At 40.5% G+C, this 144,179-nt stretch overlaps 7 protein-coding genes and 2 long non-coding RNA genes across 16 annotated transcripts; 7 read left to right on the plus strand and 2 right to left on the minus strand.

The window, feature by feature from the left end:
- Positions 1–9,867: 9,867 nt before the first annotated feature.
- Positions 9,868–11,858, plus strand: LOC141765269 (uncharacterized). Its single transcript, XR_012593432.1, has 2 exons — positions 9,868–10,220; positions 10,618–11,858. It is a non-coding gene; the product is annotated as an uncharacterized LOC141765269 (long non-coding RNA).
- A 21,928-nt stretch (positions 11,859–33,786) lies between these two features.
- LOC141763986 (transcription factor JunB-like) lies at positions 33,787–35,961 on the plus strand. 2 transcript variants are annotated; one of them, XM_074628859.1, is made up of 2 exons: positions 33,790–34,325; positions 34,594–35,961. In XM_074628859.1, exon 2 carries the CDS (start codon positions 34,632–34,634, stop codon positions 35,610–35,612), a length of 981 nt encoding a protein of 326 aa, XP_074484960.1. In that variant the 5' UTR covers positions 33,790–34,325; positions 34,594–34,631; the 3' UTR covers positions 35,613–35,961. The 2 variants fall into 2 exon arrangements, with proteins under 2 accessions (XP_074484959.1, XP_074484960.1); XM_074628858.1 differs by having other exon boundaries at positions 33,787–35,961.
- A 2,210-nt stretch (positions 35,962–38,171) lies between these two features.
- On the minus strand, positions 38,172–42,881 carry prdx2 (peroxiredoxin 2). The gene is made up of 6 exons (XM_074628860.1): positions 42,744–42,881; positions 40,885–41,005; positions 40,175–40,328; positions 39,350–39,472; positions 39,069–39,199; positions 38,172–38,561 (listed from the first exon to the last, which is right to left on the minus strand). The coding sequence occupies exons 2-6, from the start codon at positions 40,985–40,987 to the stop codon at positions 38,479–38,481; spliced, it is 594 nt and encodes a 197-aa protein (XP_074484961.1). The 5' UTR covers positions 40,988–41,005; positions 42,744–42,881; the 3' UTR covers positions 38,172–38,478.
- Positions 42,882–44,341: 1,460 nt separating this feature from the next.
- Positions 44,342–47,931, minus strand: LOC141763985 (homeodomain-interacting protein kinase 1-like). The gene is made up of 7 exons (XM_074628857.1): positions 47,746–47,931; positions 46,701–46,876; positions 46,338–46,526; positions 45,320–45,501; positions 44,968–45,211; positions 44,796–44,882; positions 44,342–44,655 (listed from the first exon to the last, which is right to left on the minus strand). The coding sequence occupies exons 1-7, from the start codon at positions 47,765–47,767 to the stop codon at positions 44,467–44,469; spliced, it is 1,089 nt and encodes a 362-aa protein (XP_074484958.1). The 5' UTR covers positions 47,768–47,931; the 3' UTR covers positions 44,342–44,466.
- Positions 47,932–50,996: 3,065 nt separating this feature from the next.
- On the plus strand, positions 50,997–63,232 carry wiza (WIZ zinc finger a). 3 transcript variants are annotated; one of them, XM_074628833.1, is made up of 10 exons: positions 50,997–51,127; positions 52,409–52,510; positions 53,557–53,629; positions 55,007–55,507; positions 56,907–57,647; positions 58,763–59,125; positions 60,590–60,804; positions 60,910–61,081; positions 61,189–61,348; positions 62,257–63,232. In XM_074628833.1, exons 3-10 carry the CDS (start codon positions 53,617–53,619, stop codon positions 62,411–62,413), a joined length of 2,322 nt encoding a protein of 773 aa, XP_074484934.1. In that variant the 5' UTR covers positions 50,997–51,127; positions 52,409–52,510; positions 53,557–53,616; the 3' UTR covers positions 62,414–63,232. The 3 variants fall into 3 exon arrangements, with proteins under 3 accessions (XP_074484934.1, XP_074484935.1, XP_074484933.1); XM_074628834.1 differs by lacking the exon at positions 52,409–52,510 and having other exon boundaries at positions 51,010–51,127; XM_074628832.1 differs by having other exon boundaries at positions 51,059–52,510.
- A 4,229-nt stretch (positions 63,233–67,461) lies between these two features.
- LOC141763969 (uncharacterized) lies at positions 67,462–89,400 on the plus strand. 3 transcript variants are annotated; one of them, XR_012593210.1, is made up of 6 exons: positions 67,462–67,674; positions 79,202–79,318; positions 79,402–79,511; positions 85,582–85,627; positions 88,663–88,823; positions 88,927–89,400. It is a non-coding gene; the product is annotated as an uncharacterized LOC141763969 (long non-coding RNA). The 3 variants fall into 3 exon arrangements; XR_012593209.1 differs by lacking the exons at positions 85,582–85,627; positions 88,663–88,823; positions 88,927–89,400 and adding an exon at positions 80,010–82,402 and having other exon boundaries at positions 67,463–67,674; XR_012593208.1 differs by lacking the exons at positions 79,402–79,511; positions 85,582–85,627; positions 88,663–88,823; positions 88,927–89,400 and adding an exon at positions 80,010–82,402 and having other exon boundaries at positions 67,474–67,674.
- A 14,379-nt stretch (positions 89,401–103,779) lies between these two features.
- On the plus strand, positions 103,780–110,708 carry LOC141763970 (prostaglandin E2 receptor EP1 subtype-like). Its single transcript, XM_074628835.1, has 3 exons — positions 103,780–104,110; positions 106,529–107,439; positions 109,580–110,708. The coding sequence occupies exons 2-3, from the start codon at positions 106,570–106,572 to the stop codon at positions 109,844–109,846; spliced, it is 1,137 nt and encodes a 378-aa protein (XP_074484936.1). The 5' UTR covers positions 103,780–104,110; positions 106,529–106,569; the 3' UTR covers positions 109,847–110,708.
- A 2,647-nt stretch (positions 110,709–113,355) lies between these two features.
- Positions 113,356–130,660, plus strand: LOC141763971 (interleukin enhancer-binding factor 3-like). 3 transcript variants are annotated; one of them, XM_074628837.1, is made up of 20 exons: positions 113,356–113,502; positions 113,951–114,085; positions 115,662–115,773; positions 116,236–116,429; positions 117,529–117,697; positions 117,834–118,245; positions 120,848–120,939; positions 122,613–122,708; positions 122,840–122,951; positions 123,043–123,140; positions 124,235–124,340; positions 124,426–124,566; positions 126,209–126,399; positions 126,730–126,849; positions 127,033–127,164; positions 127,918–128,067; positions 128,605–128,731; positions 128,821–128,859; positions 129,120–129,452; positions 130,199–130,660. In XM_074628837.1, exons 2-20 carry the CDS (start codon positions 113,976–113,978, stop codon positions 130,306–130,308), a joined length of 2,844 nt encoding a protein of 947 aa, XP_074484938.1. In that variant the 5' UTR covers positions 113,356–113,502; positions 113,951–113,975; the 3' UTR covers positions 130,309–130,660. The 3 variants fall into 3 exon arrangements, with proteins under 3 accessions (XP_074484938.1, XP_074484939.1, XP_074484940.1); XM_074628838.1 differs by having other exon boundaries at positions 120,860–120,939; positions 130,199–130,464; XM_074628839.1 differs by lacking the exon at positions 128,821–128,859.
- A 2,620-nt stretch (positions 130,661–133,280) lies between these two features.
- On the plus strand, positions 133,281–134,939 carry acp5a (acid phosphatase 5a, tartrate resistant). The gene is made up of 5 exons (XM_074628867.1): positions 133,281–133,440; positions 133,513–133,712; positions 133,845–133,969; positions 134,064–134,409; positions 134,502–134,939. The coding sequence occupies exons 1-5, from the start codon at positions 133,350–133,352 to the stop codon at positions 134,739–134,741; spliced, it is 1,002 nt and encodes a 333-aa protein (XP_074484968.1). The 5' UTR covers positions 133,281–133,349; the 3' UTR covers positions 134,742–134,939.
- Positions 134,940–144,179: the final 9,240 nt, after the last annotated feature.

Genomic DNA, 144,179 nt, shown 5'->3' on the forward strand with positions numbered 1-144,179 from the left:
CCCTCACAAAAACCCAATGGGATTTTCCCATTGGGTTTTGGATTATTGCAGAAAATAAGCTCTGTGGCAAACACACGATGCTTTCACTTTTTGTTCAGCAAGATAATCTCCACAAATGAACACCACTTCTATGATTTTTGAAGTGAGAATGCAATCGCCAGAAGTAAAAAGCTAACGTTAGGCTATAAACAAACTACACCACGGTCGCATGAGCGCGAGTAAACACAACGAGGCTGTAAAGGAGGACGAGTCGGCGTGATGACGTTTAGTATTTTCATTTAGCCACCTGTTAGCAACCGCCTTTTTTAAGACACATAAAGACTTCAATTTCACGAGCGAGATATTTCCTGACGTTAAAAAGCTTGTGTTAACCACAGACCTTATTTCAGGCACCTAAATATAAACCCATTAAAAAAAAACATTGATTTCCAGATGAGAGAACCGGAAGTGCTAAAATGCGAACTCATTTCCTGGTTTTAGGACTCATTCCTGTAGCTCTCTATATGAAGCTACCACAAACAGCTGGTTAGCTTAGTTTAGCATGAAGGCTGGAAACGGGGGAAACAGCTAGCCTGGCTCTGTCCAAAGAAAAAATAATCTGCTAACCAGCACCTTCACACTTTACATTATATCTGGTTTGTTTACTCCTTAAAAAATGAAGGATAAAAACAACCCTATGTGGTTTCACTGGGGGGTTGAGAGTCAGGCTTTTTCCTGGCAGTAACTCCCTAGTCTTGTGCTGCCTTCAGTGGGGTCATGTTGACCATGTTCATGAGAAGAGGCCATTTGAATGCCCTCCTCTTGTGGTATTAACGAAATCGTAGGTGGAAAGTTTCTGAAAACGGAGGACATGGAAGCTCATCTTTCGGTGCATAATAAGTTAATATATTGCAATTTTAGTCGTATATTGTTTTTCTTCGTAATTCTATAATATGTCTGAGGAAAATGTTGATATTCCCAACGACCTTCATCTTTTTCCTCTGTCATTATGCCTTTGCATTTCCTGCATTATGTTACCCGCTTGCTAGCTTGCTAAATTGTTCGCCTCTGTGGCTTCTAGATTCCGACAGTAACGTTAATATTGCCGTTGCTTAGCAGCGGTGTTCTCACGACTTAACCGCTTGAACGCCAAGCATATCGTTTACACGACTTCCCATGTCGTAAACACGAGCTCACGAGTTCACTGTAAGGTTGCCAGGCAACCAGCAGACCTTGCAGGAAGTCGCTGCTTCAAGAAATAGTCCCGCAAAAAACACAAATTATTTTTACGCTTCAGTTTACGGATTAAACAAATGACATATAGCGTGTTAATTAGGATGCCCGTTTATATACAGTATATATATGTATATACTGTATATTTATATGCAGATTTTGTTACTTTTTAGTAACTATGTTTTACTCCCTAATCATGAGCACAATATAAAGACTATTCTGTTCATAGGTTTTGCTTCAGTCTGCTGGCATTAACTCACAGTTATATAATTCTTAACCAAGTTATATTTAACAACAACAACAGTCTTCTCAGATGTGGATCCAAAAGGATCATATTTTAAATCTAATTAAACGGGGTTCATGGTCTAATGGGGAGATATCTCTTTTGGCAGGAGGTGGGCTGGGGGCGGAGGTGAGGAGTCTTTGATGTGAAAAGGCTTGAAACCTCCAACACACAGTGTGTTCATTGTGGAAGAATCATTCCTTAAGTTCTGAACCCTCTGTTTTCCGTGTGTTATATAGCGATTCCTCACGGTGTTTACACCTGAGTTTCACGGCACAGCAGACATGTTGGCCAGTGTCTGTTTCCCTGCCAGCTGCAGTACCAGCCTCTCGGCTTCCTCTGCCCGGCCACACCACTGTTTATGTCTGGGCTGCAGCCCTCAGCAGTGGCCAGCTGCAGGAAAACATGTTTTTCCCTCTGGGATCTGAAAACTGGGTGGACAACGTCTCCACAGTCAGACTGCAGGTCATTATCTAAGTCAACCTGAGGATGTTATTATTTGTGAGGGTTAAGGTAAGAGCTGTCTTTAGGGATGGGAGGGATTTCTACCACACTGTGAGCAAGCTGGATTTTGAAAAGGATCACTTTCTTGTGACTTTAACATCAGTTCTCACTTCTCACATTAAAGGACCATTCTTGTGTTTTTTTCTGCCCTGCCCCAAAGTGTCTATCTTACAGCCTCCTGTTATTCTTCTACTACGTCTACTTCTAGCCTGACTCCAGATCTCTGAATCACCACCCACATCCCTGATTTATTTAGTAATTCAACTGACGTGGAATAAAATGGCAATTCAATCTGATAACCAGGCTAAAGAAATTCTTCTTCTTTATATTAATTAGGGCTGTCAAAGTTAACACGATAACGCGTGACTCAAATTAGTTTTAACATCACTTGCGATTTTTAGGTTGTAGCGGGCTCAGTTTTAAAACTAGAGTGAAGATACTGACATCATATGAAACTATAAAACCTAAGGAATCCATCGGTACCAACCACGTCATACTAGCTGGTCGCGAAGTAGGGTAAATAATGTTCCAAACTTTTGGCGAGGAAAAACTGGCATGGCCATTTTCAAAGAGGTCCCTTGACCTCTGACCTCAAGATATGTGAATGTAAATGGGTTCTATGGGTACCCACGAGACTCCCCTTTACAGACATGCCCACTTTATGATAATCACATGCAGTTTGGGGCAAGTCCCAACCCAAAACCCAACTGGTCTAGGCAGATGGTTGCCCACCCAGAGCCTGGTTCTGCCCAACGTTTCTACCCGCTAAAGGGGAGCTTTTCCTTGCAACTGTCGCATAACAATGCATGCTCATGGGGGATCTCTTGTTGGGTCTCTAAATTATAGAGCACGGTCTAGACCTGCTCTATATGAAAAGCGTCTTAAGATAACTTCTGTTATGATTTATTCTATTTAAAAATAAATTGAATTGAATTGAAGTCTCAGTCAAGTCAGCACACTGACAGCTGTTGTTGCCTGTTGGGCTGCAGTTTGCCATGTTATGATTTTAGCATATTTTGTATGCTAAATGCAGTACCTGTGAGGGTTTCTGGACAACATTTTTCATTGTTTTGTGTTGTTAATTGATTTCCAATAATAAATATATACACGCATTTGCATAAAGCAAGTATATTTGCCCACTTCCATGTTAATAAGAGTATTAAATATTTGACAAATCTCCCTTTAAGGTACATTTTGAACAGATAAAAAATTTGATTCATTTGCAATTAATCACGATTAACTATGGACAATCATGCAATTAATAGTGATTAAATATTCTAATCGATTCACAGCCCTAATATAAATAAAATATCCCTCTGTGGTACCTTCTGAAGAAGCCTGGACTTCAGAGATTTGAGAGCACTTAATTTATAAGCTAAGCTGTCTGGAAATCAACAACCACTAACAGTATGTGAGGCAGAATTCTGTCAAATAAGTCAAATATCTGTGCGTACAGTTAGGTTCGGGTACAGCACCGTTAGCTGTAGAAACAGACACGTTGAATGTTTCCCTGAAGAGAAAAAAACGGATGTGATTTAGGTGACACTGAAGACGAAGTCCATTTCATGTTTTATTGCTCACATCACATGATGATTTAAGGGCTACACTGTCCTTTCTCATGAGTTCTTCTGGGTGGATGATTATAAAACTTGTACTTTTGTTTGTAGTAGAAGTGGTAACTGGCACGGCACTTTGAAGAAGAACAAATCCAGCAGCTGCAGGCTTACACATCTGCATTGAGAACAGATGGAGAGTGGAGGCGGTGTGGGGTGTGGGACAGCAAACAAGTGTACTCGAGGGCTGAGGGGTGACTAGTTAAGGGCCGACTTCCCACCCTGACCTCTCCTCCTCCTCCTCCTCCCTTTATTCCTTCTGTCTTGCCTGCTCCCATGTCACCCCTGGGCTCCCTGATGGATGCTGACAGTTACGACTGTCCTCCGTCCCCTAACCCATCACCCCCACCCATCCACAACCCTCCTCCTTCACCCCTTCCTCCTCTCTCCTTCACTCTGCCTCCGCGCTCTTGCCCGTTCAGCGCTGACCACGGTGACCTCGCTTTGGAAGCGGCCGTCCCGCGGCTCGGCTCGGAGCTTCTTGGGGGGCAAAATGTCTGAGCTTGGCTGTCAAAAGCACATCCGGGACGTGATCCGCCACCCATCCATGACTATTACTCTCTGGCGGACAGTTGTGTTTCTCAACGCTACAGGCAAATCACTGCATGTCTCTGAAAAAGCCAAGTTTTACTGCATGTATCAATACTTGTCTCGTGACTCGACTGAATTGAAATGTTGAAAGATTTTTGGGGTGAATCAGTTTGACACCTGTGTTACGGTAACACAACGGTTACACAATGTCTCACAAGTAAAATCATCACCGCATGTCGATAATTTTTTCTTAAACTAGGGTGTGGCATTGTCAATGAAACACACACACGCACGTACACATGCATCCACTCCTTCCCACTTCCTGTTGTGCAATTTCATGAACTACCAATGTGAAGGGCGTACTTGTTGAACTGGATGGAAGATGGCAGCCGACATGGAAATAAAACTGGGCCAAACTCACGCACACACAAAAGCACACGCTCCACGGTGACATGGGTCAGTAATGATGAAGTAAACTTTATGAAATAGCAGATGAGAGAGGAGAAAGTGGAGGTGGGGACATGTATTATTCATGCTGTCAGCAGAGACGTTGGTGAAGTCACAGGAGTGTAAGTAATAGCGTGTGTCACATAAATCAACAGCAACGATGACCTCATTTTACCGCATAACTCCCTCCGCCCACACACTCTTTAAGGAGCTCCAGATGCATGAGGGTTTACACACACACACACACCTTAGAAACATACACACAAACACACACTACCCCAGTCAATGGTGGAAGAAGTATTATTTTTTTCAAAAGTAAAAAAGTAAAGTAAACATACCAATAAAAGAATGGAGAAATATATATATTAATATATAATAAGTCCTGCATTCAAAATCTTACTTAAAGGTGCTCAATACCAAATTCAGAGCATTCTATTGCCTCTGCATGGCTCTCAACATGGTGACGGCTGAGCTGGCGGCTCGTAGCTAACGATGCTGACAGCGCTAACAGTGAAAACAATTGCAAAACACCGTTGGGTGGGTTCTACGCTTCCACAACGACGAGCTAGCCAGAGGTGCACGCTCACATGCACTAACATGCACTAAAAGCATGCGTGGCCAGCCCGGCTATATCAACAAAGCACAGAGAAACTCTGATTACAACACACACAGATGGAAAGTGACTTCATTCTATGCTCGGGTAGATATTGCTCCTATATCTTTACGTAGACAAAAGTTGTTGATGCTATGTTAATGCTCTGAATGTCATATAGAGCACATTTAACAATTGAAATACATTGTGTTTTATTGGCTTATTCTGTTTTCATGTAAAATCTTAACCTGAAAAGAAACCTGCCAGATGAAAACAGAGGTATAAAAAGTACAATATTTCAGAGGAGTAAGAGTATAAAGTAACAAAGAAAATGCTAACATTCAAGTAAAGTACAAGTACATTAAAATACCTGAGTACAGCACTTGGGTCAATGTACTTAGCTACTTTCCACCACTACACCCAGTCACGTAGACACACTGTTTACAGATGTTGTTGCCTGAGAGCTGCAGGTGTTGCACCTGGCAGCGAAGCCAAACACCCGTCCGACTACCACCACACCTGGCTGGAACCGCAGACAACTGCATGGCAATAAATTCTCTTTCTCACACACACACATACACACACGCGCACACACACACGCACACACAGGCATGAGTGTACATGGCAACATAGCAACACACACTCACACACTCACTGGTAGCCGCTGATCAGAAGATAACTGCGACACACAAGTCATTCCTGTCAAAACACAGACACACAGACACACAGACAGTGAGGCAGCAGGAGAGACAGACACTCTCACCATGCAGACATGAAATCTCCCGTATATGCTCCCTCCTTCCTAAGAGAAAAAAACTGAAGTTGTGAGCTTAATTTTCCCATGGCCTCCAGCCACATACAAACAAATCTAATCATATAACAAAATACAGACATGGCTGGTCTGCCCTGTGGTGAGGGCCTTAAAATACACTCAGCATCTATTAAACACGTTTCCCTTTTTTCAGCTGAGATGTTTTATAATCACAAATATTTCCACTCTGATTTTTTTTTTAAAGATGTTTCCAAATCTCTCTACCCATGTTTCCGAGAGACAGGGGGACAGGTTCTCTCTCGAATCCTCGCCTCGGGCCGACCTGAATCCAGGACGGGATGTCAATAATTTCCCAAGCCTTTATTTTCCGCCTCCGTTCGTGGCAGTTCTTGTCTTGTCTTGCTGCCTGTTGTTTTGCAGCTCAGGAGCCTTGAGAGGTGATCTCATCTGCGCCTCGCTCCTCAACCCCCCGCTCCCAAAACAACATTGTATTTATCTGACCAAAATAGCCACCTCAGGCTGGAAAAACCCTCGTCAAGACAAACAGAAATAGGCCAAGAGTTTCCAAGGAAGCCAGTCTGGGCTGGAAGGTGATGCTTTTGACTGACAAACGCCACAGGGCAGCTGAACAAGACTCTGCATTTACTTCTGTAAGGTGATGGTTAGAGGCAGATATATAAAAGCTCTTATTATTCTGGAGCTACTGAGGAACAATAGAAGAACAGCAGGGGTGGACACATTAACTGCAACACCTGTACAAGCGAGAAAAACAGAACAATTTGAGCTTCAGTAAAGTAGTACTTGATGGAGGGCTGATGTATTTGATTGACACTAATTATACAGATGTTTCTTTTTTATGAGCATCCCCTGTAATGTGACCCTTACTGGCAATGTTGGATAATTTGTTCCATTGACTGAAGGTAATCCAAACTATAAATTGTTATTAGGGCTGTCAATCGATTAAAATATTGAATCACAATTAATTGCATGATTGTCAATATTTAATCGTGATTAATCACAAATCAATCACAGTTTTTATCTGCTCAAAATGTACCTTAAAGGGAAATTTGTCAAGTATTTAATACTCTTATCAACATGGGAGTGGGCAAATATGCTGCTTTATGCAAATGTATGTATATATTTATTATTGGAAGTCATTTAACAACACAAAACAATGACAAATATTGTACTTTCTAGATGCCAGTATCTTCACTCTAGCTTTAAAACTGAGCCCGATACAACCTAAAAATCACAAGTTACGTTACTGCGTTAAAGAAATTAGTGGCGTTAAAACGAATTTGCGTTATTATCACGTTAACTTTGACAGCCCTAGTTACTTATTATTAGTATTTCTTACATTCTAGGTTTTGACTCAGGATAGTTATTGACATGGTTTGACTTGAGTCAAAGATAATTTGAGTAAATGATTGTTGTTGCACCTGCTTTTTTTTTATTATTAATTTTGAGGCTGTTGTTAGACACTTAACTATCATATGTGAAACCTTCAGAATTCTGAAAATTCATTTTGTAACATAATCTTTTAAGGCAAAACTAAACTTTACATATATGTAATTTATCATAAATCATTTATGATACTATTCACATCATATATTTCTTCATTTCAAAAACCCCTAATCATTTGGGAAAAGGAAATGGTCATTTTCCATTACCTTTTTTTCATCCATATTTGAGACTAATTTGAGACTTTGAGAGGCAGATAAATGGATGTTTTTGCCCCGGGACTGAAAGGGTTAACAGGAAAACCTCAAGTTTTTCATAGATCGTGTTGTGGTTTTAAACCTGTGCTTCCTTTATTCACTGAATCTGCTGAATGGAATAGTGTGACAGTCTTGTCGTCACTGTGAGGTTGTTTGGCAACCAAAACTTCCGGAAATTTCCAAGAAATGGTTAGAAACAAAAACACCGCTTGTAAAAACGTTGACTTGTCGTTTCTACACTTCAGTTTTTGATCAACATATAACGTGTTAATTACTGAGCTTTACAGGTGTTGGAATCCGGATTTTACTACCTTTGGAGAGAGCCAAGCTGTTTTCACCTGTTTCCAGTCTTTATGCTAAGCTATGCTGAATGGCTACTGGCTGTAGCTTTATATTTAAAGGAACAGTGTTTAACAATTAGGGGGATCTATTGGCAGAAATAATATTAATAAATAGGTTTTCTTTAGTGTATAATCACCTGAAAATAAGAATTGTGTTTTCGTTACCTTAAAATGAGCCGTTTATATGTTTACGTTTATACGTTTACATGGCGGACATGTTGCACCACCATGTTTCTACAGTAGCCCAGAATGGACAAACCAAACACTGTTAACTTTTCCTGCTTGACCCTGAGTCGATAACATTACTCACTGCTGTCGCCGCCACTCTCTCTCCCTTGCTTCACCACTCACTTCCCACTTCTGCTCCAACAACACATTCTCACTCCCAACTCATCAAACACCGCCGCTCGGTCTCGGCATCGGAGGCCGATGCATGGGGTACCCCTCTTGTGTGACTTTTGGATGGACCAGGGACGGCGTGTCAATATACGCTCATTACATGCATAGTGTCCTTTCAAAATAAACTTCCGTTTTCACAGGAAGTTAGGTTTAGGCAACACAACCACTTATTAGGATTAGGAAACGGTCATGGTTGATGTTAACTTCACTGACTAGCGACTCACGTGACTCACAGGGCTGACGATACCGACGAGTCACGTGACTAAAGACTGCCACTGCGGGTGGGTTTACATCGGAGTTAGTTGAAAGCCCAGTTCCTCACATACTGTCGCTAAAGGGTGCCTTTGTGCGTTGGTTTCCGATGCTGAGGAGCACTTACCAAACAGCGGTATTTGACGAGTTGGGAGTGAGAACGAGTTGGTACCAAATGACCTATGGTACTCTTACAACAACTGGCTCTAAAGAGGGCTATGCGCATTTTTGTGTCGACCACCGTAGTCCTTCCACACCCATGGCACACGGGAGAGGCTTAAGTGGGCTTCAATCTGCAACCTCACCGCTAGATACCACCAGATCCTTCACACTGCTCCTTTAATGAACAGACAAGAGAGTGACAATTCTCTGCAAGAAAGCAAAATGTCTGACTGTCGCTTTAAACTGTCCTTGTATTTGAATTTAAAATCTAAGGCAAAACGAATGATTGCTTTTAACTGGAAGAAATCCGATGCACCTACAATGGGCAATTGGATTAAAAATATGGCACAATGTATTTCAATGGAGAGAATAACATATACCTTGAAAAACAAACTGGGTGTTTATGAGGAAATATGGAAATCATTTAATGATTTCATAAAAAGTAGTGATATTGGTGAGCTTGGAGGAATAATTAAGATGAGATACGTAGAAATTCACAATAGTGGTAGACCCTCAGAAGGGAATGGATTCTTGTTTTTGAAAATCTTTTTATTTTATTTATTATTTATTTTCTATATATTTATTTTCTGTTTCTGTGTATCTTCATTTTGTTAGAGGTGCCATTTAACTGTTTAATTGTATGATTAATACTGTGAAGCTGTATATTGATTTTGGCCCTGTGAGAAAGGGAAAAGTTAAGAGAGAACGGGTGGGTGTGTGGGGTATGTTATGTTTGTTAAAGTAAATCCTGTATTGAATATATTGCATAATAATGCTGATGTTTGTATAACAGAAAAAACAAAGACATTGTTAAAAAAAAATAATCTAAAGCTGATTAATTATCTGTCAGTTATTAGCTTTCTATCAGCGTTGGTTAAACTTTGGACTCAGTAGTCCCACAGAAGCCACACTTTGGAGTGGCTTTGCTAACTCTCTCTAGACACCGATGAGATAATCTGGGTAGCTGCCCTCAAGTATAGACTTGAGACACACACATGAACAAACAGACACACCACAACATTCACACAGACAGACAAACACTAACCCACGGCCTGACCCTCCTCTCCTCTATGCCAAAGGGGGAGGAGGGGTTGGAGAAAAAAAACCTGAAGAATTAAAAACACATTCCACTTCCCGTAAGGCCGGGAGAAGGAGCAGTGAGTCACTGGAGCAGCTTGAAACAGGCCCTTTTTAGTTTCAGACGCGACGTCTTTGAACGTCTACACGTGGAGCTTTTAACCTCCGTGGGTCCTCCTTGATCGGTGTTGATGGTGCCGCTCTCCTTTCTTCCAAACCCCCCCTGCTATTTGTTCAGTCGCTACTAAAACAACTCATTCGGTGACTCGTCTGAAAGTGATCGTCACTCTTTCTCAGTTCAACCGAGGGTCATACAGGTACTGCATGTTCTGGATAACTCATTTTTATTGCTGTTAACACAGTTTGCCAAATGTCTTTTTAATTGTTGGAGCATTTAAACATTTAACACACACATGCAACCACAAAATGACACACATAATCACACATAAAGTACACTCCCCATCAAGAAAGCCACATATTTAATCACAGCAGAGTGTTTGTAATAGATCTCTATCATGTTTTTTTCCCCCCACAATGATGCCAGGAAAAGATTTTACAGTAAAGTCAAATTGCAAAACAACATCATTGTGGGAATATACCCTCCTTCTCTGTTTCGTTTCATCCTTACCACTCCCCCCCGTCAGTCCAGACAGAGGCCCCCCAAAAAACAGGCTGCTACCCTGAAATGATGCTGTTTTTCCATTTGATTCACAGGCAGTATCCTGAGTCACAGCCACCGGGTCCCGCTCCAATCTCACACATGCTGACAGCTTAATTGACTCCGCTGAGGAAGAGTCCATGGTATCTGTTCTCTATCAAGTCCCCTGCTGGCGGCACTGACTCACACACTGAAGTTCAGGTGGACCAGCTATCATACGAATCTGTTCACACTCAACAGGCGGCCTGATTAATGGCCCGTGGTTTAGACCAGCTGGTTCAAGGCTTCTCGTTTCTTGTTGTTGTTGTTGCTGTTGTTAAGTCATCTTCTTGTCCTTTAGTTTATTCATCTTCTAGATTTTCTTATCTGATGTTATCTTAAGGGGTCTAAACCTGACAGTCGGGTGAAAATGTTACATTAGATTTCCCTCTATTATATCCTTGAGGGATAAGACTGGTGTTAGTCTATATCTGTTTAGTAGGTCCGTCAAAGTTAACGTGATAATAACACGTTAACGCAAATTTGTTTTAACGCCCCTAATTTCTTTAACGCATTAACGCAATTTGCGATTTTCAGGTTGTAGCGGGCTCAGTTTTAAAGCTAGATACTTGCTCATATTAGCTTGTCGCAAAGGAGGCTGAATAACGCTCCAAACTTAGGTGGAAAAACTGTCATGGCCATTTTCAAAGGGGTCCCTTGACCTCTGACCTCAAGATATGTGAATGAAAATGGGTTCTATGGGTACCCACGAGTCTCCCCTTTACAGATGTTGCTGTTGTTGCCTGTTGGGCTTGAGTTTGCCATGTTATGATCTGAGCATATTTATTTGAGCATATATATTTTATGCTAAATGCAGTACCTGTGAGGGTTTCTGGACAATAGTTTTCATTGTTTTGTGTTGTTAATTGATTTCCAATAATAAATATATACATACATTTGCATAAAGCAAGCATATTTGTTCACTACCATGTTGATAAGAGTATTAAATACTTGACTAATCTCCCTTTAATCCCCCTTATGTTTATCGTTGACTCTAAATGTCCCGTAGGTGTGAATGTGAGCATAAATGGTTGTTTGTCTCTATGTGTCAGCCCTGTGATAGTCTGGCGATCTGTCCAAGATGTACCCCGCCTTTTAGTTTTATAGCAAATGTTAATCAACATGAGGAAATAGTGCATGATTTAGGGACTATTTTCAGCAGCGGAGTGATACACATTTAGCGCTCTAGTGAGTATTTTTGACAGCAGGACTGTGTATGTGGGATCATTTCAAAATAAACTACATGCTGACGATGGAATGTGTCACACAGAGCAACAATGTGGCTCATTGATGCGTTTTTAAGTTTTTGGACAACAATGAAGATCTTTGGCAGAATCAATTAATTGTTGGTGTTAAACTTTTCGTGGGATGGCTCAATTTAGGAAATACTTTGACTTGAACAGCTTCTCTACTCTAAGCCCCATTGCGTCAAATCATCTTTTCAAACCATCTATTCAGGACCCTGTTTTTCAAGAATGGCACAGGAAAGGTATTGTGCGTTTCAAAGATTTATTTGTAGATAATACTTTGGCATCATTCGAGCAGTTAAGCAAAAAATTCAGTCTTCCTAAGTCCAACTTTTTTAGATATCTACAAGCAAGGCGCTTTGTGCTCTCTCAGTTGTCCAGCTCCTCTGCATCGACAGACGCGACAATTGTCAATACGATCCTTTCTTTAAATCCATCACACAAAAGGCTTATCTCCGTTGTCTATGGCATGATATCAGACTTGAAGCGTGCCTCCATGGACAAGCTCAGAGCAGCATGGGAGGAGGACTTAGGCCTCTCTCTATCACCGGATACGTGGAATTCCATACTGAAGCAGGTTAACTCATCCTCTCTATGTGCTCGTCACTGCTTACTTCAGTTTAAAGTGGTGCATAGGGCTCATATCTCAAAAGCCAAACTGTCTCGCATGTATCCTGAGATTAGTCCCACCTGTGACAAGTGCAAAAGCGCTGAAGCCTCCCTTATTCACATGTACTGGTCATGCCCTAGTCTTACAAACTATTGGACGGAGATCTTTCAAACTTTATCTCAGGTGTTAAACGTCAAATTAGAACCAAACCCTCTAGTTGCTCTGTTCGGGGTCACCGGAAGTGAGGCGCAATTAACTGTAGAAAAACGACGCACCTTATCCTTTGTTTCCCTTCTGGCTCGGCGAGCAATCCTGCTCAGGTGGAAGGGCGCTGCCCTTCCCACTCACACACAATGGTTGGCGGACATCATGTCTTGCTTAAAGCTTGAGAAAATCAGATACTCGCTTCAATATTCACATGGGAAATTCCTGAAAGCATGGGGCCCTTTTTTAGATACATTCCAGACACTGTAAATACTTGATTACTAAGTGCAGCTTTACTACATCACAAAGTATTCAATCATTCATCGCAAGTCATTGGCGTGACAGTTAGCTTTCCATATGGCGTGCTGGCAGTGACTGGGGATGGATTGTTTTATTGTTTATATACATCCTTTGTTTTGATTTGTTTATTTGTTGGCATTGGTGCCAGTTGCTAATAATGTATACTCATACCTGTCATTCTTTTTTGGTTACCGAATAGCACTGTACTTTTGCTATATACTGCAAAAAAACAACAATAAAAAGATCTTGATTTAAAAAAAAAAAAAAAAAATTTCGTGGGATTTGCTGATGATAAGAAAAACATAGAACATTACCATATAATATATATTTATACAACCCAAGCACATGGGATGGCGTATAAAGAGCATTACAAGGACATTCTGCGTGTCATGAGGACGCATTTTAAGCTTTTGTATGCCACGCAACAACAAAACAGTAATGTTAAGTTTAGGCAACAAAACCACTTAGTTAGGTTTAGGAGAAATGTCATGGTTGGGCTTAAAATAAATACGCAAACAAAGTAACATAAGTACAGAAAACACGTGACAAACGTCACTACAAAACATGTGACAAACACTACTAACGTAACTTACAAAACACCAGCCTCAAACACTGGTCTTCAGGTTGAAAGGCCTGTGTTTGGTGGACTCATCCACCTCCCCTCCCAGGACACCATAAGCAGTCTTTCTCACTTTTTATTCTACGTCACTAGCTCTGAGCGTAGCATATTTACGTTGATGCATTTACATTGCACTCAGTACAGACTACATGGTGTACAAATTACATGCCAAAAGCAAGAATGGCATTCTTATTGCATGCCAAATGTCTTGCGAATTATCGTGTCATTCTCGTGCGACCGGGCCGATTTATAATATGAAAAAAGAACATTACCAGACCTTTCTTTTGAAAGGATGGATTTAAGAGTGTGGTTACTGACCGGAGTGTGTTCTTGGAAATGAGATCAATTATAATCACTCGGTAATACGACTACGAAACACAATTTAAAAAGACAAACATATTTGTAGGACATGTATGACTCAAAAGAATTAAAAAATATCCAGTTTTGGATGCAGTCACGAACTTGAGTCATCAGAGGAGGGTGTTCAGGTCTGGGCAGCTCCATGGGACAAACACACACACACACACACACACACACACACACACACACACACACACACACACACACACACACACACACACACACACACACACACACACACACACACACACACACACACACACACACACACACACACACACACATACATACACACACGCAAATGTATGGATGTTAATATGCACGCACATATATACACACTCACTTTACTCTCTCTCAAACACGCACTCACACATAAACCCTTCTTCCCTGCCCTGGCTGTGCACCCAGGGGGACAGCAGTGACTCAGAACGAGTCATGCACACACACACATCACAAACTCTCACATACACGCAAACACTTGCGAAAATGCCAAAACTGCGGCAAACTTTATTGGATGCAGTCCTCTGTGCCCCTGTAGATGTGAGCTGATCACGGTGAGTGTTGTTACATTTAGGGTGAGGGTTAAATAAGCTGGACACAACACGGTTTTCTGACCTTCATACAGAAAGCTGGGAGATCTGATGACATGTGACTTTGTGATCTGTCATCACGTGTGGTCAGATATCATCATCTTTTTTTCATCTACAGTTTTATTCCCCTTGTGTTGGTAAAAATTAATCAATCACATGCAACAGTTTGTGAAACAGTCATGAAATTTAATTTATTTGATGAGTGTACATAGACACGAATTTCTCTTTTTTTCATGATGCCCAGCACAACATTCAAATACGTATTTTTTGTGCGTTTTCCTATGAATGTCCTTCAACATGTGACGCACGTGTCAATTTCTGCTCCAGTCTTTTCAAAATGAAACTACTAAGGTTTAGGAAAAGATCGACTTGGTTAGGATCGGGCAACAAAACTGCTTATTTAGAATTAGGAAAAGATCGCAGTTTGGGTTAAAATAACACCAGAAGTGGTGTAACTTAAGCTCCTGGTCGAAAGTCCGGTATTTTTTTTGGCGTAACTTAAGTACAGAAGTTACGAGACAAAAACTTCTTAGTTAGCTTTAGGAAAATATCATGGTGTGCGACTGGGCTGAAAGATAAATGAATTGAAGCTAAAGTTTATATTTATCAGTCCTGGAGGGTACCAGTGCTTTCTTTGATCACGGATTAGGGATTAGTATTTAAATATAGCTGCTTGTCATGTCAAAATGAATCTGTATTAGGAGATGCTGCCTAAAACATGTCAAAAGTGCTAAGACAAGATTGTCAAGCGTCTGACATCTTTAGTCATTTGTGGGGATAATTAGAAGGTCAACAACAATGAGATCTGTGTCTCGTGTAGACAGCCTTTCACTCAACAGCCAGATAGGAAAATAAGATTCAAGTTTGCCACCAGAGAAATGGTTGTTGTATAAATGTAGGTTGTAGATGCCTTGAGGGGACGGAGGAGAAGGGATTTTGGCTGAGTTTTTCATCCACTCCCCCACCCCCCAATCCTCATGTAGAACCATTAATCAGAGACAATATGAAGTCATCGCTCCCTCATGGGATTTTACTGCCTGTAAAAATAAACCGTACATGGCTCATAAGTAGAGTTGCTAACACTGATATCATGAACTAACAAGCTTTGGCAGCCTGTTCTTCTTTTTCTGATGGGTGAAATTGAGTTTTAAAAAGCAACTTTTAATAATCAAATCAGCTTTAGATTGACAGGATTGATTAACTGATGTTTCCACTGGAGTTTTCGTGAAGCTAATGAGATGTGACGATTGGAAATACAGGAATCAATCAGCGGGTTAGAGGGAATGTCTGATCTCGGGGGAGCATCATATTTTCCAAGAAGAGGGAGGAATGAACCACAACTCCCTGAATACACGCTCAGACGGGAGAAGAGAGAGGAGAAGAACTAAGAGAAAGAGTAAAATCACGGAACAGAAAAAGAAAAGGAGAGAAGGAGAGGAGAAGATGAGAGGACAGATGGATGTATGTTGTAACACAGAATGGGGAGGTGAAAGAGGGCGGTTAGCTGGCATGGTGTTTGTGAGCAAATGTATGCGTCACTGAAGCTATTCCAAGATGCACAAATGCACTCTCGCTCACTCTCTCTCTCACACACACACATTTTGATAGGCTTTGGCTGTTTCCTTGACAACAGTATAGTATTTTCGGGGATCAGAGGTGGCAGTTGTGTGTGTGTGTGTGTGTGTGTGTGTGTGTTTGATCTGTGTGTGTGGGTGTGTTCGACACCGCTGTTAAAAGCTTGTTAGTCAAGAGGGATGTGGCCAAAATTGCAAAACAAGGTCATTTATTCTGGTGAATTCAACAGTTTGGCGTCACTGACGGAGGGACTACTTTCCTCACGCTGTCTGAAAGAGTTTGATAGTTCCTTAAAACAGTAAACAGTAAAAAATAAAGGAGAGACGAGGGTGTGAGAGGAGGCCCAGGAGATGTTTTAAGGCCCTCTGACGGCAGGAAATGTTCGAATTTGTTTTACAACACAGTCGCATAATGTCACCAATGTGTCACGTCTATTCTCGGTTTAATTGCTTAGAAATTCATTGACGTCATTTAGGGACAGAGGCAACGAACTGACGACGAATCTGGGAGGATTTGAAAATATTAGGTGAAACTTCCGTCATTGCTTTAGATTTGCTGATAAGAGGGTGCTTCACACCTATCTGCAATTTCCAACTTGCTAATGACCCTCCCACATCTGTGGCCACCTAATAATTGTCAATAGGAAGCTGTTATTGCCCAAAATAAACACAGGATGTTCTAATGTATTCAATTAAGGGCTGTTCTCAGAGGATGCTTCTGAGAAGTATACTCCAGTTTATAGATCTTCAAATGTAGATAACACGCATATTCAGACACACACACCCCAATTTGACAGATACAGACACACACACAACATGCGCATACAAATACACAATAGCCCCCACCTACACTTCACTACACTACAGGAAATCAAGCATTTCCTGCTGCAATTGGCACAGGATGTGAGGTTAGTAACTCGCCGTGTTTCGGCGTCTTATGAATGAGAGCCACGCTACGCTCACTGTGGACCACACTCTCACACAGCACTTTTGAAGTTCTATAATCAGTGGTAATCATATTTATATGAGATGCTCCGTTCCCACACATCTGATGAATAAAGATCTGGGTTTATAAAAAGGCCACGATGGCATGAATGTGTAACTTATATAATAAAAAAGAAGATGCAAGCTGAGAGACCTGATTGGCTATTCTCAAAGATATTTATCAGATTCAGCTTTTTAAATCAGACCTCATTTACAGGTCTAATTAAACCCTACATTGCTCCTCTTATGTGTTTATGTGGCGAGAAAAATACAGTAAGAGTCGCTTTGGACAAAGAGTGACAAATGAATTTAGTGTAATGCAATGCAAAGTTAATAATCCTTAATCAATCAATCAATCTAGTAATGGCCATCACAGATTGGAGCTGGCATTAGCGAGAGGATAAAAGTTGGAGTCCATCCCGAGGAAGTGGGGTCTGTGTTTGACGGACAGGTGCTGATGGACTGCGGTACTCCCAGCCAGGTCATTAGACCGATTATAATGAGTCAATTACAAAAGTGCTCTTTATGGCCTTGTTAATTAACACTCTGATGGGATTTGTCAGTGTGGCTGAATTGATCGAATTTACCCCTAAACATGGTGTCTTTTTTTGTTTTTAGCTTTTCCCAAACCCTAAAACATGAGAGGCAAATTGTTAGTATCCTAATGGATTAAACATTGTTAATTGTTTATCTGCTCTAATGCACGTCAGCAGCCAACATTAGCTTGTCCAGCTAACTAGCTTACTACCTACAGTAGAAATATAAGGTTACTTCCAAAGCATCAGAGTCATTAGATAGTAGTGAGTCATTAGATAGCTTCGCTATTTTGTCAGGTTACATGTTACAGAGAGGGCGAAGTCCCGCCCCCTCCGGTGGACCACCAGGGGACTTATTTAAGAAAAAATATGTACGGTAGACAACAGTTAGAGAAAATCTTTTTTATCCTGTTTGAATTGCGCCATGAATTACACATATGTTTGTCAATTTAAAACATAATTTTGCAAGTCAAGAAAGTCTCAGTTTGTTGTAAAACTGTTGAAGTAGAACTATTAGACTATTAAAATACATAATTAGACAGACTACACACCCAAAGGTTGCGGCAGTCGGTCTCTCTCATGCTGAAGCTAGGATGTCTGTGTGTTTTGTACTGGGATGTACTCACATGAGCATAAATGATACTACGAGAAACTGAGATTTCTTGACTTGCAAAATGATGTTTTAAATGAACAAACATCATATGTGTGATTCATGGTGCAAACGGGAACAAAAAAATATTTGTCTCTCGCCGTTGACTACTGTATAGATTTTTCTGAAGTAAGGTCCCATGGTGGTTCGCCTCTCTATTTGGTTTTGGGGGAAGTGTACAACTCCATTAGCTCCAGTCAAACTGGTTACTCAAGATAGCGCAACGTTTGTCAAACTCATCGGTTCGTTCTCAATAAGGACTCCTCATCCAAAGCTTCTTGTTACACTGAAACATACTTTTCTAACCTCTATGTTTCTTTCTCAGGTATGTTTTTCTACAATAGGCATTATGATGACTTAAGAAGAAGAAGCCTGCTTTTGTCTAAACTTAAAGACTCATTGTTTCAACAGTGACTATGAATTCCCAGAGGTAAATCTGCCATGGTAATCAATGTAAACCGCAGGGTTTAGCAAGGGGTCAATTAGCCGAGCGTCTGCAGAACAACAGTGTCTGCAATAGCGTACTTGCACGTGTGTTTGGTTTGATCAACAACTACATGAAAAGAAGACTGACTTTGTCTCATCATTATTGTGTGTGCACCTATGTGCTCCTGCAGTGTAAACAAGGGTCAAGTGTTACCCCTAGGCCTTATTTTAAATACACTGCTTGTGCCAAGAATGTCGACATAAAAAACAACCCGAGGGCGAACAGCATGCTCAGCAAAGCACACGTAATGCATGCATGTACACAGGGACGGGAAAAGAGACAGACAAATGGACAGATCAGGCTAAAAGCAGAAGATGAGATGCAAGGAACAAAAGGCTGTTTTCCAGAAGAAAAAAACCCAAAGCCAAGCAGAGATCTTTTTACACATCGCCTGATGGTTACCATCATACCCATCTGATTGAGTGATAACACCCTGCACCTCGTTTCTGGGCACCAGTTTCCACCAGTAATACCAGACAGCTGGGAGGCAGAAAAAGCAAAAGTGCAGTTTAACCGTTTCACTGCCAGACAGAATTGAGTTGGTTGTGGTCGTCTGACTAAAAACGTTCTCTCTCAGTCTCTCTATATTAGTGGTTTCACGCCAATGAGTATTGATTGAAAGTGTCACTAGACCTCTCCCAGTCACGCCTGTCTCTACCACAACCTGACAGATAACTAAACACTATGGCAAGGCATCTTTATGCATTACCTCTGATTACCATCATCTGTATAGTCTTCACCTTCCTGAAATGAAACCAAATGTTCTGATAAAACTGATCAAATTCATGAGACAAGCACATATGGTTTATCTCATCACTGGAGATGCTAAAAATGAAGTGCTCACCACTTCTGGATTTCGGTGCTTATGCACAGGGGATGTTTTTTGTAGAAGTTATGACCCAAATGAGTCTGCGTTTCACGCCCCTGCTGTGTTTGTCTTTCCCCTTTGCTCTCATGGGAATGTAAGGGGAGTAAATATGAGGGGTGGAACTCACAAAAATGATGTGATAAAAAAACACGAGGGCAGTGACTAAAGCAATACTTGATTTAAACCTCTTTACAACCAAAGCTCAATGCCATCTCACTCTTTTCTGGACTAAAGTAATAAGTTGGTCTTAAATTAAAAAAACTAATGTGAATAAAGCACAAGTGAACTGATAAATTATCCCTGAAATCTTATGTTAAATGGATAATAATTTGAAAAAAAAAGGACTTGATTTCTCTGCAGCATATCCTCATACAACGGTTCGTATGATATCTTACGAAAAGTTATTTTGTTGTTTTTCATGCAACACTGGCAATCAGTGCATCTGCGCAAGCCCCTGCGGTGTTTAGGTATACAAAACTACTTTGTTAGGTTCAAGAGAAGATTGTGGTTTGGATTAAAATAACTACAGAAGTGGTGTTACTTAAGTACGGAAGTTACGTGATAAATAAATCAATGCTGACTTCACACGGGACACAAACAGCGGTCTCTTAGGTGAAAGTCCGGTATTTTTAGACCAGCCCGTCCGCTAAATTACAAAATCTGCTAAAGCGAATGGCCCACCCTACCCTGCCTCTGATTGGCTAGTACTCGCTGCATTTGTTGGTTGGATTGGTTAGGTTTAGGCATGAGGAGTGAGACTGGTTAGAGTTAGGGTAAGATTATCATGGTAAGCCAATCAGAGGCAGAGTAGAGCGGGGTCATGGCTGCACTATAGTAGGATTCGTAATATCTCACCCTGTCCTCCTCCCTACGCAGACTTTATCGCTCCTTATACTACGTCACCTGTCTTAGCTGTCTTGGAGTACTTACGAATTGATTATGTGGGTTATGTACGAATTATAGTGCATTACTTTTCGTAGGTATAGATACGAATCGTGTATGAGAAGAGCCTCATCTTTGATAGTTACTATTCCCATATGAATGTATGAAGTCAGTCTGTAAAAGGTTAAAGTACATCAGTAGTAATAAACCGTGGCCACAAAGTGACAATTCTGGGATAATGTTAAAACGTAACATTACAGTAGCACAAGTAGAGGAGATCATCAAATCAAACTTACTCAGTAATGTTACAGTAGTTACACATTACAGAATGTTAGCTATCATTAGCCACCATAAGGTGTAGCAGCAAACCTCCTGACTGGACTACATTGAGAAGGTGCATTTATTGCTTTTTATTTGTGAGAGGAAGATTGAGTTAAATTTTTCTTTTTAAAGTCTTGCTTTAAACAAACTTTTATATCACAACAAATTCAAATTTAAAAGCTTTTAGAGCTAAATCAGCTCAGTCATACTTTCATTAACAGTCAACTGTTTACAGAAGATTAAAGATAAGATAAAAAGATATTTTAACATGTTTCAGTTCCTCCCCTCACAAGACTGAACTCTGTGGAAACAACAAAAGCTTAAAACATGCAGGAACAAAATGTCCCATGTGAGTGTGGTTGTGAGTGTAGATGTGAGTGTAGATGTGAGTGTGGTTGTGAGTGTAGATGTGAGTGTAGATGTGAGTGTGGTTGTGAGTGTACACACACGTGTGTCATGTTACTAGGGGGACTGAAGGGGGAATGAGAACCTACAGGTGACACAAGTGTCTGTGGTTTGTTGTTTTCGTGAGAAGCAGTGTTTGATGTTGTGGCTTGCTAATGTGTGTAATTTGGCAATTAGCATACCTTCGCTTTCGTGCTGTTCACATATGTAGCAGGCCAACACCACCACTAATGGTTAACCTTTGCTTACACATATATTGCATCAAAAGGTTTGTAGGCTGTAATATGACGGTGACTAACTTATCAGGAAACTCTTTTTACATCACAGAGCCGTCAGATAAAAGACATCGACCCCGCAAAAATGGTTCACACAGAACAATCACACACACACACACGTCAGTAAAAGGTCTTGAAAACAGCAGATACGGTAAATGATGGAACAGACGGGCAGCAATATCTTCTCGTTCAAGGACTGAAATGCCGCTCTTGATATACAGACTGGCTGGCACAAATGATCTAGAGCAGGAGGAGCGCAGTTGTAGCTTTGAGTGGGGGCTTTCAATGTATGTAGATATAAACAGCAATCGCCTTTGACCGCCTTTGTACTCGCTCACTTGGCTTTCTGATTATGAGAACAACTATCCTTGACAGGAAAGTTCCTGTCCGCGTGTGTGTATGTGTGCGTGTGTGCGTGTGTATAAGTGAGATGTGTGAAAACCCAAGCTGGTGAACCACTTCTGGTAAATAAAACTGAAGTGGGCTTTGCTTGCTGGTGTCATCTTTACACTGCTGTGAAAGACAGACAGTAAATACTGAGTGCTGAAATTCAGGTGAAAGTTTGAGGGGCTTGAATGACTAATTAGGTGATTAAGTTAGAATATTTTATGACTGTAATCCCTCTCACTGGAGGCAATTTGATCATGAGATTAATATGTTAGTGTTGTGCTATGTGCTTAATAACATAGCACTGCTATTTTGTGATTAGGGCTGTCAAAGTTAACGCGATAATAACGCGTTAACACAAATTTGTTTTAACGCCACCAATTTCTTTAACGCTTCAATGCAATTTACTTTACTTACTTACTTACTTTTTAGGTTGTAGCGGGCTCAGTTTTAATGCTAGAATATACTGGAATCATATGAAACTAGACAACCTAAGGAATCTATTGGTACCAACCACGTCATACTAACTTGTCAGGAAGGAGGCTAAATAACACTCCAAACTTTGGCGAGGAAAAACTGACATGGCCATTTTTAAAGGGGTCCCTTGACCTCTGACCTCTAGATATATGAATGTAAATGGGTTCTATGGGTATCCACGAGTCTCCCCTTTACAGACATGCCCACTTTATGATAATCACATGCAGTTTGGGGCAAGTCATAGTCAAGTCAGCACACTGACACACTGACAGCTGTTGTTGCCTGTTTGAGTTTGCCATGTTATGATTTGAGCATATTTTTAATGCTAAATGCAGTACCTGTGAGGGTTTCTGGACAATATTTGTCACTATTTTGTGTTGTTAATTGATTTCCAATAATAAATATGCATAAATCAAGCTTATTTGTCCACTACCATGTTGATAAGAGTATTAAATCTCCCTTTAAGATACATTTTGAACAGATAAAAAATGTGCGATTAATCGCAATTAAATATTTCAATTGATTGACAGCACTAATTGTGATGCGCTAGGGACTCGTAAAGCCACACACATTTGTACATCAACAGCCTGAGGACTTTTTTTGGACTTTTTATGCTTTTGAAGTATGACAAAATCTCACAGGAAACAATGAAACCAGTAAACCAAGACAGCGTGGGCATCATCACTCTGCTGCATTATCAAAATGTCATCACTGTTATCAAATGTTATCACTGTTCTAATCAATGAATGAATGAATGGGTGGGAAACTGATTTTGAAGAACTCCTCTGTGGTTTGGAGCAATCACAGGAGTACAATATTGAAACACTGAAGCAGCCCACCTACATACAGTAAATCAACAAGTGTTCTATGTTTTCTTCCTCTGCAAGATTCAGACGTTCATTATAATAGGTGTTTTTTGGGGCAGCCGTATCATGGCATCCACTTCTGCTCACATCTCTCTGCTGTATTTCCAGGAAGCAATGGAGTTTAGAAGTGCTGAGTCTCGATGATCATCAGCGAGAGCATCAGAATGCGCCTCGGGCGCCTACACAGTTTCAGCCCAACTCGCACCATTGATCTCGCCAGTAACCACGCGATTAGACACGCTCTCCTTTCCCTGTATCTACTGAGTGTCACTTTGGTAAACATTTCTCATAATGCAGGTGTTCTCAATTGCTGGCAGGGATGCAGTGAGCAGACGTGCAGACAGAAAAACAAAGTGACAGATTTAAACACACAAGGCACACAAACTAATGTTGCACATTGATATATGAGTAGGCTACTGATATATTAATGTGTATGAATACGTGTAGATAGAGAGGGGTGTTAGAGATAAACCAGAGAGAGACAGAATAGTTCCTGGAAATCTGTTTCCCTACGTCTGTTGTTTGGGTTTCAAACTCCTACTACAGAAACCAGACATGCCCATATAAAATATATATTTTTTTTCCCTACATCAGTAACATAACCACCATTAGCGTCAACATTGTCTTTGCACTGAAAGATAAACATAGCTACCGTCTCTCATTTAAATTACCTGCTGGGAAATTGTGTAGGCTCTAACCTCAAACCAAAACCACAGCTTCTCATTTTACACGTCGAGAGTAAATAAGCCAAGTCATTTACCAGCTACTGTGATTAATGTTACAACCTGCCCTCATGTGAATGAGCTCTCTTTCTCAAAGGTCACTACGTATTTCTGCTCCGTCTTTACTTTCACAGGAGACGTGTGTTTAGTAGAGGAATGTTGCAGAAATGCCAAGCTGGAGGGTAGAGATATATACACGAGGTCAGACTGCACTGAGATAGCCATCAGCGATAATGAAAAACAAAAGTACTCCACTAATTTAGAATTGCATACCTATCACATCATGGGGGCTTTTTTAAAGGGATGTAGTAAAACAAGAGGTATCTTTTTTATTCCACACATTCTTTTTCCTTCAAAACCTGATTATCCACAATGCAACTCAACCACCGACATTTTGCTCAAGCCCCCAGGAAGAACTTAGAACTTCTTTCTAACTTCACAGCCCCACATTTTATTTTAAAGTAATGTGCAGATTTTCTCAGAACCCATACAAGTCTGATATGCCTAACTACGTCAGCACGTACAGCACACAACACATACCAGAACTGCAAAAAAAACTAGGTCTAACAATGAAATGAAATTAGTTATTATCAATAAAGTTGCCTGAATCTGAATCTCTGTTATACTGTTAAATATTCTTTAATAGTACTGTTCATACTGATGTTGTAAAACATTCAATGCAATTGAAAAATATTCTTTTTTTATTAAGATAAAGGATATAATATGTTTGCAATTACATATCAACAAGGATATTGTCAGACATGCTTAATCAAAACAAGAATAACAAACAAACCAAGTTTATACCGTTGTGTTACTTTCGTCCCGACTGTCAGGGTCAAAAGTAACAATGTGCAATGTCCATTCAAAGTCAGATATTATACCAAAGCTGTTCAACATGTGTACAAAATAGTTGAGTTGTTGATCACAGCAAAACTTTGTTTCTGTCTGTAACGTTAGCTTTTAAAATGAATCTTTATTGTTTATCTGAAAAGTGTTATTTTCGTACCAGCTCTCCCCTACAAGGAGTAGATTATGATTCATTATTCCCTCCATGCAGAGTCCAAACTTTATTATAAAGGCTTTGTAAAAATGTGTTGAAAAGACGTGCAAACACCATTCTCACATTTTCTGTTCAATATGACGTCAGGAGACGGTTCGCTTAACGTAAAGGACTGGAGACTGGAGAGTGACTGCTCTTGACTGACAACATTACTCCCTGTAAAACCCCGTTTTTACAATTCGGTTTTTGTATAGATTAAACAAACAAGATATAATGTGCTAATTAAAGTGCTGGTGGTGTATTTTTAACCTTTTGACAGAGCCAGGCTGGCTGTTTTTCCCTGTTTCCAGTCTTTATGTCTAATGTCTATGCTTTATGTATCTAAACTAAGCTAACTGACTCTTGGCTGAAGCTTCATATTCATCAGACAGTTTGAGTGTGTCATTGATCTTCTCTTTTAACTATTCCTTTAAGAGTGTGTGCGTATGCGCGCGTGTGTGTGTGTGTGTGTGTGAGAGAGAGAGAGACAGGAGAGTGACTCAGAATTGTAGTGACGGTTGTGTAATGGACATGTGTTAGCATATATGAAGCTTTAATTTGTTTTATAGTGATATACAATATTATGAAGAAATGTCCATAGCAACCCAACACACTGCAGACGATTACTACATCATACTGAACGACGAGCTTTACACAAAGATGAGTAATATGTGACTTATCAAGGTAGCAGATGTGGTATGATTTTAAAATCTTATCTAACATTCAAATGTAATACAGCCTGTATCCTGTAGCTCTGCTAATACTTGTCCTATTGAAGGATGGGCTCATAGAGCATGTGCAGATCTCTGGTGATCCTGTGCGTCCGTTAGCACGATTCCTGACTTGAGCTTTTTCGAGCCTGCCGTTGCCACACGGGCACCGCAGCTGGGCCACTACCGCAACTTATTGAGGAAATGAGAATGTGGTGAACCCAAATCCTCCACACCCTAGCCTCCTGCCACCTCACATTCACTTCTCCTATTTTCACAAAGAGGAACTCTCGCCAGCGTCAGACACAGGAATCAAACATCCGCAATACATCCCACCTCTCACTCCCTGATCCACCAGCTCAGAACAAATCTGAATCCAGTTATCCTCTATGTGTGGCTTATTGAAGCCTAAAACAAATACAGCCCAGATAGCACTATGCTGCCTAATAAGATACATATATAGTTTTTTTTATTTATAATGATAAGGACTTTTGTAAAGTTAAAACTAGGGCTGTCAAGGATAATGCGATAATAACGTGTCAACACAAATTTGTTTCAACGCCACTAATTTCTTTAGAAGAACATTTAGAAGAAACTGGCATCATGTGAAAAGAGAAAACCTACGGAAACTATTGGTACCAACCATGTCATACTAGCTTGTTGTGAAGGAGGCTAAATAACACTACAGAGTTGCACTAAACTTTGTCGAGGAAAAACTGGCATGTCCATTTTCCCTTGACCTCTGACCTCAAGATATGTGAATGAAAATGGGTTCTATGGGTACCCACGAGTCTCCCCTTTACAGACATGCTCACTTTATGATAATCACATGCAGTTTGGGGCAAGTCATAGTCAAGTCAGCACACTGACACACTGACAGCTGTTGATGCCTGTTAGAGTTGAGTTTGCCATGTTATGATTTGAGCATATGTTTTATGCTAAATGCAGTACCTGTGAGGGTTTCTGGACAATATTTGTCATTGCTTTGTGTTGTTAATTGATTTCCAATAATAAATATATACATACATTTGCATAAAACAAGCATATTTGCCCACCCCCATGTTGATAAGAGTATTAAATACTTGACAAATCTCCCTTTAAGATACACTTTGAACAAACGTGTGATTAATTTGCGTTTAATCATGGACAATCATGCGATTAATCGCGATTCAATATTTGAATCGATTGACAGCCCTAGTTAAAACCACATCAGACTACAGTATATCATAGCACTGTGAGCAACCGTTTAGTCACTTACAGTATATCAGCCCTCACAGTTTCACAGCAAACATATGATGTGTCTTGTTTGGGTGCGTTTGCAGAAAAGGGAGTGTTTGGCTTCTTACTCACCTCTTCACTTAACTATTACTCTCATTTGACACCAGTCTATGACCTGTGTGGGACCTTTTTATTATTATTGTAACTCATATCTACTTCGGGCACTTCTCCCATAAGAGCCATAAGAAGTTAGTTTCTTCTCTCTTTTTTTTTTTTATTATCAGAGAGCAGTTTAACTTCAATGACTGCAATGACCACTTTAGTCCAGACGGAAATATCTCAACAACTATTGGATGCAGTGACATAGAGTTTGGTACAGACGTTCATGGACCCCAGAGGATGAACCCTAATGACTTTGGTGATCCCCTGACTTTTCATTTAGCGCCACTAGCAGGCCAGGTTTATGACCAATTACTTGCAAAACTAGTGACATTCCCATCAGCCTCAGCATGTTAATGCTCATCAGCAAATGTCAAATGTCATGCCAAAGCGCTAAACTAAGACGGTGAACGTGGTTAACATTATGCCACGATCTCCGATAGACTGAAATTTATCAAAATAATAGCTAACCTCATAGTTGACACCGCTATGCTCACAGTTCCACCCCCCACTCATAATTAAGTTCACATTTTTGTCTTTTCCAAACAAAAAAAGCAACAATGAGCCAGCTCAATTAATAAACCAAATGGGCATGTAAAATCAGATTAGACCTAATTAAACCCCCCACTTCCTGCTGTTTGCCTTTTTTTAAAGGCTGGCAGAGTGACAGGGAGTTTAAGCATCCGTGTAGATGGAGGGGAAGTGGGAAGGACAGCTCCATATGCGTTACGTCAGCCCGGGGGGACAGCTGGGTCCAACTGTCTTTTCCTGCCACACTCATTTGGCCCCAGCAATCATCCTGTCTTGTGCTAAAGGTCTCTCGTCGCTACGAGGCTCTTTGGCACTATCTGGGAGCTACAGACGAAGAATATGCTGATTAAACATGCCTTCATTAAAGCGATTACATGCACAAGGCGGTTCAATTTCCCACGGGCAGCCAAATAACGATGAGGGGGAAGAAGAAGAAAAAGGCTTTTGGTGCAGGGATGGGGTTTGGTTTATGGAGGAGAGGAGGGGGTGAAACAGGGATTGACAATGGCTGCTTGTTAGCGTTAATTTAAGTGACCCACACACTCTTTAAGGAATGACTAACAGTCTTCTGACTTAATATGCCGCTGTGTGAGGGAGTGAGCTGTCCTCTGCTCGCGGGGACAGCCAGCTTTTTGCCCTGGCGAACACCCCTACCTGACTCACCACACCTACAGGCCGCTTCCAGGTCATCGAGCTTCCAGCGTGGAAGACCTTGCCTAAGACGCAGGAGAGACATTACTTCTGGTTCATTTAATAAAGCCGGCCAGCGTTTTCAGTGCCTGGATAAGCTGCGGAGGTTGTGGTGAGAGGCGAGAAGGAAAGGAGGGAGTTAAAGTCGTGATGAAGGCCAAATGAACATCAGCAGCTTTCAGGCGTTCTTCACTTTTGTCCTTTTCTGATAAAAGTTTTGTATTTGAAGTGAGCGAAGGGCAAACAAGATTTCTGTTTTAATCTTCATGTAAGCCAAAATTAATTATTTTTTGTGATTACAGACAACCCTAATATTGCATCCAAATCACTGTTTTGATTGAACTACCTCTAATTTTCCTGTTAACTCATCCGGACTTATAGAGAATTACTTCATGATTTCGCAATTCATCTCACTCTGTCAGCAGTCCTGGCTGGTTCTACGTCATTGAATTCTCAGTAAAAACATATATATTAGGGAGACGTGACTAACTGATGATGATAACTGAAAGAGACCAGATCTGCTGTTGACATTAAAGACTTTCTTATAAATGACACACTTGTACAGTACAATGTGACAAATGATTTCCTCTCTTAGATTGTATATGTAAATCCTTGTAAAAGCTTGCTAAGCTTATTTTGTACTGTCAAAGTATTACGTCAAAACCACTTGATTTCCTCCCACCTGTAAAATAATTTTGCAATTATTCAAAGATTAGCAAGGACACTACCATCCATGAATCTGAAAGTAGTAGATCTAGTAGTCAGAAGGGGATCACAGTTTACTTCATCTGCCCTCAGTCTCTCTCCTGGGGCCCGCCAGCAGTCATCATGTGACGTGCTAAATAGCCAATGAAGAACAGAAAAGGTGTCTTTGCCTAAGCCACAGGCAACGTCTGTAACACCGTGTGTGATTGCACCTATACGCTCCTCTGTTGCTTTCATGTTTCTTTTTCTTCACATTTCCGCTGCTGCTTTTGTTTTTCATTGCCCCACTGTCAACCTGAATCACGCCAGCGCTCAAAGAAAGTGACAGAATTGCATGTATGAGGTGTTTGAACTGTGCGTCTGTGAATTCTGGTGCATTGCCGCATGTAATCATGCGCATGCGAGCAAGAAATTGTTCAGAGCCTCAGAGCCAATTAAGGGAAAGTAGGGAAGTCACATGTAAATATTCCATAGTAGAGTTTCTAGTGCATGCACATTTAGCAGCGACAAGAAAAAAAAAAGTTGTTTATATCGTCGTCACTCAATCTGGCTTAAGGCTCGAGATTCTCAGTCACATAATGAAACAAAAAGAGAACAGCTGGCTGACAATACATAAATCAAATGAAATATTTCTGAGAATCATCCTCCCATTTATGATCTAATCAGAAGTTTTTCAAACCACATGTGATAAGAGGTCACATTACCGTGACTATAGTGACCTTTAGTAAAGTGGATGAGGTCACTCTGAAACTGGAACTGACCACTGAGTGATACTTCGCAGTCTTTCCGTGAAACTACTTCTGTTTCTCTGTTTCCCCTGACGTTTCCTCTCACTGACACCGGCACATCAGACCACCGTTTCAGTGGGAGGAGGTGGGACCAAACTGACCACTGCATAACGGCTGGCCAAACTGTAACCTTCGATTCCACAAACTGAGGAAGTGCACAGGATGCGGCTGATGTTACTTCTGATATTTCTAATAACATTGCTTAATGCCTGCAATGTTACAGAAAAATGCAGCAGGTCTGGTGAAGGCTAATGTAACTGTAGAGCTACTCCTGATTTATCCTTTCAGGTAGGGTGAGTATTGGTGCAAAAGTTCAAAGGTCAATCTGGTCTTATTACGTCAGGGAAAAAAAATTTAAAAAGAAGAGTTTAAAGGACCAGTGTGTAAAATTTGGGGGGATCTATTAGCAGAAATTGAATATAATATACATGTTTTCATTAGTGTATAATCACCTGAAACTAAGAATCGTGTTTTCGTTAGCTTAGAATGAGCCGTTCATATCTACATAGGGAGCAGGTCCTCTTCACGGAGTCCGCCATGATGCTCCGCCATGTTTCCACAGTAGCCCAGTCGAACGCTGACTCGTTCATGTCTAGAAGGTAACAACCAAGCTGTGAAAACATGCAAAACTCTCTGCCCGACGACCTATCCTAACCTTAACCATCTCGTGAGAGTTTTGCAACTTCTAAGTTACCTTCTAGACATGACCCACTGGGTCTAGCGAGAGCCATTCATTACCATTACGTTACCTGAAGGCCACAGTAGTTCTCTGACACGTTTGTGAAACTGTAGTAACTTGAGCCGCAGAGTGCAAAACCGTCATACCACCAGCCGCCGTCTGACTTCCGTTGCTCCTAAAGTAGAGTTATTAAGGTATGTACTCACGTTTCCGCAGTTTTGAAAGGGAGGAGTGAGCGGTGGGGAAATTTGCTTGCAATCTGCAACCAAAGGGAAATCACCACTAAACAAGGTCAGGTAGCCATCATATACACATTAAAGGAGACTCTCAGTTTACTTGTTTTGAGGAGTACTGCTCAGCCTGTGAAAACAGTTGTATAATCTCTTCTGTGGCTCTGCATAGAGTTTTGTCATGTCTGAGAAAATAACCCAGGTGATGTCATAGTGATGTCATCAGGGTTGTCTCGCATTGGTTTGAGAGTTTTTTTTTTAATCATGAATCCTGTGTACAAACTGGGGGTGTGGAGTTTGCTAGAAGTGGGCATTTGGGAGGCACGGATGCTATTAAAGATGCTATTAAATTGTATTATGGGAAATGTAGGATCCTGGAGCTTGACTCATACTACGGACTAAAAGTCTGTATATGTCAGCTTTTTTAATCCATCTCTTGTGAGTCCCCTAAATGTATGGGAGTGCAATACTAAAATGCTGAAGCCCTCTAAAGCCCAAACTACAGACAATAACTAAATAGAAGAAACTGTAAAATGTCAGTCAAATTCCACACACGACAATCTCACCGTGAGTCCCAAATCCAGTAATTACCTCATTATCCGCCACACGTCCTCGCCGACAGTGCAATTGTGTGATACTCCCATTATCTTCAATGGTCTGGGAGAGTTTACCAATCTGTTCAATGTTACAGCTGATATGGATTAGGGTTAGTGAGAACAAAATGACTTTCAATTTTGGGTGAACTATTCCTTTAATTTAATTTACAAACCGACTTCTTCAATTAAGAATGACGTTATCCTTCAGTGAAATTACTACATTTGAAAAAAAGTGCTGGATTAAAAAAAAAAAGAAGATGGATAAGGTGCTGCCATGATGAGAAAAACACACAAACACACTCATGTGACCCTGAGGATAGGTGTAAGCAGAAGGTTGGAAAGTAGACGATATGAACGTGCGTGGGCGCATGGCCCTCTGGGAAGTGATTCAGAGGTCATTACCATGTAGAGAAGACAAAGGCGTCTTTCTATCAAACAGGTGTTCAGTCCAGGGGACATGTCTTTACTCTCTCATACCTTAAAGGCTCCGTCATTTGTTTACGCTCCCTTAATTTCTATAGGAACCATATTCAGTTCAGTGCACTTCATAAAACAATCAAAACAGTGAAGTAGAGGAGGAGAAAAGAAGAATACCAAATGGCTGAAGTCAACTCCAATTACTACTACTTTTTCATATTTAAAGGTGCTATTGATAACACTGATAATCGCATTCTCCCTCTCTCTTTCCATTGCATTTACTTCACAACAAGTCATTGCCAGGCACTTACCGTCAATCTCAGCCATTTTAATCCATTTTTTCCACACTAACTGACGATCCAAAGGTACCACGAAATCACATAATATGTGTACTATCGTTGAACATACTTTTGTGTGAATAAACAATAGTATATATTTTTGGATGCACTGAGTACGTTGTCACTTCGTGCTAACCTCATGTATGTACCAACAGTTTGTGAGAATCAAAGTCTGAATTAATTTTAAATATAAATTACACCTAGCAAAGTGAAATCTTAAACTGTACTTAGACTTAAAATGAGCTGTTCATTTGCTGCTGTTACAGAGCTGTACGTCAACGTCCGTTATGAACATTGTTGTCACTACCGCATTGTATTGTGGGATATTTATGCCGCCGTAGTGTCCAGTGTTGCATACTGTAATATTTCACCGCAAATAGTATTGAAATTTGCATACATTTGGTTTCATACTAAGGTTTTGGACATATCTCACATACTGTTTTAGCGTACTAAATAGCATGTTAGTATGGAATTTTGCATGCAACCCATACTTTTAAAGGTCCCATATCGTGCTTTCAGGTTCATACTTGTATTTTGTGTTTCTATAAGAACAATATTTACATGCTGTCATGTTCAAAAAAAACTTTATTTTCCTCATACTGTCTGCCTGAATATGCCTGTATTTACCCTCTGTCTGAAACGCTCCGTTTTAGTGCATTTCAACGGAACTGCAACGGAATTGCATTGCTAGGCAACAGTTTGGGTCCATGTTTACATCCTGTCAGCCGATGACATTCACATCTACTGCAACAGGAAATAAACTGGGACACATTTAGAATGTTAACCATTAAAACTGAGTAATGGTATAAATATTGTATATTTGTGACATCACAAATGGACAGAAATCCTAACGGCTTTTTTTCAAATGCACAATTTCTGAATACGGGCTGTGCGTATTTCTCCGTATATTGAGCATTTCGACGCTTTCACAGTATTTAAATAGCACTTAAACCTGCTTCATAATATAAAATACATGAAAATCTCACTTTTTCCAATATGGGACCTTTAATATGCACCTTTCTGTATTCTTTTTTTTGTCTACATACATTTTTTTATCAATAAGACCTTTAATGATACAATTACCTCATTGCTACATTAATTAAAGGTACAGTGTTTGGTGAGCAAAACTGAACTCGTTAGAAGTATAGATGTATATATATATATATATACAGGGAGGAAATCAGTTATGCCCTTCAGAAAATCGAAAAATTTGAAATGAAAGCTAACCCATAGGATGTTCTTACTGTCACCATTTGGTCCCTGACAGTCTGTTTTTTTATTGTCCTTCCACTTTTTCGTGGTGCTTGTCAGTCAATATCTAATGTATACTGGAAAAAGTGTGAGTGATATATATATATATATATATATCATAATTATTTTTTAATCACATACAGTTCAGTCTGATACCCTGAGCATATGTCTTCCTTTGCCAGACACCCATTATGCTTCATGCATTTTTGAAGACATCACGCCCAAGAGTTTACGCCACCTCCCCATCCTCTCCCTGCCTGCAGGCTGAAGGCAGGCAGCAGTTCGCCTCCTCCTCCTCCTCCTCCTCCCACATCCCGGAGACCTGGAAGCGCGCCAGGATGGGGATTGGCTTCCCGCTCCTGTCAGGGAGGAACTGGTGATACCCAAATATGGACCGTCCGATATCAGTTCGGCTCGCATGACTCAGCGCCAGACTATATAGGCCTATCCTTACCGATGGGATTTGTTGTTGAGCCTGAAAGGCAAAGTGAATGTTGGAGTGGTCCAGGTTGTCCCAATACATAGGCTCATTGTGTTCTGGATGCTTTTTGAGACACAGTGAAACTAACTTGTTAATACATGGTATAAGGAGTGTGGAAGTGCACTTCATATCTACTTTGAGTGTTTATACCTGGGCTGAGTTTCCCCCACGCCGAATAGGCCTCGTCTTGTTTACAGTCCTTGTTCCTGGCAACAACGTCATCAACTGTGTGTGACATCGAGGAGGCGTGGAGCGCAGAGCGAACAGCCAATCAGGAGGCTGCTAGGAGCGCACGGAGAGAAACCAGCCAATCAGCGGGCTGCTTGGAAGAGGAAACAGCCAATCAGCGGGCTGCTAGGAGCGCACGTAGAGCCTCATGATATAAGAAAGGAGCGCTCGGGCCGCCTGTCATTACAGAGGAAACACATGAGGAGCTCACTCTCAGAGCAGGAAAAAAAGACTCCTACACACGAGTGGAATCAAAACATCTGAATTAGTCACTGGACTCCGCTTTGAAATTCAACTAAAAGGTACAAATCGACGACTTGGTACAGTACAGTTCCACTATTTTGGGAAGTTTTGCTCTGTTTTTTGATAGCTGTCAGTCTAATAGTACAGCGGGACTTTTGTGCTGGAGATTGAAACAAATTGGGACACTAAAAAGCCTCTCCAAGTGTCCAAAGCAGCTTTTGCAGCGCACACTTCTTGTTATTTGACTGTCTGATTTGAAAATAATGTCCACAATAATGGAACAGCCTTTTTATGACGACTCGTTTCTCTCTGCTTATGGCCATCCAGGCGCAGCCCTGCCAGACTACAAGCTGCTAAAGCAGAACATGAACTTGAACTTCTCCGACTCATATCGGAACTCAAACTTCAAGTCACAACACCTGAACCTGAACCTGCACCACCTGCACCACCACCGCGCGGCCGACAGTGACTTCTACTCAGCCGGCTCGACCACCGCGGACGTCTCGGGCTCTCTGAAGCTCGCCTCTCCGGAGCTGGAGCGTCTGATCATCCAGAACAGCAACGGGGTCATCACTACGACGCCGACACCTGCCGCCCAGTTCCTCTACAACCGCGGGATCACGGAGGAGCAGGAGGGCTTCGCGGACGGTTTTGTTAAAGCTCTGGACGACCTGCACAAGATGAACCAGATGGCGCCTCCACCAAACGTGTCTCTCGGTGGCGGCTGCGGTTTGCCGGGCGGCGGAGTGGTGTGCTCGGCTCCAGGAGCCTCCGTGTTCGGCTCCTCCATGCAGCCGGAAGGTTTAGAGTACACCACCCTGAGCAGCTGCACCACCACCAACCCGAGTCTGTCCTCTGGAGCCAGCTACCCGTCCACTACTATCAGCTACCTGCCGCACCACCACCAGTACCATCACCACCAGCATCCGCAGGCCCTCGCAGCGCACGGGTCGCACCACTTCCAGCACTCCTCTCTGGCCGGTGTGGGCATCCACTCGCAGCGTTTCGCCGGCGGCTTGAAAGAAGAGCCGCAGACGGTGCCGGACATGCTGAGCAGCGACGGGTCTCCACCGATGTCCCCCATCGATATGGAGAACCAGGACCGCATGAAAACGGAGCGCAAGCGGCTGAGGAACCGGCTCGCAGCGTCCAAGTGTCGGAGGCGCAAGCTGGAGCGCATTTCTCGCCTGGAGGACAAGGTGAAAGTGCTGAAGACAGACAACGCGGGACTGTCCAACACGGCGTCTGTGCTGCGGGATCAGGTGGCACAACTCAAACAGAAAGTCATGACACATGTGAGCAGTGGTTGCCAGCTCATGTTAGCGCCCAAAGTGAAGTCATATTGAAGAAACAATGCACTTTTTAAATGAGAAAAACACTGGACAAAGAACTGCACTGACAATGAACAATGTCTTTTCTTTATACATTGTCTATGTAGGAGAGAGAACTGGACCATTATGGTTTCTGAAGAGAAGCAGCAGAAATCATGCGAGACTAAAACACTTAGGGGCATTTTTTTGAATACGTTTTTAAAAGTGTCGTCTTGGCTTTGCCTGTTTACATTTTACTTTAATTGTGATACATTCCTATGTAAGTTATTTGTTCTAGTCAGGTTGAGCCTGATGAGCCTGTTCTTTTGTTTTTTACTTGTACAGTATATATATTTAAGTAAATGAAACTATGAAACTAAGAAAATGTGTGTTGTTTCTTATGAAGGTTTATTATACGCACTGTCACCTCTTTAGGGTTATTACGGTATTTCTCGTCAACATAACCACAGTGTTGTTAGTGATCTGTTCTGGTCAGCAGTCACAGCAGCAGTTTGACGTTGGAGACGTCCCAGCGTGGGATTGTTTCCCCATTGACGTACATACGTCAGTCCATATATGGGCAATTTTGCATGCAAACGTCACGCAACGAGAAGGTTTCCGGGAACTCCCTCCTACACTGCCCGTCAGACAGGCTGAGTCTCCCCTTCACACCACACTGTGTGTGTGTGTGTGTGTGCGCGTGTAAATGGAGATGTTTGTCAATGAGTGGTTTATTCGAGTTGAGGGAGTTTCCCCATTCTGCTTTCAATTTCCCAAAACAAGTCGTGAGAACATTAGCTCAGGAAAAAATGGTTGAAACATAAAGTTCCACACAAACAAGCTGACAAGACTGTCTGATGGGTGAGAGCAGGTTTACAATTACAAGCTTGTGTCAGCAAAAGCTGGCACAAATACATGTTGGGGAGTAGAGAGGTGACACATTGTATGTAGGATCCACACATAACACAGAAATGACCAAATATAAAAAACACAAAATTAGGATTATTTTGTCTTTAGAGTGATTATACATCCTACTATGTTAATACGAATTGTACTGTGGTTACTGCAGTGTCATCCAATGTTACTTCCTCAGTGAGAGCGAGGGAGAAAATATAAAAATGCATCGTCATTACTTGAAAGGATTTTATTTTTTTATTTTTTTAAAGGGGACCTATTATGCTTTTCCCTCTTCCCTTTAGTGTGTTGTGTAGTTTTTTGTCCATGTAAAAGGTCTGCAAAGTTACCAATTCCAAAGTTCATGCCGAAGGGAGTTACTCTCTCACACAGAAATACTGCTCCTGAACTGACTGAAAGGCCTCGCTTGAAGTCCCACCTTTTCTTCCGTAAAGTGGTGATGTCACCAAATAACACATTTCGCAAGAGGCTAGTTTGGCACGCCCTCAAACAAAGCTAGTTAGAGCAGATTCCAAACAGAGCATTACAGACAGAGGGTGAAAAAAGGCACTGCAGCACAGCCAGTATTAGAAAAATAAAGCGTTTTTTGAACATTAACAGTAGGCAGAATGTTTTTGGCATCATTGGGCAAAAATTCCATAATAACCTTTCAGTATATTGTAGTTCAAGTATTCTGAGAGAAATACATTTCTGCACCTCCTCATGGCTCTGTTTTCAGGCTTTAAAAAAATCTAGCCCGTGACGGGAGACTTTGGCCAATCACAGGTGAGAGCGTTCCAATTGGCTGTTCATTCAACAGAGGCAGCTGTCAATCACTCGCAAACTCCGATCAAACATTTTCTAATTTTACGGCTTAACATTTCACTAAAAGATATTTCTGAAAACATTTGAGGTGAGAAATAGGCATTACAGTAACAGAATTGATTCATATTTGATCAGCGCTGCCTAGTTTGAACGTTTGATTGGAGATCATGAGTGATTGACAGCTGCTCAGAGACGGCAAGCTCCAGCTCGGCTCTGATTGGTTGATTTCCTTCGGTCTGTGAAATCTTACAGATGCCATTAGGAGCACCGGTGGACACCGGAGGACATAGAGGCACATGATTTTTTTCAGATTACCCGTCTCTTGCACTACTGTCAGGATACAGTGAGCATTTATGAAAATAACTTTTTTTTAAAAAAAATCACATTTGCTCCAATTCTACCCACTGCTTTCTAGTAGAAACCACAAAGTACGAGATGGTACCTGAAAATAAGCATAATAGGTCCACTTTAAAACAGTAGGATACCTGTCGATGACTATTCTCCTCAAACAGTGAGAAGTAGCTGGAGTTGGGACAGTCATGCAGGTCAGTGTTAACTCATATTCAACAAACCAATCTTTCCCAATGAGCTACAACGCCAGGTTGTTGTGCTGAGTCACACACCACAATAACTCCAACATTAACCAAGACTTCACAGCCTTGTGACGTACTCAGATCCTCAGCCAGGCACAGGGCCCAGCACTGATACACCAACTTAATCCCAACAATGTCTGTTTGCGTAATACTTCCAAGTTGTAAAGTCACCGAGAACAGATTCAGGAAGTAGTCTGCCACCACCTAGAGGGCACAAGTGGAATGACTTTCACAATATAATGTACAGCAGTACTGCTACATTTGTCAGACAAAACACACTTAGTCACAATTCTCCCACTGTTTTAATAAAGATGGTAGCAAATTATTAAATTACAGCAAGGAAAAATAGCAGTACTTTTTTCTGAAAAAAGGAACAAAACAACTATAGTTTCAGTGCTCGAGACTATGAGGTCGCTCCACCAATTGTACACTGGCCGTACAAAGATAAAGACTCGCAACAAAAGATTTATCTAACAATTTTGTTGGGTTTAATACATTAGATTGGACGCCATGAGATGCTGCTTCACAAGGACACCTCTCATCTGAAGGCAAGTGCTACGGCGAGGAAGCCAGCTAGAAGACCTTCACATTTACTGCTTGGAGAAGAAGTCTTTGCTCTTCTCCACGTCGGGGATGATGGTGTCGCTGCCAGGTTTCCAGCCAGCGGGGCACACTGTGTGGGGAGGGAGAAGGGACAAAGTTTACCACAAGGTTTAGTGAGGGTCGTTGAACTTTGCATACCCTGAGGACGAAGCACATGAGTGGAAATCCCAGAGGGTAAACTGATAATACAAGGCTATGTCCACAAACTAAACCTTCCCAAGTCAGTTTTCAGCTACAGGCAACATCATTTAACTAACTATTTACATGTTAGCTGTGAGATGTGGCGTACAAAGGATCTAAAGTAACACATAACAATATGCGTTTCTATTAGATTTCTAAAAATCACAGATAATGAAAACTAAAGCACCACGCAACAACAACAAATCTATGTGGCTGATGAACCATGTTGTGTAACAGTGAAGGTGAAAGAGGAATCCCATAGTCATAAACCAAATGTGTGAGGCTGATGAGCTTCCAACCAACCAACAGAAAATAATGCAGATGCCATTTTCAAAGCTCTAACTTCATGGCCTGTCAAACACACATCAAAAAGGGAACAATAAACCGTCGTACTCACCTTCTCCGTGTTTGTCAGTGTGCTGGAAGGCCTGGACCAGGCGCAGAGTCTCGTCCACAGAGCGACCCACAGGCAGGTCATTGATGGTGATCTGCCTCAAGATGCCCTTGTCGTCAATCACAAACAGACCCCTGACGGGCACAGATTGAGGTTTAAGTATTGCACAACAGTAGTAATGATACAGCAGAGTTAGTATTAAATTCTATCAAGCTCCCACTGCACCGTGGCTACAGGCTTTTAATTAAAAAACTTATTCCAACGACACAAGCAGTTTTCCTGACCTGTATGCGATGCCGTCGTCCTCCTTCAGCACACCGTAGTCTCTGGAGATAGTCTTGGTGAGGTCTGCCACAAGGGGGATCTTCATGGTACCCAGACCTCCCTGCTTCCTCGGTGTGTTGGTCCTATTGGGGAAAATAAAATATAAACGGCAAATCAAAAACCCACTTAAGCTGACAAGACAGTGTTACTCTAACTTCTGATGTACTGTACTTCAAGCATGTAAAAAAACTCCCCATCAAGACCCAGTGCCGAGACCGTTACCTCAGAACTTATCAAGACTGTGCAGAGAAGCACAGAGACAGGAGATAAACTGGGGTGTTGCTTTAGATCTGCCAAAAACAGTTACTATTAACCGCATAATAAGAAATTGCCAACTAGAAACATCCTCATCTTAGTCATTTAATAATCTGACAATCTCTTCAGAGTCCTGATCTGACATTTACATTTACTACACAGCCCTCAGTGCACACTACCTTTAAAATAGGCCTTGGTCAGATATTAACACCAACCACAGCTTTCATTTAATGGAGTACTTGTGGTTTTCTTAGTGTTCAATAGCTTTTTCATAGTGTTTAGTATATTTGTGGATAAACCGAGTTGAGCTTTTGTGACAAGAATAAAATGCCCAAGTTGAAAACATTTTCTTTTTCAAAAAACAGTAAAACTTAGCAGGAAGAGATTTGAGCCTGCAAACAAAACTTTTGTTAAAGCAGCTCTGCTAACTCCATTTGCTGACACATGTTGGCTGCATTGAATGCATACAATCACACAGATTACATTCAAACTAAAGCCACGATTTCCTCTCAGTAAGCAGGAATCCTCACCATGCCAAGTGACTGAAGTGAGAGTCTACGGAGCAGCCGATGACCTCGCAGCCGATACTGCGGAACTCCTGGACCCTGTCGCTGAAAGCTATGATCTCGGTGGGACACACGAATGTGAAGTCCAGAGGGTAGAAGAAGAAGATCACATACTTCCCTGAAGAGCACAGAAGGAAAAGATGAAACAAAAATTAATTCTGATCAACTCATATTTGATGACATAAAATTAAAAAATAAAAGTAATTGATACTGAAAACACACAGTCAAGAAGATCGGGCTTACATATACTGCTAATACAAAAGTTAGATTGAGGAGAGGAGAGCAAACACCTCAGAGATTAGGGATGCACCGATACAACTTTTTCAGTCCCGATACCGATACCTGGGCTTTGGGTATCGGGCGATACCGATCCCAGTGTTTTATTAGAAAGCTGTCAGCCTCACTGTGTGGAAGTGACTTGGATCATTCTTTCATGTGTAAGGCAACATCAGTCTTGACTTAAACATTGCTTCCCTTACTTTGTAAAACAAAATGCAACAATAAATACACATTTATTTGAATTGTTATTATTAAAATAATAAATCAGACAGCAGCAACTTGGTAAAAAAAAAATAAAGTAAATCCAGTATCGGCATCAGTGCATCCCTATCAGAGATAGTAACAAATGTGCAAATGCCTCTACTACTAGTCTATGTGAAATAACACTAAGTTACCTTTGTAGTCTGACAGCTTGATGTCCTTGAACTGTCCGTCCACTACAGCTGTAGCTTTGAAGTCTGGGGCAGGCTGGCCAATCTTAGCATTTCCAGAAGACATGGTGGTGGTGGCAAATGACTGAGAGAGAGAGAGAGAGAGAGAGATAGCATATAATATGTAGTTAGCAGAAAATTCCTGAAGCTCATAAACCGTTGTAGATAAGCTCAGCTGGGTGGAGCTCTAACATGAAATTCTCAACATATAAAAAGCAATAGAACAAACATTTTGTTCATTCATGATTTATTTAATAGGAACCAATACAATGTACATAGACAACTTAAAAACAGCTGTATGATGCCAGTATCATAGTGCTTATAGCAAATTCTAATTTGCAACACCTGTCCCTAGAAGGGATTTTGTGTAATAACTAGACATGAGTACAGGTTTGTCGCTGAATTAAACAGGATTTGGTTGCTCTCTTAAAAGGTGGTAAAGTTTGCAGCAGATTTCCAGTGATCAGGTAACGAGTTCCAAGACTTCGCTCCTTTCACAGAAAAAGCTGTCTGAGCAAAAGATGTTCTGCAGAATTGAACTTTACAATTGCCACTTGAAGCTGCTCTGGTGGATCTGCTACAGCTCTGTAGTCTCATGATGAATTTGCAGAAAGGCAGAGGAGCAAGTCCGTTCAAACATTTAAACACAAGCTTTACATAATGAAAATCAATAAAGTTTGCAAAACTTAACATCTTGTTTTTACTCAAAATGCGGCAATGATGGCACCTTATTTGCATTTTGTCCAAGATTTTCAGGGCCCTATTGTAAAGACACTATGGATTTGACTACAGACTGGTTGGTGGCTGGGACCAGGCAGCCAAACCATTGGACAGATGTGAGAAAATCATTGAGTTTAGAAACAGCAAGTCACAGTCAAATGTCAAGCAATTTCTTATCATCGTAAAACAGCTAAGGTTAGCCTGAAACTTGAAACTTAAAAACACCAAGTGCATGATGATTCACCAGACAGCCAGCTACTGCAGCTCTTTGATGATTGGTGCACAGGCAGCTAATAACAGGTCCAGTTAAAACCATGTAAAGTCACATGCAAGTCATGTTCAGCCTGCAGGGCACAATAGCCTATTAGGAGGCTTATGTAACCATGATACGCACAAACCAATAAGAGGATACTTATTGCATATATACATGTTTTACAAGTACTTATTATTTATAAATCAAGTTTTAACCTTTGCAATTCTATAGAAAGGCAGGATATAATACATTTACACACTAAACCCTGTATTGATCCAACCAGGCCTTCACAGCAGCCATGAGGTGTTTATTCCTTTACATATCTACAGTCTGGTGTTACAATGAACAAAGTCTGCATGCATATAGAGAAAAATCCTTGTTTGACTGCCATGTCATAATAAAACAACAGATCAAAGCAACCACGTCGTGTTATTGATATATGCTGATAGTGAGTAGTAGTAGTAGCAGCAGTCATTGATGGTCAAAGTTCAGCTCTGTAGGTCAAAGTTGTACTATTCTATGTGGTTTGTCATAATGAGGTGGCAGCAGCGACTACTGTTGAAGAAAGCGAAGCAGGGCATTGACCAGTCTCTCTGCTGCCAGCTGCAGCTGCAGCACAGAGACAAAGAAAGTGGCAGAAACAGGCCCAGATACTTGAGGAGGAGGAGGAGAGCTGCTGAGCCGCACCGCCGGAGCTAGCTCAGCGTTAGCTCACTGCACTAACCCGGTTTCTTTGTCGTCTCTTTGCTCCAGCACAAACTGCTGCTGCTCTGGTCGAGCCGTGCAGAAACAACAATGTGAACGTGTGACAGTTAAGAGTCAGACAAACGCACAATTTCTAAAGACTCACCTGTCTTTACGTAAAGCCGAGGAGAAGTGTCTGCTGCTGGCAGGAGGAGAGGAGAGGAGATGAGAGGGGAGACACTCAGAGGAGGGACGGCTGGACGGCAAGAAGTGGGCGGGGCCAGCGGTGGCCTCCGGAAGTGAAAATAACTTCTTTCAAAGTAAAAGTTGGGGTTAGAGTGTGTATTTGTGTCACTTTGTGGGAAGGTGAACCACATTAATTGTATTAGACAGACAGTATTGTTTTTCTAATTCGCTTTGGCTCAATTCTTGAATGACAATATTTATTTTTTCAAAACAATAAGTTCAAATCTCTGAGCAGTTAGTTTGTTGTTCACAACAGATTTGAATTCCTCATTCATTCAGATAGATAGATAGATAGATAGATAGATAGATAGATAGTAACTTTATTGATCCCGAGGGAAATTCAAGTTTCCAGCATCACAGTTCCATAGTGCAAAACATGTTAGTAAAAAGGCAGTAAAAAAGTTAGTAGTACAAAGTAAAAAAAAATATACCAGATATCAAAATACAAGGAGATGAGGAAAACTGTTAAAACTGAATATAGTGCAGGGCAACAGCTGTGATACACGACTACTAAAAAAGTGAACATAGTGCAGAAGAGACTGTTAAAAATGAGTATAGTGCAGGGTAACTCCAGTAGCTTAGTCTATGAAAGTGCACTGTGTGCACTTGGGGTTAGAGTGTGTATTTGTGTCACTTTGTGCACTTACTGTGGGCAGTAAATTCAAGCAGTCCAGTAAACTTTTACCTGCTGTTGAAATAGGAATCTAAACAGCTCAGTGCGATACAGAACAGCATTCAGCTGGACAGACCTGACATTCTGGTATAGTACAGTAAGCAGTCAGTGTCAACAAAAAGTAAAACAACACAGAGATTTGTATATAAGAAACATTTCATGGGTTGAGTGCCATGGTGAGAAAACATCTAAACATTTACAGCTCACACAACGATAAAACAACTTTTCACTTTGGTGGCGTTGGCCAACTTACTGACACAATAACTGGTTTTGAAGCATGAATGAAGTGTTCTAGGTGAGTTACTACCTTTTGCAAACATGCAAAAGAGTTATGATGTCCAATGAAACAGTTGTGACGATTGCACTTACAGTTTAGAGAAATTTAGAGAGGAGTTTTTCCTTATCTGATGAGAGGGTCACACTGTAAAGGACAGAGGGTGTCGTATCCTGTACAGATTGTAAAGCCCCCTGAGGCAAATTTGTGATTTGTGATTTTGGGCGATACAAATAAAATTGACTTGACTTGGGAATGTTAAGACTGTTTAAAAAAATGAGCTAATGTGATTGAGAAAAACTGTAAATGCGTTAAAATTTAATATTTATATATATGTCAAACACAACACTTTGGACATTGAACATGTACTTTACTTGAATTGTTATTCTACTTCATACTCCACAACATTTCAGAGGGAAATATTGTACTTTTTAACATTAACAGAAAATATTCACTGTAATCTAAACACATATGTACCATTTGACAACTTTAACTTCACATATAAATCATGTTTTGTTGTTCTATTATATTTCTATTATACTTTGTGTTATCTCCACACATCATGAACATATTTTTGAAGTCATTCAATTGTTTTATTGAGGAGTCGTGGCTTGAATACAACATTGCAAAGTTCAAAACTGTGGATGCTCTTCTTCTGTGAGGAAGGCTGCTGAGTGACGCTTGGCTCAGCTTCCTTCATGCCAACCGTTTTTTAATGTTCATGTTTTGGCTGCTGTCAGTGTGCTGCTCGACAGAGAAGAACGGATGCTCCAGCACTCTGAGTGGAATTATTCGCCCGTGTTTGTCCACCAGCAGCATCTTTTTTAAGAGGTTCACAAAGTTTCGCAGCTTCTTCTTCTCGGCCTCGTTTCTAAAAGGCATCATCTGGAACAACAAGAAATCTAATTTAGAACAGGTCTAATAATCTTATTGGATCAAATGGCAAATGCAGTCGATAAAGAACATGTAATGACATCTTACATCAGTTATAGTAATTAATAATTACATCGAAAGAGACCACCTACCTCCCTCAAGGCATTCAGAGAGCTGAGGCGAAAATGTCTTGTGTCTCTGAAACGATGCCCAGTTTGTCTGGCAAACTCCTCAGGAGACTACAGAGACAGTGTTTATGTTACATTATTGATCCTGATAGACAGACAGGCAGACAGGCAGACAGACAGACAGACAGACAGATACCTTAAGTCTCCAGGTCCTCTGGTTATATCTGCTCTGACTGTAAAAGAAGCAGGTGGTTTTTTGTCCACAGATCATCAGATAATCTGGTGGCTGACCCAACGTGTCCACAATGAATTTCATCTGATCATATTCGTGGTAGCCAGGAAAAAGCAGGTAGCCCAGAGCAAGTTCTGCAGCCACCAGACCGAGAGACCACATGTCTATCGGCTCCATGAAGGCCTGACCCAGTATGACCTCCGGTGCCCTGAGCAAAGAGGAAAAGAAAAATATATGAAACCACAGTCTCTCCTCTTGGCCACTGGACTGGAGGCACAAAGCCACGGCATCTGTGCCACACATTTTCTGTACTTACCTGTAGCACAGACTCTGCACACGTGAGCCTGGAACAACATCGGAAACGTAGCGAGCCAGGCCAAAGTCAATGAGCTTGACATGCAGCGGCTGCTGCCTGCGGTCCACGACCATTATATTCTCAGGCTTTAAATCAGCGTGTATGATTTTCAGGGCCTCGAGGTGGAGCAGTGCTGTGGTCAGCTGAAGAATCACAAAGTTTAGATTATTATTAAGGCTGTCAATTAGGGTTTGTTGATTCAAATATTTAATCGCAATTAATCACACCATTGTTCATAGCTAATCGTGATTAATTGCAAATTCATCGACTTTTTTATCTGTTCAAAATGTACCTTAAAGGCAGATTTGTCAAGTATTTAATACTCTCATCAACATGGGAGTGGGCAAATATGCTTGCTTTATGCAAATTAATGTATATTTATTATTGGAAATCAATTAGCAACACAAAACAATGACAAATATTGTCCAGAAACCCTCACAGGTACTGCATTTAGCATAAAAAAATAAGCTCAAATCATAACATGGCAAACTCAAGCCCAACAGGCAACAACAGCTGTCAGTGTGTCAGTGTGATGACTTGACTATGACTTGCCCCAAAACTGCATGTGATTATCATAAAGTGAGCATGTCTGTAAAGGGGAGACTCGTGGGTACCCATAGAACCCATTTTCATTCACATATCTTGAGGTCAGAGGTCAAGAGAGTGGCAGTTTTTCCTCGCCAAAATGTAGCATTATGGAGCGTTATTTAGCCTATTTCGGGACAAGCTAGTATGACATGGTTGGTACCAATGGACTCCTTAGGTTTACTAGTTTCATATATACTTTAGCTTTAAAACTGAGCCCATTACAACCTAAAAACCGCAAGTTGCGTTAATGCATTAAAGAAATTAGTGGTGTTAAAAGAAATTTGCGTTAACTTTGACTGCCTTATCATTGTGTACATTATTAAGTATTGATTTTCCACTAAATTGTAAGTATAAAAATGATACTTCTGAGAAAAGTAAAGCTTCCACATACCTGGTGAATAACTGGGCGGATCTCACCTATAGACAGAGCATGACCTCTCTGTTGTGTGTATTCACGCAGATTCTGGTCCAGGAGCTCGAACTCCAAACAAATGAACCTTTCATGGAAGAATGAGCCGTTCCATCTCACCAGATTACATCTGTCCGGATCCAGAGTCTGCAGCTGTCGGAGAATTTTAATCTGTGGGAGAAATGAAAAGTTACATTTTTACTGTTTGCTGTCACCTTAAAGACACACTACATGGTAATGATTTAGAAAGGTTGTAGGTACAGTATGTGATAGACGGATTTTCAAAAATAAATTTAAACATGCATATTCCAGCTCCAGTTTTGATAAATAAAGTTTGTGCTCTACCTCTTCCAGTGCTCGCTCAGCCAAAAAGGGCTTGTCTTTGGTTATTTTGATGGCCACCTTTGCGTCAGTTGCAATGTCCACACACTTGGCCACCTTTCCAAAGTAACCCTCCCCCAGAAAGGCTTGCACCTCGTAGCAGGAGGCCAGCAGGGTTCCCTCGTATATCGGGAAGCAGTCTGTGGAGGACGAGCAGAGCAGAGAAGGGGAGATAGACAAAACAAGAAGTTACATTTTGCCACATAAACATCATGACACAGTCAACAGAACACCTAACAGCACATCTGTATATGACCAAGACACACAGGGTTTTCAGGCTGCCACTGATTTCTAATGCAAGATAACATTTTCCATTTGTTTTCTGCTTTTGTGCCTGAATGCATCCCTGCACATATAAAAGTATTTGAGAAACACCATCTGAGCATAATTTACATCAAACCATTCAAAATGGTCATGCTTTTGGAGAAACATTACGTTCTTTCTGTACTGGAGAGAAATAAATAAGCCAAACTCAAGAATTCAACAATAAAAAAACATTACTTTTATTACATTATTTTAGTTTTTCATTTCAGATTTTCAATGCACAGTGGATTAGCTAAATGTCTAAAGATGTTTCAGCAGAATTTTTTTTTCAAAATAAAGTACTAATCTTGTACAAGGAGCAAAATATCAGGATAGATAATTCATATAAAAAGTTATTATTATCCCAACCCTATTTTTCTCAGAAAACGATACATGCAGATTAATTTAGATTTTATATCTAGACATGGATAGTCTGAAAAATGTACTCAATTACAACATCCAAGATTCAAAAAAGGATTATGTCCAACTTTTATATATTTGTTTTATACTGATATTACATACACAACCAGTGAAAAACTAAACTGTTTACCCAACAATTCCTCTTTTCCAATGAATTGCTGAAAGGCCAAATCCTTATTTCATATCCATTTGAGATATATTAACATACATAATTGAAGAGTTTTCTATGTTTCTCAGTAGTTTACAGTTCAATATATCTAACTTTTCTTTACCACTCTCAGCTTACCTGACATGCGAGTCAACGCCATGGATGGTTTTGAAGCAAATTCAATGCCAACGTTGAAATGGGAACAAAAAGGACAACAGAAAAGTCTCTGTATGTAATTTCATTCTGTGAGAAGAAGCTGCATCAGAGAATAAAACCAAGACTGGACCTAAAAAAAGTGGGACATTTTGGAATATCTTCAAATATTCTTCAGTGCTAGTTTTGTATATATTTTTGAGTCAAAACAAGTTGCTAGTTGTCAACTACCAAATGTCAACTGTCTACTAGCTGTTGGCTACTAATTAGCTGCTTAACTCGCTACCAAGTGAGCATAATGAACAAACAAAGAGGATATGAAGATAAATGTCTAGAAGCAGCCTTACAACAGGTGACAACAAAACCACGAGGGGATAGAAAGACAAAAAACAAACCAAGTGCTGTCTGTGGTCTAAACTTTACTGATAGATCAAATGAAATAAAACATTCTATCAGAAAGTGTATGTCTGTGAAATATAACATTTTTACTTATTTGTAATGATGATGGCTTGGCATTTTGATTTTGTTGTTTAAGTTGCTGTTAATATATTGACCAAGCATTGTTGTTAATGTGTCATTTTGTATACTTATGATCATGTGATAATTTATGGTAAGATTATTATTGTTTTCCTTCAATAGCGATGTATGTTTGATGTTCTTTGTCTGACATGTATTTTTCTTTTCTTTTCTCCTCCTCCTGAGTTTTTTTCATGGTGCTATGGATATGTGATGATATCACTTCCTCAACCAATAGAGGATGGCAGACACTTCCAATCATCCAATCACATTGTTGTGGTGGTGTTCAAAAGAACACACACCACCATTTTATCCTCTTAATGTCCTGATGAAGGTCCTTGGTGACCGAAACGTTGACTAATAAATCAGAGAAAAGTGTATGCGGGAGCAAGTCATTTTTTATTTGAAAAACTACACGTTGGAGGGGATCTACTCTCAGCACCCCAATAATTTTGAGAATGTGCATGTTGACCTCTCCTTGAACTCCTTACTGATTAGCTGCTACCTGCTACTGTTGCCTGCTACCGGCGTCCCAGGGAAGGAGCTGCACTGAGAAAGGTAGCGGAACATTTTATGAAGACAAATGAAGACAAAAGAAAAGAAAGGGAAAGAAAAGGTGTTTATAGGTTAGAAAAGCTAATATTTAGCCTAGCCTCCCTCGGAACAAACAAGTGGTCGACATGGAAACGGGCCAGCAAGCAGAAAAGAACATCACAGCTCTCAGAGCAGAGAGCAGGGAGACTGAATACCCTCCTAAATGTACCAGCTAGGGAGAAACACAAGGAGAAGACACTGAGTGGTAACCCAGAGGTCCTTTTCACTGATTATACCCAACAAAAAGAAGGAAGGACGAAGAACAACCTCATATTCTTCACTGAATCCATCTACATCTGGAAAGATACCCTGTGCAGCAATTATGCCCACGTATCCAATGAGGGCATCAGCTCAGGAGGCAGATTAAAACTCTGTAAAGATGAACTTGACAAAGATGACCCTCTGCTTACCATCACATACTACACCACAGGAAAGGTCATGGTCCAAGAGAATGAAGCCAACCTGGGGTCATTTGAAGAACACCATCCACAACGGTGACATCTGAAGAGCACATTTTGAAAATCTGTATAAAAGACATACCAATAAATCTGATTAATTCAGATCAATGTTGTAAAATAAAAACTGCAAACATTAGAAGAGACTGTGAAAGACAACCAAAACCCCCTTGATTTTCCAATTACTTGGGAAGAATTGACCACAAGGACAAAATCTCTCCGGCCAAGGAAAGCTTGTGGCGCAGACAGCATTAAAAACGAAACGCTCAAATGCAGAACTACTCCAGAGATGCAGGGAGCAAGGTGGAAGTTATTCAATTGTGTATTACAGTCAGGATGTTTTTTATGCATGTGGTGCAAAGGGCCCATTTCCCACTTTCATAAGAGTGTGTAAATTATTCTGTAGTATTTTACATAAAAGAATGCTATAGATTTCCTTGTCGATCACTTAATCATGAGTAAAAATCAAAATAGCTTCCTCCCAAAAGCTCGGTGGTGTGGTGTTTTAAGTAAACTTGAGTACAGTTCAAGTATATTCCCAAGTATACAATAAGTACACTTATATCAATGTACTAGTAGTATACTTGTAAGTGTACTACTTCAATACTTCTTGGGACTAAATTGGCCCACTTTCTAGTTTATAAATGTACACTTTTAAGTATACTTTAAATGTAAGAGTAGTAAACTTTGAGTACACAACTAGTTTACATCCAAGTTGTATTTCGTACTGCAACTATAATATGAACTATACTTCAAGTGAACTTACAGGTATACTGTTTTACTATGGTTATATACTTGTAGCCCACTTTTTAGTTTATAAAAGTACGCTTTAAAGTATACACTTAGTAAACTACTAGTTTAATAGTTTTTACTGTAAGTATACTTGTACGTTTTCTTTAAGTTAACTTATAGTACTTATCCAAAAATGCTTTTACTTTTCTGTATACTTTTTAGTATAAGCCAAGTACACTTAGACTTTTCTGTATACTTGTGGGTATAAACCAAGTATACTTAATTTTGTTGAGTTTAACTCAGATAACTCCATAAATAGTAATCTGAAAGCCTACTCTCTTAATTTAAGTTTTATAAAAGTATACTAATAGCTTATTTGAATAAAACTTCTTTTTTTGTAAGGGATAGAAAACAGAACATTGTTACCTGCTCGTTTTGATATAAAACAAACATTACATTTTTGTTTACTTACCAGTTACTAACCATTTTTGTTTACTTACCAGTTGCACTGTGCAATATAATTTTCCACTTGTACAATTTTGTTAATAGTCTGTTTTATTGTCAATACTGTATATACTATTCCTATTTTTATACTTCCTTCTATTTGAATGGTTCATATTTTGTTACACTTTATTTAGCCCTTTTTTTTTTTACTGTGTTAGCTGATGCATCTTGTTTTTTGCATAATCCCCTTTGCTGCTGTACACTACAAATTTCCCCACTGCGGGACTAATAAAGGAATATCTTATCTTATCTTATCTTATCTTATCTTATCATTAAATGGGTGACTTTTCAGTGGGACAATAGTTACTAGTCCTTGAAAAACGAAGTAGTAATAATATCTCATATTTAGTGGAATAGTTAAACCCCCTGTCTTGTTTTTGTATATTGCCACTAGGGGGAACATTGGATCACCTGAAGCTCTATTGGTAAAGCATCAGGGCTTTTATTTTGAAAACATGCAGCACCGGGAATGTGGACCAGTGCTTCCGCTACCACTTCCGCTCAGCTTGTGGTTCAGAGTCTGAAACTGATGTAACGTTACTGGGGCAGTGAGTTCAAGCTTTTAGGTAAATTAACTTTTGTCTATAATTGATGATTGCAGTTTTGTTTCCAGTGCAGAGCGCAGGATGTGTAGCTTGTCGTTGTTTCGCTAAAATAATACATTTAAATTGAGGTAGCTCGCAGCTAACGTTAGCTAACAGCTGCCAGAGCAAAACAAAGAGCTCAACAGCAGCTGGCTTTACCTCACAGTGAACATCTGTCTACTGCTTTACCTCACAGTGAACATCTGTCTACTGCTTTACCTCACAATGAACGTCTGTCTACTGCTTTCTGCTCAGTTTGAGATGTTAAAATGCAACAACACAGACTAAAACAGTGAGTAACGTTACAAGTAGCAGTCCACAGCTTTAAAGACATTTCTTAACGGGCTATTGAAGGTTGTGTCGAGGTTACAACAGTGTCATGTTGTAGTTAACATAGTTTACCAGATGGATTCACACTCTTTAATAAAACAGGTTTAACACAATCTGAAGTTACAGGTGCAGCGGCCATCTTGTCCTAGCGAACCTGTGACGTCATGAGGTTGGTTGCGGTCTTAATGTTACATTAGTTCACACATCATCTAACTAGTGACAGCTCTGTCTCCATGGAGAATAAGGAACCTCAAGCTACGAGGCGATGCAAAGATTGAGATGTTATAATTAGAAATAGCAACGTTTTTCTTACAGTGAATAACGTTATAAGTTTCAATCCACAGCTTTAAAGATATTTCTTAACAGGCTATAACACGTTTTGTCGAGGTTACAACAGTGTCACGTTGTAGTTAACATAGTTTACAAGCTGGATTCACACTCTTAAATAAAACACAATCTGAAGTTAAGTTTTTTTTCAACTAAGTGTTCAACCATCTTGTCCTAGTGTAGCCTGTGACGTCATGAGGTTGGTTGGCTTGGACTTGTCTTAACGTTACATTAGTTCATCTAACTAGTGAAAGCACTGTTTCAATGGAGAATAAGGAACCTAAAGCTTCGAAGCGATGCAAAGGGGGCCACTATTGTATCGCCCCCGGATGCAGCAATGAATTTTATAGAGTAAAAAAACAAGGAAAGATCGTCCACTTTCATTCTTTGCCTCTTAAGCGGCAAGTGGTTCTTCGTCGTTGGCTAGACGCACTGAAGCGAGAGAACCCTCCAGTTTGGCGTGGTGCTAGGGTTTGTAGCGAGCACTTTGTAAATGACGACTATGTGGAGGAGAGGGTTTTTGACTCAGAAGCACTGGTGGTTCGCCGGACCAATAAACTGAAGCCCGAGGCTGCTCCCTCTGTGTTTGACTTCTCCTCTTATAAGGTTGGGTGCACTGGCGGTCCAACCCAGTCTACTAGCAAAGAAGTAGCTTTGCGTCGTCAGAAAAGGGCCCGACGACACGCCCATCTGGCAGAGCAGAGAGAGGTACGTTGTGGCCAGCAATTCATCAACCTAGCTTTCTTACCATGGCAGGATAGGGACTCTTAATAGAGTGCTCCAGGGATGACGTGTTTTTGTAGGCCAACCAGGAAGTTAGCATCGCCCTGGTTCCCTCGACAAAAAGCCAATGGGATTTTTCCATTGGGTTTTGGATTATTGCAGAAAATAAGCTCTGTGGCAAACAAACATTTATGATACTTACATGTTTTGTTCTGCAAGATAATCTTCACAAATGAAAACCTCTTCTATGATTTTTGAAGTGTGAATGCAATCGCCAAAAGCTAACGTTAGGCTATAAACAAACTACACCACGGTCACATGAACTTGAGTATACACAATGAGGCCGTAAAGGTGGACCAGTCGCCGTGATGACGTTTAGTAGTCTCATTTAGCCACTTGTTAGAAACCACCTTTTTTAAGACACATAAAGGCTGTGGGATAGTGGGATATGTACTGACAGATTTTATATCGTAGAACAAAACCTTAAAATCTCTTAAGCTTGTGTTAACCACAGACCTTATTTCAGGTATCTAACTAAAAACCCATTCAAAAAGCCCATTGACTTCCTGACAAGGGAACAGGAAGTGCTAAAATGCTAACTCATTTCTGGGTTTTAGGACTCAGTCCTGTAGCTCTCTATATCCACCAGCATCTCCGTAGAATGCAAAAATATTTTCTTCACCGTACTGTCTCCGTCCAGTTTCATTTGGGCTTCGTTTTTTTCCCCACAAGTAAGAAGTGGTAATGCTCTCATCAGATAATGCAGTTAAATTAATATTTCCATAGCTGTTTGGTAGCCTATTCACATAATCACATTTTCCATATCACACCTCCGCCTTCACCTAACTTCTCCTTCTTACTGGACAAGCAATTAGTATTAGCAAGCTCTCTGATTTGCCACGTGGCTTTAGCCTTCACCCATTTGTTTGAATAAGGTTTAATACACCTCACACACTGTAAATAGTTTGCCATCAATAACATAAACTGGCTGTATATATTTTTTTACACCGGATTTTATTCTTAATTTTTAGGATCCGCAGAGAGTCAATTTTGACATCCCTCAAAAGAAACCCAAAACATCATCAGCAGCCATGGATTCAAAAGGTAGGAGACGCCGTTATGAATGAGCTACCAATACAAGAGCCTGAAGGTGCTTGTTCATGTTATTTCATTGGTCATCACCATGATTAGACCTCAGTCGTAGTGTCATTTTGATTTGATTCTTCAACAATTTATAGTGATTACTTTTAATAAAACGGAACCCAGGAGTTATTTCTGAAAACATATAACACTTAAAAGTGCAAGTTTCACCATATGCATTTAATTGTGCATGTCTCTTTTCAAGGCTTGATTTATAGATATTCATTGGATCGGTATTAGGGTCGATACTCACTAGGGATGCACCGATCCGTCTTTTTCACTACTGATATCGATAGCTATACCTGGGCTTTGGGTATCGGCCAATACCAAGTACTAATTCAATACCAGTGTTTAATTAATAAGCTGTATGGCTCACTGTGTGGAAGAGACTGGGATCATTCTTTTATGTGAAAGGCAACATCAGGCTTGACTTAAACATTACTTTCTTAACTTTATAAAGCAAAATGTAACAGATATACATAGATATTAATGTACTGAATTGAATTAAAATAATAAATCATACTCCAGCAACTTGGTAAAAAATCTTCAAAATGAACAGGAATTCAAATTCAAGTGTAAACCTTTTTAATGCAGCAATTAATTGGTCAAAACTTAAAACAGGAATTAAAATTCCAGTATGTAGTGCATATCGTATATAAACATAAAATGTAATTGAATATATCGGCCCTATTGTCACCGATACCCTATCCAGCTATTTGAGTCAGTATCGGCCCGATATCTGATCCGGTATCGGTATCGGTGCATTCCTAATAGAGATGCATTGGATCTGTATTAGGGACGATACTGACCATATTAATTGGATCAGGTATCGGACAGAAACACTCGAAACACAGTTTCTTTAATAATGTCATTATAACATGTAGTGTTTCTGCTATCAGGTGCATTTATTCAGTCATTGGGGGCCATCGCCTCAGTTTTTAGTGCCACAGCGGTCTCTGGCGTCGTGTTACCTTACAGAAAGTTGATCCCAATGAGTGCCACGCAGTGTGATACAGATGTGCTGCCGATTTAGAATATGGGAAAAAGAGAGAACAGGTATTGGGTCGGTAGCACATAACCTGAGTTTAGGTATCTGTATTTGTATCGGGAGAGAAAAGGTTGTATTGGTGCATCCCTATTGATTTTTGTTCATTGCCACTCATATTATTATTAAATCTTGATATAACTAAAGGTTCTCAAGTCTGTTGTCAAGTGACAATATCTTAAATCAGATCATTACAAAACAAGCATCTGGCTTCTTCTTTTTCTTGGTTAAAGACACTGACTGAGGTGCTCCCGTTCAATTTATGATTACAAACTCCCATCTGAACTTCCCCACAGCAACCCCGCAGCCAGTCATTTGTGAGGTCTGTGGAACGTACTTCGAGACACGACGAGGGCTCTCCAGCCACGCCCGCCTCCATCTACGGCAGCTCGGTGTGACGTTGTCAGAAAGCAGCGGAGCTCCCATCGAACTCCTCTACCAGCTCATCCAGGAGAAAGGGGGCTCCCTGCCTGACTTCAAAGCAGACTCCTCTATACCTGGGCCAGCCCCTCTCAAGAAAACATCCCAGCAGGAGTCCAGGACGTCTTCAGGACCAGAGGACATGAGTGACTCCTTCAAAGCAGGGAGTAGAGTGATGACAACACCGCCAAAGACGGGTCATCGGGAATCTCCAGCCCGACCGAAAGAGTCGCCAGCCTCTCTCCTCCCCTCATCCCCATCTGGTCTCAGGCTGGCTGGCCCTAGAACAAGTGAAGGCAGCAGCTCATCCTCAGAGCGCCAAACCACAACCAAGCCGATGTGGGCGCCGCTGGAAACTGACGCCCCCATCACCTTAGGTACGGCTGAATTCTGAATAGATGTTTTAAAGAAATGTTGAAAGAGGGGAGTAGCTGTATGTGCAAGACAGAGCTTTATTACCCAGGCACCTTATGTGATGACCGTCGATAGCAAGTAGTTATTAACCCTCTGGGGCGATCCCGACCGACTTTACTGGCTTTCAGAGGCTGTAGCAGGTTCAGTATTAGAGCTAGAGTGAGGTTATACAGTAGATATCATATGAAACTAGAAAACCTATTGGTAACAAACATGTCATGCTATTTGTTGGGAAGGAGGCTAAAGAACGCTCCAAAGTGAGGCTACATTTTAGTGAGGAAAAACTGGCATGGCCATTTTCAAAAGGGTCCCTTGACCTCTGACCTCAAGTTATGTGAATGAAAATGGGTTCTATAGGTACCCACGAGTCTCCCCTTTACAGACATGCCCACTTTATGATAATAAATGCAGTTTTGGGGTAAAAACCATGCCGTTTTTGCATGTAGTACAAATGTGCTATATTTACCTGTTTTAAAAAGGTGTATTTGAATATTTCTGCATACTGGGGTCCCTGAACAGTCTTGGAATTACATAAATTGGGTATGACTGTAAAGCTGAGACTCTTGTGGATCCAATGAGACCAATTGTATTCATGTGTGATGATGTTAGTCCCAATAGTGAGACCATTTTTTGAAAGTTGAACTCACTGTATAAAATGCCCTGTGGTGACCTCTAGGATAATCACAGCCTCATGAAACTTTACAGCCACAAACTAGAGACCTAGAGCATTCAGAGGATGGATGGCTTAACTAGGTAGATTGACAATAAGGGGGTTTCTGAGCAGTTTCCAGAACAGAAGTGCTCGCCATCCAATCACAGAAAAACGCAATTCTTGCAGAAGTTTCCAAATGTCAAACGTTTTTGATACCAAATCACAGCATGTTTTTTTTAATGGTGTTCTTCAAGGTCTTGATGTTTTTATCAATTCTTGAGTGGTAAAAAATTGTTAAATTTAGCACCATATCTGTGTAGCAAATAGTATCAACCCCAAAATTGCTGCAACAACTTATGAGACATAACAGAGCATGGGGAATGACCATCATATACTTCCATCATAATGTTCTACGCCCTTTAGAGCCTTTATGACTAGAACAACTTGACACACAGTGCTGAGCTGCATCTCAAATTAATCTTCAGGTTCCCAGCTTTCAGGTGATATACATCACTTCTATGTGACATCTACTGTTGACCTACTAGCTCCCCCTAAAGACCCCCTGTACCCCCCTAAAAAAGACAAAAATGGGTCTATTGTTGGTATCAGAAGGTTAATGTAGAATATTTGTTTTTATAAAGTTAACATGACAGCATTGTGTCTCCCAGAGACTGGGCTCCTTTTACTCATCATTTGCTTCATTCTTGCAGCTTCAGACACCAAGAAAGAGGTCCATGTGTGCCAACTGTGTGGCTGCTGGTATGGGACACGCAAAGGCCTGTCGGGTCATGCTCGGGCCCATTTGCGTCAGATTGGAATCCCTGAAAGAGACATCAAGGGCAGCCCTATTGATTTGCTTTACCAGATCATGGAGGAGGAGGACCTCAAGCCCATCAGCAGTGAGCAAACAAAGGTGCTCTCCTCAGCCAGTCCACCTAGATCCTCCTCTAAACGACCCTCCGGTCGGTCCTCTCCACCTGTGTCCCCACCCAGCAAACGGCCTAAATCGTCGGCGGACTTCACCTGTATTCTGTGCGGGGAGCGGTTTGAGAATCGTAAAGGCCTGGCCATCCACGCACGTGCTCACCTGCGTCAGATCGGAGTGGTCGACCCGCTGGGGAAAAGCTCTGCAATTGACACCGTGCAGGAACTGGTCGACAGCGGCATGCTAGAAGCCATGCACCCTCACAAAACGAACAGGACAACCAGCTCATCTGCAGCACCATGTCCCTCCACATCCCTCTCCCCAAGCCCTGCAAAGTACGCTCGGTCTCCCGTTAACAAGGCCCCAAAGGCTAAGAAAGGCTTTCGGCTGGCAGTGGACCCCCTTCACAGGAAGCCCAAGCCTGAACCTGAGGAGATTGAGGTGTCTGTTGAACCAAAGGAATCCAGCACTGACAGCAACTCTCCCACGCAGAAGTCACCTGCTGCTTCAAAGCCTCTCAATGCAGGTAAAGTAGAGAGCCATTCATCTGAATTAGTTGTTGTTTGGTACCGTGTCATGTTATTACATGCTCCTATAGAGAGGCGAAGTCCCGCCCCTTCCGATGGACCACCATGGGACCTTATTTTGGAAAAAATATATACGGTAGTCAACGGTGAGAGACACTGCAACTTTCTTGACTTGCAAAATTGTGTTTTAAACTGACAAACATCATATGTGCGATTTATGGCGCAATTCAAACGGAATCAAAAAAATATTTGTCTCTTGCCGTTGACTACCGTACATAGTTTTTCCGAAATAAGGTCCCATGGGTTCCACCGGAAGGGGAGGGGGGTTGGGATATATCCCTTATAATTAGTTGTAGTTGGTAACCGTGAGCAAATATGGTAAAAAGTTATTTTTATAAAGCTGTCACAATATCCTGACAGTAGTGCATAAGACAGATCATTTATGTAAAAAACTCATGTTCCTCTGTGTCCTCCTTTACTCCTAATTGCATTTGCAAGTTTCTACCACACCCGAAGGAAAACAACCAATCAGAGCCGAGGAGTGTCTCTGCAGCTGTCAATCACTACTTGTGAACTTTGATCAAACGGTCAAACTGGGCAGCGCTGATCAAATATGAATCAATATTCTGTTACTGTAATGCCTATTTCTCACTACAAATGTTTTCAGAATCATCTTGTTGTGTACTGTTTAGCTGTAAGATGAGAAAGTTTGTGACCCGGCAGCCATGCTGAGAACAGTCAAGCCAAAACCAAGCACCATCTAACGGCCGGAGCAAACTTTCTAATTTTAGTTTGACAGTTTGATTAGAGTTCACGAGTTTCGCGAGCAGTGATTGACAGCTGCTGGAGAGACTCCTCAGCTCTGATTGGTTGTTTTCCTTTGGTGCTGTGAAATCTTGCAAATGCCATTAGGAGTGCAGGAGGACACAGAGGCACATGATTTTTTCACAGATTATCAGTCTCATGCAGTACGGTCAGGATATAGTGACAGTTTTATAACAGTAACTTTTTTTTTTTATCACATTCGCTCAAATTTACAGACTTCAGCTTTAATTTGTGTTTGTGTATGTACACCAAAGTGTGGATTCATACTCTTTTTTTCACCATTCCTCAGCATCCTCCACAGATGTACAATCCCCACCAACAGTCCTTTGCGATTACTGTGGCCAGCTGTTTGAGACCCGCAAAGCCCTGTCATGCCACGCCCGCGCCCATCTGCGCCAGCTCGGCCTCGCCTGGTCGATCAGAACGTCACCGATTGACCTCCTCAGAGAGGTCATGATGCGTGGTGAAGAAGGCAAGAAAGTGTCCGTGCTCGCTGGGTCATCAGGCAAAGCCACGTGGACCCCTCAGGGCTCCAGAAGGTCCCTGGACAGCCTCCAGTCAGGGGAACCGGCCACCAACCCCTCCTCTACACCTCTCGATTATTCCATGAAAGAGAAATCCTCGTCTGGCAGGAGCGGGGCCTCACACACCGGTAAGACATTAACACAACTGTAAAGAAATTAGGGCTGCAACTAACGATCATTTTAATAATAAACGATTAGGTTATTGGTCTATAAAATGTCAGAAAATGGTGAAAAATGTCGATCTGTGTTTCCCAAAGCCCAAGATGACGTCCTCAAATGACTTGTTTTGTCCACAACTCAAAGATATTCAGTTTGCTGTCATAGAAGAGTAAAGAAACCAGAAAATATTCACATTTAAGAAGCTGGAATCAGAGAATTTAGACTTTTATTTTCTTAAAAAATTACTCAAAAAAGTCTGCAATTAATTTAATAGTTAACAACTAATTGATTAATAGATTTATTGTTGTTGTTGTAGTTGTAGTTGTAGTTGGCTAATTATGTCAGTTTGACAACCATGTTCTTATATGATAGTGAGCCACTCGGTTGTTCTCTGTGACATTGTTCAGACCTGCCATTAATTTAGACACTCGCCCGCCTGCACACTCGCTCGCTCTCATACCCGACTCTAAAGCTCTGCACGCCGCTGCTGCCTGGCAAAGGTGGCGGTGTCGGCGGCACGGAGGTCCCCGGGGACCACCGGTTGACAATAACCTTTTATTTTGATGTTAATAGAATGAATTCACGAATATGTAGGTTATTACTACTGACATTCCTGTAATATTAAGGTCTGCAGTGTTAGCCATGTGTTTACTACGTGTTTATTTGCATATAGAGCCGACGTGAGAAATGACATCGGATCACAAGTGGTCACTCAAGACGCATGTGGAGACACATTCTAATGGCAGGTGTGAACAGACAGAGTTAAAGCTGTCCACTTGTTATAGGATCACTCAGGACGCATGTTAATGCCAGGTCTGAACAGGGCCTGAGATGAACAAGGACACTTAGTCAATCCTACATACACTGACTGCCCTGGTGCCATAAATACTCACTAGAACACCAAATGTGTGTTGGTCCGCAGCTGAAAATAGTCCTCAACAAATGCACTAGTTACTCTTGTTTGAGTTGCATTTATTAAAAACTACAGTGGCCAGATTCACATCTCAAGTAGGAACAACTGGGTCTGAGTGCAACAGACAGGGTATGGGATTTGGAAAGCATTGAGAGACAGACACATTTGTTTTGGTCTTTTCACTGGATTTATTGGCAATAAGAAAAACATAAAACAACACCAGTCTAATCCTCTAAAAACTCAGACTTTGAGCCAAAAGATTAGCCTCTTTTCCATGTAATCTCTCTTCACAAGACACATCCCACAATGCAATGCTGCCTCAACACATCCTCAGCCCTCTTGGTATTACTTTGTTGTGTCTTTAACTATGTTACTGATTCAACCTGCATGCTGTAAAATTTGTATTTTTATTATAACATCACAAAACTATTCCTGGAACTCAGTGACCTGGTGATACATGTCTAATCTGTCATTGGTAATGTAGATACGGATTCTTCTTTCAATATCTCCTGTGTGTCAGACGCATCCTGTGAGCTTTGTGGGTTTGAATTTGAAAACCGCAAGGCCCTGGCCAGTCACGCGCGGGCCCACCTCCGCCAGCTGGGAATCATTGAATGGAAGGTAGACGGAGCGAATTCCCCGATCGAACTGCTCAGTGAGTTGATCCGGAAGGACCCAGCCAGGGTAGCAGCGATAACCCGACGCTATCGTATGGGAGACCTTTACATCAAGAAGGTGGGATGAGCTCTAGACTATGCTTAAAATAATTCCCATTCAGATTTAGATACACAAAGAATGTATTAAGCAATTCTAATTCACTGTGCATTAATTTTCTTTCAGGCCCAGAGAGGTGCAGCTTCACCGTCTCTGTCCACAGACGCTGACTTTGTCCCCGGCGGCAGCCTGAGGCCGTCGGTGGGCCGTTCAGTGAGTGCCGGCTCATCCAGACACTCACACAGCCACACACGGAGTGTTGCAGCCCACAGTGAACATGGCTTGCGCTCCCCAAGGGGTGAGAGATGAAAATAGCTGGATATAGATATACTTTTTTTGATTCAAAAAAATATATATATATATTTTTTCTACACATTACTCTATTACATTTCTGTATGGTTTCAGGGGTCCATCCACCAAAACGTGTTGTGCCGGGAGGGGAAGAAAATCAGGACACCAACTCCCAGCAGGCATCACGGTCGGGCAGCATTCCCGCTATGCTGCCAAAACCCCCGCTCACACCGCTGGTCAAACTAGTGGGCAAAATCTACTCCCTCAAGTGCAGGTCAGTCTATAAAATACAAAATATAAATAATCACAATCCCCTTGTACTCGGTGAATAATAGGGTTTAGAGTGACAGACCAATAGGTTCAGCAGCATTTTAGAGCATTTTTGCCATTATCAGGCAGAAGTCAGTAAGTGAGGTGTGACAGGAAATTAGGGACGGGGATGACTTGCGACGAGTCACCTGCTGGACTCCGGGGAAACCAGGGATGTGTGCTTACATCGCCAGCGTCTTAAGCCTCGGTTATACTCCCAAATGGACACGGACAGCTGCGGACACCACGGGCGCGTAGTAGTTATGTTTATGTTGCTTGGAGGTACTTTTTAGATACTTAATATAAATATAATAATAATAATATAATAATAAGAGACACTCTTGTTCACTCCACAACTCCACCAGTTTCTCCATGTTTACTTTCTACCCTGTTTGCTGCTTCCTGTTTGGTGCTGGAGAGAGCGCACCAATTGGTCGTTGACAATGTTTGTGTCATTGAATTTACCAGAATATTAAACTTGTTCGATTTTATCGGGAACGTCAAGACGAGAAAAAGACTGACTTAAGACAGTTTGGACTGAGATTTCACGGGAGCGCGCTGCAAGTCTAGCAAAACTCTCGTGATTTTATTCCAACATAGGAAACATGTCTACGACAGTGAAATAGCTTAAAAGTCGTTTGGTGTAAGGTCGGCATAAGTGGAAACAAAAGAGAAAAAAACGTATGGAGTTTAACAACAAAACTGTAAATCACAATACACAAAACATGATATGATTAGTGATAAATGATGAATACTAAATATTTCTATGTTGCCCAGCCGCACATGAGATGTACTGTTTTGTTAAATTACATTGTCAATAATTCGTTGTTGCTCATTTAATGCAGTTACCTCCCTCTCTGTGCTGCTGTTCAGGTTCTGTGAAGAAGTGTTTCATGGACCTCTGTCTGTTCAAGAGCGCTGGATCACACACCTGCAGAAACACATCCTGTCATTGGGCTACAAAGGCAAAGCATCTCCTCCTGCTGCACCAGTGGCAGCTCCAGCACTCGTCCATCCAGTAGCCATCTAGTCCACGAAGCCTCTCTGTAATTCACATGAAACAAGATAGTCATTTTCACATGTCACGGCAGAGTCGAGAAGAAGTCTTTATGTCTAGTTTGAGGTAACAAGTTGTCAGTGAAAAGTGCAAATTAGATGTTCCTTTTTTGTCCTAGAGAGGGCGAGCATGAGCCATGTGAGGGAAGCAGCAGACTGCAATCCACTCAGGTAAAATCCACTAGATCACAATAGAGAACAATACTGAACACTGGATGTTTTGGGAAAATACCCAAAGTCGGATCATCCCACATTTCGATGGCCATAGCTTTCCTCCTCCTGCTCATAATTCCTACCATTTGTATAGGTGTTGTTAATGTGATCTATTCAATATTTGTCATGAGCACATTTCATGTCCCACACTGAGAGAACGATCCTTGTCAATGATTTTCTCTTTTTGTTTTTGTCCTACTGAGTCGACTGGTGTGGTCGTCCATATACTTTATCTCCATAATATGATTTTGAATTGAGTGTTGTTTTAAGAAATTTATTCTTAAATCTTTTACAATAAATCTGGAAGGGTTCTTTTATTTTTTTCTCTCTCTCATATGACAATAACAAAACACTGATACAAGAAAGTTAGACACAGAATTTGAACTGGTGACAACTTGGTTGGAAAAGAAGTTTATCAGTAATGTAATCTGAATATCAAAGCCTCAACCGTCTTGACCATAGAGACACTGTGTTTTCATTCTTGCCATGTTCTTCAGGTATAACTGCAAATACTGTATTGTTTTTCTGGCCTTTTTACATTTGTTTTTTAACACTTGATTAAATTGTGTCTTGTATATAACCATGTAGTGTATGAAACGTGTTTTCTTTCTGTTTTCTTTACAAATCAGTGGACAATTTATAAAGACAATTAACCTGCACTTCACCCACGGCCACATTAATAATAATAATAATAATAATAATAATAAATTTTATTTATATAACGCTTTTCTGGATACTCAAAGACAATTTACACAGATAAAAATGATCATAAAACAAGGACATCATCAAAATATAAAACACAATATTGACAGACATTATTCACTGTAAGACCTGGATAATACAGATACAGTTTATCCACAAAGCCACTAGATGTACATGTTGGCAGCTTCTACTACAATCAAATATATTGAACAATTTTCAGCAAAATTCATCACACAATTTTTCTCCCGTCTCCATTCACCCACATGTATTTTTGTATCCTCTCATTTACATAGCATTTTCCTTTTGCTGTGTCTGGTATCATCTTTTATTTATTTATCCTTTATTTTGTTTTTAATAATGTTCTCACTTGATTTGTTATTTTAAATAATTATTTTTGGGGCATTTTATGCCTTTTATTAGGAAGTGCGCAGGGGAGAGATGACAGGAAATGAGGGGAGACAGAGAGAGATGGGATCATGGAATGGGATGGGCGCGGACGTGGGATGTTGCGGTTCATGGGCACCGCCTTAAACCCAAGGCCACAAGAGCACCTTTTCTAATTTTCTTATTGTTCAGCTTTAAGGTCCTGACATCAATTGTGTCACTGTGCTGGAGATGTGTACCCTCCCACATTAACCCATTTGTGCCCAAATACTATATTTAGTATGATAAGGAAAAATGCCACATTTGTTCTGAAACACACAAAGTCTTGACATACTTTGGGCAAGTATCTAATTTTTTAGATCACATGTAAAATCACTCATATCTTTGATATTCAGCTTGTTATGAGTTCATACAGAAGATACTGCAATACAGCCATTTTCTTATCATACTATATTTATTCTTTGGGCACATAGGACTTCTGTTTGTTTTTTTCAAAAATGTTAGAAAATGCCCTAGAATAAGCAGTAAAAATCAAGGGATTTTTTTTTTTTTTGCATTACACACATTTGAGGGGCTTCTATCTTCATATTCCATATAAATAAAAGTTGCACAGAACTATTATATGTCATACAGCAGGTGAAAACTTCAACCTCAAACTTGCTTTTTTGAAATAACCACTTACTCTCAAATACATATAGGAACACACACACACACTGCTGTATGACATATAATAGTTCTGTGCAACTTTTATTTATATGGAATATGTAGTTAGGAGCCCCTCAAATGTGTGTATTAAAAATAAGAAAAATCTCTACATGTTTACTGCTTATTCCAGGGCATTTTCTAGCATCATTGAAAAAAAAAAAAACAGCAGTGCCATGTGCCCAAAGACTGAACTGTGATAAGAAAAACTAATTTTTCACGGTTTGACCGATTTTGGAAATGTGTGCTTAGGCAAGCCCAGAGAACATTTTCACCAAAGGAAATTTTAAATTTCAGTCACGGGTGCAAATGGGTTAATGCAAATCACACCGCTGGATGTGTGCGTTAATTTGATAGGTAAGGATCAGAGTTTAGAAACAACTTGTTTAATCATAAAGCTCTGTCTGTGTCAGATAGATGCTACATAACTGACCACTTAAAACACTGCTGTCCATTATTCCATTTCATAAGCTTGTCACTGTTAATGTTCCTTCTCTGCCATGTTGCATTGTAACAGCATCTCCCCTTTGTTTAAACTATCTCATGCTCACAGTCATAGATTAGATTTCACTTTCACACAGCATTGTAGTCTTAAAAATGTGGAAATCATTCAGCACATTCAGCATCAGAGTTATGAGCTTTTTGTATTGCTCTTGCACACCAGGTGTAGTGTGTTGATAAGTGCATCTTAATGCCAGTGGTGACTTTTAACAGTTTGATAGGTAAAGATTTCAGAGCAAAACACCTCTGCGCTGCCATCCCTTGTGTCTGTAATGTTCAAAGGGTTGCTCTTGATTTGATATCCTCCACTTTCCAGCTCCATAGTCATCATTGTGTTGACACAGGGTCATTAATCTTACTGCCTGTACGGCCTCTGCACTCGGTCCTCCATCCTTTATTGCTCTTCTGTGGAGCGTGAATCCCTGAGCTAGCGGAAAGGGGAAAGGTTTAAATTGGTCAACTCTGCAAACAACCATAAAGAATAATCTGCCCCCTGTGTCTGCTCAGATTCTCTAAAAACAACGCCCCTGCTTTTTAAAAAAAGTAATATTGTTGTCTTTATGACTAAGATTATGATTATTCTTATTTTTATCGTTTTTCTTTTCCTTCATTGGATACTAACTTAAAAAAGAATAAAAACAAAGTCAATTTAGTCCTCCAAGTGTACTCGGATGCGGGCCCGGGTCCTTGAAGTGAATGCACCCTAAAATGAAGAAGTCTTCTATGTCTGTCAGCTTGTTGCTTTCTGTCATTGTTGATATTTGTCTGTTTATATACATGTACATGTGTCCATGTCCACTCTTGAATGATTTTTAATCTTGTTGTCTGTTTCTTTGTTTATATGTCGCCTCGGTGGCCGCCTTATAGTTTTTACACCCTCAAACGCTGGGAAATACATCGCAAAACACATTATTATTCAATTTTCTGTATTACTATGCGTGTCCACGAATACCGAGGTCAGATTGAAATCTACAAGACAGCGGAAGTGTCTCTCGCACTCCTTGTTTTTCTGATAGATTATTCTAAAGAAGGACATCTTGGTGCACTCGTGGTCCTAAGTATATCGACCAGTTGCTGAATGGACCCTCTGTTCTGTCATGAAGTTAAAACACCTCACAGGGGAGGCTGTGTAAGGATGATCTATCTATAATAGCTTTCCATGCAGCATACCACCTTTTCTGTTTTCTGCTCTGTCTCCACCACAGACAGTATGTGGTCTCCCCTCTCCTCATATATTCATGTCACAGCGATGGTCTTTGGAGACTTATTCTTTGTAATTTACTACCAAAGGGAAGTAGTTTCTCAGTCTGCCTTCAGTCGCTGATGGATAAATCTGATGTCCGCTCCTCTGCTGCTGGACCGCCAAACCTCAAGGCATCTTGAGTGATCCCACCTGATCCCACAGCTATCAACACCCGATGGTTTCAGACACAAGGGACTCGAAGCAGCTATTCCAAAGCACTCATTGAAGTGAGAGCCCAAATAAGGAACCCATCTGTCTTCGAGGGCTGTGGGATTTGGAAGATCTGGTATAATAACTTTGGCTTTCTGACTATGGCCCATGGGTATTAAAGGGGACCTATTATGCTTTTGTGCTTTTCCCCTTCCTTTCGTGTGTTATATAGCTTTTTGTGCATTTAAAAGGTCTACAAAGTTACAAAGCCCAAAGTCCACGCCAAAGGGAGTTACTCTCCCCCACAGAAACACTGCTCCTGAAACACCTTGATTGAAATCCTACCTTTTCTTCCATATCGTGGTGATGTCACCAAGTAACACATTTTGCTTAGCAGTTAGTTTGGCATGACCTCAAACAAAGCTAGTACAAGCGGAGCTGGAGCGGAGTCCAAAGAGTTTGGTTTGGTTGACCAATCACAACAGTGGGCCAGCTGACCAATCAGAGCAGACTGGGCTATTCCAGAGGGCGGGGCATGAGCTCAAAAAGAGCATTTCAGACAGAGGGTGCAATTTTGAGAAAAGAAAAGCGTTTTTTGAACATTAAAGCATGTAATCATGTTCTAGTAGAAACCCAAAATACAAGTATGCACCTGAAAATAAGCATAATAGGTCCCCTTTAAAACTGGAAACTGGACAGTCTTCTAGCACAATCATTCACCTCTTGTTGTTGAGTATCCTCATTAGCCGACTGCACTCATCAATGTGGACTATTGGAATAATAGGAGTTGTGAGAGTCACCAGGAAACTGAAAAACCTGAAAATGGCATTAACTTTCCCATTAATCTTGATTTAATTAAAGTGTCATTCATAGGCTTTTAAGAGCCAATTAATTAAATTAATGGATTATAATTTCCTAAGGCGTTTTGATATGGTTTTCCACATGGTTAAATTAAATGAATCATTAATCATTAAATCTCTAAATTTTAACGTTAATAGGGTGTTGGCGATGGGGTGAAAACACGGATGAGGAATAAAGAAACTTGGAGCTTGGAGGGCACAAAGGTCATTAAGACATTAAGACATGTCTAGCACAGGTGTGACTAATAACAGTCTTAATTGCTGCGGTAGAGCCCTCGTTAATGTTATTGGTTCCAGCTGTGCATTTCCTGCTGTGCGAAGTCAAAAATGTCCACTGTTGAAAAGGTCTGCGGTTTGAGAATAATGAAATGATGGCAGCAGCAACTAACTGTTCTCAGAGCGCTACTAAAGGGACTGGACTCTGCCTGCTCAGCACAAAACAGCAGAACCAGATATTATATACCAAAACAGAGCTAAAAGGTGAGTGAATACTCTATTTAAATATGACTTTATGTGTGGTGTGATGTCAGGCTGTGGATTCATCAGCTTGTTCTGGAGTTAGTGACCATAGTTAGAGGTTAACCTTGAAACCACGATACTACAGCTGTGTCAACAAATCATGGAGAAGCTCAGAATACAACACACTCCTCTATATCTTTATATAGCTAATAGATGTTTGATGCTATACAGTATTAATGCTCTGGATATCGAAAAGAGCACCTTAAAAAGCAAAAATAACGCAGCTCTAAAATAGTATAGGGTGGTGCAGGTGTCAAATTATTGCTCTGACAATGATGTCTATTCTTATATCCTTGTGTTAAAGGTGCTATTGATAACATTCAGCCACTAGATGTCGCATTTTCCCTCCCCCGTTCCATTGCTTTTACTTCACAACAAGTTGTTGCCAGACACTTACCGTCAATATCAGCCATTTATCCGTTTTTTTCCCACCCTAATTGACGACAGAGTTACCACGTGATACGTCGTTTTACTATTGGCTCACATGCCTTGTTAGAAGTGGGAACCAAACGTCAGGTATCTTCTACAGAGATAAACAAAACATTCATTTTGGAACCGTCAACATTTTTAAAACAATGAATTCACAATAAAAAAAAATTTCAGGAAAAGCCATACTTTTATTTGGTACCTTTCTAAAGGCTCTGTGGACGTATACAGTATACATATAAATATATATATATATATTTTTTTTTTAAATATTTGTTTACATAAAATTTTTATCAATAAGACCTTTTAATTATTCATTTGTCTCTTGTTAAATGCTAAATATATGTCCAAAAAAACATTTTTAGTATTTGTTTTTACATCAAAATCCCTTTTTATTTTCTCTTCTTGTAAAATAAAAACCAATGTGATGACTCATCTTGAACCTGGGCGACATATATTTATCAAATCAAATGGGATATGGGGTTACTAGCTATTGTGGTTAGCTAGCAGAGCAATAGGCCAATATCATATATCATAGTAGGCTACTTATAATTAGATACTAACTCTGAATTATGGCATACAACTGTCTAGAAGATATAAGTTCATCACACTACCATTTAAAACATGTTTAATGGTGCACTTTGACCAGGGCTGGCTGTAGTCTGCTTTGATCAAAACCAGATGAATGATGGCTGCAGTGTGGTTAGCCACATGATCTGGTAATATAATACTAACAGCAGCAATATGTGTAAACACCCGATAACTCTCAGCTATTTGACGCAAACATATTAACCATAGATTTCCTCCTAGTATCCAGCCATCAAGTGTAACATCAGGGTATGAAATACTTTTTTTCAGTTCTTTCCTTGACAGAGAGCAAAAGGTAGAAGTTTTTAAGTATTGATTTGTAATTTGGGTGGAAGCAAAGCAGCGGATCAAGAGAGAAGAAGGCTTTTGTCTATGACTCAGTGTCTGGAATTAAATTCTTCCAGCATTTCCAGGATGATTTATATGTTTTAGGGGCTTGGCAGAAGATGGAGTTTTATCACACAACGTTTGGCTTCACAATCATCCCACAGAGAGCACAGATTCCCCAAGACCGTGCAACGGTCCATCTGTGCTTCTCCCTTACTGTTTTCTAGTTGTTTTTATGTTTATAGTTTCTTCTGGTACTCTGCTACTGCACTGTACTATGGTTCAACGATAGAAACTAAAAAAGTTCACACGAGGGCTGTCAAAGTTAACGCGATAATAACGCGTTAATGAAAATTTGTTTTAACGCTACTAATTTCTTTATTGCAACTTACAATCTTTAGGTTTTAGCAGGCTCAGTTTTAAAGCTAGAGTGAAGATACAGGCATCATATGAAACTAGGTATCCATTGGTACAATGTCATACTAGCTGGCATGGCCATTTTCAAAGGGGTCCCTTGACCTCTGACCTCAGGATATTTGCTTTATTAATGAAACAAACATCCTCCTCCTTGTATTTTTGCACCAGGAGTAAAGACATCAGTCCCTTGGATCACACAGCATGATGGCAGTATTTTACTGCTCTGTCATTTTCAGGCGGCGGGGTTATGATTATGTCATCACAGTGCACTTGGCTGCTCAGGTTGCCATTTTTGCAGCACTCAAACTCTGTAACACTGGACACCAGAGACGAGCTCAGAGCCTTTCCCAGAGGGCCGTGCTTCTGCTGGTGTCATCATGCCGCTGTTCTTGAGACTGCTCGTACTGTAATACCTCGCATAACTCCTGCGTGGAGGTCACTGCAGATCCTGGATCAGTTGGAACAGAATCTGAAACTGATTTTCCCCCAAGCGACTAATCGCTCTCACTCGATCAGTGATTTAGGATACAGTGGAACAAATACATGACTTACTGCCAGGAGGCTTTTTTCAATAATCCAGCCCACAATCATAACCCAGCTATACAAGAAGTTTACAAGCCAAAGTTGTGCAAGGCTGGAGAACAAAACATGACACCAGCTCACCAATCGTTTGCAACAGCACCAGATGTGTAACAGACAGGCTGCAACTCTAGATCTGACCCTCAATACGGCGCAGAACAACACAAACATAAAGTGTGTGTTTGGAATTACTGCATCTGGTAAACCAGCCCAGTCGCACAGCAGTTCGTGAAATAGTCACAGAGTTGAATGTATAGACATGAATGTGTGGACACGAATTTCACACTTTTTTTCGTGATGGTCAGCACGAAATCAATTTGTATGTAATCCACGTAATTGTGAACCAGGATGTATAAAGAGCTGCAAACACCACATAGGGACGAGGTCAGTGTGAATGGGTGGGTCAAAGAACACAGGACTTTCGCCCAGGATACTGGTGTTCGTGTCCCGTATGAAACCACAAGTCAAAGTTGATTTATTTGTCACTTAATTTCCGCACTTATTTTAACCCAAACCGCGACCTTTTTCTAAACCATCCAAGTAGCTTTTTGTCTAAGCCTAATCAAGTCGATCTATTCCTAAACCTTACTGAGTAGTTTTATTTTGAAAAGACTGGAGGGGAATTTGAAACGGTCTGTCACTTGTTGCTGGACATTCGCAGGAAAAAGAACAAAAAATATGTTGTTGAAAGTCGTGCTGAGCATCACGAAAAAAGGGAAATTTGTGTATATGTACACGAATCAAATAGATTAAATTCAGTGAGACTGTGTTGGGCAAACGTAACAGAGATGTTAAACATTACTATTTTCATACCTCATCGATAAAACTATCAATCTTTAATTTAAGAAAGGAAAACATATTTTTCATTTGTTTCAACGTCTGTTTTTTATCAGAGAGAATATTCACATCCTAAAGTCACAAACTAGATCCAGACAGCTTATTTATTTCAGCCCTGCTTTTCATTTTCTAGAAATCTATGTGTAATGATTGTTTGTTTCAGTATTTTAGATTAAATTAAATTACTCCTTCTCCCAGACTGACCTGACTATGAAGATATGACTGCTGTAGTAATTCAAAACAGCCTGAGGTCACACCGCATTATGATCAGCAGCTTGGAGCCCTGTGTTGTATGTGTGGATACAGAGTGAAGCTCACATCTAGCCTGTGTACGTACAGGGGTTTGGGTGTGTAGTAGTAGCCTATATTTGTGTGGCTGTATGTGTCTGACTGTGTGTGATCAGTCCTGTCATATGAACCACTGCTGGGTCAACAAACTAAACAAACATGCCAGCAATTGCAGTTGTTGTAGGTTATTTCTCTGGAGCACATGTGTACAGCTACAGCTTTGGTTGCCTTATTTCACTCGCTGGAGAGCTTAAAGGGATAGTTTGGGTGTTTTGAAGTGGGGTTGTGCGAGGTACTTATCCATAGTCCATAGTGTATTACCTACAGTAGATGACGATTGGTGTGCCCCCAGCATCATGAAACAGACAGGAGTACCGACATCGGAGCAAAGCAGTATAGTGCTGTGGACGGGGACCGCAGAAAAACGTATTTTAGCCACCTAAAAGAAAGGCTCACCTAAAAAAATGTATATCCATTTAAGTGTGCGCTATATTAAGATTTATTTCCGACATCGAACTGAACTGAAAGTAAAACTTATCTATTCTGTTTTTGTCATCTGAGCCTGCTGGCTTTGGAGAGAGAGCCCGTTGTTGTGAGTCGCGTAGGTCATTTGGAACAGAGCCAGTGTGTAGAGTGTGTGTGTATGTGGGAAGTGAGTAGTGAAGCAAGAGAGAGAGAGCGGCGGCAACGGCAGCGAGTAACGTTATCGACTCCAGCCCAAGCAGGAAAAGTTAACAGTTTGGTTTGTCCGTTCTGGGCTACTGTAGAAACATGGTGGTGCAACATGGCAGACTCCATGGAGAGGACCCGCTGCCAAATATAAACGGCTCATTCTAAGGTAACGAAAACACAACGATTCTTATTATCAGGTGATTTAACCTTTGACTGCATAATTGCACTTTGAACTGCATTATTTGTTTAATAATATTGCACATGCGGACACACTATATCTATTTATTATGTATTTAATTATTTATTATAATCATTGTCTTTATTATAATCATTGTCTTTTATATTTTTTTAGATTGTGTACTTACTTTTTACTGCCCTTTATGACAGTTTGCATATACGACACTGGTCACTAACCCGTTAGCTGTCGCTTTGTATAGTACCCTATATTTACAGACTGTCTTTTAATGCATCGTGTCTGTGATGGGGAGTTGCAAACTCAATTTCGTTGTACTTTTACAATGACAATAAGGTAAATTTAATCAAATCTAAAGAACACATACTTATTAATATTATATTCCATTTCTGCCGATAGATCCCCCTAAATGTGACGTACTGGTCCTTTAAGCCACTATAAGAATGAAAGAGAAGTTCCTCTGTAATAAAATTAATATGGGATCAGGAGTTTCCCCTCATAGTTGTACTGAAATCAGTCCTGTGACATTTCAGTAAATCACATAACATCATTCAACCCTGAACCTGAGGGATCAGCTATAATAAAAAAAAAATGTCCTCAACAGCAACGGTGTAAAAAAAAAAAAAAAAAAAAAAAACTCAGCCGGGGAGTACGCTGGAAATGTTATGCACCCTTCATTTCCTGTAAAGAATGAATGAATCACACGCATGAAGCTGAACATGAAAAGAGTCCGAGATGTTTTTCCAATCAGTTTTCATCTGAGGAGAGACTTGTGTTCTGCAGCAGGGTAAAATACATTGAGTCAGAAGTGAAATTCTGTGACTCACCACCAATGTTTATGCGAGTAGTTAGGAAAACGGGCACAGATAAATGAGGCTAAATGACAAGAGTTACTGATTGTAGTCATAGATGCAATTGATTGTCCACTTTGCTCTATAAACAATGCCTAAATACTTTATTGTAACTATAATCTTGTGGGAATTGACTCTGTGGGAATGAAGGAGGACCAGTTAGTGTGTTTTCTACAGAGGAAAGAAGAGAAGGAGAGGACGGCAGAGCTGTAATCTTCATTATCTTGTCACATAATACTCCTAATAACACCACACATGGTATTTATAAAACTATTTGGCAGTGCCATAGTAGGCCATTTTCATCACTGGGTCATTTTAATCGATGCATATTTCTTTCAGGGAGTGGTTATTGGTTTCACAGATGAATTGTCTCAAAAGATCAAGCTTCTTTTTTTTATTATTATTATTTGACTGCATTGGATTTGTATTGACTGTAGTCCAATAACTGTTAACTGCAGAGAGGAATTTAATAAATAAAGTCAATCACACTGCCCATTTTCATTGAAGAGGAAACCATGTAAGCAATTGCAGTTGTTGTAGGTTATTTCTCTGGAGCGCATGTGCACAGCTACAGCTTTGGTTGCCTTGTTTCACTCACTGGAGAGCTTAAAGGGATAGTTCAGGTGTTTTGAAGTGGGGTTGTGCGAGGTACTTATCCATAGTAGGTTTTTTACTTACAGTAGATCAGTGTTAATTTTGGCAGCTATTTTAGATTTAGTCTTAAAACAAATATGTTCATTAGTTTTAGTCACATTTTTGTCATTTTTATTCTTCATAGTTTTAGTCGACGACAACTACGTTTAAGTCCCATTTTAGTCATCAAAAAGTCATTTGATTTTAGTCAAAATGTTTTCTCTCTTAATTTTGTCAGCTATTATTTAATCTTAGTCCTGTTTAGTCATCAGATTATATTGAACATTTCTGTAATTTTAGTCAAACTTATTTCACATAAAGTTTTCTCTTATCTGATGAAAAACACCGGTTGAATGATTAAGAATGCAGCTTTGCAGTTAGTTTGAATCCTCCTGACTGTGCTCATAAATGATGTGCGGTTCAGTCACACCAACCGGTCCGTTATGAGAGCTAATCCACCCACCCAACATGTAGAAATATGCGTTACTCAACCACCCGAACCCGACCCGCAAACCGCCAACTTTATGCGTTCTAGTAGCACAATTGTAAGGATTCAGATGTGAGACAAGAAGGACCGAGACGAACTGAGCGTGTTGTGTGTGTGTGTGTGTTTGAAACAGAGAGAGGGGAAGAGAAGGTGGAAAGGTGACAATAATAAAGAGATTTTTGTAAGGTTTTTAGGTTTTAAAACTATATTTTAGTCTCGTCTTTTTTGCCGTCTCGTCATCGCCTCGTCTTAGTCATGGAAAAAAAGGTCATTGACGAACATATTTCGTCATAGTTTTTGTTAACAAAATTTGCACTGTAGTAGATGACAGACGGCGTGCCCCCAGGATCGAGAGACGCACCGGAGCAAAGCAATACAGTGCTGTGGACGGGGACAGTAGCAAAACGTATTTTAGCCACCTGAAAGAAAGGCTCACCTAAAAAACTCCGACATCCATTTAAGTGTACGCTATATTTAGAATTTTTTTCCGACGGCAAACTGAACTGAAAGTGAAACGTATCGATACTGTTTTTGTCATCTGAGACGGCTGGCTTCGGAGAGAGCATAGATAAGTTTCACTCTCAGTTCAGTTCCCGGTCAGAAAGGAGAAGGACAGGGCTGTCTGACGGTAAGATAAAGCGGTGAAAATATTCTAAATATAGCGTACACTTAAATGTGTAAATTGTAACGTAAAAACATATTTCTGACGCCCCCGTCTGCAGCACTGTATTGCTTTGCTCCGGTGCTCCTGTCTGTTTCTCAATGCTGGGGGTGTGCCGACTGTAATCCACTGTAAGTAATACACCTACTATGAATAAGTACCTCATACAACCCCACTAAATACTTAGCTAGCTACAGGAAACCAGAACTGAATTTCCTAACATTAGCTGCCATGCCTAAATAGCCTGTGGTAATTTTCCTGTTTTGAGTTTAGAACATGAACTTTTGTACCAGCACATAAAGGTGGCAGTGATATTATTTGGCCAACAGAATATTTCCTCTCTGTTAGAACTGGCCGGGGTTGATGTTGATATTTTTACTGTGCAAAGGCAAGAAAACATTATGTGGCATTATAACAGAGCCTGGGCAGATTGCCGGTCCATCACAGCGCTGACACGGAAGGACAGATACAATATAACTTATTCATATTCATACTCATATGGAATATAGAGAAAAGTGATGTGGCAGAGAACAAAAAATTGCAGCTTTATTTTTGTATATTTAAGGTAATACAGAGACCCCAATCCACCTGGTTTGTGGACTAATAGACCCTAGTTGTCACTCTTGTCAAACCATATAAACAGATGTGCTGCCAGAAACCTTGGCCTCCCTTCCAACAGGTCCCAGTAGCTTTGACACAATAAATATCTTCGATATAATCCCTGACATTTTCCAGTCCCTCTGTCCAGCTCTGACTCCTGGTTAATTCCTGGTTTTCCTCCTCTGACAGCATCCCTCCACATTAACCACATACTGTATATAGTGCTCACGGGCCCAGGGAGAGTAGCACATTTCAGATGAATGAGCTGAGATTTCAAATTCAAAGCAAAAGATCAAAGCCTCTGAATTTCTACCCACTATAGCAACAGTTCAATGAAAAGCCTTTCCTCCCCTCCTAACACTGTCTAACCTTACATGAACCATTTTTATCTTGGTAAGATACTGTGACAGGAGACAGGCAGACACTGAAGCTCCGCTCAATACAGAGGAGCGCCTCGGCCAAACAAAGCATGCTCCAAACCAGTGTGGCTCCCGGAATGTGGGAAACCGTGTGCTTTAAGGTGTAAGCCCTGAAAAATGGATATATTTCACCCACTGGGTCTATTTAGCGTGACCTTAAAAACCCAATATGTAGAAAAGTATTGAAGTGCTAACCTTTCCCTTTGTTTGGGTTTGTACTAGGGCTGTCAATCGATTAAAATATTCAATCGCAGGATTGTCCATAGTTTATCACACATTATTTTGATCTGTTCAAAATGTACCTTAAAGAGAGATTTGTCAAGTATTTAATACTCTTATCAACATGGGAGTGGACTTTATGCAAATGTATATACAGTATTTATTACTGGAAATCAATTAACAACACAAAACAATGTCAAATATTGTAGAGAAACCCTCACAAGTACTGCATTTAGCATAAAAAATAGGCTCAAATCATAACATGGCAAACTCAAGTCCAACAGGCAACAGCTGTCAGTGTGTCAGTGTGCTGACTTGATTATGACTTGACCCAAACTGCATGTGATTATCATAAAGTGGGCATGTCTGTAAAGGGGAGACTCGTGGGTACCCATAGAACCCATTTTCATTCACATATCTTGAGGTCAGAGGTCAAGGGACCCCGTTAAAAATGACCATGCCAGTTTTTCCTCAACAAAATTTAGCATAACTTTGGAACGATATTTAGCCTCCTTCTCGACAAACTAGTATGACATTGTTGATACCAATGAATTCATTGTTTTTTTTTGTTTCATATGTTACCAGTATCTTCACTCTAGCTTTAAAACCGCTACAACCTTAAAAATAGCATGTTGCGTTGATGCGTTAAAGGAATAGTGGCGTTGAAACAGATTTGCGTTAACGCGTTATTAATACGTTAACTTTGACAGCCTTAGTTTGCACATTTGATGAAGGGGGTAAAATACATAAATGACCATAAAGCATTGTTAATATATCATATAAGTAAATATTTCATGTTTTGACTAAGCATTATAAATATGTGTCCTGTTTTGCTTAAAATTAGAAAGTTTGGGCGGTGCTTGGTATTTTCTCAACTGATCTCAACATGGCGGCCGGGACAAAAAACGTTCTCATTTCACAGCTTAACAGTACACTACAAGATGTTTCTGAAAACATTTGAGGTGAGAAATGGGCATTACAGTAACAGAATATTGATTCATATTTGATCAGCGCTGCCTAGTTTGACCATTTAATTGGAGTTTGTGAGTGATTGACAGCTGCTCAGAGACGGCAAGGCTCCAGCTTGGCTCTGATTGGTCGTTTTCCTCCGGTCTGTGAAATCTTGCAGATGTCATTAGGAGCACCAGAGGACACCGGAGGACACAGATACACATGATTTTTTTTCAGATTACCTGTCTCATACACTACTGTCAGGACATAGTGACCGTTTTATAAAAATAACTTTTTTTTAAATCATATTTGTTCCAACTTGCCTATTTCAGCTTTAAACCAAAGTGTGTAAGGTGTCGGCCTCTAATATGCAAGAAAGTAGTTCCTTAGTCTGTTGAAAGCAGAGAAATCTGTAAAACTTGAGATAGCTAATGTCACACAAAGATCAGCAATTCATTTAAATGCTGCAGATTTGTTTATCACGCAGCTCAGGAGTATGTCTGGGTTGTATGATGTCCTGCTATTTATACTTTGTAGATTAAAATCCTCAGGGCTGTGTTGTGCGCTGTGAAGTCTCTGCCTGAAGCTGATCCAAACTGAGAACCAGTGAACTGTACACGCTGACTCAACCAAGCAATGCAAGTCAATTCCGGGAAAGTCGTACAGTACAGAACAGCTGGGTCTTTAAGCCATCATAGTTTTGTCTCTTTCACTCATCGACACTGTAGTATGGTTCATCAGAGAGAGTCAGCAGAGGGACGTACAGCCAGTCAAGATGGTCCAGATAGCGAGTCACACAGTGAATAAGTAATACGTGTGAGGTATTTTGAGGTGAAGACCCAGCCTGAATTTTAATTTGTGTCTGAACATTTATCTTGGAAAATAAACACCTTGTCATATATATAACTATTCAAAATACATCTCTTAATTTGTTTACAAGTCAAATATAGCAAACTCAAAATAACATCAGCACAGTGTTACAGTAATCCCATTTTCCAAACACGCCAAACACCAAAAATACATGCAACACTATTTGTAATAGAGTCATCCTATGCAAGACTAAGACTGAGCATTAACCGTACTTTTCTGAATAGTAACAGCCTTGTGTGACATATTTGTAAGTCTCACATCAATTGCTGCACGGAGCAGTGGAAGTATACATTTGGAGTTCGTACATGACATTCAGTGACTCCCCAACGTGTCACATAAACACATGACTTGCCTTGATGCTCAGCAGGGCTGCACAAGCTCCAAATATGGAACCAAAAATATTGGGGAGCGACCAAAATCTCTAGAAAGCTGGCTGTATGATTTTGTTTCTGTGGTGTTTACACTGATGCCTCCTTCAGCAGTGAGAACAGGCTAATGTAGCTGTCCGCCTCGTCTCCATCTCGCTGAGGGAACAAGCGTTTGGCTCCTGGACAGTGGCTGACTCATGTTGTTCGGTAACGGACTGTTCGCTCTCCTCTTCGATTTGTCTCACTGTGTTCCCCTTTTCTGCTCTCTGTGGACCTCGGAGGGAGCTCCTTAAACAATCAACGCATGTTAAAGCAGCAGTAGGCAGATGGGAGCAAATATGATTTAAAAAAAAGTTATTTTTATAAAAAGGTCACTATCCTGACAGTAGTGCATGAAACTGGTAATCTGAAAAAAATCATGTTCCTCTGTATCATCCGGTGCTCCTAATGGCATCTGCAAGATTTCACAGACCTGAGGAAAAAAACCAATCGGAGCCGAGCTGGAGCCTTGCCGTCTCTGAGCAGCTGTCAATCACTCGTGAACTCTTCACGAGTGATTGACAGCTGCCTCCGTTGAATGAACAGCCAATAAGAACGCTCTCTCTCTGAAATGACCTGTGATTGGCCAAAGTCTCCAATCACAGGCTAGATTTTTTAAAACCTGAAAACAGAGCCATGAGGAGGTGCAGATGTCTAGTTTTCTTTCAGAACACTTGAATTACAATATGCTGAAATATTATTATGGAATTTTTGCCCAATGATGTCAAAAATATTCTGCCTACTGCCGCTTTAAAGTGGAAAAACACCTTTAAACACCCTTATGTGAGATGGAAGCGCAAGAAAAAGCTTTACATTTGATGCTTCTTTTTTTCCATTAACAGCATTATTTCCCATACAGTTCATTACATGAGTAAACAAACAAATTGTGCACCATTGACAATCCACATGTAAGTAGAAACCAACACACAGGGACACGCTAATTCATACCATAGATAGCTCACTGTCACCAACTGCAAGACAAATCGTTTTTCAAGCCCCCTGAGGTTGCAGACAGGCACTAATGACCTTTTCATGATGAATCTTGTTTACTCCCTGACGTCAGCTCGATAACAGCAGACCTGTGGGTGGAGTGTTATTTACGGCTGGTAAGAAACGGGTCAATCTGACCGGATTCAAGGCAGGACTGACTGTGTTCACAAACAAACAAGGTGGCTAACAGGTGAATTAGTCTTATTTTCTGTCACACACACACTCCTCTGAGTGATGCATCTTTAGCTGCTACCCTTCAAATCTCTCATGCAGCTTTTTATAGACGGTCATGGAAGTCAGCCAGCAGACTCCAACCGCTCCCTTTGTGACTGGGTGACACCAGTCCAGTAATCCAGTGTCCTCTCCACCCACAATACACGGAGGTCAGGCAACACATTTTTTATATCATGTCCTTGAGCTGGAAAGTATAACTGCCCCATTTCTGACCTGCTTAATGTTTTAGGTGTATCCTAAATTTGCGCATTAATGTTCTCATAAATTTAACGCAATGACTACTTCAGGACATGCTGCACCTCCCGAACTGCAAGTGCTGAAGATATGGTTGTGTAATGATTTATAAAAACTGACCCACCCAGACTAATTCCAGCAAGAATTCACAGTAAAAAAGATAAAACATGATGTGAAATTGCGATACTGCAGATCTCATGTGGATTGTTTCAACAGAGCAGAGTGCAGCCAATATGTTGGACAAACCGCCAAAATGAATGTAGCCAGGCCTACTATCCTAACATCCATGAAACTGATGAAACTGAAATGATTTTCAGCTTCACACCCATTGGATCAACCCTCCGTGTAGTTTCTTGATTTTCATCACCCCTTTCACCTCTCTGCTTATTTTCCCCTCTCCTTCTCTCCACTAGGTCTGTGATTCATGGGTTCAAGTATTTCAGAAGCCTGTGGAGAGCCGAGGTCTAGGGTGAAGCCGTCAGTGTCGTTGAGAAATACACTGCAGTGCTGCTGCCTCGGGTGTGAAATATTCTTGCTGTGATTACAAAAGGCTGTAAATTCCCATTAAGGCAGAACAAAGAGAGAAAAAGTGTATTCAACCCTGGTGCACCTGCTGGCTTGTGGTATTGTTATTTTATTGCAGTGTAATGTTAATACTATTTATGCTAAGAAAAAAATCACAAGGTCAGACTGGTATTTTGTTCTAATATAAACATGTTTGGCTCCTTATCTTATATATTGTTTATATTTTCAAACACTATAACATACTGCTATCTCGGCCAATGTTGGCTGGAGTGTAAACTTAGCAAATCCAGGGGCAGGCCAGAGATGCTAATGTTACCCCGAACTCTTCCAAGACCAGCTTCCAAACAGTGGGGATTGGAAATACTCAACACAGTCTCAAGGCAGTTTGTGAAACAGTTATGAAATCTAATCTATTTGATTTGTGTACATAGACACAAATTTCCCTTTTTTTTCGTGATGCTCAGCACGACTTTCAACAATGTGTTTTTCATGCATTTTCCTACGACTGTCCAGCAACACGTTACACGTGTTCATTTCTGCTCCAGTCTTTTCAAAATAAAACACTTAGTTAGGTTTAGGAAAAGATGGACTTGGTTAGGCTTAGGCAACAAAACTACTTAGTTAGCTTTAGGAAAAGATTGCGGTTTTGGTTAAAATAACTCCGCAAGTGCCATGACTTATGTACGGCAGTTACGTGACAGATAAATCAATGTTGACTTTTGGTTTCACACGGGACACCAACACATTTATACTTCCTGGTTTACAATTACTTGGATTACATATGAATTGACTTTGTGCTGACCATCACAAAAAAAGAGAAATTTGTGTATATGTACACGAATCAATACATTACATTACATTTTGTGACTATTTCACAAACTGCTGTGCGACTGGTCGGAAATACTACAGGTTGTGCTAGTTGTGAACGTGTCTTTTTTTAACGTAACCTGTAACCCCACAAACTAATGTTGTTATTTAATGATGTGCTCCTTGGTCTTAATTGGTAGCTAAAGGTAGCACGCTAGTTAGCTAGACATATTACAGTATATGCTTAGAGCAGATAAACATGTTTATTACACGACTTTGTTGAATACTCGTTTCTGATTGGTCAATCACGGTGTCCTACATCTGTTATTTCTTTATAGCAGACCGTTGCTATGTATAACAGACCGTTGCTATGGGCGCAGTTCTAATGTCGGATTCTGGAGGACCGTTTTTGTGTCCAATTATTGATTTCTTAAGTAAGTAGCCGTGTAATAAGCAGAATAATGTACAGCTAGCAGGTCATTGTTGTGAAATAAACCCCGACAGGGCGATGCAGCACCCTGTCGCAAAGCGGAGGGGTCTTTACTTAAACCATTCCTTTCCTCCATCCTACAAACTCTTTAAATTCTGAGTATTACTCTTACTACAGCCCCATGGGTGCCAAATCAACATGTGGAGATATGCAAAGCTTGACAGGTCTGCCATGCCTGGTTACAGTTTCTAAGTTCTGTTTGTCACTGTTTGGGGAAGGAGTCTTGCGAACAGTCAAATGCATAATGAAGATGGCTTAAATACTGAAGGACACATCTGTTATGGTCTTTAACTTCAAGTTCAGCCTCAAAGGTTGTCAACACAGTCACATAAGTTGGGAAATAAGTGACAATTGCTGTATATCAGCAGGGAATTTGCATCTGATAGACTCATCATATAAATATCTAATGGGTTTTCAAGGGCTGTCGCAATAGTGTGGATATCCAGTAAATGTGGGCCAGAAACTACCTCCATTTCCTGATTTGTTATAACTGTGAAGTCCAAACAGTTGGTTCATTCATCGCTCAATATTAGCTTCATTTAGATTCCAGATTCTTTAATAAAACCAGCCAGGCACAAGAACATACAAAAACAGACAACATTAGCTGTGCAGGTCATTTCCTGCTCTAATGGTTACCGGTTGGCTGGCCACTAGGAGGGTGATCGGTTTGCACTCCAATGCATGTTTCTTTTTTTTCACACTGTATATTTCCAAAGCTGAACACCAAAGCACCAAGATGGACCTGAGTACAAAGGAAAAAGATTCTGTCTGACAGGAAAATGCTGTAATGGTGTACAGATGTAGGCCAATATTACACAGCTGAGTTCAAACATCTGCTAAATGGCAAAGATTCTTCAATTCCAGTTCTTGAGAATTCTATTTCGGGTTTGTTTGGTATTTATTCGGACACCGTCCTAACAGCAATCACAAAAATAATGAAGCCATTTGATGTTAAGTTAGATTCTAACAGAAAGTACTATAAAAGGGCAGCATTTAATCAGACACAGTGAACGACTGTCCATGCCAACACATTGTTCATTTAACAAGAACTCAGACTGGACTGGCATCACCTGTGTCAAAAGGAGTATAAACCAGCACTTGACCTACTTCGGACTGGCTTGAATATCAGAGAATTGGAGACTGACAGCTGGCACACAGGAAATATAGAGAGGCTAAGCCCTTCCGGTGGACCTCATGGGATCTTATTTCGGAAAAAATATGTAAGGTAGTCAACGGTGAGAGACAGATTTTTTTTTTTTTATCCCGTTTGAATTGAGCCATGAATCACACATATGATGTCTGTCAATTTAAACGATCATTTTTCAAGTCAAGAAAGTCACAGTTTGTCGTAGTATCATTTAGTTTTGTGTGAAACCGCTCCTTGAACTACATCTCTCGTCTTGCACAATATACGTCACCAACACTATCTAGCTTAGCTACGTTCCACCCACAGATAGAAACACAGTTGCGGTCGGAAAGCTCATATTAATCTTGTTTGCAAATTTATTAATAGACAGATTCAAAATTCTGTCTCCTTCTCCAGTATTGAAGGTTTGGTGTGAGCCAGCCCAGTCGCACCGCAGTTTGTGAAATAGTCACGAAATTGAATATATACTGTCGTGAGACTGTGTTGCGTGAGCATCCTAGGGGATTTGATAAGGGTCACAAGGTTAAATGCATTGAATGCCTCTGTACTATATGTGGAAGTTTATTGTTGCAAATATTTCCTTCCAAAAACCATTTGGCCTTCAGCATGAACCCAATTCAGAATGGCCAGAGTCATTACAAGTGCTAATGCAATAGAATAGAAGATAACAGGGCTATTTATTCATCATAATCTGGCATTGGCCGTATCTGGTTTGGACTTCAACGTCTGAGTTGGCACTACAGATCTGCTCTTTTCCTTTGGTCTCGATCTTGTTGCACTTCTAGCTTACAGTATTGCTTTAAACAAAGTGAAGACAGTCCTGAATTTATTTATATATTTAGTTGTAAATTTTGCATCTGTTTGCTCATGAACTGTTTGGTTTGCTTCTCTGTTTTAAAGGCTTTATTTAATCATTAGATTTCATAGCTATATTTAATCTGCATTATACATTTAGGAGGAAAAATTCCAGCGAGGCATCCAATAACCTATCAGGCAAAAAATATAGTAATGTAATCTCAAACTTCAACATTGACATTGCAATCTACCGGTACGTACGATTGAATATCACAATAACTGATCATCAAGTCTTTTCCCAAAAAATGTGGAGGATACACATGAATGTAACTTGAAATAATGTGTAAGTGGAAGGACAGACAGGGTTTTAGAATAAAGATTATAATTTGCCTGAATTATGGCAACCATATGAATGGAAGAAGGGAATGTGTAATGAGAGTGGTGCAGTAAAATCCATCATAAAGTAACCTACAGCTAAATACAGGTCCCAGTCTCGAGGCAGAAGGAGGCCAGGTCATCTCAGAGTTCAAATACATTGCTGTGTTTTCCTTTGAAATGCTACCAAATGCTACACAATGCACAGAGCCATCTGATCAGATGCACATTGAAATGACAAATGGAAGCCAGCCTCTGGTGACTTTTGAAATTCAAGACCTTTCTGACTGTGTTTGAACTTTTATCAATTTAATGTGTATTTATCACTGACACCTGCTCAAAGTATGTGTGGGATGTGAAAATCTCAGATGTTGCCCAGATCTTGTAGGAACACATAGTCTATAATTTGTTCCAGATGTTTTGAAGTCTGGGTCACCACTCTGCTTTGAACAACCAACTCTGCTTTGTGTGTTACACCTGTCAGCGCTCGATATTAAGGATGTCCCATTGTCCCAGGGACAATAAAAATAGCACCTGGGACACAAAGATAAAGTGTCATGGGACAATTCTGGGACAGTAGGGAATCTTATCCTTACAAATTAAATTATTACGTTAAAGGCGTCATGCAGGCGACTCACCTGCATTCACACGTGTGACCGTTTCTTAAAGCTTAGATAGTAGACGCAGGCGTAAGTAGAATCTAGATAGTTCTCGCCTCAAATGTTTTCAGAAACATATTTTGGTGTACAGTTTAGCTGTAAAATGAGAAATCACAAACTTTCTCGGCTCTGATGGTTGTTTTTGTTCAGACACGGTAAAATCTTGCACATACAGGAGCACTAGGGGGAGGCAGAGGAACATTTCACAGATTATGTGTCAGAATATATTGACAGTTTTTTGAAAATAAACTTTTTATAATATTTGTCATATATAGGTGTCACTCAATTAGTCTATTAAGCTTCCACATTTAGTTCTCACAATTCAAATTCAGTTTATTGAGACACACATCCAGTCGTTGAGGAAGAGCAATCAAGTGCAGATTCACAGAACTCTAGTCTGTGGCTGAAACAACAAAAACAACTCGTATTTTCATTTTGTCTTGCCGGAGGTCACAGGGGGCTGGTGGCCAGCGGCAGCGCTGGGTCTTACTTGTTTAGCGGCAGCAACAGAGAGTTCGCTGTGCAATAAGCAAATTTGTTGAGCAAACTTTCAAAGTTTGCTCAGTAAACTTGTTGCTGTCAATATGTTTAACCCAATTTGCTGATATCCGCAAACTTGCTGGCCAGCTTCGGGTTCACGGCGGGCTGGTGGCCAGCGACATCTCTGGGTCTGAGTAAACTTTCAAAGTTTGCTCAGCAAACTTTTTTGTTATTGCCGTTACACAGGTTAGACCGGCCTGATCTCAGAGAAATAGCCTACATGAAATGACCACGTCCTTGAAACAGCCCATTGCGCTGTGAAGCAATGCCAATAAAAGTCAAAGGTGCTTTGGGATGAGTAACTGACTGAGAAAACTGTCATGTACACCAGACAGAGAGGAGCAGGAAACACTCTTTGGACTCTGTAGAAGAGTAGAAGAACAGCTGTCATTATGTGCCACTATTACGCACAGCTGTGAATATATAGCCTAGCTCCCATACCATTCATTCATCACATGCACATGTAAACCATCATCGCTGTGATATCTCAGTCATCATTAGTAAACGTCAGAAGGACGATCAGTGATTCATTTATTGCGCTCATAAACAGACTTTACAAACAGCTTCACAATTGGAAAGATGATTGATACAGGGAAATAACCTTGAGTTGTCCTTTTCAAACTGTGATTTAATCTCTTTTTTTCCAGATATAAGTGCAGGGAACAACTAGCAGAACTTCCATGGCGGACCAGAGTGAGTCAATGAAGTGATGCAAGTTAAGTTGTTGAAAGTAGAATTTGGGACAGTTGCAGGACACTGAGGAAAAAGTGAATTTCAAGCCCTGCCTGTTGTCCACTAATACTCTATTTATCCCAACCTATGGGAAAAGAATGACTGTAGGATTTATGTTTTTCTTATTTTGTTTCTTTTGAATTAAGCTTAGTTGAAACAACTTTTTTTAACCACATAAAGTGTGTTGTACTACCCTTGTATAGACATTGCAGTAGTTGGCTCAGAGTCTGGTTGTGGTGAGCAGCATGGTGTGCCAAACATGTGGTTTAGGTTTAGTGTGTGAGAATGCCAGGGCACACCAACATCCTGTAACTTAGTGGTAATACAGACATAGCCCACAACCAGTAGCTGTGGAGTACGAAAATGAAAATGTACTTCTTCACCGATGAACTGTGTTTCACATGGATTATGGGGAAATTACAAAATAAAGCGCACAAAGACAAATCCCTCTTCAGCCACTCCTCTGTGCTAACCAAATTCTTATTGAAGCGTGCTGGGGATCACTTTCTATTTTCTAAGACAAATCGTCATCCATGGCTAATTTTTTTAATCCTTGGCACCACCGTATGCCACACTCTGAAGTGGAAGGACAACACTAGCCTTATTATCAGCAAGGCCCACCAGAGGCTTCACTTCCTGCACCAGCTTAGAAAGTTTGGTGTGGCTAGAGAGGCAATGCTCTAATCGTATAGAATGAACTGCAGAGTGTCCTGTACTTCTGTCACAGTCTGGTATGGCAGCACAACCGCCTTGGAGAGGAGACATTTAGAGAGAGTGGTGCGAACTGCCTCTAAAATTATAGGATGTGACATCCCATCTGTGGCCTCCATCTATGCCACACAGATCAGCCGCAGGGTGTAGAAGGTGATTGCTGACCCCTCCCACCCTGCTAGTTGTCTCTTCTTAGAGTCTGAGGTGTAGGACATACCGCCTCAGGAACAGCACGTACCCTGATGCTATAAGGTACCTAAACTCCAATGCATAGGCTCTTTGCAGATGGAATGAGCTCCATCCAACACGCACTTTAGGGATGCTTTGCACTAGACACTTTAGGGGAAGTTGCAATATCAAAAGGCTCTTCACAGTCTTTTAGGATTTTATTGATTTGAATGATTGTATAAATGTATGTGGTTGTCTCCTATGTACACTATGTTTTGTTTTTTTGGTTTTTTTTTTACGTGTGTGTGCTTTTGTCTGTTTTTAATGAGCACTGCACCGAAACAAATTCCAATCAACTGTGGGTTGACATGGCAATAAAAGTATTGATTGACTTCAGCACTGGAAATTGAGTTAAAGTTTAACAACAATGACTTTGTGAGCACAGAGAAAACTACAGCTCTATCACAATTTTCAGGAGCGGTAGCAAAGGGCTCTTCTCTCTGTCCTCATGTCTGAGCTAACCCCTCAACTCACTCAGACTGGCCTCTTTTATCAAGCCGTGATGTTTATGGGAAATGGTGTTCGTTAGAGGCCTCATAAAACCAGAAATATTAGATAAACAACAATATTAGGTTGTTTTAAAGAAAATTACTGTCCTTATAGAAACTTTCAACAACGTATTTTTCATGCTCTTTCCAACTAATATCCAGCAACACGTGACGCAGGTGTCAATTTCCGCTCCAGTCTTTTCAAAATAAAACTACTCAGTTAGATTTAAGAATAGACTGTCTTGGTTAGGCTTAGGCAACAAAACTACTTAGGTTTAGGAAAAGATTGCAGTTTGGGTTAAAATAACACCAGAAGTGGCGTAATTTAAGTACGGAGGTTACATGACAAATAAATCCACTTTGACTTCTGGTTTCACACGGGACACAAACACCGGTCTCCTGGGCGAAAGTCCTGTGTTTTATGACCCACCCATTTCTTTATATTTCCAGGTTCACAATTACATGGAATACATACGAATTGATTTAATGCTGACTATCACGAAAAAATTTGAAAGTTGTGTCTATGTACAGAAATCAATACATTCAATTTTGTGACTATTTCACAAACTGGTGTTCAACTGTGCTAGTATTGTAGTAATTTGGCAGAAGTTGCTTCAGGCCACCTACACAGAGCTGGCCGCACTTTGGCCAAAGTGAACATTACACACTGCAGCAAATTTACATCATTGTCTCCATCAATGACAATGAAGGAATGGAACAAAATGCTCTTTGAGCCACGCCACGGATCAATTAAAGAGTGTGTGGATGTGTGTGTCTTTCTGTGTTTTTGATGCTTCATAAAGAACAGAGGACTATAAAAGAGGATTATGTGAAAACAATGAGATGAATGAGATTGGCATTTAGAGTCAACAGTTTTTATGACCCACGAGATCTATTTACAGGTTAAATATTAGTGTTATGTCTCATCATTCCTAATTCCCTGCATGACATAATGTTCCTGCTGTAAAACCTTTTATAGAAACATCTTACCACATTGTTTATCATCAGTGCAAGTGTCTCCTGTTGGCTCATAAAACCCCATTTTCATACAGATCATCATTCGTCTTACTGCAAGCACATGTGCCTATAAAACTAGAACCTAAAGTAGACACACCACAAAAAAAGCAGAGGGAAAAACATTCCCAGAAATGCCATTTTTTTTTTCTCCCCAAACTGTGTTGAAACAGACAATGGCTCTACATTTCGTTTTCATGTCTCTACATTACTATAAACATAACAAAACTTAATGTACAAATAAAACATGGGTAGAGAATAAACAACAATAACATTAGAGTTCAATCACATTGTACTGAGATGTCATTTAAAGGCATATCATCAGAGGTAAATGAGACCAAAGAAATCAAAGCAATGACAGCAACAACAAACAATAGTTAAAATAAATGACTTAAAACGTTATCAGTCATAAAATACAAGGAACATGGAGCACTAACCAGTCCAGTAAGTGACGGTGATGAACACTTGAACATACATCAGCGTGATAAGAACTACCTGAAATGACAGAAACCATTTTTGGGAAAAATTTATTTGACGTGTACTTTGACTTTTTAGTTTGGCCCATGTCCCATCCACTAACATGGAAGAGGCTGACTTTCTGACCGATACTGCAGCCAGCCACCAGGGGGCGATCCAGATGTTTTGGCTTCGCTTTTGGGGAGCTGTCACGTCGTCCATCTTCATATACAGTCTATACTATACAAACATGATGAAAGGTATAAGACAGCAATCTGTTGAAAGTATTCTGGAAACCGATGTGTTGCAGTTCCGCTGTGTTCCTCACAGACCATGACCAGACCATGTTTGTCTTTATTACAGTTACTTGACAGTGAACCTGAGACGCCATCACATCAGTTTGAGCCTGGATTCTGGAGATTATGTGGAAACAAAGCTCAGTGTTGAGCCTTCGATCCTTTTTATGAAGCCTCAACAGGTTCCTGAAGTAAGGGTAGCTCAATGACTGATTTCTGTGCTTCGTCCCAGCTGTTTGTGTTTCAGAGAAAACAAACAGGATCCTCAGGACACCAGCAGTATTGGGGAATATATAAATGAATCTAATCAAAGAAACGTTATAAATTCCCATCACATTCCGTACAAATTCCCAGTCTGAGTCTGGTGTTGATTCAGTTTGTGATGCAATGTCCTGCATTCACACTCCAGATGTTTTAGGTTAACTGTACCACCACCACCAGGTTAGTCAGGAAGATAGCCTATGTCTTTATTTGGGTTTTTACTCAGGCTGGATTACTGAAGAGGCAATCGGCCCCAGAACACCAGGGGCCATGAAAGCCGCAGTTCACTGTATGTTAAAGGGACTGTTAACTTCTTACACGTATAAATCACCCGGGTCGGTGTCCCATGCGCGCTCGCATATGCGCACTCGTGTGTGGCTACGCTGTTCAGACGAGATTCCAACACAAACTACACGGAAGCACCAAAACCGCAAAGTTGTATCTAGTGAAGCCCGTCTTGCAAAACAGTGTTGGCCGCGGTTGGAGTACGCGGGGGAGACCGTAGCTTTGGTCTCCAGGGCCGGAGTCTCTGCTCCTCTGCTCTTCTGCTCCTCAACCTGCCTGCCTGCCTTCACTCGGCTCGCTCCACCTCACGTGCATGCGCGCACACTACACACTGCAGAAGACTTCGTAGTTCTGAGAATATCTAGTGAATGTACAGGGGACGTTTGTGCAGAAATAAATGCTGCAGCTCCTCCAGACTAACTGAGGTTTTCCGTGTCTTGTGAAGTGACGGGGCTCCGCAGCGAGAAAGGTTATCGTCTCCGACGATAAGTGCATACAATCCATTTAAGTGGATTGTGGTCATTGGATTATCTGAAAATAAGTTTGGGGATCCAGTTGTAAGGCCTTCATAATTTTTTTTTGTGTTCCATCTTGCATATAGTTTAACGAAATTACCACACAGTAAAGTTGGGGTCAGGTGGTGCTCCATAGAGATACCATAACATCGCACAAGGCACCCTTTAGCACCTGGACGAGACACACCGGGCTTTCCATTAACAACAATGTAAACCCATCCGCAGCAACAGTTAACGCTCAGATAAAGTGCGGTGGTGACGTAGTTTAAATAGTGAAAAGAGAAACACGGGCGGGCAGGAGGGAAGATATATGGGTTTAACAAACACAAGACTTTCATCCAGGAGACCGCTGTTCGTGTCCTGTGTTCAGTTTCATTTTCACTTTACAAACGTTGTAGTTCTAAGCCCAGCCACGTAGTTTTTAGTTTTCTAAACTTAACTATATATGGAGGACGGAACCTGCCAAAATAAAAAAAAAATGAATACAGAAATGATTCAATAAATAAATATATATGTCATTAAATGTAGCAGAAATAATATTAAAAACAAAAGTAGCCATTACTTAATTGATAAAATATGAAGTGATATTTCTTTTTTAATTTGATTCTTTATTTATTTATCTTTGTATTAATTACCTTATTTATTTACTCTTCTGTTTAATTTTCCCTTTTATTTATTTATGTTACATATAAAATAAATACAAATTTAAATGCAAAAATAAATACATACATTTAAAACATATTAAGAATAAATATATAAATGAATAAAAGAGAAAATTAAACAGAAGAATAGATATATAAGGGAATTGATACAAAGATAAATAAATATATTATATAATATTCACCAATTTCAATTAATATTCTGCAATTTTGGCATTTATTAGAGTCATTAGAGTTTCGAGCCCCTCTGACAAACTATCTAGTAGGGAAAAAAATGTCTGCCTGTTAGAAGAGTAGAGAAGGCCAGACTGGAGGTAAACACCACATGATTGCTATCAGCTGTGTTACCAAAATCAGTGAGCTGGCATGTTACTTTCGCTGTGTCACCATAGTACAGTATGTACCTTGGGAAGAACTATATGCTGAGCTAGTCTGGTGTGGTGAATGCAGCAGAAATGTTAAGGTCGAGAGTGTGAGTTATCTCTGTCTGCCTACACTGTCTCTCGTAGCGTCATAGCTGTGTGCTGCCTGCACTAAATCTGTCATACACTGCTGTGTACACTCATCTCAGCAGAACCGTTCAGACCAAAGAGAAATGCAGGGGGAGTAATGGGAGGCAAGCTACTTATATTTATGCAGACTTTTTCCCAATCAGGCAACTTCCTGGGCCATTTATCATTGAATATGAGGAACATTTTGACCATTAGTGTTGGAGTTCAGTACTTTATGTGACAAAGGACATGTTGATTTACGATGAGAGCCACTACGACAACACTTGAGTCCAGATGAATCCCATTGATTTCAGCCCTCAAGCCGCAGCATACCGCCACTGACATTTCATCATGGCTGTGAGACTGATGATGAAATGGAAATGAAATGGGGTAGCGAGGGAGATGGACTGACGAGATGGATGGCTTCCAAAATCCCAACCAACCCACAGCTATAACTGCTCATATTGGTACTGTAAATCTCTTTGTGTGCATAGCATCTGATTTTAGAGGAGTGACATCGACATATAATTGTGGTTTTTACTCCTTCAGTTTCTAAGGTTAATGGCTACCTGATCAATAACCATTTGGCTGTCTACAAACTGGCCACTTTCATCTATGCATAAACAGAGACCTGCCATTAAAATCAATCTAACCTGTGCTAAAGAGGTTTATTAAAGGGGATGCAGTAAATGCTTAAAGAGGGCCTATTATGCAGGAGCATGTTTGAATTATGGGTTTCTACTAGTACATGCTTTAATGTTAAATGCTTTTCTTTTCTCATACCGGCTGTGCTGCAGCACCTCTTTTCACCCTCTGTATAAAACGCTCTGTGTGAGAGCGAAAAGCCCAGTCTGCTCCGATTGGTCAGCTGGCCCACTCTGTTGTGATTGGTCAACCGAGCCAAACTCTTCGGACTCCGCTCCAGCTCCGCTCTAACTAGCTTTGCTTGAGGGTTTACCAAACTAGCCGCTAGGCAGGTATTATGCAAATGTGTTACTTGGTGACATCACCACGTTACAGAAGAAGAGGCAGGACTTCAACCAAGGCAGTTCAGGAGCAGTGTTTCTGTGGGGGAGAGTAACTCCCTTGACAGCTGAATTTATATTCATAAAAAAGAAGAAAAATGTCTGGTGAAAGTGGCCACATTATTGCTCCAAAATAAATGAGGGTGGTGGAAAATGATTTCTGTATCAGTCTGGTCACATATTTTCCATGGTTTGGTTTTGACAGATGAAAGATGTGATGTGTGAGACCATGAATTGCCTTTTAGCAAGACAGGGAAGAACATCTGTTTGTGTGCTATTTAATGCAGTCCAGAATTTTGTTATAAGGTTGATACAAGTCAGAGATAGAAAAACAAATTCCTGACATGGCTCTCTACCATACAGCTCTGTGCTAGCTAATGGTTTCACTGGTTCAGTTTATCTTCATTAGATATTGTTTTATGTCCTCTAAGCTTCATTACATTTGAGCCTTTCAATTGATAAATCATGAAAACCTGTCTGTGATCAATAACAACTTCCACTCTTTCCACGCTTGTTAAAAAAAATCTGGTATATAAAGGAATAGTTCAACGCTTTTGGAAGTACGTTTATTTACTTTCTTGCTGAGAGGTTCTCTCGTGTCTATTCGTTAAATATGAAGCTAGCGCCAGCAGCTGGTTAGCTTAGCTTAGCATAAAGACTGAAATCAAAGGGGAACAGCTAGCCTGGCTCTGTCTGAAAGTATCAATATCCAACTACCACCACCTCTAAAGCTCACCAATTCCCAGAAGTCACTGGTCCTAGCAAAGAAATTGTCTGACACATAACCCATGTAAAATGAAGACCTGTAGTTTTTACACATTTGTTTTGTACGGATTAAACAAACAAGATATAATGTGTTAACCAGTGAGCAAATTTAAAGGCAAAAAGGCAAATTGAGTTGCCTTTGAATTGAGCCAGGCTAGCTGTTTCACTCTGTTTCCAGTCTTTAGGCTAAAATGAGCTAACAGTTTGCTAGCTGTAGCTTCATATTTACTGCATTAATATGTGAGTGGTATTATATCTCTATATATCTTCTCATCTAACTCTCAGCAAGAAAGTGAATAAGTGTATATCCAAAAATGTCCAACTATTCCTTTAACGTTTTAGGTAGGGCTGACAAAGTTAACACGATTGACACAAATTAGTTTTAACACCAATAATTTCTTTAACGCATTAACGCAACTTGTGTTTTTTAGGTTGTAGCGGGCTCAGTTTTAAAGCTAGAGTGAAGATACTGGTATCATATGAAACCTATAAACCTAAAGAATCCATTACAACACTAGCTTGTTGCAAAGGAGGCTAAATAACGCTCCAATCTTACGCTAAATTTTGGAGAGGAAAAACTATCAAGACCATTTTCAAAGGGGTCCCTTGACCTTTGACCTCAAGATATGTGAATGAAAATGGGTTCTATGGGTACCCATGAGTCTCCCCTTTACAGACATGCCCACTTTATGATAATCACATGCAGTTTGGGGCAAGTCATAGCCAAGTCAGCACACTGACACACTGACAGCTGTTGTTGTCTGTTGGGCTGCAGTTTGCCATGTTATGATTTGACTCACATGACCATCTTGATTATGAACTCCAGAAAAGGGCAGTGATTTCATCCATTTAATTAAACTCACATATTCACAGCATTCTCTTTGCACATAACAGCACTAAGTAATGTCATTGCAAATTGCGTTAAATGGAATTTAAATCTAAAATTTGATCAGAATTAACAGATTAACGCATTGTTTCTGGGGACATTTGAAGCACTTACTGGCGGCTGCAGATAGGAGGCTAATGTATGTGCCCGACTGAATGTGTGATGGAGTAATTGTTTGTGTATGTGATGGGGAGTTGATAGATGGTTGGGTTCTTGTATCACCTTCTACTATTAATAGCATCTCTGCTGACTTGATTAGCGGGCTGAGGTTCTTAAATCTTGCTCTGCTGCAGACCCACTTTAATTACCACTGCCCCTCTTTTATTCACACTGACAGGACTTCTCATTAATCACTACACAGAGGCGAGCCCTTCACTTTTATTACCGCAGACATCAGCAAAGCATGAAAGCGCACGTATGATGGTGGGCGCTATCAGGGATCAGATCGTTCACCTCGCTCCAGTATTCTGATTCAGTTTCTGATTATTTTGCTGCCAAATTGCATTGAAAATGTGGTCATTTTTACTCAGTGGCCGAATAAGTATTCAGATCTTTTACTTAAGTAAAAGTAGCAATACTCAGTTACAAGTAAAAATCCTGCATTAAAAATCTTGCTTACTGTAAGTAAAATTACAAAAGTACTAGCATTAAAATATACATAAAGTACAAGTACTCATTATGCGGACTGGCCCATTTCAGAATCATATATTGTGCTACTGGATTATAATTAGTAATGCATTAATATGTTCATCACTTTAATGTTGCAGCTGGTATATAACTACTTTATATACTGCTGGGTATCTTAATCTATAATAGCATATAATAAATTATGAGTTGATTTATATTTTATATTAAAAATCTGAATCTGCAAAGTAACTGATATCTAAAGCTGTCAAATAAATGGAGTAAAAAGTACAATATTTGCAGCCAAAATGTAGTGGATTAGAAGTATAAAGTAGCTTAAAATGGAAATACTCGAGTAAAGTACAAGTACCTCAAAATTGTACTTAAGTACAGTACTTGAGTTACATTCCACCATTATCTTTACTCTGATTTAAATGGGAATGTGGAAGTCACATTGATCGAGTAGCACAAAATAATAATGTCCTTCATTTTAGGATTTATGTTTTTCATTTCCATTCATGCAATTAAATTCTATGCCTAGACAAATAACCATCCAGTTTAAACCATACCCCAAGCCAAGCACATCAGCCAACTCAGCTGGATACAGCCAGAGTCCCCTTATGGATTTATTCAGATATTGACTAAACATGGGTTTAGCTTGGCCGAGGCAATGATCTGATGAAGACCATTAAACACTGATATGGAAAACTGTCATTGGCTTTCACTGTGAAAAAAAGATTCAGGAGGAAAAAGAAGCCACAGAAATGTTACGGTTTTACTATTTACAAAGACAACAGGAAGGATGTTTAGAGAATTCCATTTCTCAGAAATTGCTGTACTGGATGTATTTCCTGGCCACTGCAGACTTCCAAGCTGCCGAATTACGTCATATTGAAGGTTAACTGTAAAAGGAAATATATTAGCGTCTTTTACAAAAAGGTCACAGTGTTCTTCTTGTGATCTTGGAGAATATACTGCATGAACACTCACCAAAATTAGAATCCAGAGAGCTCAGACTGTTCTGTGCATAAAGTCTCACTAATCCTGTTTTTTTTTTTGTTTATTTCAAAATTGTGAAATGAAGCATATTATAATATTACATATCCATAAATCTAGTAGCACAAAGCTTTTTCTGATTTATTGCAAATGGAGCTGCCTGTTGTGGTAATTCGTGGTGTTTGAGGACATTTTAGAAGATGGTTCATGACAGGAAAAGTGAATGGAATTTTTTTTGCATGAGAAGATGTATGCCTGAAGCAAGCCAAGCAGTAGAGACAGTGCCTGTACTTGCATTGTCCTAAATCAGCGTGCTTGTGTGTGAATGGACAGCCACAGAAGCTGGCGTCACGATCACTGTGGTGTTTTTTTCTCCTTTTTACTTTATACATTTCATGACAACGCTTTGTTCTGTTGTCCTCTCTCTCCATCCCCTTACCAAAAAGAAGTTTATTCAAGTGTGCTATTAGTGCTTCTTTTAAACTTAAAAATAAGAGAGCATATACTTTCAGTTTACTTTTTATGTACTTATCAGAGATGTACTTAACAAAGTATACTTAAGTATACTTGGCTCATACTGACAAGTATACAGAAAAGTCTAACTTGGCTTATAATCTTTTGATCAAGATATACTTTAGAAAGTATAATTAAGTATTCTTGCCTTATATGTCTACAGAAAGGTATAGGCGTACTTGGCTTGTTGTTGTGCTTACTGTTTGATGGAGTAGCCCATTAAAGTGTGTGAGAGTTTGTAAAAGAATGTTTTGATATGAATTTACTTTGATTCATCAAGAAAAAAAGTTTTGGATTATCCGTTCACCATGAGAGGACAACATATATATATATATTTTTAATCTCATAAACCCCTGGAGGCAGATAATGCTGATGCCTTGTGTCTTTGGCTGAGACATACACCACACACACTTATTATTTCACTGAGCACAATAGTGTCAGCTCCTTGTCCAGCTACTGTCAGTGGTTTGAAAAGGACCTGCAGTAGACCCAACATGGTGATAGATTTATAACAGAGGGAGAAAGTTGTCCTTGAGAACAAACGTCATTTAGTAAGAAAGTTCCTTTGACCTCATTTGAAAGCTGAGAACTGATAACGGAAGAAAAATGACTCTGGCTTGTTGTGAGGAATTTGCCCAGCGTTTGTGAATATTGAGTCATGTGAACTTTATAACCGTTCTCCATTTACCGACTGTAACCATATCTGATCACGCCGAAGCAAACAGATAGATGACAATAACCTAAGAATGATGAATTACAATTCTATCTTGTGCTATTATGTTACTGGCAGTGATCAATAGAAACAGATATCACAAAGTGTTAGCCTCTTGTTCATTGCTACAGTGAAACATAATGCATAAAAGAAGAAGAAAAAAGCTTGTGGTCAGTCTATTGGACAGTAAACAAGTCTACAGCCACACCGGGTAGGCTACTGAGGCACAGTGGTGCTTTGAGCTAAATAGGTACAGCTGAGGCTGGCAGGAATGTGATTAGTTTTGCTGGTATTTGGTCATAAACCAAAGTATTTGACAAACTGAAATGTTGACCTGATGGTGGCGCTAGAGGAAAAGTCAGTGGACAACCAATATCAGTAGAAGTCATCCTGAGGGGAACATGAATGTGTGTAGCCCAAGCCACCAGCAAGAACGCCGGGCTTTGAAGCAAATTTTCGTAGTGGCCAAACCATGGAAACATTGGGAAAGAGATGTCTGTAACTCGGCGTATAATTATTTTTTAGGTAAATCAAGTTCCCAGTATGAACACTTGAATAGCAATTATTTAAATCATTAGGTCCTAAAAGTTGTAAAATGCACTAATAGCTGAATCCAGAGTTATTTTCCTTCCTCCGTTCATGTGAATGAGCCCCAGAGGCTGGAGCGAGGGCTGAGAGGCGGAGTTAAAGGAAACACTACTGCGCCTGCTCTATGGGCCCAATGGATGCGGAAGATCGTTGGAAGATCCGGATACTTTATTACTCGGCAGTCGAGCCATTTTGCCTTCATGCGTCACTGAGCAACTCTCATAGGAATGAACGGACGCTGTATCCAGTTCAGTATCCATGATGTAGCCTAATAAATGCTATAGCAATCTGTACAATAGTGGTCGAGACATTTCATGCAAAACCAAAAATGTCTACCTCACGGTGGCGCTGGAGGAAAAGTCAGGGCACCACCAAAGTTAGGACGTATGCTAGTTTGTATGATGTGTCGTCCGACCACGTTGGATGCATGGATGTATAAACAACCAGTGTGTTGCAGTGTTGGAGGCGGGCTCCCATTCATTCCTATGAAAGTTACTCAGTGGCACATGAAGCCAAAAAAGCTTGACTCCTGAATGATGAATTGGCTGGATCTTTCAACGATCTTCCACATCCATTGGACCCATAGAGCAGGCGCACTAGCGCTTCCTTTAACCCCGCCTTCCAGCCCTGGTCTGAGTCTCATTCACATGAACCAAGGAAGGGAAATAACTCTGGATTCGGCTATTAGTGAATTGTATAACTTTTAGGATGGGAAAAAAAGTATTTTTGGGCCCACTGGTATCACGTGACAGACACGGAAATTGTAATTCCACTCTTTGGCCAATGCGAAAATTTGCTTCAAAGCCAGGCGCTCTTCTTGGGGGCTTGGTTGGAAGACAATAGGCCCTTTTCCCAGCAGCCATTTTGATATGTCAAAGCAGGGTAAACACAGGTGTGATAACATTAATTATCCTTAATTGTCCTTTCTGGACAACCAACCTTGTCTTCAGTCTTGTTTGCTTGTTGAAATCTGCACTGCATCACTGGATGAATGTTATCTTACTATTGTTTCCAAAGAACACGGATTAACGTGAGTATTTCTTCATGTTTTCCCCGCTGGAAACTGCGATGAACCTTGAGTTTTGCCAAGCCCAGAATGGATGACAACTGTGAGTATTTGCAAATTTCACCATCATGTGACTTTGCTATTTCTCTCTCAGCACAGTGAGCTCTTCCTCCCATCTTTGCAGAGTTTGAGACACACAGTAGTCAAAACAGTAACCAAATATTAGAGATGACCTTTGAGTTCAAGCCAGACAGTTAGACAACAGTTTTTAAACAATTTGCACTACGAGGAGTGTGTGTTTCATCAGAGAAAAGTAGTTGAACTTGTTTCTGTCTTTGACAGCATGTTTGTCTCCTCTTCTCTTGGCTGACTATTCTCATGCAAACATTCCACTGTTTCGTTTCTGGACAGTAGTTTCTGAGGCGCCCTGACAGATAGCGTGTGGCTTTCCACTCATAATAGCCAGCATCTCGTTAAAATGTCAGCGAGGAATGCACAACCGCACGACCACCGTACATTTACATGATGTCCTTGCTTGATTAAAACTAACACCTTGCAATTGTGAAAATTACTGTCATGGGCCTAAATGTGCTTGAAAAGAATATGTCAAATATAAGAGAGCAAACCAAACTCCTGTCAGCTTTAAAGCGACTCAAATGATAAGAAATCTCTCTGATTGGGCGCCTGGGTTAGCTCAGTTGGTAGAGCGGGCGTCCATGTATTAAGGCTTGGTCCTGACCGCGGCGGCCCGGGTTCGAATCCGGCCTGTGGCCCTTTCCGCATCCACTCTCTCTCTCCCCCCTTTCAAGACTCTATCCACTGTCCTGTCATAAAAATGGAAAATGCCCCCAAAAAAATAACTTTAAAAAAAAAAAAAAAAGAAATCTCTCTGACATACAGGCATGTGCTCTGCAGAAAGTTTTGGCAGAATGGGCGGTGAGAGGAACTGTTCAACAGTTGTTGTGGTTGTTGTGGTGAGGGAGTGTTGAGTCCAGAAGCCAAGACGAAATACTTGTGTGCACATGCAACAAGAAAAGCTTTTTCCTCAATGTTACATTTCAAACTTCAAGAAGAGATGGAGATCTTACTGTAAACATTTCTAATCCTAAGAGCTCAGAGACAATCTCTGAGTGCCTAAAAGATCCCCAGGTATGCAGTCTGGGTTTTTTTTTACTTTGTGGTCAGTGGAAGAGGAAAGGGTGTAGAAAGAGCCTCAAACCCATAAACCCCAGACTTAGTATTGGAAGAGCCAATGGGCTGCAGAGGCCAAATGGCACCATTTGTAAGAGCAATTGATGAGGAAAATGGGAGCAACGGGGTCTCCTTTCACAGCCGGAGGAAAAACACACATGGCGGCCAAACGCTTGATTGTTGCACTTAGAGTCTAAACGGGCACCAGGAAAGGAAGACAATCAGACGTAAATAATTGACTCTTTAGTCCATGAGCAGCACACACTGAAACATGTCTGTTCTGTCGTGCTGATAAGACATATGACGTTAATATAAGAGAAAGCAATCTCGTTCAGCATTGACGTCCCAATATGTCTATTCTATCTTAATTCCTTCAGTGGGCTTTGAAATCAACAGTGATCTGGTCAGCACTGAATCTGTCAACTGCTTCTGTTTTTGACTATTGTGTCTTTTTACTGTGATATGTCTGTAGAAAAATACAAGCAAAGTTAATTTGTAAACAGTTTTCTTTTAATATTTTTTTGTAGCCATGCTAAAATATCTCAACAACTACTAGATGGATTGCCTACAGACATTCATGGTTCAACTCCCAACTCGTCACATACCGCTGCTTTGTCATGCCCCTTGGCGTCACTTTATTGAGGATGAATCCAACTGACTTTGGTGATCCCATGATGTTTCCCCCTAGTGCAGGGGTGTCCAAACTACGGCCGCAGGCCAACTGCGGCCCGTGGTCCATTTTTAGTTGGCCCGCAGCAAATTCTAAAAATATAATGGAATATGACCCACACATGGAACTAGCAGTTGGGAAAACTGTCAACATAATTCGAGCACGAGGGCTCCACTACAGAGAATTTCAAGCTTTCCTATCTGATGGTGATGCTGAATACGGGGACCTACTCTATCATTCTGATGTGCGCTGGCTCAGTCGCGGCTCCGTGCTGGAGCGGTTTTATTTCCTGAGATCAGAAATTGACCAGTTTTTGAAAGAGAAGGACCGACCTCTTCATGAACTGAGTGACCCTCTATGGTTGGCAGACCTGGCATTTCTAGTTGATCTTACTGGTCATCTCAACACACTGAACAAGAGCCTGCAAGGCAAAGACCAGCTTGTACCACAACTTTACACACACATGAAAGCATTCCGTGCAAAGCTTCGTCTCTTTGAGACACAACTACGCAACTTCAATGTTGCGCACTTCCTCACACTGTCGGAAGTCAAAGTTGCTTTTTCAGAGGTTAACCTTTCTGCTAAAAAAGGGGAAATATGTGTCTGTCATCATATCTCTCATGACAGAATTCAGTCAGCGCTTCCAAGATTTTTCTGTCATTGAGAAAGAAATCAAGCTGTTCTCCACTCCCTTCCTGATGGATGCAGAAGAAGTGGAAGAGAGTCTGCAATTAGAACTTATCAAAATGCAGTGTGATGATTCTCTGAAGAATCAGCATCAGCTTCTCCCCCTATACCCGACTTCTACTGGAGCTTGGAAAAGGCCAAGTTTCATATGACGCTACGCCACGCAAAACGAATGATGAGTCTGTTCGGCTCAACATACATATGTGAGCAAACATTTTCTCTGTTAACTCTGAACAAAATGAGACTGAGAACCAAAATGACTGACAGCCATCTCTGTGATGTCCTTTGCATCTCAACCACCAAACTTACTCCTGACCTGCCAGCCATCATTCAGTCCAAAGCGCAGCATCACTGCTCCCACTAAGTGCAGCGCTGTTCCCATTATAGGTGAGTTAAAATATATTACACAGTATTCATGTGTTCACAAGCCCAATTACTTAATAAATTCAGTCAATTAAAGTTGATTACATTTTATAACAAACGATAGTATAACGTACGTGCATAACTAGCTTAAATATACCCATCCCCTTGTCCCCTTATTGTCCCCCTGTATACAGGGCTGTGAAGGGGGATCACCATCCTGACTAAGAAGCAATCTCAGGCTGCTGTTTGGAGAATGAGCTGCCAACCCTTTTTGTAACAAAATAAATGAAAACCCATTAATGGAAAGTTGTGATTTAGGATGTTTTTTTTCTTTAAGCATATTCAAATATCAAGCATAACTTACCTCATTTTGTTAAATTTAATACACTAGAGGTGACGCGATATACCTCACCTCTAGTGAGTGGCCCAGCCTTTTGTATATTTTTCTGTATGTGTCCCTCAGTGAAAAAAGTTTGGACATCCCTGCTCTAGTGCCACAATGAGGTTGACTTCTTTGAGTGAAATGTTTCGACAGCTATTACATAGCCCAGAATGGTTAAACCAAACACTGGCTCTAGACAGTGGGCTACCTCTGGGTCTGTGAAGTGAAGCCAATGCAGAAGTGCCTTAAACTTGCATTCTTTCTAACAGTCAGCAGGGGGCGACTCCTCTGGTTGCAAAAAGAAGTCTGATTGTACAGAAGTCTATGAGAAAATTACCCTACTTCTCACTTGATTTATTACCTCAGTAAACATTGTAAACATGAGTTTATGATCTCAAGTTTCAAGTCTTCTTCAATACAGTATGATGTTCATTTAGTAAATTATGGTCCAATTTAGAGTCAAATAGACCATAAGTACATGGCTACTTTGTGATTGACAGGTTGCTACCACGGCGTTGTCCGGTCTGGGTGTTGTCTTTGTTTTCGTCTTAGAACTTTAACCCTTTCACAGTGTGACTTCAGTTCATGAAAGTTAATTATAACCTTTTTGGTCGCCTAAAAATGTCTTATGCCAAAATGCTGAAGTCAAGACTTCAAAACGGCAGTCCACAAACCAATGGGTGATGTCATGGTGACTACGTCCATAGCTTATATACAGTCTATGACTCTAGATAGGGTCATTCGCGTTTTCACGTTTTCGCGTCGGCCACCGTAGTTCTCCTACACGCTGGACACACGGGAGATTTTTCAGGTGGTTGCAATCTACAACCTCACCGCTAGATGCGGCCAAAGCCTACACACTGCACCTTTAATATCACAATACATCTGAAAAAGATATCTGTCAGTTCACAGACTTATTACACCCAGTAGAACCTGTCCTGCAGGTGCCTCTCTTTCCAAAAACAAAACAATTTACCAATTTATATGTCCGTGCCGACCTCCGCCCTCTTTCCTGTGAACCAGCAGCCAGTTTGAGATGTTGCTTTTACCCTGTTTCCAAACCTCAACTTGTGCAAGAATGTGTCCAACTGGCTGCCAGGTCCATGTAAAATGAAAACAAACATGACCACCTGTCCCCAGTATGCAGCGAGAGGACCAAAATCAGAAATACATTATGCATCCTCATGTTTTCCCCTCTCCAAGTGTCTATCAAACAGATGAAAATGTGCCATGTTTTCTTTAATGCAGCTGCAAAAACCCTCAGGAGTAACATCCCAGTCCTTGAGGAACATCTGGAGCTTTCATGAGGGTGTATATGACTTTTCCATACTTTTCCTATCAGTTTCCATAATATCTATTTCCATTCAGGAAATATTCTTATTAATTTCTTGTTTATACCATTCTGGCATTTATATTTAACACACTTAATAGACCCCACTTCTCAACATTTTGCATTTACTTCACAGCATTTTGTATTTACTTATTTGCACAATGGTTATTTGTTATATTGCACGTCTTAATGCAAATATTTGTACATATTTCATATCTTTTAATTTTTAATATTAGCGCTTACTTATATTTCTTAAATATATTGTGTTTATAATATAGCATTATGTACATAATTCATTTCTATTTTCTTACATTTCTTTATGTTTATACAAGCGCAGCTGTTCAATAAAGTATTTCTGATGCTGAATGTGATTCTGATTAGGTATTTGGATCAAAAATACAAAAACAAAATACCTCATAATTAAACCACTTTTTATAGTTTTACTTAACTGTTAATAATAGCTCCTCCTTTGCACGGAGGTCATTTATTCAGAGAAGTGAAATAGAAAACCCCTCTACCAGCAGACAGATAAGAAGTCCATCATGTACTGGATCTCTCTGGATAACTGAGACCTCAAAGGCTATTTTGAGCACAGAATTGTGCATCAAACAGCAAAAAAAAATGAACAGTAAGTAGCCTATGAAATTTAATCTATTCACATCGATACAGGCTCCAGAAAACAAAAAGATTAACAACATGTCTTCAGCACTACAACATGTCACAAGGGAAATCCAATCCTAACCTTGTGTGAACTCTTTTGGTGACGTTTAAAAGGTGACACAGTCATTAGCTGTATGTGGTACCTAAAGACAGAACAGACCAATACAAGATGAGATGATTCCTTAGAAATGCAGGTGACACACACACAAGGTGCGTAAGTGCGCGTATTGTTAATGTTTAAGACAGATTGAAGCGACACAGCGTGCAGCAGAGACGTGAACTTGACTGAGGAGGCGTTCAGCAGCAGAGACGCCCACACAGGCTGCAGGAGCAGACACCAGCTATAAAACAGCGTCTGTCTGTGGGGGATCCTTTACAACCTTCAAGCCACCATGAAACAACCAGACGGACTCACACATGGGGAATAACACTCCGCAGAGGACATCCATGCATTGGACTTTATCAGAGGGAAACAGGATTTCTGATCATAAAGAAAATAATTTTTTTTCATCAGTTTGTGGACTTTGCTGAAATTGTTTCATAGACTCTCTGTGGAGAATATCTCTGGATATCTGTTTGACAAGGAGAGCTGTCTCCTGGTTGCTCAGCTGGACTGAGAAGGATATCTGAACTAACCTACTGGTGAGCCATTTATTTCTTTTAAAGCTAATAATAATAATAATCAATAATAATAATAATAATAATAATAAAGAATAAGAATAATAAAGAATAAAGTTTACTTCTTTTCCTAAGACAACATTTGCCTAAATTCGAGATTGGATGGATTGCATCTTTGTTAAAAAAAACAACTGACAATTATATATGTAATTTTATATATATATATATATATATATATATATATAATAACGATTGTTTTATTACGGTAATCATAATTTTCTCGCTCATACACACTGCAAACGTGCAAATCCGCCATATAATGGCATTTCTTTCACAACTAACAAACTGCTCAGTGAGAAATTCTTAAGAGTCAATTTACATTTACATATACATTTTTATTTTTCTTAATGAGGATAAATAAACGACCTTGTTGTGATATCTACATATAACAGGATCTGTATCAGCTATTAGGGTATCTTTAAAAAAACAACAAAAAACGTATTTTTATTCTCAGTGAAATCTCATCACAGTTTTGCATAAATACATGACATAAGTAAAACATAAACAGATAATAAATGTAAAAGAATTCATAAAATAAATAATTAAATAATTATAAAACAACAACAAAACAAAAAGATAGTAACCAATTGGATTCATAACAAATATAATAACTAAACATACACATATCTCTAGCTATTTGATTTACATCAAAGCGGACTCCATATGGTAAGATAAAATAGAACTTTATTTATCCTGAGGGAAACTGATGAAATAATCGGATCTATAATCCCAGTAATTGTCTTGTAAGGTCAGGTGTACAACATTGCTCAGCCTTAGTGTGTTTATTAGGGCTGTCAATCTATTAAAATATTTAAAGGCGAAAAATCACATGATTGTCCATAGTAAATCACGATTAATCACAAATTAATCACACATTATTTTATCTGTTCAAATTGTACCTTAAAGGGAGATTTATCAAGTATTTAATACTCTTATCAACACGGGAGTGGGCAAATATGCTTGCTTTATGCAAATGTATGTATATATTTATTATTGGATATCAATTAACAACACAAATCAATGACAAATATTGATTTTTTTAGCATAAAAAATATGCTCATATCATAACATGGCAAACTCAAGTCCAACAGGCAACAACAGCTGTCAGTGTGTCAGTGTGCTGACTTGACTATGACTTGCCCCAAACTGCATGTGATTATCATAAAGTGGGCATGTCTGTAAAGGGGAGACTCATGGGTACCCATAGAACCCATTTTCATTCACATGTCGGGAGGTCAGAGGTCAAGGGACCCCTTTGAAAATGGCCATGCCAGTTTTTCCTCACCAAAATTTAGTGTAGATTTGGAACTTTATTTAGCCTCCTTCGTGACAAGATAGTATGACATGGTTAGTACCACTACAACCTAAAAATTGCAAGTTGCGTTAATACGTTAAAGAAATTTGCGCCGTTAAAATGAATTTGCGTTAACGCGTTATTGTCACGTTAAATTCGACAGCCCTAATTTTAATATATTACATTTTGTTGCTGGGAGGCTATGTGTTTGACCTCCAGCCAAACTAAACCTAACCTAAGTGAAGAGTCCTGTCTCCTTCATGTTGTACTTTGTTCTGACACTTGAGGCTGGACACCATTTATATGGTGAACAGCTGTCAAGTCAGGTTCAAATGGGATTTTAGGAGAAAAATTCAGTCATCTGTGAACAATTTGTAGAAGGGTGTGTTTAACTCTTTTTAGTTATTAGAAGTCCCCAAATCTTAATCTTAAAATGCTTAAAATGTGTCTCTTGTGGAGGGAGTGAACACCATTCTTTCAAAATAAATTACCTCATTCCCCACATGACGCTCTAAAATCTCCCATAGATGTTCATCTAGGTTGAGATGTGGTGACTGTGGCCATAGCATATGAAACCATTCAGTGAGGTCTTGTACCCTGGAAGGAAACAATTGCATTCATTATGATACTTCACTCATTTATTCAGGTTTTTCCTTTAATTTTCACCTCTATGTATGTGTGGCTTTTACTGTTTTTTAATTATTCTTTTCATTAAAGGAACAGTGTGTAGCATTTAGTGGGATCTATTAGCAGAAATGTTTATTATAGTATATAATCACCTGAAAATATCAATCTTGTTGTGTTTTCGTTATCTTAGAATGAGCCATTTAAATCTACATAGGGAGCTGGTCCTCTTCACAGAGACACACCAAACATTGGCTCCAGTAAGGACCATTCACGTTTTTGCATTGGCCACCGTAGTCCTTCTGCATGCTTGGAACACGGGAGACATTTCAGTCGGTTGCAATCTGCAACCTCACACTAGATGCTGCCAGATTCTACACACTGCACCTTGAAATCGTTAAATCAACAGTATTTTGTTGATCTACAATGCGCTCGATACAAATTTGATCTTCTTTCTCTTGCAGCCTCCCTTAACTATGGATCCCCGGACCATCAGAGTTCAGTGATGTTAGCTTTGAGCCACTACAACTCCTCAGCCTCCCTGCTCCTCCCTCGTTTTTCGAATGACAGTGGAGAGAAGGTGGAGGCCAGGGTGGCTGTTGGAGGGCTGTTGCAGCAGGGAAACCTCACCCTGGTGCACCCCACCACCAGTGGCGTCGTTGGCGTCGTATTGTGCATGACTCTGGGCATTGTCTCCAACATTGTGGCGCTCTGCATCCTTGCCAATGCCTACTCAATCCAGCGCCGGCGCACCAAAGCCACGTTCCTTCTGTTTGCCAGTTCACTGGTGGTCACGGACTTCATCGGCCACGTAATCCCTGGTGCCCTGGTCCTCCGACTTTACCTTTCCGGAGGTGTGCCCCCCGAGGACTTCTACTCCTCTGATGGGATGTGTCAGTTCCTGGGTGGCAGCATGGTGTTCTTTGGCCTGTGCCCTCTCTTCATGGGCTGCGCCATGGCTGCAGAGCGCTGCCTGGGTGTCACTAAGCCGCTGCTGCACTCGTCCTTGGTCACCAAAACCTGCACAAAGATATGCCTGGCGGTCATCTGGCTGTCAGCTCTGTTCGTGGCCATACTGCCGTGTTTCAGGCTGGGCTCTTACGCCTACCAGGACCCAGGGACCTGGTGTTTCATTAAAGTGCTCAATGACACTCAGGCAGTGGATGTGGCGTTTGTGGTGCTGTTCTCTGGACTAGGTCTGACCTCGCTGGCTGCTGCGATGGTGTGTAACACCATCAGTGGGGTGACGCTGGTGCTCGCTCGGCTCAGGAGGCAGCCCGGCTCCCATCACTCAGCCAAGTCCCATGACATAGAGATGGTGGTGCAGCTGGTTGGAGTCATGGTCACCTCATTTGTCTGCTGGAGCCCTCTACTGGTGAGTATTAGCAAGTACAATGAGAGGGAAGCACTCAGTCATGTTAAAAGTACTATAAAAAGTATACTATTAGTGTATGCCAGATATACTATAAGCCTGTTATCGGTACAGGCCAATATCATCTTAAGAAAGCGACTACAGCTTAATATAACACCAATATTTCACTCACACAGGTGTTTTTACTTATGTTGCCTATAAAAGCTTGCCTCAGGACTGTGTTTGATTGACAGCTCCTTCACTGTCTTGTCAGTTTTGTTGCACCTGTTAGGGCGGGACTATTTACACCTTTTGTGTAAACAGCATTTAATTCCCAACATAGCTCCACCCAACTTCAACCTAACCAGAGTTCTTATCAACCAGGGTTATTGAAAACACCTGTGTGGATGTGCGTTCCAATACCTACTACCATACTATTTAGTATGCCAGAAAAAGATTTAGTATGTCCCAATACATAGCCAGCATGCTTTGCTGGCTATTCCGACCCACAATCCTCTGCACAGCATATACAATATATGAGCAAGAAGGTCAAAGGTCAAGGCGCAATGTTATAAGGAGGTAGTATGTCCCAATTGTATGCATACTGCATGCAACAGTATGTACTTTGTAAGGGCAGCTGCAGTATTATGGATGTTTTTATTGGACTTGTAATCCACAGAAGACAATCCATAAATGTGTAACATGATCCACAAATATGTATTTTTATATTTGTGTTGTGTAAAGTCAAATCCAAAAATGGGCCATTTTCAAATATGCATAATTTACTCTGTAAGCACGTATTTTAATTCCACATATGGGTTATAGGTTTACATATAAAGTGATATATATGCATTTGTGGATCCATTTGTACACGCGAAATGACTTTTGTACATTTGTGGATCGCGTCCTGACAGTTTGTGGGTCATGTGACATTTGTGAGTTCCCTCCTGTTTGTTTACGTAATTTTGTCCAATTCATACAGTAGCAGATCTGTAGAACAGATCCACAAGTATGAGGTCCATTTACTAGCTACACCAGAAGGTGGCGACATTCCCTCACATGAGCTGACGGAACTACAGTCTACAGCTGCTGGCTGAAACAAGTGTCTACAACTTATGTACTAAAAGTAAAAAGAAAAATGTGATTTGGAACGTAGCCTATATATTTGTACTGCCCACATTTGTGGAAAGGATTATCTCACAGTCAGGATTATGTCACTTAATACGAGTGTAAAATTACCAGCAGGTTAAAAATATTGTTGTTTTATTACAAGAAACATAAGACTGTGTGGTTTGTAGTCGATGGATCTAGTAGTATGTAAAGCAATCTCTGCATTAGCACACTGGTAAAGACCAGAGAGACATTCAGCGTCTTTATTTTCCCTCTCAAGGATTTTCCCTCCCAACTTAACTTTGTTGTATAATAGACCTGAAAAAGGAAATAGACCTGAAAAATACATTTAAAAATCAGTTGTAATAAATGGCAATTCAATATGAAAAGAGTAATAATGATAAATTCGACAAAATAATACATCCAGTGTACGATCAACAGGAAGAGAGTGTCTGCTAACAAACACTGAAGCAGGTTCTGCTGTATGCTCCTTCAAATAGGGCAGATCAATATTACCAACAGTAGTAAAACAACCACAAAGTCTTCTTCTGAGTATCAGCTCTAGTGTTTGTGCATGTAAAAGGTCTGCAAAGTTACAAAGCCCAAAGTCCACGCCAAAGGCAGTTACTCTCCCCCACAGAAACACTGCTCCTGAAGTGCCTGAAACACCCCGCCCCGCCTTTTCTACCGTAACGTGGTGATGTCACCAAGTAAACATAATTCCTGCGTAGCGGCTACTTTGGCAAACAAAACACCAAACGCCCTCAAAACAAAGCCAGTTACAGTGCAGCTGGAGTGGAGTCTGAAGTGTTTGGTTCGGTTGGCCAATCACAACAGTGGGCCAGCTGACCAATCAGAGCAGAGAATACCACAAAAGAATAAAGAATACCAAAATGAGTGCTCATCCAGAACATCTGTTTGTTGTGTCTTACAAAATAAACCAGATCACTTTAGGAACTACTTTTTTTTTTAATTAATTTTAGCTTTTCTATCAATGCAGTGTTTTTGCTCATTCATTATGAAATAATTGCAAGCACCTGTTTCATACCTGCAGATATTTGGCCTGATGTCGGTGATCCACTCCTACACAGGATCTATTGGAGAGGACTTGTCCGGCTACAAAACCCTGATGGTGTTGGGCGTGAGGCTGGCCACGTGGAACCAGATTCTCGACCCCTGGGTCTACATCCTGCTGCGCCGCACTGTTCTCCGCAAAATCTACCTCATCGCTAAGTGCCAGGCGGGGCTGAGGGGCAACATGTTAGGCCGCTGGGAGCCCACCTCTTTTCCCAGCTCAGAGAAGAATGTCAATAAGCTCTGAGCTGAGAGAAAGACTGATGAAGTACATTGTGGATGTACTTTGCCACCAGGTCATTGAACATACAAGGAACTCTGCGAATAAAGACGTTTAGAAGGAGAGACCCACATAGGAGCATGTGGAAGGAGCTAACTTTGTGGCTGTGATGGTGGTTAGTCATGCAGTTTGACATTTCTCGGCTGGTCCACTTTAGAAATGCTTAATGGACAAAATATCTCTTTCATACTCTATCAAAGTTCACCGGTGTGTTCATTGTCTGACCTTACAAACAGAAGCTAGCTAATGCTATGAATTTGCACATAAACCTTGTACTGTTTACTTATAATAAGTGAACATTCCTTATTTTGTATGCATTTGGCAACTCATAGTAACAATGGGCAGAGATGTAGGCCACAGTATATAAACGCAGTACTAACCACACTCTGTCCTGAGAGACTCTAAGGTTTGCAGGAGTGGTACTTATAGAAGGACGGAGTATTATTTGGTTTTATTTCTCAACTTCATTTTTACCATCATTGGAAGTAATTGCTCAGTGACTTGCTCTAACATTAGATACATGTGGAATAATGGAGCTGTATCGCTGTAACCACCAGAGGGAGCTCCAGAGTAAAACCAGAAGTATTTACTTTGTAACCATAATGTTCATTATTCTGCTGAATGTATTTCATGAAAGAATGTTAATATTCAAATACTGTGGAGTTTATGTGTGTGTAAATATGCTTTCCGTATGTTTATTCAGTGCTTTATGTGAAATAATGTAAGATTTTATAAGGTAATACTTGAATTGTACCCTCAATTTACTGAGGATGTGTAAAGATCTTTAAAATGAAATAAAACAATGCAATGTGAACTTACTCAGATTTTTTTCTTTTTTAATAGTCTTGTCCTTGATTTTCCTAACAATTAGGCCTGTACTGATCCAATACCAGTGTTTAATTAATAAGCTGTATGCCTCACTGTGTAGAAGTGACATAAAGGCTTGACTTAAACATTGCTTTCTTAACTTTGTAAAAACAAAATATAACAAATAAATACATAAATAGAAATTTAGTGAATTGTTATTTTTTATTAAAATAATAAATTGTACACCAACAACTTGGCAAAAAAAATCTTCAAAAGTAACAGGAATTACAGTTCAAGTGTAAACCTTTTTAATGCAGCAACAAAGTGGGTAAAACTTAAACAGGAATTAAAATTTCAGTATATAATGTATATAGTATATAATGAATTGAATAGATCGACCCCATTGTCACAGGTATCCAATCCAGTTATTTGAGACAGTATCGGCCCGATATCCGATCTGGTATCGGTGCATCCCTAGTTTGGACAGGGAGACAGTTGAGACAGTGTCTTTTTAGAAAATGTAGACAGCAACTATCATCCACAACCTCTTCACTTTCAACCTCAGAGTAGAGACCTTCTGACTATTCCTCATTTTTTGTACACAGTACAGAAAACATATTGTTGAAAGCTTATTTTCTGGCCTATCAGGTGACGCTAGTGTTAGCTGTCTGAAGTTTAATTGGTAGCTAGCACAAGAGTCCAAAGTCTGTCTCCTCTCCCTGAGGACGGTTGGGACAGTATGGTTTATAGTTGTTATACTTGTTACAAATCAACAAAAAGCAGACGAAAACAAGACAAAGGCTTTTCCTAATTGAATCAGACCCACTGTGAAGTCACTGAGTGAATGTTTACTCACGTGGCAGCCGGGCAGAAACCCTGCTTTGCCAAATTCTATATCTCAGTAATTTACGCAAATATATTAATTTTACAAACGTTTTCTTTTTCGCAAAGAAATTTGTGAACAAGTGACATTGTAAATATAATGTGTTCAAATATATTTTTTTATCCCAGAACAAGGTGTGCCAACTGTCCCGGGGAGGCAGAATTTGGGGAAAATGCACTCCTTGTATAATTAACAAAATTGTGCCTTTCACGTTTGGGTTTGTCTCCAAAAATCTTGATAAATTGTTAGCAGACACCTGTATCTGTTCAGGGATCAAATCATTTTCATTACTGTTCAAGTAGTCTGTGAGTAACGGAAGGTAATTTGGTGTCCCAACCGACCCCGCTCTCCCCTATATATTATTATGTAATTATAGCTAAGCAGTGCTTTAAGTGTGAATTGACCTCCTATAAGCACAGGCAGTATTCATTTGATCAGTTTCAGAGTCAAATTAAAACAAAGTGTGTATTGCTGAACTTCAGTATTCTCTCTGCTTTCCTGACTATTAATGATAAATGAATCTGTACTTGGGTTGTGAGTATGAAAGAATTCACTGTGAGGACGGTGTGACCTGCAGCATTTATTTCCAGCTGATTCATTCTGGACTTCACTTTAGATGACAGTGATGACTAATCAAAAAAAATTATCTGCAAAGGTCATGTGGATAATAACATAATGAATCAAGAAGATTCATTTGCCATTTCCAGTGAGCCATTTCCTCACTATAGGGCCAGTGTCTAGGTAGGCAGTATAGTCTGGCTATAATAGATGAGGTGCAGCGCTTCAATGAAATACTATTATTAGCAGCTTCCTGTTCTATCTGTTTCCTCCTCCCCTGCATCATCTCTTTCCAACCTTATTCGCGTGGCCTGCACTGCCACATTTTTTCCTCCTCATTCCCCGGGCCTGTCCGAAAAGCCTTCCTGACCATTTTTAACTAACATCCAGTCATATCTGACTCACTTTGAAGTGGTCATATAACACTGTGCTGATGTGATAAATTGCACAATAACATCCCGCATTCTGTTCACCACCTGGAATTATAGATATTTAAATCAATATCCTCCTCACAAACACTAACCATACACTTCCACGCAACACACACACACACACACACACACACACAAACACTTGTCTTTTTTATATATTTACTGTATTGTTATTGTTGTTATTATATATATCTTGTCCTAATTGTTGTTATCACTATTATGTAGTCATATTATTTCTTTTTATTAATCTTGTCTCTAGGTGGAGGCTTCAGATAAGCCCAGTGTTTTTTTTGCCTCTTCCTGCACTGTATATTATTCATTTATTTTTTTTGTTATGTTGTATAGCTGCACTATACTCATTTTTAACAGTCTCTTCTGCACTATATTCACTTTTTTTAATAGTCCTGTATCACAGCTGTTATCCTGCAATATATTCAGTTTTTTTCTTCATCTCCTTGTATTTTTATATCTGGTATATTTTTTTGTACTTTGTACTACTAACTTTTTTATTGCCTTTTTACTAACATGTTTTGCACTATGGAACTGTGATGCTGGAAACTTGAATTTCCCTCGGGATCAATAAAGTTACTATCTATCTATCTATCTATCTATCTAGTCTTAAATTGTGCAAAACAAATAAACAATTTGATAGAATTAATTAATTAATTAATTAATTAATAAATCTGAATATCTAATTCAGGACTTGCTGGGTCCTCTATATGAGTGTATACAGTATGTGTGATCACAGAGAGCTGATTTAGAACTTGCTGTTCGCACTCCGGTCCAGCAGGGGGCGGTATGCAGCTTCAACCTTAAAACCAAAGAAGAAGAAGAAGCAGAAGAAGCGGAAGTCATCTTCAGGCCTGGCGACCGACCACCGACCCGTCCACAGCATCGTTACTGAGAAAAGCTCTACACACCTTTTTATTCACTCCTTGTCACAGGTAAGCACCAAACTGCACCAATAACACCCAGTCAGAGTCAGTGGCATCACAGGAAACAGACTCCTCTAACGGTAACCATGGCAGCGGCATGCTGGACAACGGGAGCTAGCTGCTAGCATCTAGTGGGCGGTCTGCTGTAAACATGAAGCTAAGCTAAGCTAACTAGCCGTCTTTGTCGCAGTAGCGATGACGTACCTTTGTTCAACATATGATGGGACGCTACATCACAGCTGTATAAGATAGTGTGTGTTCATTAAACTACTAAATGCACACGTTGCTTATTAGTATGCAGACGAGTTTCCTTGGTAACGTCAGCTGTTAGCAAATGATGCATGTGGACAACCGTTAGCCAGCCAACAGTCACATCATGCATTACGCTTGTTTGTATTTGATACTGTGATCCAGCAGCTGTACAGCAGAGCAACACGTTGTGTTTCTCTTCTAACAGAGGTGGTATCTTCGGCCGTGACAGCATGGCGTCCGCTGCAGCGCAGTGGGATGAGCACCAGGCGTATGAGGAGCTGCTGTACTGGGACAGTCTCATTCAACAGGGCCACCGCCTCCTCCCACACGACTTTGACCGGTAACAGTAAACATTCAGTATCTGGTCACTAACCCGCACTACTGTTAGCCAGGCACTAGAGTCTAGTGCAGGGCTAACACAGAAGTCTAACATGAATTCACACACAACATGATCCTGAGATAAAGGCAAGGCAACTACATTTGCATAGGCAAATGATTATAAGTAAACTCACTGTACTGAAATGCATACAGGAAGTAACACGTACAGAAGAATATAATACAAATTAATTTAAAAGAGGGGGCTAGAGCAGTCAAGAACAATTCAATTCAATTCAAAGGTATATGGATGGGGATGGTTGGGAGTTGAGGAGCAGGACAGCCTTGGGGACAAAGGTTGCCCTTCTCCTCTGTGTCCTGCAGCCTGGGCTGTGAGATCCAGCCGGCTGACCTTAACATCTACTGCTTGCATAGGGTGGAGAGAACTCTAACAGGAAGTCCAATAATTTTGGAGCAGACTTTGACTGTAAATGAAAAAATTCAATTCAATTATTAAAAATAATTAAAAAGGAGGCTAGAGCAGTCAAGAAGAACAATTAAATTAAATTCAAATCACTTTATTTGTCCCCGAGGGGCAAATTGTAGAGGCTCGTAGAGTAGTACAATTAACAACACAATACAGGAAAATGTTAAACATCTTGAAAGTTAAAAAATAATGATACAAATATAGTAATAATACTAGTAAAATAGTCCTGAGGGGAGCCACTCAACTGCAGGGAACAGGACGTGTGAGGGGTCCTGTAAGATCCTACCAGGTGACCTTAACATCTGCTGCTCGCATATGGTGGAGAGAGCTCTAACAGGAAGTCCAATCATTTTGGAGCAGACTTTGACTGTGCTGTGCAGGCGGTTTCTGTTCTGAAGGCTGATGGAGAATATCATGATGCTCTCAATGAAGGAGTAGTAGAAGGTTGTGAGGATTTCCTTGCTGACCCCAAAAGAGTTGAGCTTTCTCAGGAGATATTGCCGCTGCTGGCATTTCCTAAGGATCTCCTCCGTGTTGGAGGCAACACCACAAACACACACAGAAATTAATCATAGATCTGAGAAAATATTACATTTTTCTTTTGCTTTTGAATGTGGGTACAGTTGTGACTAGGGATGGACCGATCCAACTTTTTCAGTCCCGATACCAATACCTGGGCAACAAATTGTTCAGAACTTAACAGGAATTAAAAGTCCAGTATATAATGTATATATAGTATATAAACATAGAATTTAATTGAATAGATCGGCCCCAGTGTCGGCGATATCCGATCCAGTTATTTGAGTTAGTATCGGCCCAATAACTGATCTGGTATCGGTGCATCCCTAGTTATGACAGATCAGGTAACATTTGAGTTTGCCAGTGAGCTGATCAGTAAATAGTCACGTATATTTTACTTGTTTTTGTGCTGTCACAGCCTGTTCAATTAAATGTAGGATATTAATATGAAAGCACAGTGGGTAGATCAAGCCTCATAGGGTCCTGCTGTTCCAATTGCACACAAAAAATCGACATTGCTGTAGCACCTGCTTTTGACTTGAACACTGGAGCTTGTCTTCAAAGCTGTCCTGATTTTGTCATTTCCTCTTTCCAGATACGAGGACCTGCGTTACTGGTATGACTGCCTGTGCTACGAGGAGGAGCTGAGGCAATACAATCATTACGTCGCTTCTATTGAGCATCATGAGGACCGACGACACCATCAGGTTCTTGTTTCACCTGCTAAATCGTTCCCCAAAGGCTTGATAATCCATAGGCTTTTTAATTTGAGTCATTTAATCCGCTTCTTCAAGCCTCCGCGTTAAGATTGAACCTCTAATGTTTTCCAGCTTCTTTTGTTCTTTAAAAAGATTGCTCTTCCTCTTGCATGAAAGCTCTATCTGGTGCATGTCTCTTTTTTCCAAGTGCATGATTTATTTACAATTACTATTAATATTATACTTCACAATTCTATTTTTACTTTTCATATTGTATGAGATTGTTATTTCACAAGAATACATCTGACAAGCAATAAACTGAATAAGGAATGCCAGAACTGCTATTATGAATACAACAATAACTTAATAATATATGATTACAGTATAAACTAAAGGTATATTTGCTCTCATCTACAGTATGTTGTTCTTTTGTCCAACATAAATCTTACTTATTCTGATTTCCCAATTAAGGAACCTGCAGCTCCACGGGTGCAGTCCGGGCCATATGACCGCCACGTGATGGCCAAACACTCTGAAGTGTATCCTTCACCAGAGGAGCTGGAGGCGGTGCAGACAATCGTCTCCCGTGTGGAGTGTGCCCTTAAGACTGTGTCCGACGAGATGGATACGCCGAAAGATAACAAAGAAAATACAGAGGAAGGGAGGTGAGCGACGTGTCCAGATGGTCTGTGGCAGCTGTCCCAGTGATTTAAAGTGGAAGTGAAGTGTTCAACCAGGTTAAGCTGGTTTACTAAATGGACTTCCACTCTAATGAACAATTATACAATAAAACATGACAAATGTCAACGTTTAAAGGAAAAAATAAGATCTGTTTCATTTTTTGCGGCAAGAGCGCCGCCATGTTGCAGTACTCTAGCCTGTGTTGTCACATGGTTAGTTGGCTCGGCTGAGTTACACAGATACAACGGTAGAGACAGTGAAAGACGGAGACTGAGGAGACACGGGACAGAAGAAAACAGAAGTGCGGACACTATTGTATTGTGTGTTGTTGAGCCGCTAGCTAGCTAGCAGAAGCTAAAGCTACCGGCAAGTAACGTAAACAAACGCCAAAAAACGTGGGCTTCAGAATAAAGTAGTGCTTTCAGCGTTTATTTTCTTAGCGACCCTGTCTTTGAACAGTCTGAATGAGACAGCAGATGAGGAGGGACAGGTGATCAGAGAGGGGAGAGGACGAGAGATGGAGAGACAGTCAGCTGCAGCTGGACTGTCGGTAAGCTCTTTGTGCCGCCAGCCAGCGCTGCAGTAACGTTACCGATCTCCGTTTCAGCGACAGTTTATGAAATGGGCTGTTTTGTCCTTAGTTTTAACATTGTAGAACTCATCTTTACATCCAGGAAAAATACAATTGTGTCCCCTCTTATGTTTTCTTCTGTCCCTTGTCTCTTCAGTCTCCGTCTTTCACGGCCTCTAGCATTGTATCTGTGTAACTCAGCCGAGCCAACCAACCGAGTGACGTCACAGGCTAGAGTACCGCAACATGGCGGCGCTCTTGTCATGAAAGATGAAACGGATCTTCTTTTTTCTTTTAAATGCTGACATTTGTCATGTTTGTAATATAATTGTTCATTAGAGTGGAAATCCATTCAGTAAACCAGCTTAACTTGGTCAAACGTTTCATTTCCATTTTTAAAAAGTATATCAAGTGGTGTTTTTTAAAACGAGTGTTAACTCAACAGTTTTTCCTCCTTTTATATAAATAATTAAATTATTCTTTTTTTTCCTTCTTCCGCTTCACAATGCAAGCAATGATTCACAAGAACGTGTCCTGCGTGGGGTTATGAGAGTCGGCCTGGTGGCCAAGGGTCTCCTGCTGACGGGAGACAAGGACCTGGAGCTGGTGTTGCTTTGCTCCAACAAGCCTACCATCACTCTGCTTAATAAAGTGGCTGAAAAATTAACTGCACAGCTAGAGGTAGAATTGAGTATCTAAATTTTTTTTACGTCATTCTCCATAAAAACATTTCAGATTTAGAATTACGTTATTGTTGTTTCTCGGGTATTAAGCGTCCCTCTTTGCTTTCCTGACGTTTTGCTCCTCTTTTTAATAGGAAAATTCAGCGGGGACATATACAGTAAGCCAGTGCCCAGGAGATGCAGCCCTTGTTGTGACATGCACCAAGGAGGGTTCGGTCCTGACTCTCACTATCCACCTGACATCACCTCTTGTCAGGATGAAGCAAGAAAGTAAAACTGCAGAAGAAAAAGAGGAAGTCGGAGCGAAGCAAGAGAGCAAAGCTGCAGAAGAAGAAAAAGAAAAAGAAGAAGAAGACGACGACGACGGGACGAAGCAAGAGAGTAAAACTGCAGAAGAAGAAGAAGAAAAAGAAGAAGACGGCGACGGGACGAAGCCAGAGAGTAAAACTGCAGAAGAAGAAGACAATAACGACGACGACGACGGGATGAAGCAAGAGAGTAAAACTGCAGAAGAAGAAGATGAAGACGACGAAGAAGAAGAAGAAGGTACGTATGTTGGTTGAGTCTCCAACATCAGCTACCACAGGCCTGATCTGTGTGTTCTCAGTATGCAGACACTGTACTGCTCCACTGAACTTTAGCTTTGCACTGAAAACCGAAACAACACACGTGTTGTCCATCTTCATCTCATTAACCCTCAGTGGAGCTTGTACAGTGACTGTCTCAGACCGATGCCAGTGAACGACCAATGAATGTTGGCTCTTCACTGGCTCGAGAGTCCCGCCGTCGTTTTGGGACCAACTGGCATTTGCCAGCTCTGCATTTCCTCTGTAGTCGCTGATACATTCTGCACATGTTGTTAATAACAATGCCACAGTCATAAAAACAAATTTGTTTATTCTTGTTGAATTGTTTTCATGTTTTAAAGTGAAGGCTTTTCAAGAATAACAAGTTAAAGCGCGCATTGCATGTACTTGATGCTGAACATGTCCATTTGGCACCAGCTGCAGCAAAACTGATATATAAATTCAGCCAGACAGGAAAAAAAGTAGAAACAACTAAATCACTTTTTGTTCGTTTATAGAAGTGTTGGTTAGTGGAGTGTTCTGTGTTGATCAGAATGAGCTGTATTTACGTGGAAGTTTAAAGTTTCAATGAGTTCATTTAAAGGTCAAAGGGAGTGCTGAAGCCCCACTAAAGGAATCATACCGGTCTCAGTGCAGTTTTAGTTCATTCACTACACTGCATTTAAAATGGTGTAGTGATCATGATTTGTTTCCACAAACATTCAGACTTGATCAGGTGCAGCACTGACACTGTCCAATGCATGGATTTGCTAAGCTCCGACACTTAATATCATTAGCACCGAACAGTGTTTAAAACATTCAGCTAGCAGCTTCTCCTATCAGCTGGTGCTCCACTGTGTAACACTGCTGTACAATCACAAGTGTGCCAAGTCTTTCTGTAGTCTTCTCTCCAGCTGATCACATCAAGTCAATTTCAGGAGTCACATTTTCCCAGTTAATCTTTCATTCATATCATATCAATAAGTTAAAGAGGACCTATTATGCTTTTGTGCCATTTCCCTTTCCTTTAGTGAGTTATATAGTTTTATGTGCATGTAAAATGTCTGCAAAGTTACAAAGTCCACGCCGAAGGGAGTTACTCTCCCCCCACAGAGACACTGCTCCTGAACTGCCTGAAACGCCTCGCTTGAAGTCCCGCCTTTTCTTCCTTAATGTGGTGATGTCACCAAGTAACATATTTTGCCCAGAGGCTAATTTGGCACGCCGTCAAACGCAACTAGTTTGAGCGGAGCTGGAGCAGAGTCCGAAGAGATGGACGTGGTTGATCAATCACAACAGAGTGGGCCAGCTGACCAATCAGAGCAGACTGGGTTTTAGAGCGGGCAGGGCAGGAGCTCAAACAGAGCGTTTCAGACAGAGGGTGAAAAGAGGTGCTGCAGCACAGCCGGTATGAGAAAAGTAAAGCATTTTTTGAACATTAAAGCATGTAAACATGTTCTAGTAGGAACCCAAAATACAAGTATTCACCTGAAAATAAGCATAATAGGTCCCCTTTAAGCTTATAAATGTGGTATCTTTGAACAAAGATGTATTTTGATCAAGTAGCCGGTGAGAAATAAGGTGTCAGATTTAGTAGGCTACTGCTGTTACTTAAATATGTATCTGACACATTGAATTAATATTTAAGTAAATATATAAATATTGGATGAGACTTGATATCAGGGATACCCAATAATAAAGGACTTTACTTTGGTGACATTATTAGTATTATCAAATCAATTTATTTATTGGTATGTTGAGCTTTAAGAAAAGTTCCGATTTCCTCAATAAGGATGAGTTGTGCCGAACAATTCTCATTTCAGCTCAATATTATTGTAATTTGGCTATTATCGTGCAGCCCTGTTGCAAGCATACTTTACTGTTGGCTATCTGTTTTTCAGTAGTTTTTAATCTGTCCTATCACTCATGCAGCTGTTCATTGTGGCGCAGAATGGAAATCCACTTGCAGAAGCTTAAGACTTGCTGTGGATAGATAGGTTGAATTGTATTTGTAGTGTAGAAAAGTGAGCTAAAACTTGCACAAAGCTGGTATGGCTCTTTGTGTTTCCAATATTTAATAGGGCCTTTTAAGCCACTTTTAGATGAGGGACTCCCATCAGTTTTGCTGCAGTGTGGGGCAGACGTGAAGATTCTCTAAATGCTTGTGATTTACAATTAAATGCCTTTTAGTTTGTGAAGTTTTTTTAGGAACGCTGGACCTTTGACCAACTGGACACACTGTCTCAGGAGGGGGGGGGAGCAGCAAACCCAAGCCAAGGGGCTGAGGGAAGGGGGTGTTTATAGTCGTTTATCCAGTGAATACATTAACAACATCCTATTGTAAATACTACTGTCTTTATGACATTCTTTACTTCCACCTTCACACTGTGGGAAGTTAGCTGGGATCTGTGACGGGTGACCATTATGCTAGTTGGGACCAAAGATTTACACATTAGGTACTTGGGACCCCCTTTACCTGCTGCTGCTGGTTTGGGGAAAGCTGCTACTCCCTGAGCTGCCAGACAGAGCCGACCCCCTTGGTCAAACTGTACCTTTTTCTTCTTACCCCACCTCGTCAATAGCAACGCGAACAGTCAACGATCCGCCGGACGTTCTGGACAGGCAGAAATGCCTAACTGCCTTGGCGTCTCTCCGCCACGCTAAGTGGTTCCAGGTTTGCATTCACGTCCTTATTTGTACATAAGGTTTAACTGTTTCTTTAAATAGTCTCTCTTTATTATCCATTGAGAGACAGTAACACTTTTAAAAACTGCTCTCAGTTGTTGTTGATGTAGTTAGGCCTGTCACTATAACTACTTTTGTTGGACGATATATTGTCCAAGAAGTCATTGCGATAAACAATTTTATTGTCGTTTTTAAGACCATTTTATGCCACTGATATAATAATATAATGGCACAATAATGCAAGTACACTCTTTAAATGAGCAATGAACTTTTAATTCTGAAGAATATTCAGACATTGGAATGTTTAAAAAAAACTTGAAATATCCTAAATAGGGCTGTCAAACTTAACACGTTAATGTGAATTCGTTTTTAACGCAACTACTTTCTACAACGCATTAACGCAACTTGTGATTTTTAGGTTGTAGCTGGCTGAGTTTCAAAGCTAAAGTGAAGATATGAAACTAGAAAACCTAAGGAATCCACTGTTACCAACCATGTGATACGAGCTTGTCGCGAAGGAGGGTTAATAACGCTCCAAACTTGTGCTAAGTTTTGAGGAGGAAAAACTGTCATGGACATTTTCAAAGGGTTCCCTTGACCTCTGACCTCAAGAAATGTGAATGAAAATGGGTTCTATGGGTACCCACGAGTCTCCCCTTTACAGACATGCCCACTTTATGATAATCACATGCAGTTTGGGGAAAGTCATAGTCAAGTCAGCACACTGACACACTGACAGCTGTTGTTGCCTGTTGGGCTGCAGTTTGCCATCTTATGATTTGAGCATATTGTTTATGCTAAATGCAGTACCTGTGAGGGTTTCTGGACAATATTTGTCATTGTTTTGTGTTGTTAAATGACTTCCAATGATAGATATATACATACATTTACATAAAGCAAGCATATCTGTCCACTCCCAAGTTGAAATCTCCCTTTAAGGTACATTTTGAACAGATTAAAATTAATATGGATTAAATATTATAATGAATTGACGGCCCTAATCCTAAATAAATGAAACCACACAACCAAAACAATAAATGAAATGGACTCTCGAGCTCTGTTAAGAAAATCTGTGCAATGCCTTATAATGTAAAGTCTTCTAATGGTAGGGAAAACCCTGCTGTTTATTTTGGCATCATGTTGGCTAAAGCGTTGGACATTCATATGTAAACAAACATAAACACAGCGGGCAACATCGAAGTCAGCAAAAATGATTGAGGTCATGTCCATATAAAGTTGATACAGTAATTATTGTGACAGGCCTGGATGTTGTCCATAATCTTTATGAAAGGGGAAAGTGTGTCGGAAGTTTCAGAGTTATACTTCTTAACTCATGAGTGATGTGCTGATCCATGCCAATGACAAATTTGGAGAAATCATTGGTATTGCCGCCAGCATATTCTTTTATTTATCAAAATGTCCTCTGTCAGACTGAGCTCTCTCAATATCAACTGTTGTGAAAAGGGTTATTTCTGTTCACCACAACAAACAGAATGTGGACAAAAATGTGTGATATGTGTTAGTCTGGTTGATTTGGAGATGGCTCAGTTGTTCTGCTTTGTTTTCGGGGTCGTTTTGTGGAACCTCAGAGCGCAGGGTTGAGGTGACATCAGAGGCGGCGGCGGCTCCCCTGACTGAACTGGCTTTTGTTTGTGTCTCCAGGCCAAAGTCAACAACCTGAGTTCAGCCGTCCTCGTGATCCGGGTCATGAGGGACTTGTGTAACCGTGTTCCTACCTGGACGCCACTTTCAGGATGGGTGAGGAAACTGTTTTTTCATTTGTGGCCTTTCTAGCTCTTTGATCAAAACCTTGACTCTTTTCTTTTTTTTAAATGGAGCTTGGATCTGGATAAGTAGTGTCTATACTCTGTGCTCTCATCCCCACATAGCCTCTTGAACTGCTGGTAGAGAAGGCTATTGGTACATCTGAGAGACCAATGGGAGCAGGAGAGTCATTGCGCAGGGTTTTGGAGTGCGTTGCATCTGGAATCCTCTTGGAAGGTGAACTTTTTATTGAGTTGTGCAAACCAGAGTGTATGTTCATATACTGGCATTTCTATTAATACACAAATGTATCTGTATCTGTGCAAAGATGGCCCTGGAATTAAAGATCCATGTGAGAAGGAAACGGAGGACGCCACTGGATATCTGACAACGCAGCAGCGTGAAGACATCACGCAGAGTGCTCAGGTAAGATGACGTACTAATACATAAGGCAAGCCGTTTTAACATCTATTAGCTAGACTGGATATTCATTACAGAGATCTGTATCTGCAACGTCATTTTGCCTAGTCAAAACTCTAATTTTACATATCTGTAATTACATTTTGACTAGTAAGATTCAAACTACTTTTGCCATTCATGTGTATGGGGTTTCTCATTACAGATATCTACAATTCAGTTGCAGATATCCGCAGTGTGAATTAAGGTTATCTGCAACTGAATTATGACTAGTTGATATTCCAGTTTCAGATATCTACAATGTAATCCTAACTAGTCAGAATTCCAATTCAAGATATCTTTAATTCCCCTCAATTGAATATATCTACATTGTCCTTTTTAGATATCTAAAATTGTATTTTAAGTAGTCAGAATGACGTTGTAGATATCTCAAACTGAAGTTAGGAATAGTCATAATTTAATTGTAGATATCTATTATCAAGTTATAGATATCGAAATGAATTTTGATTATCTCCAAATGAGATATCTTTAACTTTTATTCGGCCTAGTCAAAATGTGATTACAGATATCTTGAATTGGAGTGGGAGGCGGGAGTGGCTATTCAAACATACTATGGCACTGCACTGCAGCCGTTGGTTTATAAAGTGTGTCTGGAGATCATAAATCTACAATACACTGTAAATTTCGACCACAACTCTCTAGCGAACAAAGCTCTCGTTTTCCTTTTTCAATCAATTCCTTGATGAGCTCTTTCTATTTCATGACATTTTCTAGCTGTATTATCAACAGCAGCAGCAGTAGCTTCTGCTGACACTGTTCAAATGCTTTGTTGGGCCAATATCTGTAACTGTTATTTAGGATGGTCAAAACTGAATTAGTTATATTTCTAACTGTTGTTTTGACTAGTCAGAATGACCGTAGAGATATCTTGAATATAAATTCTGACTCGTCACAATGTAATTACGACTAGTTAAAATGCCGTTGTTGATATCTCCGGAGAGTCAAGCTTAGCTAATAGAAGTTAAAACGGCTTGCAATAAATACATGCACCAAAGCAGACCTGCATTTGTGGATAAAATACCTAACTTTTACATTTTCCTTAGTTTGCCTTGAGGCTGTGTGCCTTTGGACAGATCCATAAAGTGTTGGGGATGGACAAACCTATAAAGCCACGGAAATCACTGGGAGCCAGCGGCAGAGATGGCACAGGTACCTAATGATCCTTTCCCCTTTTATCTGTGCAAATTTTCATGAAAGGATCTGTTCTCACGCTCGTTTCTGCTGTCTCATGCAGCTCAGATACCACCTGCTGGACACGTCAGCCTGCCAGCAAAGAGACCTTACACAGATGTGGACAAAGAAGAAGAGGGGCCTCAACTCAACAGCAAACAGAGGAAGTTTCTCAAGTTCCAGAAGCGCTTTCAGAGGAAATCATGTTAGTAATGAATATCAGAGGCCCCGGTATAGGCTGTGAGCCTTTTTTACTGTTAAATGAGCTGTGGTTCTATAACTGAAGTCATTACTTTCAACTCCATGACACAACTTGAACCTGACATTGTGCAGGTGTTATAATATACTAATGTATATTGTCAGTTCAACTGGGCTTATTTAAAAAGATACTATAAGTGTAATTTGAATCCAGTTTAATGTTGATTGTGACCGTTTGTACAAATACACACTATACATGCCTCCACATGCACTGATGTGCCAGTTTATTATGTACACTTAGCTAAATCTAATGCAAACTAGGGGTGTCCCCGACTAAGAATTCACATAGTCGAATCTGATTGGTCAAGTCTTGCCTGTCGTCGAATCATGTTTGTTTTTTTTACTGTTTTTTTTGTTGTTTTTTTGCTCATTGTTTGACGCTGTTTGTTGTGTGTAGTGGATGTGGCGCTGTCCGTAGTACTGAAACGGGATCGATAGACAAACAGACACGGTTTTTCTCAGCCTGCTTGCTTTTCGTGGTTGTAAATAGAAGTTTCGGCCCTGATTCATCCCCCCTCATTGTAGCGATCCACTGACTGAAGGGAAACGACACGGGACAGTCAACGAGAGAGCTGCAAGCCGCAAACAGCTGTTTCTACGCGCCTCCCTCCTCTGCTGATTTTGACAGAGAATCGATCATAAATTCAAAACATATTTAGCGCTCTACAGTGCTACGTTCTTATGTGAGTGCTCTGATTAATAAATGTATTCTTTGATTTTGAAACAGTCGCCTTATGTTGTTGTTATTTTTCGCCAAGATGCTGCTCCGAGATTGATTGAAAGCACATGCAAATTTGTATTAATGTTATCAACAGGCTGGTGTTTATACCGAAATAGGCTACATATCATGATTTATGGGGAAAAACCAAGCAATTCTATGTAAAATCAGACATTCAGCAACCCCATATAGCCAGAATGGAAAGATCCTTTGTTTTATAACCAAATTTTTCCGCCACTGCGATGATTCGACTGCGATTGACAGTCGAATCGGGCTCCTTAGATCGACTAGTCGACTATTCGGGGTCACCCCTAACGCAATCTGATATCTCTGTACCTAATAAATTGGAAACAATGTATGTAATTACTGAAATAATGATTGCAGAGTAGCAGGTTTACAAATTTATGTATATTTCTCAAGTAAATTGCTCATAAGCTATTGACCAATGATCAGAGTTAATTGTGCTTTTGTTGAAAATTCCCAAAATTGTTGTAGTCTTCAAGTATTAAAGGATAGATTTGCATTTTACATTATAACAGTATTCCTATAGCAAAATACATCACTCACATAGTGTATGAGTACACAGCCTTGGTTTCAACAGGGCATATTAGGGGTTAATATTGGAGCTCCTGTGCCTATGTGACACTGGACTGTAGGTCTAGTTTTTCAGTAAACTAAATCAGGACAGTTTTGACCCTGCTAATAGAAACTTGGCGTATTAATGCAAAATTATCTTCTGTAAATGTGCTTTAAGAAATACACAATTATTCAAGGTTACCACTTTTGGGGAATCCATGTAATGAAATGAGAAATTGCTCATATTTTATATGCTTATATATGCCGTTTTTCTACCTGTTCCTTTTTTCCGTAGTCACGGATGACTTTAGCATGAATGCCGTGATGCGTCTGAACCAGTACAAACCTGGCCTGGAGTACCGACTTACATCTCAGACCGGTCCGGTCCACGAGCCGGTCTTCACAATGGCTGTGGACTTGAATGGGAAGCCCTACGAGGCGACGGGGCCCTCCAAACGAGCTGCCAAGCTTAATGTAGCCACCAAGGCAAGACTCTTGTATTTCTGTCTACATTATTATTCAAAAGCTAGTGTCCTTAGTAGCCTGCACGGCATACAGTGTTTCAGCGTTTTGTTAATCGCTTTGTCCTAGCTCACTCATCGGCATAATAGCTGTTGTAGTTTAGTGATTGGCTCACATACACACATCACTTACAATAAACAAACTCCAGATTTAATGCATTGACATTGTTTAATAACACAGCCTGCAACATCTGCCTGCTCTGATTGTTGACAGTGTTTTTTTAACCATCACAGCCCACACTGGTCATGTGAATGAAGGAACAGCTGTTAATGTTTTGATTTTTGTAATTCACAGGTCCTGCAGGATCTCGGTCTTCCGACAGGCTCAGAGACTAAAGCAGAGCCCATTGGTGAAGTTGAAGGATCCCAGGAATCAGTCAAAGACGCCAGCACGGCCTCTACTGCATCAGAAGAGGTATGTACCTCAGTCCCCCCTCTGGAGAAGTCTCTTTTTAAAACTCCCACACAATAAAGCCGTCTCAGAATTTGCTTTCTTCAGAGAGAAAAAAAAAGTGATGTGTGGGATGTTCTCGAGTAAAGGGTTTGAGGTCATGTGTGTTTAACAGCCGGCGTTTGTCCATTTGCAACTTTCCAACAGAGCGCTCAGGGTCCCATCTTGACCAAAAAGGGCAAGAACCCTGTGATGGAGCTGAATGAAAAGCGGCGCAGCCTGAAGTACGAGCTGTCTGCAGAGACCGGGGGCTCCCATGAAAAGTGCTTTGTCATGGAGGTGAGTCAGCAGTATCATATTCAAGAAACAAGACTACAAAGATAATCAAAAGGTCTCTGGTTTTTAAGTGACAGCTGTGGCCGGAGGCATTATGTTTTTCGGGTTGTCCGTCCGGTCTATTCTTGTGAACGCGATATCTCAGGAACACCTGGAGGGAATTTCTTCAAATTTGGCACAAATGTCCACTTGGACTCAAGGATGAGCTGATTAGATTTTAGTGGTCAAAGGTCAAGGTCACTGTGACCTTACGTCCATCCCAATCTCGTGAAAGCGATGTCTCAGGAACGCCTGGAGGGAATTATATTACATGTGGCACAAACATCCACTTGGACACAAGGATGAACTGATTAGAATTTGTGGGTCAAAGGTCACTGTGACCTCACAAAACATGTTTTTGGCCATAACTCAAGAATTCATATGCTAATTATGACAATTTCATGCAAATGTCTTACAGAGTAAAATGATGTATTGATGACATTTTGGACAGACATGGATGTAAACTGCAACTTGACTGGTTGGCGGAGGCATACAACCACAAGGTGGTAATTCTAGTTTTCATCCTTTGCTTTCCATGTGTGTAGGGAACACAAAAATGAAAACCTTTAGTCCACTAAAGATTTCCACGTTTTGTAACGTGTTACAGCGTCTGACTTTGCCGACTGTTAGCGGTAGAATCATATAAGAATAAACAGTGATAGAAAGTAATGCATATCTGTTTTAAAAGGTAAAAACTTTCATCTTTTTCCTGTCTAGGTGGAGGTTGATGGGCAGAAGTTCAAAGGGAGAGGCTCCAATAAGAAGGAAGCAAAGGCCTACGCTGCCCTCACTGCTCTAGAGAAGCTGTTCCCAGATGACGACACCAACAGAAGTGCTGTGAAGAAGAAGGTCACCTACACTGACATGGTAACTCATCTAGTTAATGATGTCCTCTATGGTTTATCTGGGTGATATTGCTGATCTTGAAGTGAGTCAGGGTACATTTCCATTAGAGTATACACGGTCTGTATTTGGATGTGGACCATTTTGGGTGAATATGGCTCTTTGTATATTGTGGATTTGCAAATGTATAAATGTTGAATAACACATTCAGTTCCTCAGTTAAATATCAAAATTGTTGAACCCCTCAAGAATACATGCTCACTTAATTGTTGCTTTTTAGGCTACATCCACACTAATACGTTTTAAAACGGCATTTTAAAACAAAAATGATCTCCGTCCAGATGAGGAGGCTGTGGCTAATGTCTCCGTTTAAGGGGCTCGAAAACGCCGGAGTAGTGTGGACGCTAGGCATAAACGTAGCAAAAGTTATGCCTTTTAAAACAAAAACCTATTTGTGTGGATGTAGCCTTAATGTATAAATGCATTTGTGACACATCAGCCACTGCAAGCACATTTCCACAACTCTCTTGCCTAAAAGCATTCGCTCTTCCTGCCCAACAGCACATCCCAGGGTTCGGCACTATCCGGGGCATCCCTTCAGACTCCGGGACTCGTGGCTGGGGTCCCCACAGAGGTCGAGGCAGGGGCCGAGGCAAACCGTTCCCTCAGGGACCCAGCTATAACAAGAGTAAAGAATTTTGCACTCAATACTCCATATACAGTCCTTTAAATACGAGAAATCAACTAAATAGTCATTTCTTTCCTTTATTTTAAAAGCCAACTACAGTTATGAGGGCAACACTGGCACAGGCTATCGTAAGTGTTCACTAATCACCAAAACATCCCTGAAAGAGTTACAGCTTGATTCTTGTGTAGCCACCTTAATATAAGTAGTAAAAGTCAACATGTCTATGCCATGCATATCTTGCCTGGTTTCTCATGATTGACATGTTCATTTTGGTTTGTACCACTCGTCTTTTGTTTTGTTTTGTTTTGACCATTGAATGAAATTCAGATGTTTGAAACAGCTAATTTTACATATTAGTAATATTGCTCTTGTTTGATCTGTCATTTAGATAATCCTTATGATAATAATGCAGCCAGCACCGCAGTCCAAGAAACTGGATCAGAAAGCAGCGTTGGCTACGGCACTTTTTACCCGGAGAGCAGCACCACCACCTACGCCGCCCCGCCCGCCTCCAGCTCCGACCCCAGCACCACGGTGGGTGAAAACTACCAGTCGATGCCTCCTCCCGCTGACCAGGAAAGCCCCTACAGCTACGGGTATGGAGACGAGAAGAAGAAGATGCTGACCCAAAGTCAGAATGAGGGCCAGGGAGGAGACTACTCTATGTACAGCACCGCTTACCCTAGCTCGGTGACGGGCGGCCAAGTGTATAATAATTATGGTGAGTAAAGACGTAGCAAGTTGAAATCCACCCCCTGCAATCAAATAGAACTGCTTGTCTCTTCCTGCTAGTGCTTTTTTTATATTGATATTGGGCCTGTCAATCAATTAAAATATTTAATCACAATTAATCACACATTTTTTATCTGTTCAAAATGTACCTTAAAGGGAGATTTGTCAAGTATTTAATACTCTTATCAACATGGGAGTGGGCAAATATGCTGCTTTATGCAAATGTATTTATATATTTATTATTGGAAATCAATTAAACAACACAAAACAATGACAAATATTGTCCAGAAACTCAAGCCCAACAGGCAAAGACAGAAACTGCATGTGATTATCATAAAGTGGGCATGCCTGTAAAGGGGAGACTCGTGGGTACCCATAGAACACATTTTCATTCACATATCTTGAGGTCAGAGGTCAAGGGACCCCTTCGAAAATGGCCATGCCAGTTTTTCCTCACCAAAATTGAGTGTATGTTGCCAATGGATTCCTTAGGTTTTCTTGTTTCACATGATGCCAGAATCTGTTCTAGCTTTAAAACTGAGCCCGGTATAACCTAAAAATCGCAAGTTACGTTAATGCAATAAAGAAATTAGTGGCGTTAAAGTGAATTTGACAGCCCTAATTGATATATAAATGATCCCTCACTGCATTTTCACCCTGTTTCAACATCCCGTTTTCAGAGAAAACGCATCAGATACATTAAATAACACCTTCTGGTTTGATCTCACTCCACAGACTGGGGAACCCAGCAGTCCTCTGGGAATGAGCAGGGGTACAGCACGTACCAGGGTTTCGGAGGACAAAACCAGGGCTCATACTCTGGATACAGCGATACGAATTACTAACCACACACATTGTGTCACATTGTGTCCAGCCTTTCTCACCTCAATATGTCATTTTAGTTTTTTGTTGTGTTTTTACCTCACTTATAGTTGTTGGATATCTGGTATGAAACAGTTGTAAGTGATAGATGATTAAAGGGTGCCCGTTTTCTTCTGCAACATCCCTGTAAAAAAAACATACCTGGTTTATCATTATGTCTTATTTCTAGGGTTGTTGTGTTTTTCTAATCTAGTGTACTGGTTCTGTATCAGTATGTTATGGTTTTTATTTCTGCTTGTAGTTTTGATCTGAAGATTTATTTCTGTGTCCTATGAAATGCTCAAATCTTTCTTGTAAAATAAATTACTTTTTTTTTGGAGCACAGTTTCTTACTATGAGTTCAGTTTGTCATAAACAAATACAGTTTCAGAGCTTATCTTTTCTGTTACTGTGATGGATGGAGTTCTGATATTTAAAGTTCAGGTCAGAGTTGGGCTACCATTTGTTTAATTATGAATCATGTCTTCAAAGCTGAGTCAGCTTCCCTTTAAAAATACCAAAGACACATCAGTGTTACTGGGAATGTTTTGCAACACCCATGAGTGCATGCAGATGCTCCACCATATCAGCCAGTCTAACATGCACATAGTACGACCATATAGCACACATGGTCTAAGTGTACAGCTATGTGGCTGGCAAAGATGAGCTGAGAAGCCTTGTTGACCCTTGTGAGGAAATTAGGTTACTGTACTTGCAAACGTACTTGAGTTCCCCAAAGAGAAAATAGGAGCACAAACAGAATGTAAAATAGGCGATACGCGTGGTAGGTGTAGAATAAGTTATAATAAAAATGTATGTAAATGCATACTGCCACTGTTTTCAGCAGTAAGTAATATACAGTCTGCTTTGTATATCAAGACATGGAATATATACAAAGGTGAATGCACCTACACTACAGCCCTAAAGCTGAATGAATATTTGTAATTACTTTCTTAAAGGGGAACTCCACACATTTAATATTGCTCTTCCATAAAGATTGTGAAATGGATTTTAAAAAAAGAACAGTCAAAATTGAAGTAAAGGAGGCGTAGATATCATGACTTTAAGGCCCAGACACACCAAACTGACATCAAAGATCTAGCGGCAACGAAGGCCGACTGTTGCGTCGCCTCATGTCGCCTTTGTTGCCTTTGTCTTGGTTGACAAGTTGCATTTGAACACAACGTTAAGATTAAAGCCGACGGCCAACAACCACGTACGCTCTGCGCCTGCGTGAGGTGAAATAACTCTCCACACCAGCAGGCGGCGGTAGTCTGTATTCATCATTGAAAAAGGGAAACCGGAAGGTCGAGGACAGCGTCAGGACTGATCAGATGAGATGACGAAAAAAAATGAGAAGAGCCTCCTGTGTGTGCCCTCTTAGCTTTACTTGTTTGCTTGCTTGCTTTCCTCACTTCTGTTTCTCTTCTCGTGAACTGATACATTTAAGCTGAACAGCCAGTCAGAGTGATTTCTCTCACCGACGGGCTCCGATACAGATTCAACATGCTGAATCGGCCGAAAAAACCTCAGACACGGGCAGACTAGAGCCAACGGTGCAAGACACACCGCAAAAACTTGGCCGACACACGCTCACCGATGGCCCCAAACTGTCCGACGGCCAACCGTTGGCTTGGTGTGTCAGGGCCTTCAGTCCCTAGTATGAGTCAAGCTCCAAAAACACTGGGTCCCACATTTCCCATGATGCCACTCACTGGCATCTTTTATTAGACTTTCCTGCTTTATAAGTATGCACATCGTTCAAACTCCACACCACCAGTTTGTAACAAGGGTGTTCTGGTGAAAACTCCAGAACACCAGAGATAATCCTGATCCTGAACTTAATGTGTAATCAGGCCTGCATGTGTGAGCTGTATAACGCTGCTGTCATCTCCATCTTGCATGCTAGTTGCTCTTCATCTGTCCATGTAAAAATGGGTCTTCTATTGATTTAAGGCTGCAAAAATCCAATTCACAGTTTATAAGAGCAGTGAGTCCTGTTTTCAGTTAAAATGTGAAATAGGGGTTTGCAGAACCCAATATTAATAAGAAAACAAAAACTCAAAATGAATACAGTCTGTATTTTGTGAGACTATACCATTTGGCCATGCTGTCAACATTTATTGTGCTTTATGTTTAAGCATTAGGCCACTGAAATAAACTCAGTAAGCTACATTTCTCATTCCCAAATTATCTAAAAAGACGGAAACACGGATGAAAAATGAAGAAGGAAAAACAGTGATTAACACTGAAGTGGAAAGATTGGAGTCTGGACACCAGCTATAATAACCGTTGAAGGTCACATGTGGCCCAGATGACCATGCGTTCCCAAGACGGAGTCAGGGTGTGAGCAATGATCATGCTCCCTGTGGCGTGTTCCGGGGACGGTCCTCCTGCAACTTCTCCTACAGGAATGCTGATAAAAAGGCGAGGAACGAAGTGCGCTGCGATGACGGAAAGTGTCCCGTCAGGTCATCCTGAGCACACCTCAACAGTTATCAGCTGTGAGTGTTCTTATCTTTGACTCTCTGACATTATTATCTCTATCACACCTACTCTTGGAAAAGTTGTTTTTCCTGTCAGCCAGCTTTGTTTTCTTGATACTGTTTCACTTTTGTGGCGTCTCTGCTGAGGCTGATGAAGGTTCATTTGATCTGAGAGCAGAGTTTCTTATCTGAAAGAAACAGATATGCCACTATATGCTTTGACAGACATGCAATTGTGACCTTTGACCCTCTCAGCCTCACAGACATGGCTGCATTGATTAGCTTCTATTAGCTCCAGCTGGGGCATGTCTGCTTCAGGCTGCAGCCAATCACAAGTCACCTTTAGGCATAAAAGCAACATGTTGTTGAGTGCTTGTTGAGGTAAGAAGGGAAGAGGAAGCGTAGGCTTGCATGGTGCGCTGCGGTTTGTTCCTTGTTCCGCTTTTGGTTTCTGTGCTTGTGCATGTGATAATGTCTCGCTCTCCATTTGATCTGTTTAGTTCTGCTGCTAACTGTAGAACTGATTTATTTCTTTACAGATGGCGCTTACACTGGTATCCATCTTAATTGCTGCCATTCCTGTGGCCTACTGCTATCCTACTGCCTTCGAGGACTTGCAGGAAAGTAGCAGTAAGTATCACTTCACATTCATGATCTCTGGTGAGAGACTTCATATCATTTATGTTTGGTGTTCCCTTACAGCCAACCGAACCTCCATTAAGTTCCTGGCTTTAGGAGACTGGGGCGGCGTGCCTTACCCGCCTTACATCACCGCTGTGCAGAAGGCTACTGCTCGAGAAATGAGCAAAGTAGCAGAGCAGATGGGAGCTGACTTTATTCTGGCCCTTGGCGATAACTTCTACTACAAAGGTGTGAACAGCGTGGATTCTCCTCGGTTTCAGGTCAGTTGAGTCAACTTGATGTCTTCTGAAATTAGTTTAAAAAAACAAAAAAACTTCACTCCAATTTTGGCTAGAGCTGGCCCTGATTGTGGAAGTAAAAACCCTGATTTCTCCTCCTGAATCTTCTATCAGAACACTTTTGAGGATGTGTACACGGCAAAGTCTCTCAGAATCCCCTGGTACGTGCTCGCTGGCAATCATGACCACGCCGGGAACGTCAAAGCCCAGATCGAGTACAGCCACAGATCTGACATATGGTAAGGACCAACTTTTAAAAAATGTTTTCTAAAACAATCCAGAAGTCTTAACCTGATAACGGAAATGCAACTATGCTCTCTGTTACCTTCTTAGGAGGTTCCCCTCTTACTACTACGAGCTGAACTTCCGCATCCCAAACACCGGGAAGACCTTGACCATCATCATGCTGGACACCATAATGCTGTGCGGTAACTCTGACGACTTTGTGGACGAGAAGCCCAGAGGCCCCCTGCGTGAGGTGGACGCCAACCGTCAGCTGGTGTGGCTGCAGGAGAGACTGGCTCGGTCCAAGGCGGACTTCCTGCTGGTGGCCGGCCACTACCCCGTGTGGTCTGTGTCCGAACACGGGCCCACAGAGTGTCTCCTGCAGAGGCTTCACCCTCTGCTCATTAAATACAAAGCCACCGCTTACCTCTGCGGTCACGACCACAATCTGCAGGTTGGTTCATGCAAAAAATATGAACGCTTTTGGTATAAATCCGCCAGGCTGCTTTTACCTTCAATCCCATCTGGTCTTTGTCTCCCATACAGTACATCGAAGAGTCCGGCGTGGGCTACGTGGTGAGCGGTGCTGGAAACTTCCTGGATCCCGATGTCCGTCACTGGCACCATGTTCCCAAAGGTTCTGTGAAGTTCTTCACCGGCAAAGCTTCGACACTGGGAGGATTCGTCCACGCAGAGGTCACAAAGAACGAGATGATCCTGACATTCTTCCAGGCTAAAGGCACTTCTCTCTATCGCACCGTCCTCTCCCAAAGGACCTTTGAGTAGACTCACAGCAATGGTCACGTATGTCAGTTATACACAGTTTAGTTTGAAATCAAAAGTAATGGCTAATAATCCTGCGTTTTTAAACTTTGGCATTAATATTTCAAAGCAATTCCTAACGCAAGTTTTAAAAAAAGAGAATCAACTTGTTTTTATGTAAATTTATTGTATGATAAAATAATAAATGTGGTTTGTAAAGAATGTGTCTCGTCAGCTTTGTTAGTCTTGTGACTTGTGGTGCTGAAGTTTCCACCACAGACTTAATGGCTCAAAAGATTTGCTGCTCTCTGCTTGGTGTAGAAGGTTACAATCCCTCGTGTCCTGAGCTCTTTAAAATGTGGTTTATAGAAGTGCTTGGCGTGTCCTCTGCAAACGCAACCATGAATGGATCTGCTCAGTCCGACTGAGAAAGCAGTTTCTGTACGGAAACGAGAATTCAACATGACATTTGAGATGAATTCCCATCCTGTATTGTCACATCTGATGGTTAATATATTAAAAGGGTGCCCTTGTACAAGTACCTGGGTGTATGGATAGACCAGGAGTTCTCAAACTTTTTGGGGCCAGGGAACCCTTACACGAGAGGAAATTTTCCAAGGACCTTCTCATAATTAACACAATCAAGTACTGTGTATATACCATTTTTACTCTTATATGCCATTGAAACTATCTGTATTCCAATTCTTCAATTTTAATACTGCTATGTTTTGGCCTTCTGACGCTCTTCTCAATAGATCTGTCATATTGTCTCACTTAAGCTAGTTTGGGCTTCGTTGCGCCCTGAGTGAAGTGACAGATTGACGTGATGTGTCACAATCATCAGAGTTTCTATTGGCCCAAAGCTAACATGGGTGGCAGTAATGGACACAATGTGCTTGTTTTATTGGTGCAAATGGTCCCTATCTGTAGATCTGCCCTTTTTTTTATTTATTTTTTATTTTTTTTAATACAGCCCAATTTTAGCATTTTATAGCAAAATATTTTGCGGACCCCCTGACTGCCAGGGACCCCTAAGGGTCCCCAGACCCCACTTTGAGTAGCACTGGGATAGATGATAAGCTTTTATTTAATGTACTCATCTAGTTAGGCTCAAAGTGAAGACTGGCTTTTATTTTTGAACTCTTGCTTTACTTTCAATGCCAAGAAAACTTGTGGAAGGTTGTTGTGTGTGTGTGTGTGTACATGCAGCCTCCATTTTACGGAGTCTTGATTCAGTGCACCATGCATCTCTACGATTCATTACAAACTCAAAGTCCCTTGCTCATAATTGCACTCTTTATAATTTGGTGGGTTGGACATCATTGACCACTCTCAGACAACAGCATTGGTATATTTTTATTTATAAAGCGATACTAGATAAACTTCCAGCTTACCTCTGTACTCTTCTGTCTGAGCTCGTGTAGTTACCAGCTACACTCCATGTTGCTTTTTAATGTACTGCTGGGTTTTGACAAATCTAGGGCAAACAGCATTTTCCTACTATGCACCTTGGGCATGGAATAATTTACAAAAAAACTAAAAATTAGAAACCTTTATATCCATTGACGAATTAAAGGGCATCATGCAGAATGTGGTGATTGAGACGTGGCTGTTTTTCTTGAGGCCACGGAGTTAAACAGCTGTTCTTCTGTTTTATGTGATTTATTGTATACCATGTTGTATTTTATTGTTTGATTTTTGTATAGCTGCTGCCTTGGCCAGGTCTCTCTTGCAAAAGAGCTTTTGATCTCAATGGGACTTCCTTATAAAATAAAGGTAAATAAATAGTAAGATCATTTTGATCAACGCATTCACTTTTCTCGTCAGTCTGGTGTGTGAGTCTTAAGCAGTTGACGTCTTCACTTAAACCAGAGAACACAGCTGCTTCCTGTCTACAACTTTCTAGTTTCAATCTTGTTTTTTTTATTTAATTTTTTTCAAAAGATTATGAGCTGGATTAACTTTGCACTTCCTTATCTAAACTTGATCCATCTAAGCACTTGAAATGCTACACGTACAAAGATCTTTATCTGGGCCTAGCTTGCTCACATGATGAGTCTCTCTGGGTAGGAATGTACACTTGTGTTTGCTGTCTATTCAGTATCTTAGCTCAACCAGTATTGCAAAATATGACTGTGGACAAACAGTGGCTGCTTTGTTCTGTTCTTGATCAATCAGGTGACTGTTTAACAACCTTATGCCATGAACTTGCAGATACGCACATCCAGCTTGCCTGCTAACTCTGTACTTATACCATTTGGAAAAATACATGTTTTGTAGGATACAAATCACTAATTGAGAGTAGACAGAATTGCACGACTTAAAACATTTACAAATGAGGATTATAGTTATTATTATGATTTACATTTTATTTTAGTTAAAGCTGCAGTAGGCAGAATATTTTTGGCATCATTGGGCAACAATTCCATAATAACCTTTCAGCATATTGTAATTCAAGTGTTCTGAGAGAAAACTAGACTTCTTTACCTCCTCACGGCTCTGTTTTCAGGCTTTAAAAAATCTAGCCCGTGAGGGGAGACTTCGGCCAATCGCAGGTAATTTCAGAGAGAACGTTCCTATTGGCTGTTCATTCAACAAAGAGGCAGCTGTCAATCACTTGTCACATGTTTTCAGAAACATCTTGTAGTGTACTGTTTAGCTGTAAAATGAGAAAGTTTGCTCCGGTTGGTTGGCGGTGCTTGGTATTTCCTCAACTGATCTCAACATGGCGGCCGGGTCAAAAACGTTCTAAATTTACAGCTAAACAGTACACTACAAGATGTCTCTGAAAACATTTGAGGACCGAAATAGACATTACAGTAACAGAATATTAATTCATATTTGATCAGCGCTGCCTAGTTTGACCGTTTGATCAGAGTTTGTGAGTGGTTGACAGCTGCTCAGAGACGGCAAGGCTCCAGCTCAGCTCTGATTGGTTGTTTTTATCCGGTCTGTGAAATCTTGCAAATGCCATTAGGAGCACCGGACGACACAGAGACACATGATTATTTTTGAGATTACCTGTCTCATGCACTGCACTTTATCTGGTCATTAGAAGTATTAGAAGGTATTAGAAGCCCATGTGCAGAGTTAGAAAGACATGACATGGTTAGCTGCTGCTGAAGGACGGGAGAGGTCAAGACTTCCACAGTCACTGCTCTTCTGTCCGTCACAGAGAACCACCTGACCTGCCAAACAGAGGATTAGACTGAATGATAGCAGATTGGCAGTGACCGCAACCAGGATAAACTCAACCAACCAATGACATCATTGACCTGGGAGCAAAGCAGAAGGGACGCGTTTCTATTTTTACTCCCTCCTCCTGCTGACATGTTGAATTGTTTAACTTTACTGCCTTTTCATTTTTGGATCTCACCTCATTTTATTCTGCATCCAGAAAAGAAATGCATGAACAGTTTGAGCAAATGACCACTTGTATGTTAGCTAATAGGTTCACAAATCTCCAAACAGGCCAGGACACACCATAATGTCTTATTGTATAATGTAATGAATTTTTGGTCCTTGTGGTTATCTTGTCTTAGGGTTACTGACTCTTCAAGTGTGTTGCTGATCCAGTTAGAGTTACAGTCTGCTGATGTCATGCAACGTCATACTGAGAGCTGGACCAGAGAACTGAGTCAATGCCATGAAGAAATCAGGTTAATCTGTCACCTGAGGGTAAAGGACAGGTAAGGATCACTTAACCCTGACTGATGTAAACTGACTGCAGAGCAAAAGGAAAGCCTCACGAACTGATGATTAGACACTATCTGAATTTACAGTAATTATATGCAAGTGTTGATCCCTCACCTGCAGGTTGTAAGAAACTGTTTAAATTCATGATTAAAGCAGTTAAAACCGATATTTTTGTAATAACCACATATCAAATGACAGTGTGAAAGTGGTCGCTTGTAGTGATGATCCTACAGAGAATCATCACCTTTACCTTCATCTGCAGCCCCCCTCAGCTTTACGGAGCTTTATAGTCAGTTTTAGCTCATTGTTTAGCTGTCCGGCTCACAACATTACTGTTCTGGTTCACACTGCTCTCATAGCGTTGTTTTCGGCCACAGCAGACAGCTGTTTTCAGTGGAAAAAGCTCTAAAAACCCACTGTACGCTACCTGCAAAGTGCCAAATGGCAGACTGGCAAATTTAGTGTCTAGCTGATGAACATAGTTGAGCATTTAGCAGCTTAAAGGAACAGTGTGTAACATTTAGGGGGATCTATGGGCAGAAATAGAGTATAATATTCATAACTGTTTTCATTAGTGTACAATCACCTGAAAATAAGAATCGTTGAGTTTTTGTTACCTTAGAATGGGCCCTTTTTATATCTACATAGAGAGCGGGTCCTCTTCACAGAGCTGGCCGCCATGTTTCTACAGTAGCCCAGAACGGACAAACCAAACACCGGCTCCAGATAGGGCCATTTGTGTTCTTGTGTTCTTGTGTTCTCGCGTCAGCCACGATTGGGAGAAGTTTCAGTAGGTTCCAAGCTGCAACCTCACCGCTAAATGCCACCAGACCCTACACACTGGTCCTTTAAGTGCCTGATATTTCCCTCAGGAGATGGTAGAGACCAAAGATGGAGCTAAAATGAGAGTGATATTGGACTTACATTCATGAAGCGGTCAGAAACACAACTCCAAATAAATAATAATGTTGCTCCGTAACTGCTGGATGTGTAAAACAGCAATTAACACGTTCACCATATCAACATAAATGATGATATGTCAGTGTTATGTTCACAACTTGTTTCCTCCTGCAACCTAAATACCCAGTGTCAGAAGCAACCCTAGAAATGAAATAGAAGTTGTGTGAAGTGTGATATCACTACCTGGTTAAAGTGCTGCACAAAGGGTCTGGAACCTTCTGGTGTATCACTTCCTCACAGATTGACCTTCTTTCTTTATTGGCTCCAACTTAAGCCCTAACCCCTCTGCACCAGTTGGAGAGCTCCTGGGCATCTCCCGCAGAGTTTAGAGCACAAAGATCTCTACGATCTGAGCAAATAGGATTAGCAAACCTTCTATCTTCCCTCATGTCCAAACTGAAGAAGCAACATTTAAAAAAGTTGCATTTAAATTGTGAAAGAATGTTTAAAAAATGATTTTGCCTGATATCTTGCCTATTAGAAACAATAAGTTGGATGTCTGTGCACCACAGTGCTGCTGGCCCGATCAACACTCCTCCCTCTTGAAACTGGCTGTCCTTGCACAACCCCGGCCTGGATCCAATGAATCCTGTCACACAAGCAGAATAACAACGTAAATTTCAGAAGTTTGTTCACTCAGATTAGGCTGCTGCTGTCCGATTATCTAATTCCGCGGCTCAAAAGTAATAAAAGGATGCTGTATTAAAGGCTAAGCTGCTTATCTAATCTTCTCTCCCTAATCTCCATCCCTCACTGAATACGGGCACTCTGGGTTTCACAGATGGAATGAACAATGTTAACGCAATGAGAGCTCCCCAAAATTATCAAATATAAAAAAAATATAATGTTAATAGTTACTGAGACAGTAAAGGTGGAATAATCTCCTTTTTAGTTATGGGCACAAACAGAGTGAAAGTGAGTAATAAACGAAACAGGTGGTGTAAATGTGCGTGTGTTTGTGATGTCACAGCCTTCATGTGCTTTTAATATCCCAGGATTTCTGCATCTCAGCCAATATCCTGCTTAAAACAGACCCTGAAATCTGTCTTTTTGAAAAACAGTGAGTGTGTTTTTTGATGCCAACAAGCAAAAACAGAGACAAAGAGCTGCACGGCCTTCTGCAGTTACATCGTAAACACACACTGTTATATCTGAACTGTTTACAGGGGACCTATTATGCTTGGTTTTAGGTGCATACTTTTATTATGTTTTGGGTTTCTACTAAAACATGTCTACATGCTTTAACGTTCAAAAAACGCTTTATTTTTCTCATACTGGCTGTGTTGCAGCACCTCTTTTCACAACGAACTCTTCAGACTCCACTCCAGCTCCACTCAATGTAGCTTTGTTTGAGGGCGTGCCAAACTAGCCGTTCTGCAAATGTATTACTTGGTGACATCACCACGTTACGGAATAATAGGTGGGACTTCAAGCAAGGCGCTTCAGGAGTGGGAGAAAGTAACTCTCTTTGGCGAGGACTTTGGCCTTCGTAACTATGCAGACCTTTTACATGCACAAAAAACTATATAACACACTAAAGGAAAGGGAAGAAGCAGAAAAGCATAATAGGTCCCCTTTAACAGATATGACTTGTGTGAATCATAACTATTAAGGCCATGATGTAGTACCGGTGTCCGATTTTTACCAATTTAACACCATTCACTACAAGTACTCAGATAATTTAAAAAAAAAGAAGGATTTTATTGTGGTTATTATTAGTTTACCAAAATAAGTGGAGACGATCACTCTATTTCTCAGGCTTCCATTACATTTAATTCATCTTAAGCATGCTGTGCCTATCTTTAAAAGGCATCACAGAGTCACGTTAACGCGATCACCTCCACTGATTGAATTAACTTCACCCTATTAGTTTGTAATCCGATCCTCCTCTAAGGGACAGAAATATATTTAGTATCTGAATGAGATTGACGTACAAGTGGGAGCAAACATTATCTTTGCGTTATTCATCTTTATTTGACACAGGAACTCACTTGGCGCTCCTGTAATATGAACACAGCTCTCTTCATTTTTCATCAGGTATTCTGAAAATATACAGTATGTGTGTAACACATTTGGAATCCCTCAGCAAAGCAGTGAGGCTTTATGACGTGATTTTGGCTGAATCTGTCATTCACTGAAGTTAAAGGGGAGCTAAGCCCAGTTTTAAAATTCTTACATGTTATTCCTATGGTCTAAGACAGTCCAAAAAAAATAGTAAACATGAACAACTCTCTCCCAAATCCAAAAACTAGAGTGCTAAAACTCAAACTTGTGATGTCATCAAGCATAAAGTGTGGGGCTGCTCCGTAGACAATGAATTGGGAGAGATGTAGATGACACTGAGAGCACTCATAGGGGAACATTCTGAGTATATGGGAACATTTTATTTTTCACAATTGACAACACTACAACATAATGAAGCTCAATTGGGTATAAAAAAGAAAACAAACAGTATGTTGGTCCACAAAATCAGCCTCCAATTCATTGTCTATGGAGCAGCTCCAGACTTGATGAATTCACAAGTTTGAGACTCACATCTCTGGTTTCTGGCTTTGAAAGAGAGTCGCTCATGTTCACAAATATTGATTGAACTTTCCTAGGCCATGGAAATAGCATATTGGATTTCTTAATTCAGGTGGTGTTCCCCTTTAAAGGCCCCTGTTCACGGTCAAACATGTACTGATTATAAATTAGTGTTATTTTATGTTGAATATAGTCACAAGCTCTGCATAACTCAACTCCATCTGAAGTTTGTCGAAGGAAGTAAAAACCCTACGTGAAAACAAATGTAACAGCATGAACTGTTGCACGAGGTGAGTCTGGCAGGAGAAGGTAAATAGTGGTGATGCTAACTTGGCACAAATCCACAGGGAAAGTGAACAAGTGAAGGCTGTCCCATTGAGTGTCCCAGGCTCTGATGACCTGTTTTTGTCTTTTGTCTCAAGTAGACACATCAGTTACTCCGACAGAAGTAAATCCATTCATCAAAAGTCTTCATTTTGCAAGTCTCTGCAGGCCGTAGGATGTTGCTGGATTTGTGTTCTTGAGATCTTCACAGAAATTGTTCAGTTTTTCCCAACACCTACCAAAATGTAGATCGGGGTAAAATGTGTTTCAGAGGTGAAAACAAATGAGCTAAAGAAGAAACAGTGTTGAACATAGATATTGAAAAGTGTCTCGGATCCTCAGTACAGCCTCATGCATCACTGTCCTTCGGGATTGGCCGATTGTAGGACGGGCTGTTGACGTTGAGGGAGTTGGGAAAAAATGAAGGGATGTACGGCATGACGTTCATCCGAGGGCTGGACTGCGGGCTCTCCAGTGGAGAGGCCATGGGGATCATGACGTCATCCTGGTCCCACACGTGGAAAGCATTTGGGTGGGAGTGACTGAGGACAGGTGGCAGGTGCAGAGGCCTGCGCTCCCTCACTCTCTTTTTTTTCAGGTCCTCTTCGGGCGGGCCCAACAAACAGTCTGTAGACGGATAGAAGAGGGTGAGAACTGTTATTAAATATTATTGTATTGAGAAGAATGTAATCTCGCTGCGCTGTCTTGTTCAGGTACCACACATAGTAGCTGTTGCAGAAAATTCCACTTAGAAGTACTCCAGCACTTATTATTCCATCTCCAAGAGAAATTACTAGGAAAATATTTGTCATTTTTCACAGAAATATTTGTTTTAAAGACAACAAAACCTTATTTACCTTTACTGTATAATGTTCTGAAAAGGTTTTTAATTTTGAACACCATAAATGGCACAAAACAAAGACATAATGAAACACTAGATATTAAATTGTAACCCCAAGATTTTGAACAGAACATGCAATTCATTTTAAAGAGAGGAGAATCAATCTCTGATTCAACATGTGTATTGCATTGAGAGTCTTGTATTGAATGTTTAAATGCATCAGCACTGATATTTATCTACCAAAATTCAGAGTACAGATCCTGTCCCAATGACAGACTCTAGCTGTAGACATACAAAAGTTCAAGAAGCAATTAAAAAGTATTAACTTTTCAAACTGCTTCAACATATTTGTACTAGGGCTGTCAAAGTTAATGCGATAATGCGTTAACGCCACTAATTTCTTTAATGCATTAGGTTGTAGCGTGCTCAGTTTTAAGCTACAGTTAAGATACTGGTATCATATGAAACTAGAAAACCGGAGGAGGCTTGTGCTAAACTGGCACGGCTGTTTTCAAAAGGGTCCCTTGACCTCTGACCTCAAGATATGTGAATGAAAATGGGTTCTATGGGTACCCACGAGTCTCCCCTTTACAGACATGCCCACTTTATGATAATCACATGCAGTTTGGGGCAAGTCATAGTCAAGTCAGCACACTGACACACTGACAGCTGTTGTTGCCTGTTGGGCTGCAGTTTGCCATGTTATGATTTGAGCATATTTTTTTTATGTTAAATGCAGTACCTGTGAGGGTTTCTGGACAATATTTGTCATTGTTTTGTGTTAATTGATTTACAATAATGAATATATACATACATTTGCATAAAGCAAGCATATAAGAACTCCCATGTTGATAAGAGTATTAAATACTTGACAAATATTCCTTTAAGGTACATTTTGAACGGATAAAAAATATATTTCAATGGATTGACAGCCTAAATTTGTACACTGTTGTCATGCAGTATCAGACTTGAATCGATGTATGAGGATAGACAGCACAAGAAGACAAACTTATATGAAGATCAAGGGAGGCTATGTGATATAACTATTGCTCAATTAACATGAGACAGCCACCTGAGTACCTGTTATATCCAGCATGAGGTCTTTGATGAGGTGACCC

Source organism: Sebastes fasciatus, chromosome 3 (assembly GCF_043250625.1).
Source record: "Sebastes fasciatus isolate fSebFas1 chromosome 3, fSebFas1.pri, whole genome shotgun sequence".
NCBI lineage: Eukaryota > Metazoa > Chordata > Actinopteri > Perciformes > Sebastidae > Sebastes > Sebastes fasciatus.

What these genes read in the sequence shown, in the direction of transcription:
- LOC141763986 (XM_074628858.1), top strand. Translation starts at nt 34,530, where the DNA reads ATGTCCACAATAATGGAACAGCCTTTTTATGACGACTCGTTTCTCTCT.
- prdx2 (XM_074628860.1), bottom strand. Translation starts at nt 40,987, where the DNA reads ATGTCTTCTGGAAATGCTAAGATTGGCCAGCCTGCCCCAGACTTCAAA. An exon ending in CACTTCAGTCACTTGGCATG is followed by an intron (nt 39,473 to 40,174) that starts GTGAGGATTCCT and finishes TTTCCCCAATAG; the next exon opens with GACCAACACACCGAGGAAGC. An exon ending in GACGACGGCATCGCATACAG is followed by an intron (nt 39,200 to 39,349) that starts GTCAGGAAAACT and finishes TGTGCCCGTCAG; the next exon opens with GGGTCTGTTTGTGATTGACG.
- LOC141763985 (XM_074628857.1), bottom strand. Translation starts at nt 47,767, where the DNA reads ATGGCGTTGACTCGCATGTCAG. An exon ending in GGCGTTGACTCGCATGTCAG is followed by an intron (nt 46,877 to 47,745) that starts GTAAGCTGAGAG and finishes CGTCCTCCACAG; the next exon opens with ACTGCTTCCCGATATACGAG. An exon ending in AGAGGACCTGGAGACTTAAG is followed by an intron (nt 44,883 to 44,967) that starts GTATCTGTCTGT and finishes CTGTCTCTGTAG; the next exon opens with TCTCCTGAGGAGTTTGCCAG.
- wiza (XM_074628832.1), top strand. Translation starts at nt 52,067, where the DNA reads ATGGAGAATAAGGAACCTAAAGCTTCGAAGCGATGCAAAGGGGGCCAC. An exon ending in ATCTGGCAGAGCAGAGAGAG is followed by an intron (nt 52,511 to 53,556) that starts GTACGTTGTGGC and finishes CTTAATTTTTAG; the next exon opens with GATCCGCAGAGAGTCAATTT. An exon ending in GAGACCTTTACATCAAGAAG is followed by an intron (nt 60,805 to 60,909) that starts GTGGGATGAGCT and finishes ATTTTCTTTCAG; the next exon opens with GCCCAGAGAGGTGCAGCTTC.
- LOC141763970 (XM_074628835.1), top strand. Translation starts at nt 106,570, where the DNA reads ATGTTAGCTTTGAGCCACTACAACTCCTCAGCCTCCCTGCTCCTCCCT. An exon ending in TCTGCTGGAGCCCTCTACTG is followed by an intron (nt 107,440 to 109,579) that starts GTGAGTATTAGC and finishes TCATACCTGCAG; the next exon opens with ATATTTGGCCTGATGTCGGT.
- LOC141763971 (XM_074628837.1), top strand. Translation starts at nt 113,976, where the DNA reads ATGGCGTCCGCTGCAGCGCAGTGGGATGAGCACCAGGCGTATGAGGAG. An exon ending in AGGACCGACGACACCATCAG is followed by an intron (nt 115,774 to 116,235) that starts GTTCTTGTTTCA and finishes TTCCCAATTAAG; the next exon opens with GAACCTGCAGCTCCACGGGT. An exon ending in CAACACTGGCACAGGCTATC is followed by an intron (nt 128,860 to 129,119) that starts GTAAGTGTTCAC and finishes TCTGTCATTTAG; the next exon opens with ATAATCCTTATGATAATAAT.
- acp5a (XM_074628867.1), top strand. Translation starts at nt 133,350, where the DNA reads ATGGCGCTTACACTGGTATCCATCTTAATTGCTGCCATTCCTGTGGCC. An exon ending in AGCCACAGATCTGACATATG is followed by an intron (nt 133,970 to 134,063) that starts GTAAGGACCAAC and finishes TTACCTTCTTAG; the next exon opens with GAGGTTCCCCTCTTACTACT. An exon ending in GTCACGACCACAATCTGCAG is followed by an intron (nt 134,410 to 134,501) that starts GTTGGTTCATGC and finishes TCTCCCATACAG; the next exon opens with TACATCGAAGAGTCCGGCGT.